This window comes from Bos indicus, chromosome 25 (genome assembly GCF_029378745.1).
Source record: "Bos indicus isolate NIAB-ARS_2022 breed Sahiwal x Tharparkar chromosome 25, NIAB-ARS_B.indTharparkar_mat_pri_1.0, whole genome shotgun sequence".
NCBI lineage: Eukaryota > Metazoa > Chordata > Mammalia > Artiodactyla > Bovidae > Bos > Bos indicus.
This window is the reverse complement of record NC_091784.1, coordinates 20,942,415-21,070,088: the sequence shown is the minus strand read 5'-3', so window position 1 is coordinate 21,070,088 and position 127,674 is coordinate 20,942,415. Positions and strand designations below refer to the sequence as shown.

The 127,674-nt window shown below is 47.2% G+C and overlaps 2 protein-coding genes and 1 non-coding gene across 9 annotated transcripts; all 3 read right to left on the bottom strand.

Annotated features, from left to right (window-relative positions):
- Positions 1 to 1,997: 1,997 nt before the first annotated feature.
- POLR3E (RNA polymerase III subunit E) lies at positions 1,998 to 35,696 on the bottom strand. 5 transcript variants are annotated; one of them, XM_070779783.1, is made up of 22 exons: positions 35,553 to 35,692; positions 34,672 to 34,782; positions 27,525 to 27,598; positions 26,394 to 26,444; positions 22,951 to 23,028; positions 22,132 to 22,247; positions 21,623 to 21,705; positions 18,497 to 18,604; positions 18,118 to 18,167; positions 17,717 to 17,836; positions 16,521 to 16,606; positions 16,212 to 16,256; positions 16,027 to 16,118; positions 15,029 to 15,149; positions 12,093 to 12,174; positions 10,781 to 10,840; positions 10,517 to 10,674; positions 9,983 to 10,044; positions 8,881 to 9,407; positions 6,550 to 6,627; positions 4,182 to 4,307; positions 1,998 to 3,059 (listed from the first exon to the last, which is right to left on the bottom strand). In XM_070779783.1, exons 3-22 carry the CDS (start codon positions 27,558 to 27,560, stop codon positions 3,003 to 3,005), a joined length of 2,136 nt encoding a protein of 711 aa, XP_070635884.1. In that variant the 5' UTR covers positions 27,561 to 27,598; positions 34,672 to 34,782; positions 35,553 to 35,692; the 3' UTR covers positions 1,998 to 3,002. The 5 variants fall into 5 exon arrangements, with proteins under 5 accessions (XP_070635884.1, XP_070635883.1, XP_070635885.1 ...); XM_070779782.1 differs by lacking the exon at positions 34,672 to 34,782 and having other exon boundaries at positions 35,553 to 35,696; XM_070779784.1 differs by lacking the exons at positions 34,672 to 34,782; positions 35,553 to 35,692 and adding an exon at positions 29,225 to 29,839.
- A 172-nt stretch (positions 35,697 to 35,868) lies between these two features.
- On the bottom strand, positions 35,869 to 35,950 carry TRNAL-AAG (transfer RNA leucine (anticodon AAG)). Its single transcript has one exon. It is a non-coding gene; the product is annotated as a tRNA-Leu (tRNA).
- Positions 35,951 to 48,072: 12,122 nt separating this feature from the next.
- Positions 48,073 to 120,205, bottom strand: EEF2K (eukaryotic elongation factor 2 kinase). 3 transcript variants are annotated; one of them, XM_019987483.2, is made up of 18 exons: positions 119,859 to 120,205; positions 101,432 to 101,747; positions 85,110 to 85,210; positions 82,190 to 82,250; positions 81,251 to 81,288; positions 80,754 to 80,925; positions 74,741 to 74,890; positions 74,378 to 74,510; positions 74,027 to 74,154; positions 73,132 to 73,330; positions 71,114 to 71,181; positions 66,450 to 66,527; positions 65,569 to 65,631; positions 64,086 to 64,220; positions 63,785 to 63,973; positions 57,616 to 57,740; positions 52,676 to 52,854; positions 48,073 to 51,391 (listed from the first exon to the last, which is right to left on the bottom strand). In XM_019987483.2, exons 2-18 carry the CDS (start codon positions 101,669 to 101,671, stop codon positions 51,282 to 51,284), a joined length of 2,169 nt encoding a protein of 722 aa, XP_019843042.2. In that variant the 5' UTR covers positions 101,672 to 101,747; positions 119,859 to 120,205; the 3' UTR covers positions 48,073 to 51,281. The 3 variants fall into 3 exon arrangements, with proteins under 3 accessions (XP_019843042.2, XP_070635881.1, XP_070635882.1); XM_070779780.1 differs by having other exon boundaries at positions 73,132 to 73,333; positions 119,859 to 120,202; XM_070779781.1 differs by lacking the exon at positions 101,432 to 101,747 and having other exon boundaries at positions 73,132 to 73,333; positions 119,859 to 120,201.
- Between the last annotated feature and the right edge of the window lie 7,469 nt (positions 120,206 to 127,674).

The following is a 127,674-nucleotide window of genomic DNA, read 5'->3' as shown; positions in this document are numbered from 1 at the left end:
CAGCAGTAAAGACCCAGCACAGCCATTAAAAAAAAAAAAACTCAAACTCTCTACCCATTATACAATAACTCTGGGAGGCAGGATCAAAATGGTGCTGTAGGACCCTGGGATCACCTCCCCGAACAAACTCAAATCAAAACTACATGGGCTTCCCTGGTGACTCAGTGGTAAAGAATCAGCTTACCAATGCAGGAGACACGGGTTCGATCCCTGATCCAAGAAGATCCCACGTGCCAAGGAGCAAGTAAGCCTGTGTGCCAACTACTGAGCCCAAGTGCCGTAATTACTGAAGCCCGTGCACCCTAGAGTCTGCTCCACAAGAGAAGCCTGTGCACCGCAACTAGAGAAAAGCCCATGCAACACCAAAGACCCAGCATAGCTAAATGCATTTCTACATACTAACAGTACAAAGGAAATAAACACAATTTGTGTTGACTTTGTATTCTGCTCCATTGCTTAACTCATCCAAACTTTTTTTGTGAAATATTTAGTTTTCTACATACAAGATCATATCATCTGCAAACATATTATTTCCTTTCCAGTTTTTTTCTTGCCTAAGTGCTCTAGCTAGTACTTCCAGTACTATGCTAAACAGAAGTAATTATGGTAGGCATCCTTACCTTGTTCCTGATCTCAGAGGATATGCCCTGATATCACCCTTGCATACACATGAGAAGCTGAAAGTCACTGTCATGTCCAACTCTTTGCAATATAGTCCATGGAATTCTCCAGGCCAGAATACTGGAGTGGGTAGCCTTTCCCTTCTCCAGGGGATCTTCCCAACCCAGGGATCAAACCCAGGTCTCCTGCATTGTGGGCAGATTCTTTACCAGCTGAGCCACAAGGGAAGCCCAAGAATACTGGAGTGAGTAGCCTATCTCTTCTCCAAGGGATCGTCCTGACCCAGGAATCAAACCAGTCTCCTGGACTGCAGGCAGATCCTTTACCAACTGAGCCATGAAGGAAGCCCTTGCATAGGCATGGTTGACTTAATTCTTTACAAGGTACTGGAATCAACTGCTTATCCTTTTTATTCATATGCTACCTTTGTCAGACTTTAAGATCAATGCTTTGATAAGCATCTGGGGGACCATCACATGCTGTTACATCATAAAGATTTTATATAATTCAACTGTGATAATCCCTGGCCCTTTTCCTCTCTAGTAACTGCTCTGTTGCAATTTCTTTCCAACCACTTTTAGTAATTTATGTTTTAGTTATAAATATCTGATTCCTCTAAACTTTCCCCATCTCATTGTCTATACAAGTGTGTGTCATTTTCCTTCATTGATAGCTATTGGTGTATCTTAATTTACATTTTTACCTCAATTTTTATTTTTAAATATTTCCTTCTCTGTTCTTATTTTCCTAGCTATTTGAATTCAGTGTTTAACTCATTTCTCTTTATTAGTGTTTAAGGCTTTGACTCCTCCAAGCCCCACCAGTTCCAGTCTGCTCAGTCTTTGCTTTACCACAAGGGGCCTCCCCTTGAGTAGAGCTATTATATGATAGCTGGACACACTCCAGAAAGATTTTAGAAGGTTTTTACTCTTCAGCCTCATGTATGTTAACAATTAGAACCAAGAACATAATATACAATCAACCTGTTAAACTTTCATTACCAAATATTGTAGCTCTTTTTTTTGGGGGGGGGGGGGGGCGGGGCGGAGTACATACACAGACGCCATCATGTAAATCTTCAGAGTAGTGTAGCGGCTCTACTGCCCAACAGACCACAGCGAAAGTCTTATTTTAGCGAAATTTCCTGTCTCGCCCAATCTAGCTGAATTCTTTAATTTTTCACAGTCCTCCAAGGGCTGACTACACTGGTCACTATGGGCTAGCCACACATGGCAACTGAGCACTCGAACTGTAGCTACTCCAAACTTCGAGTGTGATAAGTGTAAGATGAAAAGTGAAAGTTGCCCAGTCGTGTCAGACTCTCTGCGACCCCATGGACTACACAGTGTATAAGATACCAGATAGTAAAAACTTGGTACCAAAAAATTTAATATTTTTATTACATGTTGATATTTTAGCTATATTAGGCTATGTAAAATACATAAAAATTTAACAAGTTTCTTTGTACTATCTTTAATATGTGTACTAGAAAAATTTACAATTACACATGTGACTGTACAGTCCCACCAGGCAGTGCTGCTGGCTGCCGTCCCCCGATGTACATACAAGGCTCTGAGAGCAGGCAGCACTGCCTTCTTGCAACCATTTGAAGACAGCAGCACCATGATGCCAGGTTAGTGTTAGCATTTATTTTAAAAATACACAAAATATAAATTTTTTACATCAAAGTGTGATGACTTCACTTATACATTGTTCCATACTTACCTCGTTTTATTTGCATCCATATGCAAACATTGAGAATAAATGTATTTGATTCTGATTTTTTTGCTATGGTTCATGTAAACAGTTGAGACTGCGACTTTTAAAGTAGGTTGTTTTAAAAGGTAAGATGGCCACAGGAAACCAACAGTGAAACAATTCGGTTTGGTTTGTTTAATGAAGTTGGCAGAAGTCTTAGCAGGTATGTAATTGAAGACTTAATATTGGCTTCCAGGCATTTTAAATATTAAAAACCTCGAGGTTTTCTTCATCTTGTAAACATAATTCAGATCTTGTTGGCATTAAGTTTGAAAGTAAAATATTAGACCATGATTTTCATCATCCTGCCGGTGACAGTGTACACTCTCTTTATTATGAGAATGAAACCAAATAATAAGCAAAATACATCACGAATTTCAAACTGTACTGCAAAGAAGGTCCCAGCTGGTCTCTTCTGGGAGCCATCTACCTTAAGGTGACCCTGCCACTGGCTGAGTATGATCCCCTCTGTCCATTGGACAGTGCGAGGCCCCAGGCCGAGAGATGGTCAGTTCCTCTTGCTCCGAGTCTTCAGAAGCAACCGAAACTCTACTTCCACCTCTGCTGGCTCTGCCGTCCGTCCTTGGGCTTGGATTCACTGGGTTAGTGATTTGCAACTGTTGTCAAGACTGTACCGTCCCTTTAAGGTACCACATGCCGCCGTAGCTTACACAGCAGTCCTGTGAATAAAGAAACATGTTTTCCAGACATTAGCAGGAAAAGGAGCACATTCTGTGCAGAATATCAAAACTTGATTTGCGATTCATGGAGAGAACACAAACAGGAGATCAAGACCTGCCTGACACTCTGGTCATCACCACCCAGCCTCCGCCATGCGTGGGTCTTGACCCCATCTTTCCCCAGGGGTGTCCTAAGAGTGAGGGACTATAAATGAATGTGCTTTATAAACACAAGATACAAAAGATATGTGAATAAGCTAACCAAAGAAAAGGTGCTTCACAAATTGCCTCAGCATCTATGGACCTGGAATATAAGAATACTAGAATATAGGGACTCTGTCAGCAGTTTTCAGTAAAACTGAACGCTAAATGCTAAAACTAAATGCTTCTGTGAGTATGGTATTTGTGCCACACAGTCAATTCAAAGACATTATGAAAAAAGTGTTAAGTCACTCAGTTGTGTCTGACTCTTCGCAACCCCACGGACTGTAGCCCACCAGGCTCCTCTGTCCGTGGAATCCTCCAGGCAGGAGTACTGGAGTGGGTGGCCATTCCCTACTCCAGGGGATCTTCCTGACACAGGGATCAAACCCAGGTCTCCTGCAGTGTGTGCACATTCTTTACCATCTGAGCCACAGGGAAGCCAATGCCTAATAGGAATTAAGTATTTTTATTTCTTTTTAAATTTGATTTAAAAATTGTTCTACTAAAAGCAAGGAGCACAAGAGTTAGTATGGGGTTACAGGGAAAAAAAAAGTGGTACACAATTCAAAGGAGGAGTCGGGGCACAGATTCTAATCTAGGCCCTGTCACCGTAAAGGATGATGACCCGTTAGACTATGAATGGAGTTTACATCTTATTCAATTTAGTCCTTTTGCATAAACCCACCAAACCAATGCCAATTATCTGTTGCTGAAGACCCAGCAGACTGGGGAGGGGTGCAGAGGAAGCCTGATTAGTAAACAGAGCCACAGGAAGGGTACCAGACGAGATCCGCTTCCACGCAGTCAGTCTCCGCCTAAGACAGGCAGGAGCCAGCTGTGGGCGGCGTGGTTCTTAGTAGGCTCACGGTCAGAATGGAAGCTCAGAGCCTCTGCATATTATACCAAAAATGGATGTACCTTTAGCACTTTATCCACCTCCTGTTTACTCAGATCCTCTCCACACTCTTGAGTCAGCCGAGCCTGGATCATGTTCCGGCGCACCCGGTAATTTTTGGAAAAAATTTCAAGCAAAACCTGTCGATGCTTTAGTAGCAAAAAAATGTTATTACAGGAATTATCTAAAACAGAAACATCAATAAATAAGAAATCCAGAGCTAAGGACCCAACTCCACACTGTAGTCTGTGATCACTTTGATCAAAGTCCTTGCTTAGGACTTCTGTTAAAGACAAACACGTGTGCCCGGTCTGTCATCTCCTGAGAGAGACCTCAATAAAATGAAGAAATAAAGATACACGCACACAAGAACAAAAATGCCAGTGAAGCCATTAGCAGAGGAGCAGTTTTTAGACATACTTTTGTGGGATAGAAAAACAAGAGGGTAACTGAGCGGGCAGGGGAGCCACAACCTTAACTGCGTGAAGGCAGGACAGGATGAGGAGTGAGTGGCTTAAAGTCCTGACGCATAAATAAGACAGGATGCCATGAAAAGCATCATGTCCCAGAGAAAAATAGGAAGGAAAGAGGACTGTCAAATCCCCCAACAAGAACAAAAGGTGTTATATGAGAAAAGATTTGATCCACTATGTCTAACATGTGACCTAACCATTCCAAAAGAATAGAGAAAAAACAGGTAAAGAGATTTCGGAACTTCGTAAGGATGACTCAACCGTCCGGCACAGTAATAACCCACACAAGGGCACATCTGGAGACGCACTGATGCGCTATATGCAGAATAAGAAGAAAACCTGAAGCATGGTTTAAGGGAAGGATGTGGATCAAACTGAAAAGCCCGAGAAAAAGAGGGCCAAGGAACTGGACGACAACTCTGAAAGCTTGAATACGATGGAAAAGTATGTTAAATTCAGAGGAAAATGCTTTGCCCTCCAAAACCCTAGTCCCAGACAAATAATACTTGAGGACAAAAGAAAGCCATTTTAAGACATGGAAGAATGCAGACAATCCCTCTGGTCCCCTTAGAAGCTAAGATTAAGCAACAAGGAAAACACAAGATTGCAAGCCAGCAAGAGACATGGAGCTGGTCCCACTGGAGAGGCGTCTGGGACTCAAGAACAGTACTCCTGGTGGTGTGTCTGTCTTCAGAAAACCATGCAAGTGAAAACAAGAAAAGTAGTATAAAAAAGAAATGGATGTGGTAAACTACTGGTATTTGTCTCCACAATGAACACATTTCTAGTCTAGCATTGATATGTGATGTAACTAAAAAAATATATCCCACACCTGTCCATTCTCCCAACATAGCTGAAAACTAAATCCTCAACCAATGCAACCAGAAGCCCATTGAAAATAACAAGGTGAGACACCTAATAGCAGAAGTACAATTTGTGTATATTTGTGTGTGTATATATATAAAATGATGCCTTGTAATTAAAAAGTGATTGCCTCTGAGGAGTGGGAATCTGGTCTGGCAAAGCAGGAGACCAGTTTCCCATACAGTTTTCAGTCTTATTTGTTTTGAAGAATATGGACTTACTACGTTTTTTTCCTTTTAATTACTGGACTAGTTCAAGAGGAGGAAACCCAGATGCCACCCACTCTGGCCAAAAGCACAGAGAGCTGTTCGATGTCTCTCCACCACAGAAGGCCCTGCCCCTCTGGTGTTCTCAGCCTGCCTGTCGGTCTCCTTCTAAGAGGCAAAAGGGGACACAGACCTTAGTGGGGGCTTTTGCTCACTCCCTCTCTCCCAGTTCCTAAGGACAAGACCTGGAAAAGGACAGATCTATTGGAGTCTAGCAATTAAATCTTAAATCTTTAAAATTCAGGCAAGCTCATGATTTAAGGAAAACTTCTGGACCTCAGATCCTGCTGGTTGAATTCATATTCTGTTCATTCCTGTCCAGGTGATTAGAGGCAAAAGGACTGATTTCTCTGACATCTGACCCGACACCCGAGACTGGTAAGAAATCCTTTTGATTCCTACCACCATCAGTCATCTGAGAAATGTGGTCCATCACCGGTCCACAAGCCTGGCTGGGCAGCAGAATCATCTAGAAGGCTTTGTAGAAACTTAAACACCTAGGACCCTACCCCATTCCTATAGAACTAAACTGAATCTCTGGGGGTCAGTCCTCTACTTTTTAAAAGGTGTTTCTGATGCAGCCAGTCCAGTCTGACATTTGGGAACTACTGCTTTTGGCTCACACCACTGGCACATCCAGTATGTTTTGAAATATACGGAGACACAGAGACAGAATATTTAAAACCGGGAGTGGCTGGAAAATTTGAAATGGATACGACCACACTTTGGGTCTCCCCACTGCAGAACACCACCTGCTCCCTCCTGGGGAGACGGGAAGGTCACCTCACCTGGTCACTAATGTCTCCAGACTCCCAGAGGGCGAACACCTTCTGCTCATCCGGGGAAGCAGCCGTCTGTGGGGGAAACTGACCAAGGCCCAGGCGTGAGTTGGCTGCTTGGCTCTAACACACGAATCCACCCGCCTTGGTCCTGTCGGCCTGCACCCACCCGTTCTGGGAATGGAGCCTCTGCCTCTCAGTAGCTGTGGGCAGCTGCAAACCTGCTGCTGCTGCTCCCTCCTCCCCAGCCGCGCGCGGAGACCGCTTCCATGAGGAGCAGACAAGCCCGGCCCGAAGCCACAGACGTGCTCAGGAAGGCGGGGAGGCGGTGTCTGTTTCCCATCAGCCTGCCACTAGCTCTCCCTTCTGCTTTAACATCCTGTGTCCTCCCACCCTCAACCAACCCTCAGATGTGTCTAAGCAGCACTCCCTCCCCCCTAACGCCTTCCTATCGCGGGATCCCTTTCAATCCCTCCTACAAAAGCCGTGTCGACATGGGTTAGAGGCCCTGATCCACCTTGAGCAGCCCGTGCCACGTGGCTCAGCAGAGTCTGAAGATGGACCACGGAGAGGGCAGCGCAGGCTCCTGGTGCCTGGGGAAGGGGACGGTGGAAAGGGCACCTGGCAGAGTGGATTCCAGTCCTGGCGCCACAACCCAAGTAACAGTAACAATTCCTACCACGCATAGTCCCAGGTGGGCTTTAAATCTTATTTGCTACCAGAGAGGGAGCCACTCTCCACGAGGGAGGTCCATGCAGAGAGGTTTACTCAGTGTTCATGGTCACACCACGAATAACCAGTAGCACTAGGAGCTGAGTCTTGGCGCATATACTCACTCTCCCTGGAACTCAGCTCCCTTGTGTAAAAAAGAGGTTGGACAGGTCTGAGCAATCTCCCACCTTGGACATGACCAAGACACAGAGGGAAGTCAGCAAGAGAGCTGGAAAAGGCCAGGGTCTTCTCAGTAGGGATGCCGACCCTACTGAGAAGTGTAGGATGAGCAGGTCCTGGGGGTGGCCACTCGTGTCCCTTGTCCTCTATCCCCTCCAACAACCCAAGATGGCCTGGCTAACATCAGGCAGGCGCCCCTGCCTTGCCTGGCTCCGTCAGAGAAAGGCAAGTCTGCAGGTAACTGAACCCATTTGCTGGGTGGACAAGGGAGGCTCCAAAGAGGGCAGGGCACCCAAACCCCAGTTACCTTCTATAGAGACCTCACGAAGGAGGCCCCTTGCCATGAGGGCCAGATCCCCTGGGACACGCCAGCCAGCCTGGGACCCAGGGCCTCCTGCCCTAGTTTCTGCTCCTCACATACACAGGGATGGGCCTTTGCCTCAGATCACCCGAGGCTGCACGTGCTTCTGACCTTACGCTGCGGACGGCAGTGCTCCCTTGTTAAGAGACAGACACAGCCTACTTCACCCGACTTGCTGATAGGTCTGGACAGAGCCTGGGAGGAAAATGAAGAGCGCACCCAGCCGGGCACCCTTGTACCCTCAGCTCAGGGAGGTGGTCTCCAAAGATCCCTCTGCTCCCGTTATTTCCTCCCCTCTAGGACCCCGTCCAATGATGGGACAAGACAAGGAGCCCGGGGTGGAGGGGACCCACCCTGCACCTGCAGGCCTGGCACCAGAAATGCTCACTGAAAAGCCACAGAGCTCGTGCTGGCCAGCCAGCTCTAGGACAGGGAGGCCCGCCGGGACCCAGGCGCAGCTGAGGGCTCTGGTGGGAGGTCAGCTCATCTCAGCTGCAGCAGAAAGAATTTAAGACTTGCAGCCACGGTACTGAGGTTCAATGTCCGGCTCTATCACTTCCTGGGTAAATGCATTTTATTTCTTTGAAACTCAGTTTCTTCATCTGCGGTCACAAGAAGATCAAATGACACTAGAAGTGAAATCATCTTAAAAAATGGCAAAGCTGGCAGGAATGGGTAGGGTGCTGGCACACGAAGGGGCTAGACCCCAGGATGGGGAGCTGGCATGGCCAAAGGCCTCCTGTGTGCCAGGCAACAGGTGATGGCCTACAGGCACCCACTCAGCCTTCACCAAAGCCCATGACACAAAACTAACATTCACCCACTTCAGATGAGGGTGCAGGGCTGGGAGGCTGACCAGCCCAATGTCGTACACAGCAACCACGTGGGAACCTACATTTACCCCGAGGCCAACGGTCTCTCAAGCGCCCCTGCCCCATGCACCCTACCAACAGCTGTTTCCCCAAAGCCAGCAGGGCTCAGGCCAGTCTGGTTGCCAGCCTCTCTCCCACAGCCACTTCCTCCTGGACAGGCGTGCGTGCCCAGGAGCCCTCCACGAGGCCTCGTCTGCCGCCGGGGGCACTACTTACAGGCACCAGTATCTGCTTGCAGCCGGCAGCCAGCACTGTGTCCTGCAGCATGCGGTCCGAGATGCCGCTGAACAGCATGTGGCCGGGGGGCAGGCTGGCCAAGTGCAGGTTGAAGAGGCGCTTGAGTTCGCTCAGGGTGAGCACAAACTGTTTCTGAAAGGTGGCCTGCACAAAGGCCCTGAGTTCCCGGGCCACGGGGGTGCTGGCAGAGCCGGAGGGCGGGTGCCCATTGAAGCTGTCCCCGCCTGCTGCCCGCCCGGCAGGCAGCCCGTTGGCCAGCCCACCGTGGAGGCCACCGCCGGGCGAGGTGTCCATGGGCTCCTCTTCGTCCTCCGCCTCCCGCTCTTCTTCGTCCTCCCCCTCCTCACTCATGGGCTCCTCCTTAATCCTCACGCCGGGCAGGACCGCAGACGCCTGCAGCTGCTCCTTCTTCCGCTGCAGCTCCCGCTCTAGCAGCGCGTGGTTCTGCTGTGCCTGTCTTTTGGCGACTTGGACTCTCTGGTCCCCAGAGACCAGCCCCACAGGCCCTGGGAGAAGACACAGGGCTGCTCAGGATGGTAGAGACGGTGCAGGGAAAGACCTGGGGAGAGACCCACGGCCCCTCTGCTCCACGGACACTCCCTGCTGTCCTGATGCGGACACTCTGCTGACGAGATGAGGGGGACAGGAAAAATGCAAACCAGCTGGTGCAAAAGCAAGTGGCCCAGTCTGGCCTTTCACCACCACCTTACCCAGAAGGAATTTGGCTACCCCAACCATGAGGGAAGAAACAGAACGGGAAAAATCAGATTTCCACATTCAGAGACCCAGGAGGTTACCGCTGAGTCCCTGCCAGTGGCCACCCTGCCAACCTGAGGGTGGGAAGCCTCCAGCCTGGAACCCAGACACCGCCCTGAGGTCCAGAAGCCTCAGTCCCTGAGGCAAGGCTTTGCCACTAGACAAGCCTTCAGCTGAGGTCTGTGGGGAAGGGGAAGAGGCACAGAAGGGTGGCCACCACTGAGCCCCACACCCCCTCCAGGCAGAGCCCCGACAAGCCCTAGAAAAGGAGCCCTTCTGGAACCAGTGTTAGGATGAGGGCCCGCCCAGCCAACGCCCTCCACACCTGATTGTCCATCCGGCTTCTTTGGCATGGCTTCCTTCACAAGATTATAAACTTTTTCTAATCTGAAAAGAAGAACAAACCCTCTTAACTGTAAATCACGTCCCTGGTCGTCTGCCTCCCCAGAGAAACGTCCCCACAAGACGCCACACGCGGAGCTGTGGTGGTCCCTGCCTGCAGCTGGGAGCCGAATGGTGGGGGTGCGCAGCGGCAGCCCACCCTCCCTTCCTCAGCCAGCCTCCCGCCAGCCTGCCTTGGGCCACACAAGCCTGGGACCTTGCTCCTGAGTGCTTTCCCTTTCCTCCCTGACCCCTCAGAATAGAGGCCGGTCCGGTTAGATCAGCAGGAGGGGCTGTGCCAGGCCTCTGCCAGGGGGGTTCTGGGATCACGCAGCCAAGTCCACCTGAGTGGAGTGTGCACAGCTCCAAACTGGCATTCATCATCCCAGCTGCACCAGGCTGTGCTCCCCACTGGAGGCAAGGGTGGCTGGGGACGATGTGATAGTCCTTTCCCCTCGTCTGCCCGACAGGCTCTTACTTGGCCTGGATGCCTGTCCACAGCATGTGCTGCCGCTGCACCACGTCTGGATGCTTCTTGATGAACTCCCCGTCATAAGGCAGAATGAACTCCCAGCCCTTGTTGATCCTCACTACGGCCATGTGCTCCAGAAAGTCCTTCACGTCTTCCGTGCAGAGCTGCGGGGAGGGGGCCAGGTGAGGCACGCCCAGCCCGAAAGCCCCACTCAGCCCCCGTCCCTGCAGTAGTGGGACCAAGCCTCAGATCAAACAGGACATCACCTACCTTGGTCACCGCTGCCACCTCTTTCCTTACCACCCACCGGCTCTGGGTGAACTTCCACATCTGAGGGAGAAAAAGAGGTGTGTTTCCAGGACTCTTAGGACTGTCCCCCAAGCCCCTGCTGTTGTCCTGGGAGCCTGGGATGAGGGCGCAGAGCAGAGGCTCCTAGCCAGGCAGGGGTGTCAGGCAGACGGGGTGTGGACCCTGGCTGTGGGCAGTCACTTCCACTCTGAGCCTCCGTCTCCTCCTTTGTGAAGAAGCTCCAGGGCCACCACCTCCAGGAGGGCAGCTGGACCCACTCCACACCACAGAAGCTTCCTGGGGTGGGGGATGCCTTGCCCGTATGTCACCGACAACAACTCAGATCCAACAACACCCTCTCCCAGACAACCCATGTGACAGTGTCTGCATGAACAGAGAAGAGCTGCAGGCGGCTAAGGGTGAGCAGCACACGTGTGCCATGAGTGAGCGTGGGAGTCGATGCCACTGCACCCTGATCCCCAGAGATGAAAATAAACCACACAGGCATCTAGATGCTCAGTACCCCCAAGGAGCCAGGACACCCAGGTGAGAAAAGAGAAAATGGAGACACTCTCCTAAACAGCTTAGGGCTGCCTGGTGTGATCAGACCTGTGCATGAGCTCACCAAGGTCGCCACAGACAGCTCCAAGGCGACACTGCTGCAAACTCAAAGCCCACTGCCAAGGTCAAGGCAGGCAGTGAAGGCCACAGCAGCTCAGAGGCCAAGCCCTGAGGAGGGATGCCTTGGCTGGGACTTCAGCTCTGGATAAGCGCGGGGGTGGGGTGGGGGGGAGGACAGGGTGAGGGGTGAGGGACGAGCCAGCTCAGGAGTTGCTAAAGCCCACAGCCACAGTGCAGGGAACAGCATGCCAGGGACTGTGGTGAATGGGGAGTGTCAGCCGCGTTCCAAGTGGCTGCTGTTTGGGGGTTAGTGATACCAGACTGTCCAATTATTTATGACAAAGTAGAAATCTAGCGTGAGTCTGATTGCTTTTTGTAAAAATAGACAGTAAGTCAGTATTTTAAAAATACCACTCAGGTCAAATGGCTCCCAGGTCAGAATCTACCTATGGGCTTCCAGGCTAAGAACTCAAAGGTTCTTATGAAACTGAAGACTCCAGGGTCCGAGAGGAGGGAGGAGCAAGGCAGAGTCCAGAGCCCTCTACTCCCCACTGCCCCACCGGGGCCCCACACTCCTGCCCTTTGCCCGCTGCCTGGGCAAAGGTCCAGGACTCTGTGCAGCCCCCATCCACTCCCCATGCTCTGCCAGGAAGCCAGAGAGCTGAGCACTTACCACAAAGTCTCGGCCCCTGCAGAGCACCTCGGCCGGCACACCGCTGTGAGGGCTGGAGGAGTCCTTGGGGTACAGGATGTCACTGCCAAGGGGACAGGGTGGCCGGTCAGGCCCTGTCCTCACCCCTCCTGCCTCCCACTCCCTCAAGCTCCAAGTGGAAGCCCAGGCCTCTTTCCCACGTGGGCCCCAAGGGCTCCCATCACCCGCCGTTCTCCCTGGGAGCCTGGCTCCCTGAACCCACGTGGAGGAAAGCAGCAGCCTCCCCTACAAACCCGAGTTCCTCTCCCATCCCCTTCCCAACACCTCCCTCACAGGGGCCCAGCCCCAAGGCCCCTGCGTGGTCGGAGGGTCAGGGGCTCAGAGACAGACAGGCTGAGCCCAGGACTCTGGAGGACAGTGAGTCCCACACGTAAAGCAGGTGAGACACCAAGGGAGGCCGGCAACGCAGCAGCACCCAAGGCCTTACCCCTGGCCCAAAGGGAGGAATGGGCAGTGTGAGGAGGCAGGAGGGGTCGGGGCTGGGATCAGACAGACCCCAAGCATGGGTGAGGCTGAAGCCCTTGGGGAGAATGGGACCAGCACTCGAGGCTCAGGGACCTTCAAGGGCAAATGACAGGCGCCAAAGCTTTAAAGCATTTCCACAGCAAAACCCTGAGCCCACATCCAGACGCAGACCCTGCTGCCCAGGGACACACTCCTTTGCTCCCCTTGCCCCGCCTGCCCCGTCAAGCCCACCTGGCACCCACCTACTACTTTCCTTCAAGGCTGAGCTGTGCCCACCTTCCCACGAAAGCCCTACAGGACAGGGCCCTGGCCTGGGCTGTCTATCTCTGCCACACTGGAAGCAGGTGCCCACTGGTGAGTCAACGTGGTCCGTGTGCTGGACTGTAATGGTGCCCACCCCAGCCCTAGACCCCAGGCCTCGCCCCGATTTCCTAAGGACAAGTCAGCTCAGGGCAGGCCCAGAACAAGCATCCAGACACGCTGCATCAACAGGTGGGAGCGCTCCCTATCGCAGCCTCACAGGGACACAGAAGGACGGGGCGTGGAAAGACCACTACCCACAGGGCTGGCAGCAAGGCCAAAGCACCGAGCAGACGGAACACAGGAGGGCCCGCTTTCAAGTCACAGGAACGACAGGCCACGCGCAGAACGGGGCACGTGCGGCGCTGGGCTAGCGTGAGCCCCGGCTCTGTGGCTGCCTGGCTGCCCGGCGTCTGGCAAGTCTCTGTGCCTCCCGTGGGCGCGCGGCCTCCGGGCTCTGGTGGCACGGCCTCTCCTGGCTTTCATCCACCCACAGCACAGACACACAGACGCGGTCCCGTTAACCAGTGATGTGCCATCCCAAAGGCCCTCATAATCAGACGCGTGTGTCACCCAAGACAGCAGCGCAAGGCCCCACAAAGCACACCGCGCACGTCCGTCTTCCAGCGAAAGGCCGCCACCATGCGGTTCTAACATGAATACGCTCTGCAGTTTTCTTGGCCAACCAACTGCGAAATGATGGACTTTTCGCAATGAACAACTTTTTTAAAAATCTAGAACAATTTACACTTTGACAGATTGCTCACTTTCTATCACATTCCTAAACAGTGAGTACTCAATGTCTTCTACCCTATACAATTTAGAAGTAATATAATTCAAGTGTGCATTAAATGTAGTCAGGGTTACCAAGGGTTGGCCATGTGCCAGCCATGATACCCAGCACCAGCGAGAAAGGGAGTCAAGACAGTCCCTGCCCCTAGAAACTGACAGTCTAGGGAGGAGGCAGAGTCTGGAGAAGGACCAAAAGGCAGCAAGCCACAAACCCAGGACCTATACAGCCCGACAGGACACGTAAGAAATTCCTGCTTAGGCTCATCTTAACGACCTGAGCAAAACCAAAACCAGAGAAAATCTTGAATGCAGCCAGAGAGAAACAAAGAAATGTATGTTAGACAGTGGAATATACATTGGATAGACAATAAAAACAATGAAGGTCAGAATACAATGAAATTTTATCAGAGTGCGGAAGGAAAATAACCAAATTAAAACTCTATACTCAGTAAAAAATATCCCTAATATTGTAAATCAGCCACGCCATGCTACGTCATGCCATGCTAAAGTCACTTCAGTCGTGTCCGACTCTGTGCAACCCCAAAGACGGCAGCCCACCAGGCTCCCCCGTCCCTGGGATTCTCCAGGCAAGTATACTGGAGTGGACTGCCATTCCCTTCTCCAATGCATGAAAGTGAAAAGTGAAAGTGAAGTCGCTCAGTTGTGTCCGACTCCTAGGGACCCCACGGACTGCAGCCTACCAGGCTCCTCCATCCATGGGATTCTCCAGGCAAGAGTACTGGAGTGGGGTGCCAAATCAGCCATACTTCAATAAAATTAAAAACAAAAATAACCTTTAAGAACAAAGGTGAAATAGACATTTCCAAACAAAGCGGAAACAAATTTATGACCTGTAGACGCTCACTTTCGCAGAACGAAATCATCATGTTTAGGAACTCAGAGATACAGAAAGAAATGATGAGCAAAATAAATTTTTAAAGAATATTAACTGGATAACAATGTCTTTCAGGGTTTAAAACAGAATTAAAATATACAAATGTAATGACAAATGAGTTGAAAGGAAGATCAACATAAAATATCCTAAAGGTTGTTGAATTGACATGCATGAGGATAAAAAGTAGCAACTAATATTAAACTGAGAAATCCGTAGGGTAATCACTGAAAGAATCGAGAAAGCTAACTTCCAAGTTACTGGTGAAAACAGTAACAAGAAAAGAAGGTAAAAATGAATATAAAATGCAATGTAAGCAGGACAAACAGAAAGCACCAAGGTAGATTTAAGCCCAAAACTTAAGATTTTTTGTCAGTCAGTAAATCAGTACTTACATTCAATTTAACTGGGTTCAGCGCTCCCAACTAAGGGACTAGAAGGAACTTACCTCTTCACCACCCAGTTTCCTTGGACCAACATCGCCACCTTCTGGATGCCACGCAGAACAGCCACGGAATCGACAGAGGGGCCCAGGAGGCTCATCAAGTTGGCAAAAGGCATGACCTTCACTGAGAAGGACACAGGAGACATCAGACAAGCCAAGAGGGGCCTGGGCTCATGCAACAAGTCCAGCAGGACAGTGGTAACCTAACAGCTGCCGTCACTGGTTTCTCACTCTGGGCAGGCACACGCCTCTCACTGAGCCCTGGAGGAGTACCCAAGGAGGAAGGCAGGAGTGCCTCATGAGGAAGACCCAGCCCAAGAAGGTTTCAAAATTCACCCATTATCACTTGGCTAGTAAGCGACAGAGCCAGGACTTGAACCCAGGCCATCGGGTCCAAAGTTCACACACCTGATCACTGTGGCCCGCTCTCCCCACCTCCCCACCCGCAGTGAGCAGCGGCAGGGCCTGGGGAGGCCCCTGTGTTCTGCAGCAAGGCCAGCAGCCTGGAGCCCTGGGAGCTCCCCTCTCCACTCCGGCCCCGCAGCCCTCGTGCTGGCATCTCAGAGGAGCCTCAGGCCTGAGACTCAGCTCTGAGGTTCTAGGCTCACATCCACTCTGATGGGTCTGGCCTCAGAGTCCTCACTGTGGAGAGCCTGGTGAGGGACCACAAAGCGGTGCAAGGGAACACACTTCACTGTGACAATGAACACAGCTCGTGCTCACACGCGAGGCTCTGCACAATCCTTTAAGAAGCCTCACCTCTGAAGCTTCACCTCAGCCCCATAGCTACCTTAGTGCCTCTTCATAAATAAACAACACATCCCAGGAAGGCCAGTGGCCTGCCCAGGCTCACAGGGACCTGTGGCCCCGCTAATGTGGCCTGTAACAGCTTCAGTGCACTTTCCAAAGGCCCTGGGCCTCGCTCCTTAAGTCTGTCCCAACTCCACTTCCCCAGGAGGTGGCAAGGCTGGGGACCCCCCAGGGCAGGGCTGCCCACTCACCATTTTTCATCAGGATCTTGATCTGATCAGCAAGGGGCAGGGTGCGCAGCTGGGCCATGGACAGGACATTGCTGGGGGCCACGGGTTTGTCTCTATTGAGAACCAACGCCAAGGGTTAGGAGGCCAGGGGCAGGTTAGTGGGTGGGAAGGGGCAGTGGGGAAAGGCGTCCGGCCCCTCTACTCACTTCTCCTCCTCCTGGCTGGGGGGCATCAGCATCATGAGGTACTCACTGTCGGGGGAGAAAACAGGTCAGCAGCTGGCAGGGCTCTGTCCTTGCCCCACCCTGGCCCCCAACCAGGTTGTACCCAAGTCAGCCCCCCAAAGTCCAACACGCCCTCCTGGCCCTCTCCAGAGGACGATGGACCCCTCCACATCTCCCTACTGTGTTACAGAAGGGGCCACAGTCTCAAGGCAGGACCCATGAGAGAGGGATGCTCCCAGGGCCAGTGTCAGGCTCAGCAGCCCTCCTCAGCCTTGGCCTGGCTGATCTCACCTGGGGGACTTGACAAGCTCTGTGTTCTCAACCCCGCTGGAGCCCTGGCACAGCAGGTACTGGCGCTCATGCTCAGAGCGACTGTCCTGTGGGAGAGGAACAGGGAGTCAGAGGAACCTCAGCCAACATTCCAGGCCTCCCCCTGTAATCCGGTTCTCAGCCTTGTACCACGTGCTGCTCCAGGCACCCACTGTCCGGCTCCAAGGCCGGTCACAGGACCACCCCAACTTCCTGAACAGAGAGAGCACTCAAGGCCTCTGCATGTGGCCTCAACCTCATCCCTTCCTGCCTTTATGGCTGCACAGTCCCAGCGCACCTATGCCTCAGTGCCCTGTCCGATACAGGAACACAGACAGCAATGATAAAAATAGAAACTAGTGTTCACTGAGCACTTACTATGCACGCGCCAGGCTCTGTTCCTATGGCTGCACACATACCCCAACTCATCCCATCCCCAAAATAACATGAAGTTAGGTACCATTATTATTATTCCCATTTTATAGATAAGGAAAGTGAGGTTCAGAGAGATTAAGTAACTTGCCGAAGGTTACACACTAGGAAACAGGAGAGCTTTTGGAAGTCTGACCGACCCAAAGTCTAAGGCTCTGTCAACACAAAAATCTCTTTCAGCAAGGTTCAGAAGTTGCTCCACCTCGACAAAAACGCTGGGGAGACAGAGCCTACGGCGTCTTTATGGGCTAACATTCAATTGCTTCCCTTACTCCATATAGTTCCAAGGACTGGGCTCCAAGTCAAGTACAGTAAAAGTCACCCTTGAAGGGAGAGGTGCACAGCTAACTCAGCCATAGGACAGATGGCTGCTTCTCCACGGAGCACCTGATGGGGCATGTGGCCTTCATTCAGGGCCCACAATGCATAAAGGTATGTAACCAAACACCAGCCTCACTGAGCCCAACAAGATGCTCACACTCAACAAGAGCCCAGGGGCCACCACCGCCGCCAGTGACATGGTCACTCACTCCCCGGGGGCACACAGGCAGGAAAGCGGGAACACAGGACAAACTGCCCCCAGAACCTAACCTCTCTCCTTGTAGCACTACCAGGTGGCTACAACTCAATCTGAGAGAAAGGGGAAGTGAGACAACGAGGCCACAGCTAACACCTCCGGGCACTGGGCTTCTCTCCCAGGAGCCCACGGAGGCCAGCGTCCGCGCCGCCCAGGGGCCTCGGCTCACCCTCAGGCCGTGGTAGTGCAGGTGGACCCAGGGCTCCTCGGCGTGCTTCTTCTGCAGGAACTCGTAGGACTGCACGCGGCGCTGGCGGGCCTGCTCCGACTCAGGCCGGGAGAACCGCACCTGGGGTGGGGCCAGACCTCAGGCCTGGGGCCCAGGCTGTCACCCAGAGCCCACCCAGAGGCCAGAGAACCTGGCATCTGGGGCACTTCCCACTCCCAGCCACCTCATGCCCGGCAGATTAGCCCTCCAGGTAGTCCAGCAAGAAGGTTCTAAGGGATGGACTCCGTTTCAGCCCCAGAACCCATGCTCCACGCAGACCCGCCCACCCTTGCTGCCTCCAGACAGCCCAGTACAAAGCTGGCCCCACTGCCTCCCGGTGCGCTCTCAGAGCCTGGGCTCACCGTGATCTGCTTCACGTCTTCCTCTGCCTCGTCCTGGGAAGAGTCTCCCGCTGCAAAAGCAAAGGCCCTGCTCGCAGCCTCTGCGGAGGCTCTCCACCCCACCCACCGGGCAGGCCTCAAGCAGTCGTGTCTGAATTCTCCTCCTATACAGAGGTAGCTGCTTAAGTCAGTGGTTTTCAATTTCCCCAGGAGACTCTAGGAAATTCAGAGATATTTTTGGTGGTCAAAATCGTGGGGGCGGGTGCTACCGGCATCAGGGGGTAGAGGCCGGGGATGCTGCTAAGGATCCTATAATCCAGCCCTTTCAGTACTTTTCCCACGACTGACCTCGCCCGCTAACACGTACAGAGAGACGCAGGGCTGGGGGTCCCGAGCTTACCCTCATTGGCTGCCTCCCTCTCACGGTGCTTGGCGTCTGCCTTATCCAGGTAGGAGAAGCTGGGCCGCAGCTGCAGGATGCCATGTAAAGGTGTCAGGTGGAGCTCACCTGGCAGAGGAAGAAGGGCTTGGACCTGACGCTAGGAGCTGAGGCTGACCCACCGAGCTTGGCTCACGGGAGTCACCAAGGGCCCCAGATTCCCTGAAAGGCCTCAGCTCACTGCCCAACTGCCTCCCGCCTCTGCTGCAGCCCCCAGTCCTAGAGCCTTGGGATCATCAGGCTGACGGCCATTCGCAACCCAATCTGGCTGTGTTGGACACAGCAGGCACATAAACCAGATCGAGACGTGAACCCAGACTCTTGCTCAAAGCTGCTTTCTTAAGGCTTACCTGCAAACCCTCCTCCACCAACATTCAAGGGCCTCTCGACCCCGGCCCTCACTCCCCTCCCTGCAAATTGCTTGTTCTGGCCCCAAAGGCCACTCAGCAAACACACCCCACTCTCCCTGGCCCCCACCCAGGCCTCTGCCAGACCAACCTCACTGCCTCCCTAACCCCACATCCTCCAACCTGTCTCCCTGTCAAATCCCACCCATCCTATTAAGAAGCTGGCTAGTGCAGAGATTTCCCTGGTGGCATAGTTGATAAAATTCCACCTGCCAATGCAGAGGTAACAGGTTCGCTCCCTGGTCTGGGGAGGTCCCACGTGCCGCGGAGCAACTGAGCCCGTGCGACACAATTACCGAGTCTGCGATCTAGAGCCCGAGCTCTAGAGAAGCTACTGTAATGAGAGGTCTATGTGCTGCAACCAGAGAAAAGCCCGAGCAGCAACAAAGACCCAGCGCAGCTCACAAGTAAACAAAAGGAAAATCACCAACAACTGGCTCCTGCAAACGGGGCTGGAGAGAGGCCTGGCGGAGCCGGGTACAAGAGCGTCCACACGCCTCTGACTCAGATCCTAACTTTTCTTTGGGCCTCAGACCTGCGCACTGGGAGGCGGTGCAAAGATATTCAGTTTCAATCGAGTCAATGTAGGCTCGAACGAAATCAGACAGGCACGAGGCTCTGTGGAGGTTCTCTGCGACACCAGAGGGAGCAGAGTGCTCGAGATGAGGAGTAAATACGTGACTAGGCAGAGGAAGGAATGTGGCTTTAAAGACTTCCCTGGCAGCCCAGTGGTTAAGACTCCGTGTTCCCAAGGCAGGGGCCCTGGGTTCGATCCCTAGTAGGGGAACTAGCTCCCATAAGCTGCACTCAACTAAGACCCAGCACAGCCAAATAAATTTAAAAAAAAAAAAAGGAATGTGGCTTTAAAGAATTATATCCTTGAGATATGAGTTCAAATCAGCTGAGTATAGCTATTTGATATTACTTCTATTCTACCCCAGTTTATCACCTAAGTGTTCAAATTTCTTTATTGCTTTATAAACTCTAAATACTTATAGTAAGCTTGTACTTTTTAACAGCTTTACTGAGATAATTCACATAACATATAACTCACCCATTTCAAGCACACATTTCAATGTATTTTAACATATTCACAAAACAATACATCCAGCACCACAATCAACTTTAGAACATCTCATCACCCCAAAAAGAAACCCTGTTCCCATTCCACTCTCCTCCCAGCCTCTGGGAACCAATAATCTACTGACACTTTCTGTCTCCACAGGCTTGCCTGTCCTGGACATTTCATACGCATGGAATCACATAACGTGTGACCCTTTGTGCCTGGCTTCTCTCATTTAGCTTAATGTTTTCAAGGCTCACGCATGTTGGAGTACGTATCAGTACTTCTTTCCTTATTGCGGCTCAATAATATTCAAATGTATGGCTATACCATACTTTGTAATCCATATATCAGCTTGATGGATACGTGGATCATTTCCACTTTTCTCTACCATGAATAATGCTGCTGTGACCGCCTATGTACAAGTTTTTGTGTGGCGATGTTTCATTTCTCTCGCATAGATGCTTTCTAGGAATGGAATTGTTGGGTCATAAATACCTTGTATTTAAGACAAAATTCTACTCCAAAGGTCATGCTGTGTGTGTGTGTGTGTGTGTGTGTGTGTGTGTGTGTGTGTCTGTGTCTGTGTGTGTGTGTGTCTGTGTCTGTGTGTGTGTCTGTGTCTGTGTCTGTGTCTGTGTCCCAGGAGGATGACCTGGGAGCCCCACCCCATCAGGTTTGGCAGTATCTGTAAAAGTCCTTGGAGGTGGCAAACCCCAGTCCTCCGACAGCCTGGCCTCCATGGCTGAGAGGGCAACAGGCAGGGAGGCCAGGGGTCTCCAAACGGAGGAAACAGGCTGCAAGTGTCAGACATTTTTTATCTCTCTCTTAAGCAGCAGGAGGAAATAAACTACAAGTGTCAGATTTTTTTCCCCTTCTCTATACAAATTTAAAAGGTTTCTCTTACAATTCTGTGTTGCCATAAGGACACCTGGCTCCTCCTGAACTTAACTCTTCTCAAACCTTGAGCTAACCAACGCGTTTTCCTTATGGAAATGCTTTTCTTAAGCTATGTTAATGAACTATGCATTTACCCTAGATTCTGTCTTTCTTCAAGACGGTTCGCATTAGGACTCAGAACCGGTAAGGGTCAACAAACCAGTATGTTTTACTGATACACTGTTCTCCTAACCTATGTTAACGAACCTATATATTTACTTGGAAACCTATCTTTCTTCAAGATTCATGTCATGTTTTACGCCCGGGATGACTCACCTTGCGCCCATTATCTCAAACTGCATGTTGTGGGTGAGGGGCCTGGTGCCAGGCTCTGAGTTTTGAGACATTCCCTTTCTCTAATTAGCAGCCTGTAGCCACACAACATCCGGCTGAACACTAGCAGGGGTGCACTCTTTCTGCCCCTTCTGATGTCTCTGTCAGAAGCTTTCTCTCTCTTTTATACTTTAATAAAATTTTATTACACAGAAGCTCTGAGCAATCAAGCCTGTCACTGACCCCGAATGAATTCGTCTCCTCCAGAGGCCAAGAATCCTGGCGTCTTTCACGGCTCAGCAACAACCTTTCAGAGGCAGCCTTCAGGGTGTCCTGTCCTGGCCCCAGCCCTCCCCCTGCTTCCCCCCCACCCACTCAGCCCTCGCAGCAGCCCAGAGTGGGTACCTTGCCTGTAGAGCGCAGCAGCATAACGGGACGTGTTACTGGTGGTCTGGGAAGAGCAGAATGTCTGCTTGTCCATCAGCTTCCTAGAAGCACAGGGAGAACGAGGGTCAAGGGGAAGGAAGCTCAGGCCTGGACCTGGAGGCACAGCCCCCTGCACCCTGACACCTGAACTCCAACAGCCAGAGACCAAGGCCGCACGTGATGCAGGAGGGGCGCTGGGATGAGGAAACTCAACTGTGGCCCGAGAGACACGCAGCAGATGGGAGCTCCCTCTCCCATCAAGGGCCCAGCTTTCCTCTCGGCCCAGTTAGAACTTGGTCAGAGGAGCCATCTCAGGAGGGAAGACGACTTCCCCGGGGACGAGCCCGTGCCAGGCCCAGTCGTGCAAAGATGAGCCACTGGTGGGGAGCCCAGCTGTGGGGCACAGGGCCTCGGTGTCGCTGAAGGCCGTGGAAGGCTCATATTTGAAGAAAGCGAAGCTCGGCACCCTCGGGGCCCAGGGCACTCACGAGGAATACGTGCTGGTCTCATCAGCGCAGGCCCCATCCACGTTCAGCGCAATCTGCTCCCCTTTGCTGCGGCAATAGTTGGGATTCAGCGTGTCGATGGCCATCTCAAGTTCTACCTGGAGGCACCAAGCACCCCCACCAGCTATGGGGACCCCGAGGCACAGCGCTCAGGGGATGCCCCAGCCCCACCACACCCACCTCCTAACCTCAGTCTCAGGACTGACACCATCCCTCCCCGAAGGCCCCTGGACTTCAGTCCACACAAAGGCTACAGACCCACATTCCAAGAGAAGGGCCTGAGTGCTTTTTTTGGAGGGGGTTCATGTAGTTTTGCTTGCCGCCACATTCCACTCCCCAAAGTCTACATTAGGTACCCACATTTAAACATCAAGAGCTTTTCTCTTTTCCTTATTTCCAACTTCCTTTCAAATGTCAGCAGAATTGGCAATGCTGGTGTAGCTTTTTACATGACAATGGGCTCAGAGCTGCAGCTGCCTGAGGACAGGGCGGTCTCCCGGTCCCTGTCACCCCAGCCCTGAGAGGCATGAGATTCCCCATCCGGGCCCTCTTCACACTGGCCCTGCCCTGTGAACTTGAGTCCACCCCGTCCCATGTTCTAATTCAACGCAGGCCTTACTCCTGCCTGGCCCTCTGGAGCTGCCCACCCCCTTTCTTTCTGGAAGTTTCCTTCTGCAGCTCTCAAGGCCCTGCAAGTTGCTGGATTTCTTCCTTACTCTCCAATCACTCCTCTGGGCTTCTTCAGCTCCCACTCTATCACCTCTCCCATCCCTCCTCCTCCGCCCAGGACGCCAATCCCACCTTCTGCTGCTTGGGCTTGATCTTGGCTGAGAGGTGTGGAATGTCATCATACGTCATCGAGGCTGGACGCACGGGGTACTGGGGAAGGGAACGGAGCCGTCAGTCCACCCTGCCCGGCCCTGCCCAGAGCTGGGCTCTAGGGGCACTGGCCAAGAATCAATAGCTACTCTCCACTCCCGCCCCAGACTGGAGGCCCCCACTGGTCCTGCATCCCATCTCACTGGCTCCAGCTAGCCTCCTTCCAAAGAGCCACTTTTGCACATCCGAGGGACATGCCCGAGCATTAGGAACCCCAACAGGCCCCAGCACGCATGGCCCTACGGCCCCTAGGAACCCAGCATAATGCCATGGGAGTCAAGAGTAAGGGTCCAAAGTCTTAACTGCTCATTTACAGGCCACCCAGGTGGAGAAGGACAAGTAAAATGAGACCACAGGAAGCAAAAAGGGAAAACAAAAACCGCTTGCTGCAGAAGCAACTGCCACAAAGGATGCTGTGGCCTTCAAACCCTCTGCCCCTGCAGCCACTCCCCCTACAGGGCACCCTAAGGGCACTCAGGGAGGAGAAAACAGGGTACCCGACAGTTAAGGTGCAGAACAAAGGAGCAATTTCAAAGAGCCCAGGCTGTTCCCACTTCCCACACACAGAGAAGCTGTTTGTTTGCAAAAACTCCTATCTACCCTCTCCTCCCTTATCTCTTCAAAATAGTCCTGCAGGGCTGTCTGAGAGGCTCTCTCTGGGCTTTCCTCTTCAGAACTTCTGCTGAACCAAATATAATTCTCATTCAACTGTTAGGTTGTGCTTTTTTTTTTTTTCCAGTCAACAGATCTATGGGAATCGCTATCCCGTTCTCTCTCCTTCTGCTGATGGGTGGTGGTGGTGGTGAGTCAGTCGCTAAGTCATGTCCAACGACCCCATGGACGGTAGCCTGCTAGGCTCCTCTATCATGGGATTCTCCAGGCAAGAATACTGGAGTGGGTTGCCATTTCCTTCACCAGGGGATCTTCCTGACTCCGGAATCAAACCCAGGTCTCCTGTGTTGCAGGCAGATTCTTTACAGGCTGCAAGCTGATGTGTGGGCTTTTCCATAAGGTTGGAAGGGAGTCGGTCTGCCAACTGACCTGCTCAGAGAGGCCTCTCTGGGCCCCCGTGTCAGCAGGTATGAAGTTACTTTGCATCACACACGAGTGTACTGCTCTCAAATCGCTTCTTTTGCTCTGAACAAAGAAGACCGTGGTAACATCCTTCCTCACAGACCCACTTTTCCTTTCTTTCTCCCCTGCTGTACGCACACCGCTGGGGGGATGGATGGATGAGTCACGGTTTGGACTCACTCTCAAAAGACTGTGGCCAACGCTGTGAGAAGCACAACAGCCTCCAGAAGGAGCCTGGCAGAGGTGTGGCACTGCGTAAAGTAAACCCTCCTTTGGAGGCCATCTGAGATCAGTTAGCTAGATTCTAGCCCAAGGAAATGGCTGTTCCCTAAAAGCTCTCTTAAACAGCAATAGAGTGACTCCTCCCCGCTTCCTGGGCTGGAGCTCAGGTCCAGAAGCAGCCTGGAGCACAACTGGTCTGGACTGGGCCTGGAGCTGGGACAGACTTGCCCATGACAGCCCGGGAGGGCCCCTGGTCTGTGAAAATCCAGGGCAGCCCTGTGACCTCCTGACCACTGGGAAGGGTGGTGGGGAAGGGAGCGGATCTGGAATCGGACAGTCCTCACTCTGCCACTTGCTCCTCGTGTGCTCAGACAAGCTCCTTGCCTCCCAGGACCACCAGGAACAGGGAATGAGGCAAACGGAGCCAAGGCCCAGCACGGGGCCTGGCGCCCCAGGAACTGGCACCACCACCGGGCCCATCACTCTGCAGTCAGTCGAGGAAGCAGGCGCAGAAAGCCCCGAACAACAGCCCCAGCCCCCCGGGCCCAACGCCGGGTCTCTCCCCAGCACACCGGCACATGCCAGGAGGGAGCTCCGCCCTGTCCCAGGCCCCTTGTGTGAGTTCCTACGCTCCCTGGGCCTTTTTCTCACATGCAGCACGTGGACAAAAATACTGGGTTGGCCAAAAAGTTCGTTTGGGTTTTTCCATAAGACTTTATGGGGAAAACCTGAACTAATTTTTTGACCAACCCAATACTTAATAATGTTATTGCTGGGAATATAAATTTCCTCAAAATATTAAACATAGCTTTCACAGGTTCCAGCAATTTCAAAACAAATGAAAACCTCTCCACACAAACACCTGGGACAGGAATGTTCATAGCAGCATTATGCATGATAGCCAAAACATGACAACAACCCAGATGCGCATCAGCTGATGCACGGAGAAATAAAACGTGATATACATGTCCATACAATGGGGTATGTTCATCCATAAAAAGAAATGAGGTACTCATGCACATTCTAACAAGAGAGAATCTTGAAAATATCTCGCTAAACAAAGGAGCCAGGCACAAAGGTCACGTATTACATGACTCCATCTATATGAAATGTCCAGAAAAGGCAAATCTATAGACAGAAAATAGGTTAACGGTTGCCTAGGACCGGGGGGATGGGACGACAAACACTTCCTAAAATAGACTGGTGCTGGTGGTACAACTCTGTGAACAGACTAAAATTCACTGCATTTACACTTAAATGGGGGAATTCCATGGGTGTGAACCAGATCTCAAGAAAGCTGTTATTAAATTACAATAATAATAACCACTACAGGCTACTGTGGGATGAGATGAGTTTACATACGTAAAGTGCTTTGAATGATTCCTGCAGACAGTCTAGGGTTACAAGGAGGAGTGACCAGGATTAAACTATTGGCCCAGGGGCTTCCCTGGTGGTCCAGTGGTTAAGACTCTACATTTCCAGTATGGGGGTCCAGGGTTCGATCCCTGGTCTGGGAACTAGATCCCCATTCCCCAACTAAGACCTGGCACAAGCAAATAAAAAACTACTGGCCCAGCAAAGAGGGGAGGGGTTGGCTGATGCGGCCCTGGAGCTGCCGCAGAAAGCCCCTTCCTGAGTCTCAACTATGGCAGCAGCATCATTCGTGGTGCTAATGTTATACCAGGCAGCGTTCTAAGCACTTTAATAAGGACACACTTGATTCCCATGAGGACCCTATCAGGCAGGTATTATTATTATCACCACTGTGCAATTGAAGAAACTGAGGCAGAGATTTGTTTTTAAGGAACTTGCCCAAGGACTCACAACCGAGCCTCACTACCAGCAGGCTGTCCCCAGGCCCGAGCTTCATCCAATACACTGTTCTCTTAGGGCTGTCTTAGTTTTTCCATCTTTGAAATTAGAAACTATTACTGATCCATCCACGAAAGCAAAGAGACTGTCTTAGCACACCCTCTGTGCCAAGAATTCTAAGCAACTGGAGGTTCCACATTGTTCCTTGTCTATCGCTTACTGTGTCTCCCCCCCTTACCTTTATGTCTCATAATTACCTGAAACAGATAGAGCTTCTCTGCCAGACTTTTGGCCAAGTACACGTCGATCTAGGAACAAGAGAAAAAGACTTAACCAGGAGACAGAACTCAATGCCCAACCTGCCCCGGGCACATGCTTGCTCCTCAGATTTCAGGGATAGTGGCCCTGAGGCAGTCTGGGGGAAGAAGAAATAGCTCAACTGATGCTAAAAGCAAAGGGGACCACATCTCCAACCTGGGTATATCTCCCGCCCAGTTGACTATACCCCAGTGAAAATGTATTCCCTGAGGGTGCCCAGATCAGGTGCATCCTAGAGGGACCAATGAAATGCTTTTCTGACCAGCAAGGGGCAGGGGAGGGCCTCCCCCGTGCCCTCCACCTCCCGTCCTGGGCTGGCCTGTCTTAAGGTGGTCTGACTGGCCCTACTTTCTTTTCAACCCTCCTGCCCCTGCCGCACCTGGCAGTTTACCTTCCTGCTCCCTAGCTCTTCCTATGAACCATGGCCTCTCCCACCCCCAGGCCTTAAGGATGAGAGAAGGCTCATCAGGCACGGGGAGGCACACATGGGGAAACGGCATGTGCAAAGGCCCAGTGGCTCTAGGATGCGTCTTAGTCTGGGCCGACTCTGGAACCACCCCTTCCTTACCAGTCTTACAGACCCTAAGCTTCCCACGGGAGGGAGCGCTGCCCGGCTCACTGCTGTCACGGTCCCCAGCACGTAACGGATTCAGCAAACAGCTGCTAAATGACCGAATCTGGGTAAGCCCATGCATTCAATAGTCACTGAGTATTAGTTGCCAGGCACTGAACTTGGCTTTGCAGACACAGTGGTGAACAGAACAAAATCCCTGTCCTGAAGAGGCTTACACTCTAGCAGAAAAAGACTTATGTGTAGGGGCTGAGAAGTGCTGTGGCCAAACGCAAGGCATGGCCAAAGTAAAGGGCTAGGGAGGGCGTGCACGAGAACGTCACGTGAGGCAGGCTGGTCAGGGAATCCTCTCTGATAAGGCGATGCTGGATCAGACACCTAAAGGAAGTGAGGCGGTCAGCTAGGCAGGTACGAAGAAGAGGGTTCCAGGTAGAGAGGAAGCCATTAGGTCCTTGGCTGGCCTGAGGATGGATGGAAGGGACCCTGCCCTGGCAGTTACCTCCTGTACGACTGGGTCATCCTCTTCATTGGCCATACTAGGGGGGAGCCAGCCACGTGGTCCTCGGACTTGATCTGCAAGGACAGCAAGAGGCCTGTCAGTCATTCAACCAACACACCTGGACACCCGTTCTGTAACCAGTCCTGCTCTGGGAAGGAGAAGCCTGAGGCAATCAGAAACAGATCTTACTCCTGTATCTCTCATGGAGTCAAAAGTGGACAGCCCACATCATTTTTGCTGACATACCCCATCAATGAAAACAATACAAAGTAACAACAACAACAACAAAAAAGCAGGCAGAAAGCACTAAGCAGTGGGTGCAAACCGGGGGACTCAAGACATCACATGTGAATTACACCCACGGGAAAGGGTAAATGACTAGCCTCAGGGGTTTTCTGACCAACTGACAAAGAAGAATTCACCACCAGGCAAGAAGTTGGTGGCTGGCTGGTCCACAGCCACAAAGAAAACCCTTGGAAAGTAATCGGGTGCCGTGGGGAACCTTTAGAGAGCCCGATGTGCAGCAGGAAAAGCAGACAGTCCCAAGGCCTGGATCCCAGGGTGACTCCGTCTCTGATAGCTGATTTCCAAACTGACTTTAAACCCAACCCCAAGTGAGATGACCTCCTTTCTGTGATTTTGTGTGTGTGTGTGTGTGTATGTCTAAAAATGACCCTCTTCACATACATAGTCTTCTCTCACCGGTCCCCGTTTAATCACAAAGAGACTGGAACTCAGACACTGTTTTGTGTTTTACCAAAGCCACACAGGAAGCACGAGGACCAAGAAGACATCAACACCACCCAACTTCAGGTCTCAGTTAGAGTTCGGGGAGTTCAGGGGAGGGAAGGGGAGTTTGGGCTGGGTCTTGAAGGACAGAAGGATTTGGACAAGCGGACAGCAGAGGGGAAGAGGGACTCCAGGCAACAGGAAGCACTTCAGGTATGTGGAGGAGAGAAGGCAGGTCTCCACGGTGGAGGGTGAGTCCACTGTCCCTCAGTATCGGTTGGGGAAGGGGTGAGCGGTCGGGTAGGGGGAATATTGGGGGAATATCTTACAGAAGATGGCATGGCACTTGGATATAACTTAAGCATATTCTATACTTTAAATCATCTTTGTGCTTACTCACTCAGTCGTGTCCGACTCTGAGACCCCATGGACTGTAGCCCAACAGGCTCCTCTGTCTGGGGATTCTCCAGGCAAGAATATAGGACTGGGTTGCCATGCCCTCCTCCAGGGGATCTTCCCAATCCAGGGACTGAACCCAGGTCTCCTGCCTGGCCAGTGCATTCTTTATCAGCTGAGCCACCGTGGAAGCTCTAAATCACCTCTTTGTTACTAATAATACCTAATACAATGTAAATGTTATGTAAAAAGTCATAAATACAATGTAAATACTATGTAAATAGTTGCCAGGGGCAAGGCAAATGTACTTTCTTTCTGAGGTTAGCTGAATCCAGGAACCTGGAGGTCTGACTATAATTCACCTTCACATTCCTAAAGGAAGGATATGCTCAGTTAGAAAGGCATCTGGGCAGACTTTCCTGGTGTTCCGATGGTTAAGAAACTGCCTGCCAAGGCAGGGGACACGGGTTCCATCCCTGCTCTGGGAACTAAGGTCCCACGTGCCTAGAGGCAGCTGAGCGCGTGTGCACCACACCTACTGAGCCCGAACACCTAAACTACTGAAGCCCACATACCCGAGAGCCGGCGCTCTGCAAGAGAGGCCTCGCCTGGCACTGCAGCCAGAAAGCTGCTTCTAGTAGCCACAACTAGACAAAGCCTGCAGGCAGCAGCAAAGACCTAGGGCAGACCAAAAATAAATAAATAAGGCACCTGGACAGCCTCTGATCTCAGCCTTTCCCAGACCTCTTTCTTTTGTAAGCCCAGCTCAATTTTTGTCTAATCCACTTAACATTGGAATGGTTTAATATTTAAAAGAGCATCCATACTTTCACCACGGAATTCAATGGCATCTAGGCCCCTGTCCTAGCCACCATGCAAAGTCATCTTGTTTATTCCAGATACACATTCCAGACACTAACAAGGCTCAGGCCGAAGCACTGGCGTCATCCTCGACGTTTCTCTTCCTCTCATCCCACACCAGCAAATCCTGTAAGCTCCACCTTCAAAGCATGCCAAGCATCTGGGCACTCCCACTGCCACCTCCAGCTCCTGCCCGCTTTAGAGCAGCAGCCTCCTAACTGGCCTCCCTGCTTCCACCTTGAACCCACTGCTAGCGATCACATTACTCCTTCCCCTTAAGTCTCCCCATATCACCAGAAATAAAAGCCAACATCACTTCCATCCCATGCGAGGCCCTAAACAACCCCTCCCCGACCCTCTTCGTTTCAGACCTTATCTTCCACAGGCCTCCCCCCTTCCCCAATCCCACCTCTGGGTCTCTGTCACTGCTCCACTGGCCCCCATAACCTCACAGCACCCTCCTTCACCTCTTTCCAGTTTTTGCTCAGACTCTACCTCATGGCTGAGGCTTTCCCTGCCCACCCAGTTAAAACCACAATATCCCCCCAGCCAGTTCCTTCTCCACAGCACGTATCACCACGCGACAGTTTACAGCTTCGTGTTAATCATCCATCCCCACCCCCACCGCCACGCAGTGGTAAACTAGACGGAGGCCGAGATTTTCATCTATTGTGTCCCTTGCGGTACCTGTAGAACAGCAACCTGAGGTCAAACTGCCAGCGTTCGTTGGATAATAGAGAAAGCAAGGGAATTCCAGAAAAACATCTACTACTGCTTCATTAACTACGCTAAAGCCTTTGATTGTGTGGATCGCCAGCAAACTGTTTAAAATTCTTACAGATGGAAATACCAGACCACCTTACCTGTCTCCTGGGAAGCCTGTATGCAGAACAAGAAGCAACACTTAGAACCTCACAAGGAACAACTGACTGGTTCAAAATTGGGAAAGGAGTACGTCAAGGCTGTATATTGTCACTCTATTTATTTAACTTCTATGCAGAGTCCATCATACAAAATGCCAGGCTGGATGAATCACAAGCTGGAATCAAGACTGCAGGCAGAAACAGTACAGCTTCAGATATGCAGATGATACCACTCTAATGGCGGAAAGTGAAACGGACTAATGACCTTCTTTCTTTATGAGGGTGAGAGTAAAAAAGTTGGCTTAAAACTCAATATTCAAAAAATGATCATGCCATCTTGTCCCATCACTTTCTGGCAAATAGAAGGTGAAAAAGTGGAAGCAGTGAGATTTTCTTTTCTTGGGCTCCAAAATCTCTGAGGATGGTGACTGCAGCCATGAAATTCGAAGACCCTTGCTCCTTGGAAGGAAAGCTATCATTCCCCCACTCAAAACTCTTCAGCTGTCGCACAGGATAAAATCCAAATTCCTTTCCATGGCCCCAGGGTCCCATATGATCTTGCTGGGCCTCCAACAAGCTAAGCCCCAACCAGTCTCAGGAACTTTGCACATCATCTATTTTCCTCAGGTCTTCTCAAAAAAGGCTGGCTCCTTTTCACTAGATATCACCATCCCACCCCCTCCAGGAACAGACAAGTTTCCCTGACCATTCACCTTAAAGGCCCCCACCCCTCACCCGGTTCTCAGATCAGATCAGATCAGTCGCTCAGTCGTGTCCAACTCTTTGCAACCCCATGAATCGCAGCACGCCAGGCCTCCCTGTCCCTCACCAACTCCCGGAGTTAACTCAGACTCACACGTCCATCGAGTCAGTGATGCCATCCAGCCATCTCATCCTCTGTCGTCCCCTTCTCCTCTTGCCCCCAATCCCTCCCAGCATCAGAGTCTTTTCCAGTGAGTCAACTCTTCACATGAGGTGGCCAAAGTACTGGAGTTTCAGCTTTAGCATCGTTCCTTCCAAAGACATCCCAGGGATGATCTCCTTCAGAATGGATTGGTTGGATCTCCTTGCAGTCCAAGGGACTCTCAAGAGTCTTCTCCAACACCACAGTTCAAAAGCATCAATTCTTTGGCGCTCAGCCTTCTTCACAGTCCAACTCTCACATCCATACATGACCACAGGAAAAACCATAGCCTTGACTAGACGGACCTTTGTTGGCAAAGTAATGTCTCTGCTTTTGAATATGCTACCTAGGTTGGTCATAACTTTCCTTCCAAGGAGTAAGCGTCTTTAAATTTCATGGCTGCGGTCACCATCTGCAGTGATTTTGGAGCCCAGAAAAATAAAGTCTGACACTATTTCCACTGTTTCCCCATCTATTTCCCATGAAGTGATGGGACCGGATGCCATGATCTTCGTTTTTTGAATGTTGAGCTTTAAGCCAACTTTTTCACTCTCCTCTTTCACCTTCATCAAGAGGCTTTTTAGTTCCTCCTCACTTTTTGCCATAAGGGTGGTGTCATCTGCATATCTGAGGTTATTGATATTTCTCCCGGCAATTTTGATTCCAGCCTGTGTTTCTTCCAGTCCAGCGTTTCTCATGATGTACTCTGCATATAAGTTAAACAAGCAGTGTGACAATATACAGCCTTGACATACTCCTTTTCCTATTTGGATCCAGTCTCTTGTTCCATGTCCAGTTCTAACTGTTGCTTCCTGACCTGCATACAGATTTCTCAAGAGGCAGATCAGGTGGTCTGGTATGCCCATCTCTTTCAGAATTTTCCACAGTTTATTGTGATCCACACAGTCAAAGGCTTTGGCATAGTCAATAAAGCAGAAATAGATGTTTTTCTGGAACTCTTTTGCTTTTTCCATGATCCAGCGGATGTTAGCAGTTTGATCTCTGGTTCCTCTGCCTTTTCTAAAACCAGCTTGAACATCAGGAAGTTCACGGTTCACATATTGCTGAAGCCTGGCTTGGAGAATTTTGAGCATTACTTTACTAGCATGTGAGATGAGTGCAATTGTGCGGTAGTTTTGAGCATTCTTTGGCATTGCCTTTCTTTCGGATTGGAATGAAAACTGACCTTTTTCCACCCAGTTCTAGTCACTACCAAATCCCTGTTTTACTTCTTTCAAGGTTCTTATCATAACTTGGAATTACCTAGTCTATTTACTTAAGTGTTGTCTGTCTTCTGCACTAGAATGTATGCTCCATGAGCGCCCTCAGTGCTTTAACCATAAAACAGAGATGATTTAATTTACTTTGCGGAGTTGATATGGGCATTATTATCTTTTTAAAAAATTCATGCTGTTCTCCCAATATCTAGAACAGTGAAGTAAACACTTGATATAGTACAAAGACTGAGTAAATGAGTGCTTGAGATCAGGCAGTGACAGACCCTTTACCCGGCGATCCTAACTCAGCCCCATCCAGAGACTGGTGGCCTCACGGTTTGGGCCTCCTGGACACTTGAGGACAGTGGTGTGGTCTGACCTTCCAGGCCACCACCACAAGGCAGCAGTGACCACCTTGACCTCAAAAGGGTTTCCTGTGACCACAAAGGTCTGTGGCAGTGGCTCTAAGGCACTGGGCACAGAAAACATCCCCACCAGGGGGCTGTTCAACAAATGGAAAGGGGACAAGGTAAAATCTAAGGGAGGGTCCAGAGCAGAGGAGATGCCTGAAGGCCATAGCTGGGTCACACAGGAATCTAACCTGTAGGCCAATCAGAACTACCACACAATTGCACTCATCTCACACGCTAGAAATGCTTAAAATTCTCCAAGCCAGGATGTGACCTTTGTTGGCAAAATAATGTCTCTGCTTTTAAATATGCTATCTAGGTTGGTCATAACTTTCCTTCCAAGGAGTAAGTCATGGCTGCAGTCACCATCTGCAGTGATTTTGGAGCCCGGAAAAATAAAGTCTGACACTGTTTCCACTGTTTCCCCATCTATTTCCCATGAAGTGATGGGACCAGATGCCATGATCTTCGTTTTCTGAATGTTGAGCTTTAAGCCAACTTTTTCACTCTCCTCTTTCACCTTCATCAAGAGGCTTTTTAGTTCCTCCTCACTTTCTGCCATAAGGGTGGTGTCATCTGCATATCTGAGGTTATTGATATTTCTCCCGGCAATCTTGATTCCAGCCTGTGTTTCTTCCAAGGCTATGGTTTTTCCTGTGGTCATGTATGGATGTGAGAGTTGGACTGTGAGGAAGGCTGAGCGCCAAAGAATTGATGCTTTTGAACTGTGGTGTTGGAGAAGACTCTTCAGAGTCCCTTGGACTGCAAGGAGATCCAACCAGTCCATTCTGAAGGCGATCAGCCCTGGGATTTCTTTGGAAGGAATGATGCTAAAGCTGAAACTCCAGTACTTTGGCCACCTCATGCGAAGAGTTGACTCACTGGAAAAGACTCTGATGCTGGGAGGGATTGGGGGCAGGAGGAGAAGGGGACGACAGAGGATGAGATGGCTGGATGGCATCACTGACTCGATGGACGTGTGAGTCTGAGTGAACTCCGGGAGTTGGTGAGGGACAGGGAGGCCTGGCGTGCTGCAATTCATGGGGTCGCAAAGAGTCGGACGCGACTGAGTGACTGATCTGATCTGAGGCCAATCAGAAAAACAGTCTCCAGCTACTGGAAGGAGAGAGACAACACAAAACTGAATTAAGGGGTAAGGGGCCCAGGGTAAACAGTCTCAAAGTCTGGATTCTTATTGGCTGTGTGTCCCTTCAACAAGGCATCTCCCCTTTTTGAAGTCACTTCAGTTTCCACCTCAATGAAAGGAGAGAGGCGGCCTAGAGGCAAAAAGAATTAATTCTTAACTCATAAGCCCCTCCCTTCTCTAAGGACTTAATACATTCATCCTCATGTAATCTGTAGCTGTATAAGTAAGGATGTATTGATACCATTCCCAATTAACAAAAGAGGAGACTCAAGTTCAGAGAGTAACTTACCCAAGGTCACAGTGCCAGAGAAAGGCAGAGCTAAGCCACAAACCTGGGTTTAGCTGATGTCAAATAGCCTTATTCTCATTCTTAACGACTATGCTGCTGGATTCTTTAGTTGAAGGCAAGATGGTGTAGTGGGTAAAAGCCTGGCCTCTGGAGTGAAACTGCACAGGTTCAAATCCCAGGTCTGCCGTCTGGTACCCCCTAGCCCGTCTAGCATCGTTTGATCTTCACTATTTTCACCCCAAAAATGGGTATCAACCAAAGTACCGACCTAAGAAAACTGTGAATATTAAGTAAAGTAGAAACATAACCCCTGGGAAGGTTTGTTACTTACTCGGCACAACGTTTTCTTCCAATCTAAAAGGGCAGAAGACACAGCCACGAAACAAGCGCTGCAATCTGGAGCTTCTCCGGTTTTACCCTGAATTCAGCTCTCATCACCACCCTAGGAGGTGGGGGAATCCTCTTATCCCCAATTCACAGATGAAGAAAACTGTGACAACTGCTTTAAGATCTCCTTTTTCTGCCCCCCAAGGATTCTAAAGCTAACACAACAAAACGACCTTTTTTATTTACTGGTTTACTTGACGTGCTTACTGACACCTCGTCTGATCAAACCTTCAGGGCCAGCCCCATCGGCCGCACGTCGCTGGCTCCCAATTAGCACTGAAGGGTGGCTGGAATAAATGAATGGAGAATTCCAGGCCTAGCCGGACGCGAGCTGATCCGGTTCGGCGGCGAGGAGGGGGCCCGGGACACCCTCCCCCTGCCCATCGGGGCGGGCCGCCTGCCCCGCGCCACACTGTCCAATGGGTTTCGCCTGCCTCGCGGGTGGTCAGGCCCCCTTCTCACGCCCACCACACAGCCACTGCCACGAGCCGCCACGCCGGCAGGACACCGGCTGCCTTCGGACAGGTGCTCCCGCAGGAGGCCCGCCTGAGCCGGGTGGGGCAAGACGGCGGGACCCTGAGTCACCGCCGGTAGCCTCGGCCTTGGCGTCACCGACTGCCGGGCCAAGGCGAGGTCCGAGCCTGCGGCCGGCCCGGGTCTCCTGGGGCAGGCTGCCCGTCCTTCCCGCCGGAGTCCCAAGAGGCCCCCAGCCCCTCGGCACCGCGCGGCGCGGGCCTCCCGGCCTACCCAGCAGCCCCGCCCAGGCCCACCTCGTGAGTACGGCCCGGCTCCAGCCCGGATGGGTACTGCCAAGACGGCACTCACCTCTCCGCGGCGCCCGCGCGCGGGCGGCAGCAACGGCCCAGGTACCCGCGGGCTGCAGAGGAGGCAGTGGCCAGACTCTCCTCTCAGGCAGCGGCCATGTTGCCGGTGGAGAAACTCGGGCGGACACGTGGGGGGGAGCGAGAGGGGCGGGCCCTAGCGCTTCCTTTTACCCACAATGCCCCGCCCCGGCGCGCGCGGACCCGCCCCCTCCGCCGCTCCATTCATACGGGCGGCCAGCCCTGGCCTGGCAGCAGGGGGCGCTGATGCAGTAGCAAAACAGCTGGCGAGGAGGTAGCAAGGAGCAAAAAGCTTATTCTGGCAGCGGTGGGATTCGAACCCACGCCCCCGAAGAGACTGGAGCCTTAATCCAGCGCCTTAGACCGCTCGGCCACGCTACCCAGTTGTGATTAGGGTTTTCCAGGAAGCTATTTAAAACATTTACATGCACGTACATGTCTGTTTCTTTGATATATGTTTTATTTCATCCCTATAGAACTATTTTAGAACGTGTCGGCTACTAAAAAGAAAATATTTGCTCCAATAGTTAGACCCACACTTCTTCCGAACAGATCTTAGAACGAAACGCAGTTTAACAATCTGTTTTCTGAGTAGGACGTTTAACACGTTAAGCAGGTTAACCCACAGTGGAATAAATGATGGGTTTCAGCAGTAGCCCGCACCAGGGGTTCTGAAAGCCAAACCCGTGGACTGGTGTAGGCAGTTTTCTCTAAAACTATGTGTTTTAATTTTTAGTTACACAGATAATATGTGAATTATTGCAAAATATGAAAACGTTGTAGATAAAGTACTAATGTTTTTTTACCTTTGGTATCTAAGTCCCTTCCGCAGAGGTAACCATTATACAGCTTAGTATACTGTATATCCTTCTGGATCTTCTATTGTGAATTTATGTGAATATATATGGATATATTCATATGACCATATATATGCTAGATATATCCATAGAAATAGGTGTTTTGTTTTTATTGTTATGGATTTTACATAAATATAAATATTAATCATACCAGTAGTATTTATTGCAACTTTTTTCACCTATGTTTTTTTAGTATCCATACTGATATATATGTAGATCTTTTAAAATATAGAAAAAATACAAAAAAATCATCCATATTCCCACTACATAATATCGTGGCATTTTACTTCCAATTCTTTTCTTATGTATATGCTTTTCATTAAAAGTGTGAATGTGATCCTTTTAAAAATCCAGTAAAAATATATAGTGTGATCTTGCTTTTTATTTACATAATCCTTACTACATTGTACCAATATTATTCTGCAACTTGCTTTTCTACTCCAATATTACACTTTTTATTTATTGTGATACATATGGATCTAATTTATTCCATGCTATGAAGATGGACATTTAAGTGGTTTATATTAAGTTGTTATATTCAAGTTTCTGGTTAATATCCAGTTGGCACACACCCTGATATTTGGGCATTCCATATTCCTCTGTCTCTTCAATTCCTCCTTAATGCATATTTTTTTCTCCATCTACCTTTAAAATAAGTATTGACGTACAAAGATTTTCATTGTACTGGGAGAGTTCGTTACTTTTAAAGCAAGCTTTAATACATACAGAAGCAGCCATCTATCTTGGCCATCTATCTTGTGAGAGGATCAAAATCAAGTGAGGAATAGTCCTTGCAATCAATAGAAACCTTGACCTGCTCATGGTGTTTTAGTACCAGGAGGAACTGTATTTGTTTGTGAGTTATGTGCTGGATTTTCCAAAAGGAAATAGCCCTATGATGAAGAATAATTGCTGGAATCTCTGCCTAATTCTACTTTTCTAGTAATTGCCTGACCAGCCCAGAGAGTGGGTCTCTGGCGGTCACCTTCCCCCACACCGTGGCCAGTGGGCTCTATGGTAAACACAGGACAGAGGTCAGACCAATCATGAGACGTGGTGAGTTCCTGATTTGTTATTTTGACTGTACTAAGTGTTGGGGTCAGTCTCTGAGACCGACTGACTGAACTGGGATTTGGGGTGGCCAGATTCTGTGAGATGGACTGGAGAAGAAGAGAAAGCCAGTGAATGGAAAAATAATGATAAAATGAAAGGAAGAGTAGAGAGTCACAGAGAAATTCTGATGGTTTTGTGACTCCCAGCTTAAGACTTTTCCAGGGCCCAGTGGCATTCACTTTCTTCCAGACATCCCTTTATCATTGTAATAAATTCCTCTTTTCTGCTAAAGCTAGGGGTATCTGTTAACTTTAACAAATGAGCCCCGCCCTGCCTAGTGTGGAAAGTGCTCAAATAGAGGTAAAGATATTTCTGCCAGAACATTCTGCAGCAATTCACGTCTGTCCCTGCCAGTATTGACTAAACAAGATGCCTAACAGGAATGCCAGCTGATCCAGGAAGGCAGAGCCCAGGGCCTCCTTTGGGCGTTTCTTGCAGACCTGCGGTGCCATCACACAGCTGTCTTGTGACTGTCAGATGTGAAACTAATAAGCAGGAGAAGCAGAATGCTGCACCGGAACTCGGACCCACTGGGTGCCAGCAACTTTATGTAAGGGGAGAGAGGAAAGGGCTAAACCCCCACTGTCCTATGGCATGTCTGCTCTGTCCCTTGGCTAATGGGGCGGATGGCCGGGACAAAGGGCAAGCACCACAGATGAAACATTGCTTCTGGCCCCCACCCCCAGTCTAGAAACTGTCAAGTAAAGGGTGTCTGTCTCTAGATCATAGCCCCTTCGGCTGGGGACAGCGGGATTGGACAAGGTGGCTTAGTCCTGGATCCCCTGCAGTCTTCACTCCCTTGCCCCTGCAAAAGGAAATTCATCCCAAACCCGGTCTGAGACCAAACCGTACAGCCTGAACCTCCTTCTGGGAGTTAACATTCCCAGTAAAATATTTAACCATTTTTCTTATGAAATTTACTAGCATTAAAATTTGTACTGGGAAACTAGTTTTCTACCCATCCACCAGTTGTTTGCCAGTCAAGAGAGTAGTGAACTTTAATGAAACATCCCTGCCCCGTCTTCCCGAATCTGACAATGATTGTGTAACCATTCTCTTGTCCTATAAAATGTCTTTACCAGAATAAAAGTCAGAAGAATGGTCACCCTTGTGTGAGTTGGGGTGGGATGTAATGCCAGAGGTGGGGGGGTGGGGCATGTCTCTGAGGGACCTTTCTAGAGTGCTGCAAATGTTCTAAAATTCATCAAGCTCTACACTTAAGATTGTACACTTTACTCTATGTAGGCGGTACTGTAATAAAAAGTAATTTTTTTTTTTTAATGTCCCTACCAAATACGGATCTTTGAACTAGCCTCCCTGAAGATTTACACTTCCAGGAAGACTGTAATAAAATTTTAGCGTAGGCTTGCAACAAAACCATCGGAAAAGTTTTTTTTTTGACATTTTCCTCTACTCTTCAGGGCCCTTTTCTTCTTCATCCCCAAAGGGAATACTCTCTCTGGGTGGGAATGTGTTGTTTGTGCCTTCCCAGAATCCTTCCCCCCACTCTTCTGTTTCCAATACTGATTTTCCTTTGAGGAAACACTCCTCCCTGTGGTCTTTTTTTCCAGTTAATTTTTATTGGAGTACAGTTGATTTACAATGTTGTGCTACTTTCTGCTGTACAGCCAAGTGAATCAGTGATACATATATTCACTCCTTTTTAGATATTTTCCCCTTATAGGTCATTACTGAGTAGTGAGTAGAGTGCCCTGTGCCATACAGTAGGTTCTTATTAGTTACCTATTTTATATATGGTAGTGTGTATATGTCAATCCTGAGCTCCCAATGTATCCCTCCCCAGCTCCTCCCTGTGGTCTTGAAGGAACTGTCAATCAAAGCACCAGGATCTAAATTAGGCCAATCAGATGCTTCATCCTGGAAATCTGAATCTGGATACTAGAGCCAATTTAGCTCACTAGTGGCCCAGGGAAGGAAACTTTTCGACTGTTACCTTCTGCTAGATCCCCACACTTGCCCTAGGACCTCCTTTCTGAGGCCTGATTAATTCCCTTTTACCTTCCAAAGTGTAAGTTACCGCCTTCTCAAAAAAAAAAAAAAAAAAAGCTTTGCTAATATTGCTACTGCTAAGTCGCTTCAGTCGTGTCCGACTCTGTGAGACCCCATAGACGGCAGCCCATCAGGCTTCTCCGTCCCTGGGATCCTCCAGGCAAGAACTCTGGAGTGGGGTGCCAGTTCCTTCTCCAATGCATGAAAGTGAAACGTGAAAGTGAAGTCGCTCAGTCGTGTCCAACTGTAGCGACCCCATGGACTGCAGCCCACCAGGCTCCTCGGTCCATGGGATTTTCCAGGCAAGAGTACTGGAGTGGGGTGCCATTGCCTTCTCCGTTGCTAATGTTGGTTGGTGTTAATTTCTATCACCTGCAACTAAGGATCCCCCAATCACCTAGGCCTCCCCAAGAGGAACCCTGTTTTTGCAGAGGAGACCCTTTAGTTGCGTGCAGGGTGATCAGAGCATTTCTGTCTAGAACAAATGCTTAATTAGAAGGAAAACTGGGACACAGGCATGAACTAGGACTCTCCTTGGCAGACTGGGACAGGCAGTCATCTTACACCTTGACCACTTAAAGGTCCACCCAAACTGAGAGACCTGGGAGAGGTTTCCTGTATTGAGTCAAGTTAAGCTGAAGACGCCACTATTCCTGGCACCCTCCCTCCAATACCTTTAAGTTTCAGCTTTACAAACGCACTCCTGTGTCCCATGCTGGAGGTCATAGGAATAAGGCGGCAGCAGCAGCTGCAGGTGACATAATTTCTGCTGCAACTATGATGATATTTGAGCTTCAAACCTCCAACTTTCCTTCCTGATGGATGGAAACATTCTTATCAAATGTTTTTGCTGTGTCATACCTTTAAGCCTCATTTTTCTCATCTGTAAAACGTTCACAGTAATACTGAAGTTGGTTGCAGGATTAGAGGTGACTGTGTTATGTCCAGCCTAATGCCTGACAGGCCATGTATCATTATTTCTAAGCCACGTTTTTTTTTTTCCCCCCACATTTTAATATCTCTAAAATTGGCCTGCGTCTTATGATCCATGGCATACAGTTTATTTTCAGTGTTATTTTTTTCTCATTAATACAGAAAATAATGATGGGTCTTAAGATCAATGGTGTCTTAAGATTCAACAAAACATAGTAGTGGATGTTCAATACATAAATTATCATGATGAATTTTTAACTTAGCAAATTTAATTTAGCATTTTTAGCTTAGTTAGTAAACATTTTAAATTGTTACTTTGAACTCTGCATGCCATCAGTCTCCAGAGAGGAAACAGGGCTAATGCCTCCTGCAAATTTCTCCTGTGGTTTCTCTTCACTAGACATGGTGGGAAGGGAATTTTGGAAAATGCAGTTTAGTTTAGCCCAGTTGACATCTAGTAACCACCATAGGCCATTACTGAAAGCCTACTGAATGCAGGCTCTGTGTGTCTGTGTGTTAGTTGCTTAGTCGTGTCTGACTCTTTGCAACCCCATAGACTATAGCCCACCAGGCCCCTCTGTCCATGGGATTCTCCAGCCAAGAACACTGGAGTGGGTTGCCATTTCCTTCTCCAAAAGGAACTTCAGAAAGAAAGAAAGTGAAGTCGCTCAGTTGTGTCCGACTCTTTGCGACCCCATGGACTGTAGCCTACCAGGCTCCTCCATCCATGGAATTTTCCAGGCAAGAGTACTGGAGTGGGTTGCCATTTCCTTCTCCATGGGGGCTCTAGCCTATGTGACCAGGCATAGAGATGGAAGTCAACATAACTGATAGATTGTATCAATTTTCTAACAGCCTAAGAAGAAGAACAGACATAAAATGCAACAGGAAGCTGTGTTACTCCAAAAATATCACAGCATCAGAACACCTGAAAACCTTCATGGAACTTTAGACTATGACACCATTCACATCTGGACAAGAACAATGAAGCAAACATCAAATTTACTAAAGGGAAGATAGCTTGCTTGATGCTCTGTAAGACTCAAGGTAGTATAAAACATGGCCTTTCTCATGACTGATCTTACCATTTCATTGAGGAGCTAAGACACATGCTAGTGAAAAATTAAATGCTGGAAAATTAAATTTAAAGAAATTTTAAATTCTTCAGTTCAGTTCAGTCACTCAGTCGTGTCCGACTCTTTGTGACCCCATGAACCGCAGCACGCCAGGCCTCCCTGTCCATCACCAACTCCTGGAGTTCACCCAGACTCAGGTCCATTGAGTCAGTGATGCCATCCAGCCATCTCATCCTCTGTCGTCCCCTTCTCCTCCTGCCCTCAATCTTTCCCAGCATCAGGGTCTTTTCAAATGAGTCAGTTCTTTGCATCAGGTGGCCAAAGTATTAGAGTTTCAGCTTCAACATCAGTCCTTCCAATGAACACTCAGGACTGATACTCCTTAGGAAGGACTGGTTGGATCTCCTTGCAGTGCAAGGGACTCTCAAGAGTCCCTTGAGACTCTCCAACTGGTTGGATCCAACTGGTTGGATCTGCTTGCAGTGCAAGGGACTCTCAAGAGTTCCAACACCACAGTTCAAAAGCATCAATTCTTCGGCGCTCAGCTTTCTTTATAGTCCAACTCTCACATCCATACATGACCACTGGAAAAACCATAGCCTTGACTAGATGGACCTTTGTTGGCAAAGTGATATCTCTGCTTTTTAATATTCTGTCTAGGTTGGTCATAACTTTCCTTCCAAGGAGCAAGCGTCTTTTAATTTCATGGCATAAATTCTTACTTTGATAATTTTACCAAAGTTGTATATGGTATTAATTCTATAAGGCATGTTATCAAAATGAATAGTATGCCTACCCCTTCCACTCCAGGCAACCACTCTCAACTTTTAGCTGATTCTTGTGTTTATCTCCATATGTCTAAACAACGTACTTGTATTGCTGCTTTTTTTTTTGTTTGTTTTAGGCATTTCCTATTGACGACTGAACTGACTGACTGACTGATTGACTTCCTACTAAGGAAGATAAGAATTTAACTTTAATCACCCGACTTCTGCCATCACAAACACCTCAACCCTCCTGAAAGAATCATACTACAATTTCATTTGAACAATGATCAGTACATGCTACTCATTTAAGCTTAAGCTTAACTATGTTCTCAACTATGATTATTTTTCCTCTTCTGGAAAATATTGTTTATCTTATTCTTTATTTAATAACTGCCTTTAAAAAAATTTACCTTTCTATGAATTCATCCATAACTCAACTTCAAACTGTCCATCCTTGTCACACAGAATCAAGAGGTGCTCTATTGCTTCAAATTTTTGAAGACATTTTTCCCACAGCCTCCTGAGAGATGCCGTAAACTCTGGCTCTTCACTCTCATGTAGGGACTGACTTTGCCTCATTCTTGGTCTGGAATCCATGCCTTTCTTATTTCCCCCACAGTGGCTCTCTTTTGATAGAACAACTCTTCCAGTGTCTTCTGGAGAAAGAGTACTCAAGAGATTACTTTTTTGTGAATTTACACATCTGAAATATCTTTATTTGACCTTTATGCTTGCTTAATAGTTTGGGCATATGATTCTCCATTAAAGAATATTTTCCCCACAATTTAAAAAGCATCAACTTCCAACTTCCAGTGTTACTATTGAGTTGTCTGATGTTATTCTGATTCTCAGTCATTTGTATGAAACTTTCTCTTTCCCTCCAGAAATTTCCAGTATCTTTTCCTTGCCCTCAATGTTCTGAAATTTCAGGAAGACGAATCTTGGCATAGGTCTAATTTTATCCATTGTGCTAGATACTTAACGGGGCCTCTTGCTCTGGAGACACATCCTTCAGTCCCAAGGAATGTTCTCAACAGTTAAAAAAGATTCTCTCAGGCATTTAATTCCCTGTCAGTCCTGTGGTTAAGACTCTGCACTTCCACTGCAGGGGCAAGGGTTTGCTCTCCGGTCAGGGAACTAAGATCCCGCAAGCTGTGTGGCTGAAATTTGGTGTTGGATAAGACTCTTGAGAGTCTTTTGGACTGCAAGGAGATCAAACCAGTAAATCCTAAATGAAATCAGTCCTAAATATTCTTTGGAAGGACTGATGCTGAAGCTGAAGTCCAATACTTTGGCCACCTGATGTGAAGAACTGACTCATTAGAAAAGACCTTGATGCTGGGAAAGACTGAAGGCAGGAGGAGAAGGAGATGACAGAGGATGAAATGGTTGGATGGCATCACCAACTCAATGGATCTGAGTTTGAGCAAGCTCCAGGAGTTGGTGATGGACAGGGAGGCCTGGCGTGCTGCAGTGCAGAGGTCAGACACAACTGAGCCAGTGAACTGAACTGAACTGATGCTGCATGGTGTAGCCCCAAAAGATTCTGTCCTCTCTACTGTCTCTGCTCTAACTTGGGCTCCTAAAATATCTTTTTTTTTTTTTTTTCTTTTTCTTTTTTTTTAAGCCAGGCCATGTGGGAGCTTAATTCCTTGACCAGGGATCAAACCTGTGTCCCCTGCATTAGAAGCTCAGGGTCTTAAACACTGGATTGCCAGGGAAATCCTATATTTTGTTTTATTTTAATTAAGACTACATTTATTTTTTCCAATAGATACTACTAGTATTACTCTTTGGAATTAATTTCATTTATAATTGAGAAAACTAAAATTGTGCATGAAGTCAGAAAGAAAGATATGTATGTAGGGAGAAAAACAGATAGATTCCTCAGATGACTCATAAAAGGAGAGGGGGAAACACACCCAGTCATAACCAGACTTTTGAGTTTCTTTCAGTGATACTTTCTTTTTTTGGTGATCTTAAATACTAATAAGCATGTCCGTTACTGAGTCCAAGCTCACCAATGAGTTGGAGATGAGGTGCTGAGGCAAGGAACCCAACTTTATTCAGGAAGCCAGCAGACTGAGAAGATGGCAAACTATTGTCTCAAAATAACCATCTTGTTGCGGTCTGGATGCCAGGTTATTTTATAGAACAGAGATGGGGGGGAGGTGAGGAAGAAAAGTAAAAGGCCATTAATCTTGCAAATATCTCCTGGAATGGCTAGCCTTGGGGAGGAAATGTGTTCATTTCTTCCTTCTGGTAGCCACCCACAGATGGGCCTTGTCCTGAACAAGAGGCACTCTGGTTCAGTATTCAGGCAGAGGAGCAGGGGTCCCAGAGGCAGGCCATTTCATATAAACAGTGTTGTTTTAGTGAACAAAAGCAATGGGAAGCAAAGGTTAAAGGAAAAGAAACAGATCCAACGTGGAGTCAGTTCTTTCCAGTAACGTGTCAAGATAGAAGAGAAACCAAATCTTTTTGGAAACTTCATGGTATTACAGAGAAAGCAATTTCTCACTTCTAAATGATTTGCATATTGGTAGGACCGAGTTAAACTTCTTTGCATTTTAATCTACATGCTGAACATAATTCAGTAAAAACGATATTTATATCTACATGTATGCTTAATTTCTATTAAAAGCCTATATGAAATTTTTAGCTATGAAACTAGGATCCTAGAATCCTGTCCCCAAATTTTAAAAAGCCAAGGAAAGATCCTCAAAAGGTTACACATACATAATCTGAGGCTGTTCTTAGCTGATTTATCCACAAAGCAAAAATGGTTAACAATTATAACTGTTTCACTGAGGAATAGTTTTGCAGCCCAGAATGCCTGTTCCTTTGGCTTCTAGAATTTCCTCTCCTATTCTTCAGCATTTTTATTCTTTTGTTTCACTTTCTGGGAAATTTCCTCTACTTCATTTTCCAGACCTTCTATTAAGTTACTCATTTCTCTAAGTTATATTCAGTTTACAAGAGCCCTTTTACTATGTGAATTCTTAGAATCGTATCTTGTTCTTTTTGCATGGATACAATATTTTATCTAAGGATATTGATAGTTTTTTATTAAAGTTTTCTTCTCTAGCCATATTGTTTCCTCAAAGATGCTGTTTTCTGTTGGTTCTGTTTGTTGTATGAAATACCTTCCGTATGTATGGATCTTTGGGTGGCTGTTCAAGTTTAAGAATGGGGCTCTAATATGTTGTCTGGGAATTTGTCTGTGTGGTTGTGGGTGGGACTTGATGGGTGAGACTTTTTTTGTGAGGTGCTCTGGCCAGCCTGTTTTGTTAGGGGGAAGTACTTTAAATCTTTTATCTTAGGCTGCTAAGATTTACAAGAAATTTTTCCAGTTGTCTGCCCTCCAGGAGGAGGGACAAAGTCAGCTGCCAGCGTACCTGGGAGCACAGGGGCAAAGAAGGCTGGTGGACACTCTACAACAATACAGAAACTTTCACAACCCTCCTTTCAGGACAGTAGCCTTGATAGGGCCAGAGTAAATGGACAAAGTAGGTAATTAAATAGTTAATCCCACTAGAGAATTGTAAGTAAAGAAAAAGTATGGGGAGACCCCTGTAAGTTAATGATCACTAAGAAAGTACTGGAGAAGGCGATGGCACCCCACTCCAGTACTCTTGCCTGGAAAATCCCGTGGACGGAGGGGCCTGGTGGGCTGCAGTCCATGGGTCGCTAGGAGTTGGACACGACTGAGCGACTTCACTTTCACTTTTCACTTTCATGCATTGGAGAAGGAAATGGCAACCCACTCCAGTGTTCTTGCCTGGAGAATCCCAGGGACGGGGTAGCCTGGTGGGCTGCCGTCTATGGAGTCACACAGAGTCGGACACGACTGAAGCGACTTAGCAGCAGCAAGAAAGTAGGCGTGCTTACCCACAAAACCAAGCAGGCTTGCTTAGCAACAAAATCATGCAGGAGAAGTATGAGGCATGCCCCAAAACAATGAAACAACGGGTGCATGAGACCAACATCCTGCCCGCTGGAGCTCAGTAAGTTAATGAACCCTAGGACATGCTCTCTACACACATAAAAAATGTTTGGGCCTTCCCTGGTGGTCTAGTGGTTGAGAGTGCCTGCCAGTCCAGGGGACACAGGTTTGACCCCTGGTCAGGGAAGATACCACATGCCGTGGAGCAACTAAGCCCAAACACCACAACTACTGGGCCAACAGTCTAGAGCCCATGAGCCACAACCACTGAGCCCACATGCCCCAACTACTGAAGCCTGCGTACCTATGCTCTGCAACAGAAGTCAGGACAATGAGAAGTTGGTATACCACAAAGAAGAGTAGCCCCTGCTCATCACAACTAGAGAACGCCTGCGTGCAGCAACAAAAACCCAGCATAGTTAAAAATAAGTAAATCTTAAAAATAAAAAAGCCAATGATTTATGGAAATGTGACATTTCAAAGTAAAGACCCTCATTGTGCTGAGACCTGAAATAATTTTTCCATAATACTATGCTAGTCCCAGCTTGACCACATAGGGATAAGAAAACTCCTCTGCCCAACCTGGAGGAGGGGCTGATGATGGAAGAATGAGGAAGAAGGTGGTCTTTTTCCCCTGCCCGCTTTTCCCTTTATGAAACTGTAGCCCACTAAGTTCTCAGGGTGGCGCTCTCCTGCCTGCCTGCTTATCAGCCTCACCAGGCATCCTATTTGAATGTCACTTTCTATCACTTTGCCTCTCACTGAATTCTTTCGGTGCTGAGACACAAAGGCCTGGAGCTCCTCGGAGCCCCCGAAAAGTGCCACCTACAGTTCAGCCTCACTCTCTACTCTGCCTGGTGTCCTAGGCTTCTGCAGTGTGATGAAGGAGCAGCTGACTGGCTACATGGGGGAGATGAATGGGTCTAGAGGTCTGATGCTTTGTCTTTCAACTAAACCTACATTTTTAGCACCATTTCACTCCCACCTTCCAGAGGCTCCTGGTACCTATGGCTTATCCTTTTGGGGGTGTCTTCAATGATGAAAACATGGTTCTCAGATTTCTCTGCAGCTGACCTAGGATCCAGCTTTCTTGGGGCTGCTCATTCACAGTCCATCTCCTTTCCAGCATCCAGGATTTTGTTGTTGATGTCTCCTCTTCATCCTCATGGGCTTATGCCATTAAGAAAATGTCTTTCCTGTCATTTTAGTTGGGACTTAAGAGCAAATGGACCAAAAAAATGTGTGCTCAATATACCATGTAGAGTTATGCCAATGTTCAAATTTCTTAATATTCTTAAAATTTTTAAAGAAATTCTCATTGAATTTCTTAAAAAGCAATTAGCTTGAAACCAAATGATCATGCAAATAAGCAACATTTTTTCAAGTTTTAGATCCCAAAACATCTATTACATGCATTTTCTTTGAAACTGATGACAACTCTATTGGTAAAAATTATTCTTTGTTTTCTAGGTCAGAAAAACCAAAAAAAAAAAAAAAAGAGAGAGGGGTACATCCTTTATATAAAGCAAATGGAAAACATTATGTGCCAAATTTGGAAGGTTTTTGTAAGAATTTATTAGAAATATTAAAAATTGAGAAAACTTGCATTAACAAATCAAATTTTCAGCAGTTTGAAAAACTAGAAAAGGGGGCAACATTGAGCCCACACTCCCCATGGGGACAACCCATCTGGAGCTGAATCTGAGCTGCTTTTCAGGTGGGACTAAGGCCTCCAATCCACTCTGTCTCCACTCACCTCCTTCACTCATCTGTAACCAGAAGACACTTGAATTTGAGACCAGAAAGAAAGAAATCACTTTATTTGGAAAGGCAAAATTGAACAATATATATGCAAAAATAAATCTATAATACAAGCCACTGTATTCTCTGGGTCCCACCCAGTGTCCACCTTGTCTAGGTTAAATGGTTACCTCAGAGATTAGAAAAAATGAGTAACAGGCACAATTGCAGAGAATATGCATATTTTGTCTCCTTCGCCCTGCCCTCCCCCCACAAGCTGCACATACTTGTGTAAACATTTTGTTGATTTGTGACACATGTCTAGTACTGCAGACAAATGTGCTGGGATGAAAGGAAAGGAAGTCATTAAAATAGCAACAACAGTAGTTACCTGGCTTGACTCATCAATGTTGCATTTGATGATAAATTCCCACAGGGCCTCAGGTGAGGAGGGAATAAGGACATCCAGCTGCACTGGGGGCTAGGAATTTTTTTTTCCTACTTCCATCCATAAAGCCTGCTTTTTTTTTTTTTTTTTTTCTTTTTAAACCTATAGCAAAACTGAGAGACATTACACTCCAGTTCACTGCAGTTTAATTTTAAATTTTAATCCCAGAATCCTCTAAGAGTAGCTGGCAGATCCTGGCTTCAGCTTAGCCTCTAACCAGCAGGATATTTGGAAAGAGTCTACCTTTCAGAACCTTGGATTTCCCATCTGTGATTGAAGATACTGATTATATCCTTGACTCCACTAATCTCCTGGACCTTCACCTGCTTCTTATACTTGAAGATAGTCTCTGATGTCTTCCCAGTTGGGCTGGAATGTCCTGAGGTTTTTTGCTTTTTGGATGTTCAGCATTTGTGGAAAAAGAAGATGCCCTAGCCAATTTTAGAAGGCAGAGAACTATCTTTTGAAGGTGGAGTAAGTTCTGTTAGCTCAGAAGGATTTGTGTCTTGCAGATCACTTTGCTCTCACTGATCCTTAAAGAAGCATTTGATTAGCTGTAGTATATCCAGGCCATTCCAGTCTCCTACAGGAGAAGGGGACCACCTGGTGACATTAAAGCCATATGGATGGGTGGAATTGCACAGATGACCAAGCCATTCCAGACAGGCTGGAGGAACTAGAGCCACAAACACTCCATTTTTTATGAATTTACTGAGTGCTTACTCAGTGCCAAGGCCCTGTGTTTTTAAGCACTAGAGATTGAAGAAAAATTGAGTTAACACGCAGCTTCAGGGTTTAATATAGTAACTCTTAGTCAGGATTAGAGCAGGGGCTGGCAAACTATAGCCCAGGCAGGCTGTTTTTGTCAATAAAGTTTTATTGGAACACCAGCTGCACTCATTCATTTAGGTATCATTCACCAGTGTTTCTGTACTATAATGGCAAGGCTGAGTAGTTGCAAGAGACCATAAGGCCCACAAAGCCTAAAATATTTACTATCTGGCCCTTTAGAAAAAGTTGCCAATCCCTGTGTTACAGAAAAGCACTGACATGTAACTAGGAAATGAGACAGGTGGTCAGGGAATATAAATGATTTGCATAATAAAATCTCAGAGGGCGAGGAGACTGGTTGAACTAACAACAGCAACAACAAAAGCATCAGTTAATGAGGTTTGAGAACTTTGAAAAGTCAAAATAAAGTTGCTTCTAGCTTACATTTAACAAATGCAAATTAACTATATGCACTGGTTTAAAACACACAAACAACTTAAGGCAAGCCAACTACTTGATTTGTGCAAACAGCAAAAGGGTAATTAGTTCCAGCTTTTGGAGGAAACTGGTTATGGTGAGTCCAAATACAAAAACAGGGGTACCCGTCATTTATAGGTGATCCAAAGCACTTTTCAAGGGTAATTTTACTCTGTTTGATTTTTCCTTTAGGGTAAACTCTTAACTTTGGTACCGAATACATGCACAGGGTCATGACTCCACAGTACTTAACACTAACATGGCTGAAGGACCTGTCTTAATGAACTGGTTTGTATGTTACGCTCTGTTTTTTTTTTAATGTTTTGATTTTTAAACAGAGATGTTGCTTTAGCACTTGGGGTTGATCAAAGCAGTCTGTTTTCTTTGCTATTTGAAACATCAGTTGAAATCACACTGATGTTAAATCTGAAATCCTTCGAAAAAGAACACTTATTAAATACAGATAGCCATAGCTTGGCCCTGGGGAAACCACTGGAATTAATGAGTGTTTATAGTTCTTGCCCTCTCATTCTCCAACGGCTTAAACAAATCTCAAGGGACTGCTGCTGAAAGCATCCTACTGCAAATGACAAGAAAATCAGCCAAGCTTCAAGCAGAAAATGCCGCGGATGGGTGTTGGGAGCAGATTCTTCTTAAGAACGTCAGATGCTAAGAAAATACAGAGGAATACTGTACAAGGGGTACTTCAGTCATATTGTGGATGCTGCTACTGAGATGCAGAGTATATGTCTGCTTGGAGGAAAGGCTTCAACCTTCCAAGCCACAGCCCTTACAAGTAAAAGCTTGGAGGTGCACCCACCTCCACACGAGCTGAGGCAGGAATTAGAGGTAGTAAAAGTGTGCATATAGAAATCAAACCTGTTTTGTAAAGCCCACTGTGGAAAACACACTTCAGAATGTAATTTGGCTGTATTCCACCAAATCAGTTGCATTTCAGGAAGGAAATTAAAAGATAAGAAAAGTGTGTGGGCCCTCCCCCATGTCAGAAGGGGTCCTGGGAGATGTACAGTCTTACACACACCAAAAAATGCCACACACATTCTTCCAAATGCTCTGAGAAAGACGGCTTTGCTCTAAGACAGACGTGACAATACACACCTCATGGAAAGTTAACATGCAGCTCTGCTCTTTCCTACCTCATCCTGACTCAGGAAACACAGGCTCTGTGGGCCTGAGATTTCAGCCCAGCCTGAAAAGGCTTGATGAGCAAAGCTTTAATATTTTCCATCCAGGGCAGAAAAGATCCATTTTCTTACATCTCATGACAAACAACAACAACAATAACCACAACAAAACACAGAAAAAGAACCTCAGAAAGATACATTGGTTCATTAGGCTGCTTTTTCAATCCCCAGAGCCCTAGGGGACAGTTGCAGTGTCTCCATTGGTAGCAAAGACATTTTCAAGAGTTAAAAAATAGCATACAAAAGTTGATTTACTAAAAACATCTGCCCGCTCCAGCCCCCAAACAACCCTCAATAAGAAGTCTTTTTCTTCCCCCTTCTCCTAGCCCTGTAACTTGGGGCTGGCTGGCAGTGGTTTTTTCCAGCAAGTTATTCCTCCATCTGGGCCCAGGCCTCCTCTGCTTTCTCGTAGTACTGGTTGGCCAGCCGGCCCTTCATGGCTTCCATCGCTGCCTCGGCTGCCTGGGTGTACAAATCGCCTGAAAGAAAGCAAAGCAAGGCACAGAGAGGTGAAGAGCCTGTTGTTTTTGCTGCCTGGTATCCCTGACCCCTCTCCAAGAAGATCACACTGAGATTACTCCTTCTGGCCTATCCCTGCACATAACCTGGGTGGGGCTCTGAGTGTGCACGTGATCCAAGCCGGGTCAATCAAAGCACCTTCCCTGTTCTTCACCAGGCCACAGGGATTAGTCGGGACTTAAGCGCAGCCACCCAGAGTGAGCTATCCCAGGAAGCACAGTGATTGGTTTAGGGGCTGTGGGTGATTCCAAATGAGTCACTGAGAATCAGGCTGAGGACTTCTATTGGACAAATTGGGGCTATATGAAAGTGGAAGGGATAAAGTGTCTAGATGGGTTTGGCCACCAAATGAATTTGTGGAGAACATATAAAAACACTTGGTTTTCAGTGCTTTTGGATTTAGAAGTTTCAAATAAAAGATTATAGAATTACAGTATTAGTTGCTTGATTTCGTTATACTACCTTAAAAAAAACTTTTAAACTTAGCCTCATCCTATACCTGTGAAACCAGGAGTTCAGTATGTTTATCATGTTATTTAATATATACAATGTGCATTAACTGGTGAGTGAATAAACAAAATGTAGTATCTATAAAATGGAATATTATTCAGCAATAACATGGAATGAAGTACTGACACATGCTACAACATGAATGAACCCTGAAAGAAGGAAGACACAAAAGGTCACATACTGTGATCCCAGTTATATGAAATGACCAGAACAGGTAAATCTATAAAGATGGAAAGTAAGTTAGTGGTCGCCAGGAACAGCAGGAAGGGGAAATAGGGAGCCACTGCTAATAGGTACCAGGTTTCTTTCTGGCATGATGAAAATGTTCTGGAATTAGGTAGTGGTGATGATGGCATAACACTGTGGACATACTAAAAACCACAGAACTATACACTTTATTTTTATTTATTTATTTTTTGAACTATACACTTTAAAATGGTAAATTTTATGAAAATGTCAGCTCAATTTTTGAATTGCAAACAAACCTCCCAAATTTCTAACATGTGACTATTAAAAAGGTTCATTTGCATACCAACTTCATAAAGCCCCTTTCTAAGCATCATATGGGTATCCAGCCTTGCAAAATACAGGACCAGTATGAATCTTTCTCCCAACCAGAATGGAAAGAAGAGACTCAGTCTTGCAACTTGTTGTGAGTCCCAGTGAGACAGGAATTATGTCTCTTTCACTATCCAGCCCTGTCCCACCCCAGGGGCAGGTCTGCCAGGCCCTACCTGATCTCTGTGGGTCCTTCTCCAGCCCGCAGCCGCCTGTGAACAGCATCTCCGCCTCCCTGGCCAGCAGCATGTACCGGGGTTCGTCTTGCATCCCATCATACTCCCCACCCTCATCACAGTCAGTTGTCTCCAGGGCAGTGTTGTACCAGTGGAGAGCCTCTGGCCAGCTCTGGGACCTTGCCAGGAGATACAGAGGAAAAGAGAAGTTACCATGGCAACAGGGAAGGAAGGAGGAGGCCCATCAGCAGGAGAGGCAAGTCAGGGATCGCAGTGCGGCCACTACCTATGCTTCGGGACCCAAAGTATCCAATGCCACCACATCTAAGGGCTGTCATTCACATTGTGCTGCTGCTGCTGCTGCTAAGTCGCTTCAGTCGTGTCTGACTCCGTGCGACCCCATAGACGGCAGCCCACCAGGCTCCCCCGTCCCTGGGATTCTCCAGGCAAGAACACTGGAGTGGGTTGCCATTGCCTTCTCCATTGTGTGAAAGTGAAAAGTGAAAGTGAAGTCGCTCAGTCGAGTCCAACTTGTAGTGACCCCATGGACTGCAGCCTACCAGCCTCCTCCATCCACGGGATTTTCTAGGCAAGAGTAGTGGAGTGTCTTGCCATTGCCTTCTCCGCATTCACACTGTAGATCTATATATTCATTACAATAGTGATCAAGTAGTTTTCCCTAACAAAACTGGTATAGCACAATAATTTTCCAACAGATGGAAGTCGAGCATCTTGAGGAAGGGGAGCATTTTTCTAGTATCCATAAAATCACCCTACAGGAATTCCCTGGCAGTCCCAGTTAGGACTTGGTGCTTTCACTGCCATGGCCTGGGTTCAATCCCTGGTTGGGGAACTAAGATCCCACAAGCTGCACAGGGTGGCCAAAAAAAAACAAACAAAAAAACTCCCCAAACCAAAAAACCTACCCTATGGGTTTGCATTAGCAGTGGGTGGTATCCCAACCAATTTGCCCTGTAACTCATGCAGGAGAAGAGGTGGGTGGGGTACCCTTCACCAAAGCCCCCAGAACCTTCTGACAGCAATCATTCAGCCCTTTCTTTCTCTGCCTCTGCTGGCCAGCTCTGGCTTTCCTCCAGAAAATGGAGGGCTTACTCCAGAACAGCTGACTTCTCCCTTCTGACTCTGCCCTTCACTCTCAACTCTTTCTCCTACGGCCGCACAGTGGCCAAACCCGCAAGGGCAGACACAAATGCCAACCCAATCTGTGCAAAACAAAATAAAGAGTAAACAGGGCAGGGGGCTCTTTTCCTTGGGGTGTAGTAATGCATATTACCAAACACGTGAGTAACTATAGGACATCAGGAAAGAGCAAAGAGAGACACAGATAAGAAGGTCTACGTGCCTCATGAAATGTTCCTGGAGCTGCAGCTGTATATATATAAACACATATACATGGACCCGGCTTCACCCTCCAGTCTTAGCTCGTCAGCCGCGCCAGACTCGCTGGGTCACTTTCTCTTCCTCGAACGTGCCAGCTCCTGTCCGCCCTTTGGCTTTTGCACCTGCTGCTCCCTTTGCTTAGAACATCCTTCCTTTAACTCTTCCCATACCTGGCTCCTCATCTCTCCAACCTCAGCTGAGCTTCTTCAGAGACACTGGCCCCCAATACTCTATTTCTTACCATTACCTCAAACTGTAATTCTCCTGTTTACTTATTCACTTGTTTATTGTTTTTCCTGGCTAGAATGTAAGCTCTAGGAAGGCAGGGACCATGTCTGTTTTATTCACTGCTGCATTCCCAGGGCCTGGCAGACAGCACAGACTCTATAAATGTCTGTTGAAGTGGCTGGCTGGGATGGTGTCAGGAGATAATCTTGACTCCATTTTATTTTATAAAGAATGGAAGTTATTTGAAAATTATTTGTGGCACATCCAGAAGACTGGGGTTTGAACAATGGATTGGAAACCACTAAGCTAGTTGATCTCAATTCTTTCAGCTTTGGCCCTCTCTGGTCTTGAAAGGCAAGGCAGAACTGCTCTCAACACATTAAATGTAAAAGAAGGGAAAGGGCCTACTCTCTCCCCACCCACCCCACCAACTCCACACCCAGTGGTTAGTTTGTCCACCCTGCCTTGAAATTTCCAACGACTTTTCCTTCTCCTATGAGATGGTAACTTCTGGGGGAGGGGGGGTCAAAACCCCCTAAATGAAAATAGCTGACTCTCATTAATGCTCCCTGAATGGAAGAGTCTGGGGCTGCTTGGAACGAAGAAGAAGAGTAAGAGAAAGACTTTGGAAGATGTTACAGAAGAAAATCTTGATTGATTTAACTACACAGATACTAAAAACCAGCAAGTCCCCAGACCCAGTAGTCAATGGGCACTGTGTGGCACCTGTTCTCCCTGCTGCCCCAAATCTATGGTAGCCATCTCTGAAAAAAGGTTTTAAGTCAACTCATATACCAAAGAGCTAATAGCCTTAAGAAAATAAAAATTTTTACAGGGAATTCCCTGATGGTTCAATGGGTAGGACTCTATGCTTCCACTGCAAAGGGCATGAGTTTGATCCCTGATTGGGGAACTAAGATCCCACATTCCACAAGGCCAAAATATATATGTGTGCTGTGCTTAGTCCTCAGTTGTGTCCGACTCTTTGAGACCCCATGGACTGCAGCCCTTCAGGCTCCTCTTTTGTGGGGATTCTCCAGGCAAGAATGCTAGAGTGGGTTGCCATGTCCTCCTCCAGGGGTTCTTCCCAACCCAGGTATCAAACCCACATCTCCTGCATTGCCAGGCAGATTCTTTACTGTCTGAGCCACCAGGGAAGCCCATGAATACTGGGAGTGGGTAGCCCATCCCTTCTCCAGGGGATCATCCCAACCCAGGAATTAAACAGGGGGCTCCTGCATTGCAGGCAGATTCTTTACCAGCTAAGATACAAGGGAAGCCCATATATAGATATATGGGCTTCCCTTGTATACATATACATACATACACATATCTCATTATTAACAAATCAACAAGAAACCAATCATCTCAAATGAAAAAGAGAAAGTACACAGAGAACATAAAGAGAACACAGATAGTAAAGATTTTTTAAAAGCCTCAGATACAGATATTCAATGCCGAGTACCAGCTCCTCACGCCCACGTGGTCGTTCCCCACTGCACTCAATGGGCATTGTGTTAGTCGCTCAGTTGTGTCTGACTCTTTGCAACCCCAAGGACTATAGCCTGCCAGGCTTCTCTGTCCATGGGATTCTCCAGGCAAGATTACTGGAGTGGGTTGCCCTTCCCTTCTCCAGAGGATATTCCAGACCTAGGGATTGAACCCTGGTCTTTTGCATTGCAGGCAGATTCCTTACCATTTGAGCTACAGGGAAGTCTCAATGGGCATCATAGATGTTGGCATTTGATTTTGGACAAAGTCATTTCATGTTTGTTTTGTTTACCTCCCCTCCATGCCAGTGATTCTGAGCCCCGCAAGAAGCAGGCTAATGTACAGTCCACTGGAGAACAGATGAGAAGACCTAAGTTTTGGCCCTGCTATTTACTGGCTACTTAACTGCAGACAAGCCCCTTCACTTCTTAGAACCACATATCCATAAAATAAGCCCCTAAATGCTGCCCGGTCTGTGTCAAAGAGATGTGTTGATTCTTTCATCCAAGCAACTACTGAGCCAGGCCCTGTGCTAAGCACTGGCACTGAAGAGATGCAGGAAACCCAATTCTAGTTCTCAGTGAAATAAAATCACAGATATAAAAGCGAACCCAAATACAAGGAGCTTTACAGTCACACAGCAGGTAGCTGACAAACATTTGCATGATATGTAACTCAGACATTTTAGACCCTGAGAGGTTGACATGACAGAGCCGCAGTCTTGATTTAGCTTCTAAACTCAGTGAGAGGGAGATGAAAACACGACCCACATAGGAGGGAAGTGCCACACTGCCCCAATCCTGGCAGTTTGGACACTGTCCCTTCCAGAAAGCCACAGGTGCCTGAGAACAAACGGGGAAGCTGAGATCCACTGGGAGCCAGTGAGCAATAGGTCCCACTAAGAGTTGAATCCCCTCAACCGTTCTCTGCTCCTGGACTTCTGGGACCTCCCACCAGCCAAGCCAAAGACCCAAGATGAAGCTGCCATTCTCCTCTTGCCACCAGAGAATCCAATCCTGGCATCTCTGCCAGAGGCATAAGGGAAAAGCTGTTAACGCCTGTAGGGTTGTAGCTGTCAGAGATTTCAAAAAGGTGAAAAAAAAAAAGGGGGGTGAAAGTGTTGCTCAGTCTTGTCTGACTCTTTGCGACCCCATGGACTGCAGTCCGCCAGGCTTGTCTGTCCATGGAATTCTCCAGGCAAGGATACTGGAGTGGGTAGCCATTCCCTTCTCCAGGGGATTTTCCTGACCCAGGGACTGAACCTGGGTTTCCTGCAATGCAGGCAGATTCTTTACCATCGGAGCCACCAGGGAAACCCAAATCACTCTGGAAAACTCACACCAGCACTGAATTCCCCTGGAGCTCATTTCCGTCCCTCCACTCCCTCTTAGAAGTGAAAACAGTAAAAACAAAAATAGGAAGAGTCAGTTAAAATCACCCCTAATCCCATCATCTAGAGACAACTGGCTCTGGACCTGATGCTACATATCCCTTCAGACTCTTTCTTGCACAAATCTTTACAGAAAATGGCTAAGATGCCATTTCTCTCTCTCTTTATGTGCCAGTGAAATTACAGGCATCACCTCATTTAACCCTCACACAACCACACACTACCGCCCTAGCATGCAGGTTCTATGGGTATTCTGATTTGAGATGATGAAGAAACTGAGGTCAGGGAGGTAAACCTTCTTGCCCACGGTCACTGGGCTGGTACTCGGGGGAGGCACACCTGGAACCCAGGTCTGTTCTGATTCCAGAGGGGAGGCTCCCACCTGCACCCCAGGTTCCCACCAGCTCGACCTGAGCCACAGCCACAGTACCTGTCAGGGCTGAGGTTCTGGCCAGTGTCAAAGGCTCGTGCCACCAGAATCATGCACTGTCTGTCCCCAGCTTCAGCTGCCTTCAGTAAGTAATCAAATCCTTTGGTTTTGCTCTCTTCTGTCTCCTGTTAATACAAACCAAAGAGGGGGAGAGAAAAAAATGAGCTGTGAGGGGCTGCCAGAATCTCATACGTCAATCTTTTCCCTGTTTCTTGAATTGAGAGCTTCAGGTTAGGGCTGCTGTAGAACTGTACATTGTGAGAAAGAGAACAGAGCTTACCCTGCTGCAAAGAGATCCCTGGGTTCCCATCAGGCAGGGAGAAAAGGAAGCTTAGTCCACTCCCACCTCTATCTGATGTGATTCTGCCAGAGACCACATCATCTATCCACTTCCAACAGGGGCTCCCGGCTTCCAATTCTTTTAAATTTTTTAGCAACTTTATCGAGATATAATTCATATAACTCATTCACTTAAAGTGTACAACTCAGTAGTGTTTAGTATATTTACAGATTGTGCAACCATCACCATAATCAATTTCAGAATATTTTCATTAAGTCAAAAAGAAATCAAAACACCATACTCCCCCCCCAAAAAAAAACAAAACAAAACACCATACCCTTTAACTATTACATCCCAATTGCTCCCCATCCACCCCCACCCAGCCCTGGACAACCACTAATCTACATTCTGTTTCTAGAGATTTCCCTATTCTGCACATTTTATATAAATGCAATCATATAAGTAGTTTTTTGTGCCTGGCTTTTTCCACTTGGCATAAGGTTTTCAAAGTTCATTTCATACAGCTTCTATCAGTGTTTCATTCTTACTTATGGCAAAAAACATTCCATTGTATGAAGATACCACAATTTATCTGTTCATAAGTCATCAGGTGATGGACATTTGGGTTGCTTTCATTTTATAGCTATTCTCTATGAACACCTGTGTACAAACTTTTGTGTGGGTGTATGCATCTATTCTGGGGGGTTATATACCCAGGAGTGGGCTTCCTGGTGGCTCAGTTGATAAAGAATCTGCCTGCAATGTGGGATATCTGGGTTCAATCCCTGGGTTGGGAAGATCCCCTGGAGGAGGGTACGGCAACCCATTCCAGTATTCTTGCCTGGAGAATCTCCGTGGACAGAGGAGTCTGGCAGGGTACAGTCCATGGGGTCGCAAAGAGTCGACATGACTGAGGGACTAAGCACACATACCAAGGAGTGGGGAAGCCCAGGTGGCACAGAAGTAAAGAATCTGCCTGCCAATGTAGGAGGCACAAGAGATGCAGGTTTGATTCCTAGATCAGGAAGATCCCCCAGGATAGGAAATGGCATCTGACTCCAGTATTCTTGCCTTGAAAATTCCATGAACAGAGAAGCCTGGCAGGCTCCAGACCAGAGGGTTGCAAAGAGTTGGACACAACTGAGCAAGTGAGCATGCACACACAAACCTAGAACTTCTGGGTCACATCCAACTCTATGTCTAGCCTTTTGAGGAGCTGACTGTTTCCCACAGTGGCTACACCAGTGTATATTCCCATCTGCTTTTATTATGCTTCTCCAAGATCTATCCAGAGAGAGATTTTAAGCTCAAGTCGGTCATATTACTCTATCAAAGCTGCTCTAGGACTTCTTATCTCACTTGGAGACAAATACAAAGCTCTCATATCAGTCTATGAGGCCCTTCTCAACCTTCAGGCTTCAAGAAGCGTGCCAGGGACTACAGTTGTCCCCCATATCCATTCAGTTCAGTTCAGTTCAGTTAAGTTGCTCAGTCGTGTCCGACTCTTTGCGACCCCATGAATCGCAGCACGCCAGGCCTCCCTGTCCACCACCATCTCCCGGAGTTCACTCAAACACACGTCCATCGAGTCCGTGATGCCATCCAGCCATCTCATCCTCTGTCGTCCCCTTTTCCTCCTGCCCCCAATCCATATCCATTATCCCCTGCCATATTTTTGCTGGCACATGGCTGACCAGCTAAAAACTACATTTCCCAGCCTCCCTTGCGCCTGGAATCAGTCTCTTAATAACAAGAGGCCTACCCATAGGGAATTCCCTGGCAGTCTGGTGGTTAAGACTCTGTGCTTTCACTGCAGGGGGGACAGGTTCAGTCAGAGAGTCAGTCAGTTCAGTTGCTCAGTCATGTCCCCACAGACTTCAGCATGTCAGGCTTTCCTGTCCATCACCAGCTCCCGGAGCTTGCTCAAACTCATGTCCATAGAGTCAGTGATGCCAGGATGTTCAGTTAGGGAACTAACATCCAAGAAAGGACGCCTATCCAGTTACTCATTCCCTGTCATATTATCCCATCTCTCACTTAAGAACAATGCTTGGCACAGGAAGTACTCAATAAAGGTCAGTTATTTTTACTTCTGTTGGAAATATTTTCATTTGTTAATTATTACCTGTATTTACATTCTTTTCCATCTGAAAGGTTTGCTGTTGTCAATAGTAACCTAGGACACTGCCCAGAGTGTAGGAGCACTCAAAAATACCTGCTGGATGGGTGGGCTGTGGGGAAAGTGGGAAATGGGCGAGCAGCTTTTCAGGGCACTTGCCCATGTTTTTTTGGCTGCCAGAGCTGGTCCTAGAGAGAAAGGCCTTTGAGATGCCTTCAGATAAGAAAACTAAAATAGCTTCTACATCCCTTTACAAAGGGGCTTGGGTGTGACTGGTGTAAATAGCCTGAGATCATAAGAAGAGTTACCAGGGAGTCTCAGAGAGGTCTCCCCAGTCCTGGCCCCTCACCACTCATTCTGGGCCTCGGCATTCCTTTATTTAGGCCTCAGACACTTCTACGTGTCCTCTCTGCGCCAGATGCTGGGAGAACAGGCCGAATGTGGCAGGAATACTGGAGCTGGCTCTACAAGCTCGTGAAAAATGATGTGAAAGCAAACCAGTCATAAAACACAGCTGCTGCTGCTGCTGCTAAGTCACTTCAGTCGTGTCCAACTCTGTGCGACCCCAAAGATGGCAGCCCACCAGGCTCCACCGCCCCTGGGATTCTCCAGGCAAGAACACTGGAGTGGGTTGCCATTTTCTTCTCCAATGCATGAAACTGAAAAGTGAAAGTGAAGTCGCTCAGTCATGCCCAACTCTTAGCGACCCCATGGACTGCAGCTTACCAGGCTCCTCCCTCCATGGGATTTTCCAGGCAAGAGTACTGGAGTGGGTTCATAAAACATAGACTTTATTAAAAATTAAATTATGTTAACTTACAGTTAAATGAAAGGTAACAAACACCCAAAGCTCATCACTTCCTAATTATTTTACTCTGCTTTACTGTTATCTATGCTCTTGAGGTTATTAATATCCACTGCAGGGCTTCTCAAACTCAGCACTAATGACATTTTAGACAGGATAATTCCGTTGTGTGGGGACTGGCCTGTGTGCTATAGATATTTGGCAGCATCCCTGGTCTCTGTCCACTAGAAGCCAGCTGAACTCCCAGAGCTGTGACAACCAAAGGTATCTCCTGACACTGCTAAGCATTCCATGGAAAAGCAGGAAGTAAAGATGCCTGCTTGAGAGCCACTGGCCTATGGAATCTGCTTAGTGGAAATGCTATATAATGGGAATGCCATGCATTCCTTCCAACTCCGTGCTCAGTGATGTCATGTTACTACCTGGACATTGGCCACAGTGGGAGCATTTACACCAAGAGATGGCAAAAATATTAAGAGTGCAGATTCATTTAAAAGTATGCTGTGTCTGTAGCCATGACATTGTGATAATCGCAAGAAACTGGAGTCTCTTCGGTATTTAAAACTATCATCTGATTCAGCAAAGGAGTCTTGCTCATGTCAGCAGCAAATAAATGAAACTCCAACTCTGACAAAGAGCTTGCTTGTTGCACTTCCATTTTACTCACTAAAGTAAGTGAAATTATCAACCAGTATCCAGGTTACAACTTTACTCCTTCATCAACCACAACCCGAGGGAGGCTACAGATATAAGCACCACAAAAATTAGCGAAAGAATTCTATGAGGATAAATTGACCATATGGAATTCACAACAGAATATTTTTATTATTGTTTGTAAACTGTATGCTCCACTTTCTTTTATCACTAAACGTCTAATAAGCTTACATACATATATGAACAAACATTCCCTCCCTACCTGCAAGAACCAGTCATTAAGCATTTGCCAGCATACCACTGGCTAAATGAGATATATTCAATCCAGCCCTCAGGGAGCATGGAGACTAGAGAATGAGGGACAATTCATCTACCTGTCAAAACCCGCTCCCCCCAACCAAACTTGCTCTTTCACCATCTAAAACAGGAAATAAAAATGGGTGTAGGGGCTTCCCTGGTGATCCAGTAGTTAAGAATCTGCCTTGCAATGCATGGGACACTCGTTCGATCTCTGGTCAAGGAAGACTCCACATGCTGCAGAGCAACTAAGGCTGAAGCCCACAACTACTGAGCCCACGTGCCGTAAGTATTGCAGCCCGCACGCCCTAGAGCCTGTGCTCCACAACGAGAGAAGCCACCACAACGAGAAGCCTGCACGCCCCAAAGAAGAGTAGCCCCCGCTCACCGCAGGTAGAGAAAGCCCGCGTGCAGCAATGAAGACCCACCAGAGCCAAAAAATAAAACAAAGAAATAAATAAATGTATCTTTTAAAAAGGCTTTGGGTTATCCCTGTGCACGCATGCTCAGTTGCTCAGTCGTGGCCAACTCTTTGCAACTCTCTGGACTATAGCATGCAGGGTCTTACCAAATAGACAGATTTAATTAGTTAAGATGACGTCATACTGGAGTAGGGTGGGCCCTAAACTCCATAGGACTATCATCTTCATAAGAGACACAGAGATAGACACACAGACAGAAGGCCATGTGAAGATGGAAACAGACTGGAGTGATGCGCCCACAGACCAAGGAACACCCCAGATTGCTTCTACTCACCAGAAGCTAGAAAATCATGGGTGTGTCGACACCTGATTTTGGACTTTGGCATCTAGAACCGTGAGAGAATGAATTTCTGTTGTTTTAGGCCACCCAGTCGGTGGTAATCCCTCATTCTAGAAAATGAATACTCTCTTGGAATTACATGTGAGGATACGAAGATGGAGGAAAAGGTAGGAGGGGCTTTTTTACTGCAAACTTTTCTATATTAAAAAAAAAGCTTTTTAGCCACAGGGCTGTCGGGTGTCTTCCCATACCCTCTTCCAGTCTGAGACCCACGACCCTCTGGGCCATGGCCAGGCCCACAGAGAGGGCCTGGTACCCTGTGCCCATGACACGTCCAGCCTCATCCAGCCACAAGCCTGGCCTACATGACAGAGAGGATGGGGACAGACAGCTCGGAGCACACGCACACCAAGGGCCTCTCACTTTCTCCAAGGACAGATCACACTCCCTAGGCCTGGTCAGTCCTGTCCACTGTGCCCACAGAGCAGGGGGGCCAAGAGGGAGAAGACACCCTCACGGATTCCTATCACACCTGTCCTGTCTGGGCCCCCTCTCCGGCCTCGTCTTCTGACCTCCTCCTCACACCCCATGCTCCAGCTACACTGATGGCCTCCTGTCCTTCAAACCCCACCTGGCTGTCTCCCCAGGCCCTAGACCCACGCTGTTCCCTCTGCGCACACTGCTCCTCCCACTCTGTGCCTGGCTGACTCCACTGGGTCTTCAGGTCTACCTTCGGGATCACTTCTTTCATTCGCTCCACAAATGAATGCTGAATATGGAGTCTGTGCCAGGTCTGTTCTAGCCACCAGGGAATGACAATCAGGAAACCCCAGCTAAGGCCCTTCCCTCATTTGTTTGCAGCAGCATCTTCTGCTTCTCCCATCGCACCCTGTTGTAATTGCCTGGGAACATGACTGTCATCTTTACTCAGTCCCCAAGGCCAGAGACCAATTCTATTGGTGTCAGCTAACTTGGAAGTGCCTGGCCCCAAAGTGATGCTCAGGAAATTTCCTGGGCATAAACCCAGGGAGGGAAGGGTGATGGGTTGACTGAGCTCCTCTGTCCATGGGATTCTCCAGGGAAGAATACTGGAGTGGGTTGCCATTTCCTTCTCCAGTGGATCTTCCTGACCCGGGCATGGAACCTGGATCTCCTGCACTGCAGGCAGATTCTTTACCATCTGAGCCACTAGGGAAGCTCACAAACCCATAGAAGGAAGGGTGATGGGTTGACTGAGCCCCCATCCACTCACCTTCAGAGAGACATCCGCCAGGATGTGGTGGGGCAGCTGCGAGTACATGAGTCCCAGGCCCACGATGGCCTCCAGCTCGCCCAGGTCAGCTGCGTGCTCCAGGTGGAAGACCGCCGACTCCCGGTCCCACTCCTCGTCCTTCTCGCAGAAGCGGCCAGCCTCGTGGTAGCGCACCATGGCCAGATGGACCTGCCACACAGATGGTGGGTGGGCCTGGCTGCCTGCAGGTCGCAGCCACAGCCCAGGGCCCCCCTGCCAGCTGGGGAAGCTCCGGGTTAGTGCAAAGAAGGCATCACCATACCTTCCCCAAAATGGACTTCCCGATTTTCTTCTCGAGGTCCAGAGCGTTGAGCCTCTGCACTTCCAGGGCCACGGCCGAAGGTCTCGGCAGGTGGAGGCGGGAGGAGTTGAAGAGATTCCACTTCTCCACACAGACCTGGGGAGGACCAGGCACTGTAACTTACAGACCAGTTACCAGGCCTGTAACTTACAGGCCAGAGAAGCGAGGGGCTGGGGATGGATGCACCCTCCCAGCTATGAAAACTGGCCTGGCAAGTTAGGGGGCATGGACCCGTGTGGTGTCAAGTTTTCTTGGACAAACGGGGCCTATTTCCACTCTCCTGAATGATGCCAGCTTGTGGGCACTGAGGCAAAGCTGAAGCAATAGGACGCAGAGGCTAGCACCACACACTGAGCAGTTTGGAGAAGGGTCCCCTCACTTAACCATCTGAGTCGGTCGTGTAGGTTCGACCCTGCTCCCCACACAAGGTTCCAGAAGAGCCTGACTACAGAGCCGGCAGCAAATCCACTGTGGTTTCTCTGCACAAGCCCAGGGTGCTTCTGCTGTTGGGCTGAGAAAACACGCCATGTCTCCCAGCTAAAGACACCCTTGTCCCAAGTTCTCACAGGACAGAGCCAGGCTGCCTGCTGTGTGCATACATGAGTGTGTGTGCATGCATGTGCTAAATATTATACAGTGCCCAGGGCAGCCCCCACAACAATGACCTAGCCCAGAGTATCAGTGGTGCTGTGGCTGAACAACCACTGACTCCACACCATGCTGTGGCCTTGACCTGATTGACAGATACCTCGTGGTATTGCATGGTAAGTAAATGCCACGTGATAAATAATCTGTGTTCTGGAAGCAGCAAGAGTCAAGCCTGCCCTGGTTATCAGGGAAGGCCCCTGGGGGAGGTGCCATGGGGGTCCAGCTTGGGAGAGCAGACAGGCTTTGAGGAGATATAACCATGGAGGAGGAAGGACCTTGCAGCCTTAGTAAAGGCTGGAGGGCCAGAGGTTCAAAGTGTGGCTCACAGTCAGCTAGAGAAGAGGGTTCCCAAAGCTGGTCTTTCCCACACTTGCCTGATGATAATCACCTGAGCTGCTGCTTAGACCTATTAGCCAGGTAACCTGGGGAGAGATGCTTAAGACCCTCATTTTCTCATATGTCAAAAGGGGATGAATAGGGTTAGCCTGTCTCACTGGGTGGCTGCAAGAAGTGTTCATAAATTAATGAACACTGGAAGGAGCTGAGGGGTGTGGCCTCCAGGACGGGCCATCCTAATCTCCTTTAATCCTCCCTGCTGATCCCTCAGCACCCCACCCAGGGCAGGAGCTCGAAAAGTATTTGCCAAAGGGATTGGCTCCTTTGCAAAATTTTCTTTTAGGAGATATATGAATTGCCCGGGCAGGCAGAAATGATGTGACATGAAGGGGGAGAAACAGAAAGAGAGCCTGGAAAAGATAAGCAGCAGCCATGACGAGGATTCCTGGGTGTGCATTACCCGTCCGGAGCTGCCCAGGCTGTCTTCATCCGACTCGTACCTCCGGTTACCGTTTGAGTGGCCCTGATGGAGGCAGAGATTAGAGTGATCCAAAGAGCGGCCCTTCCTTCCCACAGCCGCCTCTTGGGGAACTGGCCCAGCCTTCCCAGGGGCCCTCCTCAAGGAACTGGCTCGGCTCCCCCTCAAGGAAGCTGGCACATTTGCCAAGCAGAGAGGATGCTGGGAGACAGGCGGGACTGATGTGCTGGTCTCACACGTGCATAGATAGAATGGATTCAAAGGCATAGGATCCTGGTAGGTAGGCACTGAGAAAGCTGGGCCAAGTGCTTCTTCCCTTAGCCAAAGCTCCCATCACTGGTCTATATTCACAGCATCAAAGCTGAGACCAGAGGCTCCCAGAAGGCTTCCTTGAAGGCATGCTCCATTCTGGCACTGGGGAAAACTTAAGCAGCTGATATCACCTAAAATTGCCCTCACCTGAATGCTGCTGGGAAGACAACTTAGGGCATTCTCCATCCTCCAGAGCCCTCCCGAGGGACTGCGGGAATCCTGTGCCTTTGAGCTGGGCCCGCCCACCTATACCAGCACCATTCTGGCCCACTGCCCAGCATCCTCTCTGCTTAGCAACCAGAGGTCCCAGCTTCACTGTGCGATGTGTCCGCCATTTTCAACCTTGTGTCTAATCCCCCATGCTTGTCCCCTTACTAAACTTACTAGTCCCCATTACCTGTTTTATCTTCCACCCTGCATTTATCTGAAATGATTTATATATTCATTTACCTTATGCTCTTAAGATGCACTCACATTCCCCACTAGTTCTCTATCCTTCTGGACAACTAGGCAACAGGGGACTCTGTTCTCATTTCCTGGGGGTTCCTTACATGTTCTCTGGGCTCTGGGTCATCCAGGTCACCCCGCTTCTCACTGGGGTATCCACTGTCCCCACCGTTCTCAGAGTCCTGTGGAGAGAAGACGGTCCTATGGTCTCAGAGGTCCTCTGAATATCTGGTGTTGATACCTGGAATCTCATCCATTTGCTCTCTCTCCTTTGCCCCATCTCCTCACTGAACACTCTCTTCCTCCTACTCGTGTTGGCTGGGTAAAAGGGAGCAGTAAGAAATAGTGGTGAAGAACGTGGGCTTTAAACGCAGACTGCCTAGGCTCAAATCCAGGCTTTGTAACCTGCCAGTTGTGACCCTGGACAGTTGTTCAGCCTCTCTTGAGCTTGGTTTCCTGAGCTGTGGGGATTCATTATAGCACCTATATCAAGAGGCTCTGAGGATGAAATGAGGTGTCACACTCAGAGTGTGGATCACAGTAAGTGCTATTATTAAGTGACTCACCCATTTCACAGGCAGAAAAACAAAGGCTGGTTTAAAGGATAAGATCCAAGGATAAATCCAAAGAATGCTCAAACTACCGCACCATTGTTCTCATCTCACACGCTAATAAAGTAATGCTTAAAATTCTCCAAGACAGGCTTCAGCAATATGTGAACCGTGAACTTCCAGATGTTCAAGCTGGTTTTAGAAAAGGCAGAGGAACCAGAGATCAAATTGCCAACATCCGCTGGATCATGGAAAAAGCAAAAGAGTTCCAGAAAAACATCTATTTCTGCTTTATTGACTATGCCAAAGCCTTTGACTGTGTGGATCACAATAAACTGTGGAAAATTCTGAAAGAAATGGGAATACCAGACCACCTGACCTCTTGAGAAACCTGTATGCAGGTCAGGAAGCAACAGTTAGAACTGGACATGGAACAATAGACTGGATCCAAATAGGAAAAGGAGTACGTCAAGGCTGTATACTGTCACCCTGCTTATTTAACTTATATGCAGAGTACGTCATGAGAAACGCTGGGCTTGAGGAAGCACAAGCTGAAATCAAAATTGCTGGGAGAAATATCAATAACCTCAGATATGCAGATGACACCACCCTTATGGCAGAAAGTAAAGAAGAACTAAAGAGCCTCTTGATAAAAGTGAAAGAGCAGAGTGAAAAAGTTGGCTAAAAGCTCAACATTCAGAAAATGAAGATCATGGCATCTGGTCCCATCACTTCATGGCAAATAGATGGGGAAACAGTAGCTGACTTTATTTTGGGGGGCTCCAAAATCACTACAGATGGTGATTGCAGCCATGAAATTAAAAGACGCTTACTCCTTGGAAGGAAAGTTATGGCCAACCTAGATAGCATATTCAAAAGCAGAGACATTACTTTGCCAACAAAGGTCCGTCTAGTCAAGGCTATGGTTTTTCCTGTGGTCATGTATGGATGTGAGAGTTGGACTGTGAAGAAGGCTGAGCGCCAAAGAATTGATGCTTTTGAACTGTGGTGTTGGAGAAGACTCTTGAGAGTCCCTTAGACTGCAAGGAGATCCAACCAGTCCATCCTAAAGGAGATCAGTCCTGGGTGTTCATTGGAAGGACTGATGTTGAAGCTGAAACTCCAATACTTTCGCCACCTGATGCGAAGAGATGACTCATCTGAAAAGACCCTGATGCTGGGAAAGATTGAGGGCAGGAGAAGTGGGTGACAGAGGATGAGATGGTTGGATGGCATCACTGACTCAATGGACATGGGTTTGGGTGGATTCCGGGAGTTGGTAATGGACAGGGAGGCCTGGCGTGCTGGGGTTCATGGGGTCACAAGAGTCGGACTTAGCGACTGAACTGAGCTGAACTGAAAGCCCTCTGCCAAAACTGCACAGGTCAGTTAGGCATATTTTTTATTCTTCTAGATCTGAATTCTGCTGTAAAAAGGAATCTGGTATAATTTAGAATTTCTAAAACTTCAGTCATCTGTCTATCACTGTTGAGTTGTGGTCATATCTGTATGTCACCTGCATCATTGTTGAGCTAAAACGTTTATTTTTTTCCTTATAAATTCCACTTAGAGACATTTCAAATGCACCAATAAGAATAGACAATTCTAAAATGAGCTCTTGTGCCCCTGTTGCTAAGTTCCAACAGCTCTTAACACTAAGCCTTAGTTACTTTAGATCTTTTATTTCTAAAAGGAATTGAAACATTTCTGTTAAAATGAAGACTTCTTATGAGTCTCCTCCTGACTCCATTCTCTTCTTTCTTGAAATAAAACTCCTCTCACGAGTTCATACTTCTCTTTTATCATTTTTCCATAAATAAACCATCTTATCTTACTTAATATATTTTTAAAAGCAGCTTGGTATCACTACCATGAATGTAAAACTTGGATCAGTCTCCTAGACAGATGGGAGCCATGGGACACACACAATGGAATCCTTGGCCTCTGGTCTGGCCAGGAATCTGCTCCACCCCAAGGAGCTGTGTTACCCTAAAAAGGCCTCTGCCCTGGTTTCTAGACGCACCCCAGGCTTCCCACTGCCCTCCCCCAGGCCTTGCTTTCTGTGAGTCAAATAGCTATTCTATGTTTTTAAACTATTTTAATTTTTAAAATTGAGATGTAACTTATAGACAGCTAAAGTGAAGTGTTCAGTGTGCTGAATGAAAGGCTATTTTTGAAATCAGATCACAGGCTATACTCAAAAGCTCCAGGCAGCTCCCTCCTTGCACCTACTCTCTGTAAGACCTTGGCTACGAGTCCCATCCTTGGTGACCACCCCCAAGCCAGGCAACAGAGTGCCTCACTCAAACCCCAGCTCTGCACTTGCCAGCTCTGGGACCCTGGGCAAGGCAGCCGACCTCTCCGAAACACAGTGTTCTCATCTGAGAAATGGTGGAGAATAACATGAGAGACAGCAGTACGCAGAGGGTTCAAGGCCAGATGGCCTGGGTTTGAATGCTGGCTCCATCACTGATTGACCAGGAGCAAGGAGCTTACCTTTCTATGCCCCGGTTTCCCCATCACTAAATCAGGGATAATGAGAGCACTGCCCAAGCAGAGCTGGGGACAAGCAAGTCGCTGAGGCAACAGGTGGGAGGGAGACTTTTCACCTTGCTAATCTTCTGAACCTTTTCCTTTTCGACCTACTCTGAATTTCTAAAATTCATCCTGATTCTAGAAAGAAAAGTGAAAGTCGCTCAGTCGTGTCTGACTCTTTGTGACCCCATAGACTATACAGTCCCTAGAATTCTCCAGGCCAGAATACTGGAGTGGGTAGCTGTTCCCTTCTCCAGGGGATCTTCCCAACCCAGGGATCACATCCAGGTCTCCCATATTGCAGGTGGATTCTTTACCATCTGAGCCACAAGGGAAGCCCTAATCCTAATTCTAATTCTAGAATAAAAAACATAAAAGCTATTCTGAGAGGAGTAGAAACTATTATCTACCTCGCAAGTTATGTGAGAATTAAATAAGAATTATCTACCAGACTCTTAAAACTGTCTGCCCATAGTGACAATTCCATATGTGCAGCTCTTCCTACTTTTTTCTGTCATTCAGGAACTCTGCAAAGCAGTCAGGAGTGAAGCTGAACCTTCGGAGCTGAGAGGGCAGCTTAAGGTGCTATTGGCCTGTGCAAGTGTGACACTTCTGCAAAGTCTGTTTAAAAAATTCTGATGAACTTTTTTCACATAACTTCTTTTTTTCTTATGTCACATAACAACAGGTATATATGAATCTACTCTTTCAACTGTAAATTCTATGAACTCCAAATGCAGAATAAGTATTTCTAATGAAAATAAAGGGTTTAGATTGAGATATGCTACTGCTGCTAAGTCGCTTCAGTCGTGTCCGACTCTGTGAGACCCCATAGACGGCAGCCCATCAGGCTCCCCCGTCCCTGGGACTCTCCAGGCAAGAACACTGGAGTGGGTTGCCATTTCCTTCTCCAATGTAGGAAAGTGAAAGTGAAGTCGCTCAGTCGTGTCCGACTCTTAGTGACCCCATGGACTGCAGCCTACCAGGCTCCTCCATCCATGGGATTTTCCAGGCAAGAGTACTGGAGTGGGGTGCCATTGCCTTCTCTGTGAGATATGCTAGTAAGTGTAAATTATTCACTGGATTTCAAAGCCTTAAAAAACACACACACACACTTTTATTTTGGCCCCACCATGCAGCACATGGGGTCTTAGGTTCCCAACCAGGGATGGAACCCGTGTCCCCTACGGTAGGGGTGTGGAGTCTTAACCACTGGACTGCCAGGGAAGTCCCTCTAATGAATTTTTAATTTGACGCTATAACATATGTTCCTCTGAATGCAAATATGTCATCTGCAGTGTCTTACAGCTGAATCACGAAGAGGCTGTAGGAAACCTGCTCTGCTCATCCGACCTGGGAGCATCACAGCTGCGTGTGCTGCGCATTACACACTGGACACCCTTCTGCCCCTTCTGCCCCAAGACACACACACACGGCAAATCAAACCCAGGCCCGAGCCCAGCACGCACCAGAAGGTCACACTGTGGCTGATTTGGATTCTCTGCTCTAACCACCTCCGGAAACTGAAATGGACCCTGCTCTTCCCAGAAGCTTCTGCCTGTGCCCTCCTGCCAGTGCCCCGAGCAGACCTGGGCTGCCACCTCTGAATCTGCCGACTCACCCTCAGTTCCCAGAGGAGGGTGTCCACTCCTACCCACCCCCACTCTACCCCCTCCACTCACCCGGTGGTTGTCCAGAGGGTCCTGGTCTCGAGGTGCCATGTTATCAAGGTCGCTGAACACAGGCCAATCTGGGCAGGGAGAAAACAGAGCAAGGCAGCAGTTCCACGGCTGGAACAGGTCACAAGGTCCATCTAAGCTGCCATCAGACCTCTCTTATTTTAAATTTATATTTATTTTTAGGGCCACACCACATGGCTTGCAAGATCTTAGTTCCCCGACCAGAGATGAAACCCAGGCCCTCGGCAGTGAAAGCGCAGAATCCTGCAGAAAGCACCACCGAAGGCGCCACTGGGCCACTAGGGAGTTTCCAAACCTTTTTTATTTGACATTTATAAAGTACAAAAGCGGGAGAAGAATGTTGTTGGCACCTGAGAGGCCACAGTTCTTCTTTGAGAATTTACCCAAACTCTCTACTTGCCAGCTGCCTGTACTTGTCCTGATGAGCAACTAGCTTAGCTGCTGCGCTGCCTTGGGGTTTCCATAAGGTAAACAGTGATACGATTGTGTAATGTACTGGTCAGCCGTCAATGAGGTGCAGTTGTGAATGAAAAAAGAGGCATTTGTCCATTTGGGGTACAAATGGGAGGTAGCTACAAACGGGAGAAGTCTTAGATGGTTTAAAACCCAACAATTTCCTGGCAGATTCCAGTCTTTATCTCCTGTCCCAAACGCCCACTAACCAAATCTGGCTTGTCTGCTGTTTTTATGCCTTTTTTAAATAATCTTTTTTTTTTTTAATATGTATTTATTTATGTTTGGCTGTGCTGGGTCTGTGGCCGTGGTCTTTCTCTAGTTGCTACAAGCGGGGGCTACTCTCTGGTTGTAGAGGGAGGGCTTCTCCCTGCAGTGGTTTCTCTTGCTGTGGAGCATGACCTGTAGGGCAATCAGGCTTCAATAGTTGTGGTGTGGGGCTCAGCAGTGGCGGCTAGCAGGCCCCCAGCGCGCAGGCTCAGTACTTGTGGTGCACAGGCTCAGCTGCCCCGGGGCATGTGGGATCTTCCTGGACAGGGATCAAACCGGCTTCCCCTGCATTGCAAGGTGGGCTCTCAACCACGGGACCACCAGGGAAGCCCTCTTAGATAGTTTTTCAGAAAGTTTTTCATATTTTTAAATGGTTGAAAAAAAATCAAACCTACTTTGTAACATGTGAAAATTACATGAAATTTAAAATTCAGCAACCATACAGTTTTTTTGGAACACAGCCACACTGATCTGTTTTAAATATTGTCAATGGTCGTGTTTATGTTGCCCACAAAGAATAAAATATTTACTCTCTGGCCTTTTAAGAAGAAGTTTGTCAACTCCTGCTCCAGACTATTCCCAAGGCCTTTTGGTGGTGATCTACAGGCTTCTTTAAAAGATCGTCCTCTCCTGCTCCCCTGGGGCTTCTTTCAGCTGAATAACTGACCACAGAGTCCTGCCAGTTCTTCAGCTCAGAACCATGGAGTCAGTCTTGCCTCTCCTTTTTCCTGCAGTTCCCACATTCATATCATAAGTCTGTCCATAACATGAGTAAACTCTGTCACTTCAGCTTCAGAAATAATGATTGCTGTTTTTCTTGTGACCTAATCACATGATACTAATTGGTTTCTGAATTCTGAACAACCTTCAGATTCCTGCAAAAGCCCTCTTTGGCTGTGACAGACTTTTTTTAAGATACTAGTCTTTATTTGCTAATACCTTATTTAGAATTTTTGCCTTGTATATTTATAAGTGAGGTTGGGATAAAAGTTTTCTTTTTTGGTGTTTTGTCAAATTTTGGTGTAAAACGTTTTGCAAATGTCAATCACTCTGAAAAATGTTACCTTGTTTTCTACAATACAGGTGGTTTTTACGGCATTTGGATGACTGGATCTTGAAAGTTTATTAAAAGAACTTATCTATAAAGCCATCTGGGCCATCAGTCTCTTTGGTTGGCATGTCCGATTTTCTAACAGAAGTGAAAGCCAGTTTAGCCCTCTTCTACCTGGTGCTTGCCCCCTCCAATCACAATAACCAGGGGCCAAACCATCACTCACGGAGGTGCTCCAGCTTCTGGCTATGTGGTGTGGCTGAAGACGGAGAGGAAGGGAGAGAGTCAAAGGTCACGTCGCTCATGTTGTCATCTCCGGAGTTCTCTGAGAGGCGAAGCAGCAGTGGGGGCCGGCTCCCTGAGAGGGTCCTCACCCGGGGGCTCCCGCACTTTTCCTCTGTCCCCCTTAAGATGGTCTTGGCTGACTGCTGGAGAATTAACAGTGACATGCACATCACACAGGCACCTTTTGGGAACAAGGGGTTCTTCCTGTTGCCTGTTGGTCCCTCAAAACCTGAGGCCCTTTCAGCCACAGAGGCCTTAGGGACTGGCAGAAAATCTAAAAATAATCAGTGGGGGATTAACCCAAAGGCCTCTAAGAAGGGGCATCTGGAACAGGAGCTCAGAGTGCCAGCACTCCCAAAGCGATGGCCACCATTCATGGCCCTGAGCTGGGGGATGGCCTGTAGAATCCCAAGCTGGTCTTTGCCAACATGGTCTTATAGCTGGTCCACGTACTGGGGGTGGTAATGGGGGTACAACAGGGACACAGAGAGGTGCTCAGTGAGCCAAGTTCAAGCCTCATTTGTCAACACATCAGACAAACCACATACCACACACCCCACTCACTTATCTGTACACGCCTGGTCCCCTCACTGTGGGCAAAAATGGGCCCAAGTCAAGCAGACCCCAATTCCTCTATTAGTGGGGATACTCAGGAGGGCTGTGTACACTGGTTCAAAAGGGGTAAGGGACACAGATGGGACTAAGACTCTTCCAGCCACAATACTCTTCAATTAAGCATCGCAGGGCCTGGGCCACCAGCACACAGGAAGCACAGTTTTCTGGTCCTGCAGCAGAAGGGCCCTGCCAGTCCACACGTGCTCATACTGGGTACCTACCAGCAGCTTGGTGTTCTGATTCACTGCATCCCTCTCTCTCGGGGACAGGTCAAAGGGAGTGAGGCCCATGCTCTTGCAAATCCGGTTGCAGGCATGTGAGTGGAAGAAGAGAGCCATCCCGCGGACACCTGAAGAGAGTTGGGGGTCTGGAGCATTGCTCTGCTTTGGGATGGGGGCACGGCAGCGCTGAGCACCCTAAAGATGGCATGGCCCAGACATCCCAGGCTCCCATCTCCACAGTCTAGGGCAGGCCCATATACCACCTTGGCCTGCTTGCCTGGGTGAACAAAAAGCCTGGAGATTTTGCAGCGAAGTGTGGTCTCCCGGGCCATGCTGGCTTTCCCAGCCTACCTAGGTTTCCATCTCCAAAGTCAGTGCCCCTCTCAGTGTGGATCTGTGGGTCGGTATAGAGGTCACCCACGCCCTGGATGTCCACCACAATCAGCTGGTGGCCGGAACGCTCAAACGTGAAGTGGCTGAAGGCCTGTGGGGCAAGAAGAAGGAAAAGATGACCACAGAGACCAGGCTGTGGGCTGCATGGACACCAGCAGGCACTGCTCTGACGGGCTGCAGTACTCCAGCTCTGCTCACGTTGGGGGCCTTTCTCTGCAGGGAGAAGCGTACAGAGGCAAGGACAGAAAAAGAAGCCCTATTTTAATTTGGAGTGGCCCAAGGTCTGCTGAGATGGGACACAGGGCTCTGCAGGGGCCTCACCTGTGGCGTCAGGCGCACGTTGTCATCACGGACGAAGCCTGAGTTGGAGTTATATTTGATGTACTTGCCCTCGATGTAGTGTTCCAGGTGGAATAGCGGCCGGCCCGGTCTCTCCTTCAGCTCTATGACGCACATCTGCATGATGTCCACCTGGCGGGAGGGCAGGAGGAGTCAGGGGAAGGGCAGGGCCCAGGCGGCACCCTCCTCTGATAAGAGGCTGGAGCAGAAAGGCTGAAACTGCTGATTGTCCCCAGAATCCATCCCCCTTTTTCTTTAGACTGAAAACCCCTGCTATGGCCTGAATGGATTCTTCCAAATTTCATCTCAAGGCTTGAAATCTCAAGGCTCACAGGTGATGGTATTAAGGAGGTGGGGCCTTTGGGAGGTGATAAGGTCAGGAGAGAAAGCTCTTGTGAATGGGATTAGTGCCCTGAAAAAAAGAGAACTCAGAGAGCTCCCTCACTCCATACACACTCTGAGGACACAGCAAGAAGGTGCCAGCATGAACCTATAAACCCATTCTCCTGTATTTTGTTACAGCAGCCCAAATGGACTAAGATAACCTGAGTTGTAACATGATGCACAGCCATCCAGCAGCGATGACATGGCTTGGCTTCCCTTGCAGCTAGATGTGGCCATGTGACTAAGCCCAGCCAATAGGAAGCAAGCAGCAGGGATGATGCAACTCCAGCCTGCCCTCTCCTTCTCTGGCCTTCCTGAGGCTGTAAGGTAGACATCTGCCAGTGAGCCAGAACTGACCATGCAGTCCAGGGCAACTCCTGGCAGATGGCAAACAACAAGACAGAAGGAACCAGGCCTCTGGATGACAAGGAGGTGAAGCAGCAGCCCACCCTGAGCCCCATCTAAGAGAGGCTATTCGATGAGATGGAAGGAAACCATTTTGAGTTAGCACACAGCTGTGAGTCTGCCTGCTAAGCAACTTAGCCTGCGCCTTGTGCTAATACAGAGAACTTGGGCAAGTTATTTCCCCAGTTTGTGTCTCAGTTTCCTCACCCATGGAATGGGTATAAGGGTGAAATCTGTTGGTGCAGGAAGCAAGTCTGCCAGCGTCTGCTGATGTCATTATTATCAGCAGACACAATTCTCGAGTGATACACACCAAACTATAACAGTGGTTCTTTCCCTACAAAGGGGAATCACAGGGAATTCAGACATTCCCTGCTAAATTTTGCACCAAGCGTATGTTTAATTTTGTACTCAGAAGAAACTGTGTAAGTACTGTGTATGTTTGTAACATAGGATAGGGAAGACCTGGGACTCTAACTTTGACCTGTTACACAAGGTCACACCCATGGTACCCTGGCCCCATCGAAGCCACCCACAACAGGGGCCGGGTCTGGGTTTCCCAAGGAAATGACCACCCAGGAAACTTTGGCTGAGTTAAGGAAGACAACAGCTGCAGAGGCCAAAGGGGTCCAGAGCCGGGAGCTGAGAACCTCCCCAAATGTGGCTTCAGTTCTGAGAACCAGCCAGAGGGGAAGGAGCAGCTGGTTCCCAGCGGATTCCTGTCCCCAAAACTGGCTCTATCCCTACAAGGAAGCATGCGGCAGGGCCACTGGCTTGGCCAGGAGGCAACTGGGAGAGGGTCAGTGGCAGACACATCCTCAAGGCGACGGCCAGTTCCTCCTCAAACAGCCACATTCCTCTCTCTTCATCAATTCAACCACCTTATTATTCACTGAGCACCTAGGCACTGGGATAGAGCAAACAAGACAGATAAAATCCTTGTCCTCGGGGGAGAGAGGCAACTGAAGTATACATGAATAAATACATGAATAAGACTCTTTCAGATACTGCCAACTGCTCTGAAAAAAAGAAACCAAAACAAACAAAAGGACATGTCAGAGGCTGCAGCAGTAGAAGGGTTACTTCATCTTCATTTAGGATGGTCTAGCACAGCCTCATAGCTCAGTTAATGAAGAATCTGCCTGCAACGCAGGAGACCTGGGTTCAAATCGTAAGCCGGGAAGATACCCTGTAGAAGGAAACGGCAATCCTCTCCAGTATTCTTACGTGGAAAATTCCATGGACAGAGGAGCCTGGCGGGCTACGGTTCATGGGGGGGTGCAAGAGTCGGACATGACTTAGCAACTAAACCACCACCACCAGCACAGCCTAGCTGAGGAGGTGACATGAGCTGAAACCTGAAATCTAAGGACTGAGGGGATCCAATGATGCAGCCTTGGGGCACAGCCAGTTCAAAGGTCCTGAGGCAGAAACAAGCTTAGAGAAGAAGGGAAAAGTGGCCAGGCCTGAGTACATGGAGTCACAGCCCCTGAGCATGGGAATGTGGCTTCCTGTGTCCACACCAAGTATGCTTAATCAAGAGCTCTGCAAACACTAGGCACTCAATAAATTCTGCTGTTTGCCTGAAAATGCGGCTCTCCTGAGGCACTCAGACGATGGTACCTTATAGCTAGCAGGTACACCAACAGTAGGAGAGCTGAGCTGTGAATTCAGGCAGCGCAAAGGCCTAGCTCTATTTTCTAGCTATTTCCTCAAATGCAAGCAGGCAACAGGAAATTCTGCTTGGCCTCAGGTCACCAATACCCTGGGGGCTCAAGTGAAGAAGCCAAGAGCAGGGGCTTGGAAAGTCTGAGCTTTCCAGGAATAAGTCCTGGCTCCATCCCTGCCTGTTTGAGCAAGAAACTTTACCCCTTTATGCCCTAGGTTCCCCAGGGACAGATAAGGAATCTTATTCCCCATGCCCTCTCCTGCTTTTTCTTGGGAGACACCAATCTCAGCCCACCTAGTCTAAGAGGAAGGACCCATAACCCTGGCTCTAAGGGTGGATACAAGGCTCAGGCCTTCCCAATCTGCATATTCCCACCTCCTGGCCATCATGATTGGCTCAGTGATAGGCATCTAACCTAATCAAGCCAATGAAATCCAGTTCTGAGACTTTGATAGAAACTTACGGGAAAACATGTCATTCCATCAAGGTTGCTAAGAAATTAAAAGTGAGCCTGCAGCTACTGGGGTCAACATGTCACTGCAAGTTGAAAAGTTGCCTAAGTGATGCCAACACAGAAGAACATTGAGGCTAGAGCTGGAGGAAGACTTCCAACAACCTCAATTTGGTTCTGGATCCAGCTGTGTCTGTGTGTATGCATGCTAAGTCACTTCAGTTCAGTTCATTTGCTCAGTTGTGTCTGACTCTTTGCGACCCCATGAACCACAGCACACCAGGCCTTCCTGTCCATCACTAACTCCCAGAGTACACCCAAACCCATGTCCATCAAGTCAGTGATGCCATCCAACCATTTCATCCTCTGTTGTCCCCTTCTCCTCCTGCCCTCAATCTTTCCCAGCATTAGGGTCTTTTCAGATGAGTCAGCTCTTCGCATCAGGTGGGCCAAATACTGGAGTTTCAGCTTCAACATCAGTCCTTCCAATGAACACCCAGGACTGATCTCCTTTAGAATGGACTGGTTGGATCTCCTTGCAGTTTAAGGGCCTCTCAAGAGTCTTCTCCAACACCACAGTTCAAAAGCATCAATTCTTCGGCACTCAGCTTTCTTTATAGTCCAACTCTCACACCCATACATGACCATTGGAAAAACCATAGCCTTGACTAGACGGACCTTTGTTGGCGAAGTAATGTCTCTGCTTTTTAATATACTGTCTAGGTTGGTCATAACTTTCCTTCCAAGGAGTAAGTCAGTCATGTCCAATTCTTTGTGACCCTATGGACTATAGCCCACCAGGCTCCTCTGTCCATAGGATTCTCCAGGCAAGAATACTGGAGTGGGATGCCATGTCCTCCTCCAGGGGATCTTCCCAACCCAGGGATTGAAGCTGGGTCTCTTATGTCTCCTGAATTGATAGGTAGGTTCTTTACAACTAGTGTCACCTGGGAAGCCTCAGCTGTGCCTGCTGCTGCTGCTGCTGCTAAGTCACTTCAGTTGTGTCTGACTCTGAGCAACCCCATAGACGGCAGCCCACCAGGCTCCTCTGTCCCTGGGATTCTTCACTGGAGTGGGTTACCATTTCCTTCTCCAATGCATGAAAGTGAAAAGTGAAAGTGAAGTCGCTCAGTCGTGCCCGACTCTTAGTGACCCCATGGACTGCAGCCCACCAGGCACCTTAGTCCATGGGATTTTCCAGGCAAGAGTACTGGAGTGGGGTGCCATTGCCTTCTCCGCAGCTGTGCCTGCAGTCAGCCCTATTTCTCAATTATAGGAAGCAATCCATTCCCCTTTTGGTTTATGCCTGTTTGAATGGATTTCTGTCACTTGCAAACAAAAATCCTGATGAATAGACCCCATGTGTAAATGAAATAAAAACATTCCAACTTCCACCAACCTCAGAGCTCTGTTTTTTTTAGTTTTCTTTTTCTCCTATTTTTTGGCCAAAGTGTGCAAGCACCCAGGATCTTAGTTCCCCAACCAGGGTTTGAACTCATGACCACTGCAGTGGAAGCATGGTGTTTTAACCACTGGGCCACCAGGGAAGTTCCAGAGTTCTGTTTTTAAGAATAAATAACTTTTGGTATACAGAGCACTTTTCATACTGTTCAAAGAATGCTCAAACTACCGCACAATTGCACCCATCTCACACGCTAGTAAAGTAATGCTTAAAATTCTCCAAGCCAGGCTTCAGCAATATGTGAACCGTGAACTTCCTGATGTTCAAGCTGGTTTTAGAAAAGGCAGAGGAACCAGAGACCAAATTGCCAACATCCACTGGATCATGGAAAAAGCAAGAGAGTTCCAGAAAAACATCTATTTCTGCTTTATTGACTATGCCAAAACCTTTGACTGTGTGGATCACAATAAACTGTGGAAAATTCTGAAAGAGATGGGAATACCAGACCACCTGATCTGCCTCTTGAGAAATTTGTATGCAGGTAAGGAAGCAACAGTTAGAACTGGACATGGAACAGCAGACTGGTTCCAAATAGGAAAAGGAGTACGTTAAGGCTGTATATTGTCACCCTGTTTATTTAACTTATACGCAGAGTACATCATGAGAAACGCTGGACTGGAAGAAGCACAAGCTGGAATCAAGACCGCCGGGAGAAGTATCAATAACCTCAGATATGCAGATGACACCACCCTTATGGCAGAAAGTGAAGAGGAACTCAAAAGCCTCTTGATGAAAGTGAAAGTGGAGAGTGAAAAAGTTGGCTTAAAGCTTCAACATTCAGAAAACGAAGATCATGGCATCTGGTCCCATCACTTCATGGGAAATAGATGGGGAAACAGTGGAAACAGTGTCAGACTTTATTTTGGGGGGCTCCAAAATCACTGCAGATGGTGACTGCAGCCATGAAATTAAAAGACGCTTACTCCTTGGAAGGAAAGTTATGACCAACCTAGACAGCATATTAAAAAGCAGAGACATTACTTTGCCAACAAAGGTTCGTCTAGTCAAGGCTATGGTTTTTCCTGCGGTCATGTATGGATGTGAGAGTTGGACTGTGAAGAAGGCTGAGAGCCAAAGAATTGATGCTTTTGAACTGTGGTGTTGGAGAAGACTCTTTGAGAGTCCCTTGGACTGCAAGGAGATCCAACCAGTCCATTCTGAAGGAGATCAGCCCTGGGATTTCTTTGGAAGGAATGATGCTAATGCTGAAACTCCAGTACTTTGGCCACCTCATGCGAAGAGTTGACTCATTGGAAAAGACTCTGATGCTGGGAGGGATTGGGGGCAAGAGGAGAAGGGGACGGCAAAGGATGAGATGGCTGGATGGCATCACTGACTCGATGGACGTGAGTCTGAGTGAACTCCGGGAGTTGGTGATGGACAGGGAGGCCTGGCGTACTGCGATTCATGGGGTTCCAAAGAGTCGGACAAGACTGAGCGACTAATCTGATACAGAGCACTTGACCTGTCAGGCTCCATAAACGATGGGTTTTATTAGCTGCTGCTAAGACAGCAAAGAAGGGGACCTGTGACCAGCACTGCCATCGCCCTCAGCTCCAGATCTGGGCTACGCTGCCCTGGGCTGTGCTGGTGTGGGAATGTGGAAGGCAGGGGTGCCACACACCTGCTTGGGGGGCTTGTGCCGATTATACTCCTCTCCCCAGAGCTTGGCCTCCATCTGTAGACGCACGTCCTCGAAGTACACGTCCCTGTCCACGGACTCGATGTAGCGCTTTGCCACGTAGTTGGAGGCCCCCTTCCACTGCTGGGTGTGCAGGAAGTTGGAGAGCTTCTTCCTGAGGGGAGAGGCATCAGGGAGCCTGCCCGATGCTCTGGGGCTCACTGGGACCCCAGCCCTAGTTCTCAGGATGGGGACACCCTGCGTGATCTGACTGACAGAGTTAGGAATAAAATGCAGGAGGTGGGAGGGGCTTCCCTACCCCGCAGCATCCTTCAGAGATCTGGGAAGGGGGGTCAAGGGACAGACTCCCTGTTCTGCCCACTCCCATCCCTACAGCCCGGCCCAATGTGCGGTCCAAGAAGAGAATGTCACAGAGCCCCTGCTCTCAGGAGCCTGAGGGCATCGGGGCAGGATCCCCAGAGGCAGGCTGAGTCACTTACGTTCTGAAGCACTCCCTCATTGCTCCCCGGCCGAAGGGCTGAAAGACACGACACAGATATGTACAAAGCTCATGGACAAAACGGTGAGCTATGCATGCACTGCGTGTGTATGGAGCTCCATTTATACGGAGTACAAAAATAGGGAAACCAATCTCCGGTGATAGAATTCAGGGCAGTGCCTACCCTTGGGAATAAAGGAGTAGTAACTGGGGCTGAGCAGGTCTTCTGGGGGGGTGCCGGTGATTTTCAGTGTCTTGATCTGGGTACTGGTTACACATGTGTTTACTTGGTGAAACTCACCAAGCCATACACTTTTCTGAGCGTGCAACACACTATAAAATGCTTCACAAGTCGACCCTGCTGCTTCCTATGCAGGAACTGCTCTATTTTCTAGTTGATTCTTTTTTTTTTTTTTTGCAACCCACTGAGTTCATCTTGTTAGATGAACAGTATTAAGTGGTGACTTGCAATTTTTGAAAACCGATCAACAGGTTCACACTTCACTGATTTTCAACAAGAGTGTCAAGAAGAATCTTTTAATACATGTGATCAATATATGAAATGTCCAGAATAGGTAAATAAACAGAGACAGAAGTTAAATTAGTGGTTGCCCAGGGCTGGGGAAGAGGAGGGAATTGGAGCCTGACTGCTAATGGGTATGTATGAGGTTTCTTCTAGAGATGGTGAACATGTTCCGGGACTGATCGGGGTGATGGTTGCACAACTCTTGACTGTACTAAAAACCACTGAGCTGTACACTTTAAATAGATATGTGGTATGGTGTGTGAATTATATTCAATAAGGCTGTTACAAAAGATAAAATAAATACACATCAGAGAATTCCCTAAAGCTTAAAAAAAAGAAAGAGGACGTGGAGGAGAGGGAGCGGGCACTGCAGCTGGTCGGCCAGGACCGCACTGGGCTCGAGGCTCTGCTCACCTGGGATGCCATTTTGATTAGGACTTCATCCTCCACCCACTCGCCGGTAACAGCGTTGTACCTGCAGAGACCAGAACCCACCCCAGGGCGCAGTGTCCATCACCTGATCCTGTCACTCACTGGCTAAAAGCAGAAGACTTTTCTGGGCTTCCTGCTGCTCTCAGGATCAAGTCCACTCTCTACCTACAGGCCCAGCTGACCTCCTGGGTTCGGTCTGTGGACACGCTCCCTCCTTCCCAGGCTCCCACCACACTGGCCTTCCCTTTCTTCAAAGGCAGCTGTTCCTTCACCATGTCCCCCACCCACCCCCATGCCACTGCTGTGCTGTGGGTAGGCTATGGTTCCCCACTGGACTGTAACTCCACAAAGACAAGCCATGTCTGTGCTGTGTACTGTAGGGCCTGGTACTGGGGTTGCTTAATAAATGCATGCTGGATGAACAACTGAATAAATAAATTTCTTTATTATAACTGGTCTAGATAATGTGTCCCAGGAAGGAAGGCAGCAGCACCCTCTGTCTTGCCAGTATGAGGCCCAGCCCAGGTTGCTAGGCCAGTCTCCTGAAGCCTGTCCCAGTACAGACAGCAGTGGTGGAGGGTCCTACCTCTGAGTCCAGCCAGGAAAGGGGCTGCTGGCTACACACCCAAGACAGAGAGGCATGGAGAGGGTTCCAGAACATTTCCATCTCTCTCTTTCCCAGGGATCCTCTTTCCCAGAGCAAATCTGCCCCTAGGCCTGGCTGGGCCTTAACAGGTTTGTCTGGTGGAAAGCTCTTCAGCTCAGTAAATCCTGAAAATCTAAAACCTTCCCCAGGGCTGAAGTGTTCTCAGTTTTAGCAGATGCCTCCCTGGTCCACCCTCGGTGGGGACAGACTCGAAAACCTCCCAGCGCCTGAGAACAGCCTCTTCAGAGCCTGAAGCCTCTACCAGGAGAAACAAGCAGAGGCTTGGCAGGTAAGCTGCCCCAGGCCTGGTGGGGTGGGTTGGGGGAGGAAGGCTTGTCAGAGCCGAACACCTGCTGGCAACAAGCTCATGGCAAGTATTGTCATCAAAAAATAATGGCCATCATTATTATTAATTTTATTACCATGTAGGTGCCAAGGTAAACGAAACAGTCTTCCCTCACTTCCAAGTAGACTGAAAGCTGAGAGGCACCCAGAAGGTGGGGGAGGGTGGAGACATGCAACACGGGAAGGATCTTAGCTGTCCTTCACAACCACTGACCTCATAGAGGACAGAGGCGCTCTAAGTTCACTGAGCATTCACTGTATGCTGAGTGCTTACACGGAATTCCTCAAGAACCACCACTCAGCCCAGTGAGATCCATACAAATACTGTGTCCACTGTCCAGATGGAAGAACTGAGGTTCAGAAAGGTGAAATAACCTTCCTGAGAGCCAAGATTCAAACCCAGATCAGTTTCAATGTGACCTTTGTGCTTAACCAGTCTGGGGACAACTCACGTGAATAGGAAATCTGTCTCAATAAAGGGCCAGCTTGCAGCAGAGCTCTCTAAAGACCAGGAGTGGAGGAGGAAGCCTCCAATCTAGAAATCTCTGGTCATTCTGGGCATCAATGTCTGACCTCCCTCTGCTGGTAGTCAGAGCAGTTGAAATCAGCAAGTTTAGCTAGGAAATCAACAGTTTGGTGTGGCCCCTGGTCCCTGTTCCTCAGGAGCTCTGGGATTCACAGAACTAGCCCAGAATGTGAGTCCTGCTTCCCAAGGGCCTCCCTGTTGGCCTGGTGTCCTCAGCCTGGAAGCCACATGTCACCAACCAGCCACCACACTGCCCTTATAGGCAGGAAGAAACAGAGTTCCCATCCTGGCCTTCTGGGGCACCCACAATACTCAGCTGCTGGAACAGACCCCAGAGCCTGCTAGGTCACCCTCCAAAATGGGGAAGGGGTGCACGCCAGGCTCTAAGCCATCGCCTCACAAGGTGTGAGCAGGACTATGTTGCAGAAAGGTGGAGAAGGCTCCACTGTTTCTGCCTGCCCAGCATCCACTCTTCTTTCTTCTGGTAACAGCACCCCAATTTTCCTTTGGGGAACCACCATCCACCATTCTCAGAACATATGGACTGGGTGGAGCTGATCCCCCAGCACTTTCTGGTGTGTGGTATGTGATCTAGACTTGGCTAATCAAAGCAAAGCTCTGGGCACGATGACTGGTTTAGTGGTGGGCCTATAGCCAAAGCCAGGCCAATGAGATTCAAATGTTAAAAACTGAGGAAGATTCATTTCCATTTGGTGAGATGAATCATGGGGCTCCCAGGGGCCATCAGTACCATTAATGCAAGAGAGTCTATCTGGTATGAAAGCCAAAAGCATCCTTGGAGCACCTGGAATAAGCTATACCTGAAGTCCACATAGATAAGTCAACCATTCCTCTTTGCTTAAGCGACTGTGAATTGGCTTCTGTCACTTGCATTTGGGCTATTTGTTACTGCAGCGTAGCTTACCCTAGCCTGTTGAATACTGTCTTATAGGAACACTGTGAGGATTAAATGAGATAATGCACAGTGCTTGTCTCTGTATGTGTGTTAGTTGCTCAGTTATGTCCCGACTCTGCAACCCCACGGACTGTAGGCCACCAGGCTCCTCTGTCCACGGTATTCTCCAGGCAAGAATACTAGAGTGGGTTGCCATTTCCTCCTCCAGAGGATCTTCCCAATCCAGGGATTGAACTCAGGTCTGCTGCATTGCAGGGGGGTTCTTTACCATCTGAGCCTCCAGGGAAGCCCCACATGGTGCCTAAACATGCGTAAATACTCAAATATTGACCGATATTATTATTATATTCCCTTTTCCTTGATCTCCAGGGGTACTTAAGCCTCACTGATTACAAGCAGAAAAAGGACCCAACCCCCAAGGACCCCTAGAGAACTGGGGTCATACAACACTTGCAGACAAGGACCTGACCTGTGGCGTGTGGCACATTCCGTGGCAACGTCTTCCAGGTGGAACTCAGCCCAGGGGTCAGGCATGTGCTTGGCTTTCTCGATTGCATGCTTCCAAGCTTCCTGCAGACGCAAAGGGGAGAGTTAGGCTTCTGGGACAGTGCAGGCCAATTCCTCCCGCCATGCGATTTCCCAAGTGTGTCCAGCCTCTTGGGAGGCAGACAGCATTATTCAGTCAGAATTATAATCACCTATTATCCTTGTAGGAACACAGTTCCCAAAAGACCTCACAGGGACATAGCCTTCCCACGGCCAGAAGTGACCTGCCTCAACTATAAAACTGAAGAAAACGTAAGACGCACAGAAAACATATACTGCTTTGCTTGTTACCAAAGAGTTGAGAATGAAAATATTATTCCCCACCCCTTTGTTCAGATTGGAAGACGTTTTAACAGCTGGTAACCAGGAGTCTGACCAGGATGTGGGAAAATGAGTTCTCAGATACCGTCAGTGGGTATAAACCTTTTCTAAAGGTGGCCTGGCAATGTACTAAAATGGGAAAAAAATGTATTCCTTTATTTTTTTAATTAATTAATTTTTACTTTTGGCTGTGCTGGGTCTCTGTTGCTGCAAGCAGGGGCTACTCTCTAGTCGTGGTGTGTGGGCTTCTCATTGCAGTGAGTTTTCTTGTTGTAGAGCACATGCTTAGTACTTACGGTGCTCAGGCTTAGTTGCCCTGCAGCATGCGGGCTCTTCCCAGACCAGGGATCGAACCCCTGTCCCCTGCACTGGCACACAGATGCTTCACCACTGGGCCACCAGGAGAAGTCCCTATATTCCTTTATTTTGATCCAGCAATCCTGTATCTAGGAATGTACCATATAGGAAAACAAACATAGGGACTTCTCTGGTGGCCCAGTGGTTAAGAACAAATCTGCCTTCCAACACGAGGGACCGGTTGGGGAACTAAGATTCTACGTGCCAGAGGGCAACCAAGCCTGCGTGTCACAACTAGAGAAAGCCTACGCACCACAAGGAAGAGTGCATATGCTGCAGCAAGGCCCAGATAATACAAAAAGAGAGAAAGAAATACAAACGTAAGTGTGCACACTTGTGTACGAGGGGTATTGTGATTGTACCAAACTGAATTCAACCCAAATGTCTGTCTGTGGAGATTGGTTAATACACTTTGACTATATTCATTTAAAATGTGAAATAGCCCTGTGGTGAGAACTCTGGACTCTTACTGGGTCCAATGTCACTTTTTTATAAATATTCTATAAATCATAAATACACCCCATTTTACTGCCCCCAAGGAAATTTATAGACCATATAAGCTTCTCAATCTCAAGAGTATATCAAACTATGCAAAATATACATTGCCTTTTACATTAACAAAAGGCTAAATTCTCAGTTAATTACGAACAGATTCCCAGAAGACGTTCCAAGGTCCTGGGGTTCAGGACCACTTCTTGTGCAGACCTGCTCTTCCGTTCCAGGGCTTAGCATCCCTGCCCTCCACCCATCCAGTGCCTCAGTGCCCGCCACTGTTGTGCTGCCCCAAAACACGTGCCCCCAAATATTCAAACCCTGTTGAGAACTGGGCCTCTTGAGCACTAACTGGGAAAGATGACCAAGGCACGTGATGGAGAGAACTCACTGAGTATCAAAAGCATCACCGTATGGCCCCACTTTTTGTTTTAAAAAGCTCATTTTACTGCTTTTATAATCCCAAGGTGGAATCCTTACCTTTCCCCTCCAAACAAACACTCTGACACTCAAACTGATAGTTATCCCCTCTCCATCTTTTCCTAGAGCTTGAACTTCTGCCTGACAGCCTCTACAGAATCCATGAGACCAAAACTCCCTTCCAGGCCACAGGTCTGAGCCACAGGAAGGGGCTGGATACTGTCTGGGCCAGGCAGATTCTAGACCTCCTCTTCCAACAACAGCCTCCCTCAGCCTCCCCGGCCAGCTCTTAGGAGCTCTTCCACGGACTTGGGTTCAAACAGGACAGCTCCCCAGCCATGGCCCCACCTAAGCTCCACCCCTGGGAGCTGCTCAGAGGACAGGAGATAGAGAGGCTGAGCTCATCAAGAAACTCACACAGAGGACTTTCCTGGGGGTCCAGTGGCTAAGAATCCGCCTTGCAATGCAGGGGACACGGTTTGATCCCTGATAGGGGAACTAAGATCCAACATGCCTCAGAGCAACGAAGTACATGATCCCACGTTAAGATCCAACACAGCCAAATAAATAAACATTAAAAAAAAAAAAAAGAAACTCACACATACAAGTACACACACACGCATAGCCCAGGGCCCCCTTACTGTGGCTTTCTAATCTCTGCAAAGTCTAAAACTTGGAAGCTTAATAATTCACACTTAATGAAAACTCTTGGGAAATGCAGAAGACAAGCAAAATTCAAATTTGCCACAGGCCATCCATTCAGAGCAACTGTTAACATCATCAGTGCTTTGGAAATTAGTTCTTTTCCAGATCCCTTACGTGCATTTTTAAATAAAATTGGAATCACACTGCAGCTATAATTTACAGCCTTTCAGGAGAGTGTTCTGCATCTTCCTGTGCAAAGTGTTCTCCACTTTGCACAGGATCTTGGATCCAGTCTTTCCATGTCATATGTGCAGACAGGCTGGGCTGACCTCATTTTCCTTCCTTGGTTGTAGGATATAATATAACTGTATAAACGTACCTTAAGGTAGGGCTTCCCTTGTGGCTCAGCTGGTAAAGAATTTGCCTGCAATGCAAGAGACCTTAAGGTACTCCTCAGATCTCAGTTGATGGCTATTCAGATTCTCTCTAATGATCTCTAGTATAAACAGTGCTGAAGAGAACATTCCCTTATCTATGTCTCTGTGTGCTTGTGCAAGAGCTCAGTAGGACATATTTCATTGGAATGTAATTGCGAGACCACATTTAAAAATTAGAAGTTTGGAGTTCTCATCCGAAAAGATTCTCCTAGGTTACACTCCAAGAAGCAGAGAACAAACCACTCAAATTTTTTGACACAAACATTACATCATGAATTTACAAGTTAGCTGTAACAGCTGCATAGTAATCCACTGCATGGGTTTATCATTATTGACTTAACTGTTCATTCACCTGTGGTTCTCCGCAGTGAGACTTTGAGCTTGTCACTGATTTTTCCCTATTATACATAACCCTGCAGCAGACATGTTTACAAGGAAAGCAGTTTCTGGATTTCTGTAATTTAAAAATGTGCCACAGTCCCCTCTTGTATTTCAGCCGCTGTGAATGGCAGTAACAGCCTTCTAATCCCTGCAGCTGCCAAGAAGCCTGCAGAGTTCTGTGTAGTCTGCAGGCCACCCTTCTGGGCACGTCAGGTGCCCTGTCCTCTGCCTGAGACACATGACTTTCCAAATGTACTTCTCTCAACAGGTGACTAAGACATGCCCTAAGCCACCTAACCGAGAAGGCAGTGGCACCCCACTCCAGTACTCTTGCCTGGAAAATCCCATGGATGGAGGAGCCTGGTAGGCTGCAGTCCATGGGGTCACTAAGAGTTGGACACGACTGAGCGACTTCACTTTCACTTTTTCACTTTCGTGCATTGGAGAAGGAAATGGCAACGCTCTCCAGTGTTCTTGCCTGGAGAATCCCAGGGGCAGGACAGCCTGGTGGGCTGACGTCTATGGGGTCACACAGAGTCGGACATGACTGAAGTGACTTAGCAGCAGCAGCAGCAAGCCACCTAAGACAGGGCCCCTCAATCAATGAGGATTATCAACAGAAATTATCAACAGGCTGGGTACTGTGACACGAACCAAAAAAAGTCAAAGAAAAAAGTATTTAAGAATTGGAGGGCATGATATGTCACAAGGTCAAAATTATCCTTTAAAAAAAAAAATCCAAAAAAGAATCAAGCCACACCTTACTGGCAACAGGTATGTTTAATGTAACTGACTTTTTTTTAAAGCACAATATAAAAAGTCCTGTACTAAGACTCAGTTCCCTGAGTTCTGGTTCCGGCCCACTGCTGACCCACTGGGGGAACTTCCATTTCCTCATTTACAAAAGACAGGGAAGAATGTTTTGACTACTAGTGGTCAATTTCTTTCCTGTCCCCACCCCGGGGACAGATATGTTCCCACTAGAAATAGTGTCTCACTGAGCCCGGAGTGATCTTTAGAGGTGAACAAACTCAGCTGAGCTGAAATCACTAATCCTGTTTAATCCCATCATGTTAGGAAAAACAGGTGGTAACTGTGGCCTGGGGAGTGAGTGCTCTCAGACACTGTGAATGGAAGCAGGCATCACCACCTTTGAGGGCCATCTGCTTATGCTAGATGGTTGGCCAACAATAATGAACCCTCTTCACTGACTTCTGGCCCACCCATTCTGATCACCTACCAGGTGTGCCCAGCTGAGCCGCCCAAAGATGGCTGGTGGTCGTAACGCTATGTAACAGGCAAACACTGCAAACACCCTGCTCATCCACAGTGGGATGATCACACACACTTGGCAAAATCCTACGCAGCGTTAAAAAGATGATGGCACTGATAGGGGCAATCTCTAAAAGCTATTGTTTGGGTGGAAAAAAACAAAGTGCCGAGTAAAGCAAGCAGTATGACACCATTTACTGGTGGAAGAAATCACTAATCACTAGCTTTCTTAGACTCACAGACAGAGATCAGACTTGTGGGTGCCTAGAGGGAGGAGGCAGAGAAGGCAATGGCACCCCACTCCAGTACTCTTGCCTGGAAAATCCCATGGACGGAGGAGCCTGGTAGGCTGCAGTCCATGGGGTCGCGAAGAGTTGGACACGACTGAGCGACTTCCCTTTCACTTTTCACTTTCATGCATTGGAAAAGGAAATAGCAACCCACTCCAGTGTTCTTGCCTGGAGAATCCCAGGGACAGGGGAGCCTATGGGTGTTTATGGGGTCGGCACAGAGTCGGACACAACTGATGCGACTTAGCAGCAGCAGTAGAGGGAGGAGGGGAGGAGAAGGATGGAATGGGACTTTGGGGTTGGCAGATGCAAACTATTACATTTAGAATGGATGAACGACAAGGTCCTACTGTATAGCACAGGGAATTATAGCCAATCTACCGGGATAAACCATAACAGAGAAGAATATATATATAAAAAAATGTATAGTCACTTTCCTGTACAGAACTGGTTAGCACAACATTGTAAATCAACTATACTTCAATAAAATATATACGTGTGTGTATGTGTGTGTGTGTGTGTGTGTGTGTATATAAAAATAAATAAATATAAGGGCTTCCTTCATAGCTTAGTTGGTAAAGAATCTGCCTGCAATGCAGGAGACCTGGGTTCAATTCCTGGGTCAGGAAGATGCTGTGGAGAAGAAAATGGCAACCCACTGCAGTATTCTTGCCTGGAGAATCCCATGGACAGAGGAGCCTGGCAGGCTACAGTCCATGGGGTAGCAAGAGTTGGACACGATAAACCACCACCACTGTGTGTGTGTATATATATACAATATATATATATAAAATACTATCAGATTTCTAAGGATGTGTGTGTCTGTAGATATATATAAAAACGTACATTTATATATAAATGTATTTTAAAAGGTCTGAAAATCGTACAGCACAGGGAATATGGCCAATATTTATAATGACTTTAAGTGGAGTATAATCTACAAAAATACTGACTCACATGTTGTACACCTGAAATACAATATTGTAAATGAACAATACTTTAATAAAATGTTTAAAATAAAATACATTTGAAAGGTCTGAAAAATTATTTACACTGAGCTGAACAATGGTTGTCTCTGGAAACAGAACAGGAATAAGAAGTTGAACGAGGTGAATTCAGCTTCATCTACGTTGTCTGCGTTTTTTTACCATGAGAACGTCTTCAGGCATCGCAGGTGTAAGTCAACGTTAATAAACCAAGATCACTGGATTAGATGATCTCAAGGTCCCGACAGCTCTAACATTCTCTAGTTGCAAAGATCCTAAAACTCAGTTGAGTGGACTAATTACTCTTCTATAAAACAGAGGCCTAGGGGTTTTCATAAAGAGGGAAACATAATCCTGGAAAGAGAACAAAATGACTTTGGTTCCTCAAAGCCTGCGAGTACAAAGTAAAAATAAATAAATACAAATATAACGATAATAAAAAAACTTCCTGCTGTGTGGGTAATGTGTTTGTACAAGCAATGTTATCAGCTACTGCTGCTAGGCTTTTTGTTTTTGTTTTTTTTAGTATTTACTGACTGAGCCAGATCTTAGTTGTGGCACTCCGAATCTTTAAGTTGTGGCATTCTAACTCTTAGATGGGAAGGTGGGATCTAGTTCCCTGCCCAGGGATCTAACCCAGGCCCCCTGCATTGGGAGCACAGAGTCTTAGCCCCTGGACCACCAGGGAAGTCCCTATTGCTGCTGGGTTGCTTTTTAAAAAAGATTTATTTAAGTTTTTGGGCTGCGCTGGGTCTTCGCCGTTGTGCTCAGGTTTTTCTCTACTTGTGGTGACCGGGGCTATTCTCAAGCTGTGGATGTGCAGACTTTTCACGGCGGTGGCTTCTCTTGTTACGGCACCCAGGCTCGGGAGTTGTGGCTGAGGCGCCCTATATGTGGGCTGGGCAGTTGCGGTTCACATGCTTAGTTGCTCCTCCACAGGTGGGATCCTCCCAGACCTGGGATTGAACTCATGTCCCTTGCATTAGTGGGCAGATTCTTAATCACTGGAACACCAGGGAAGGCCTTTTTTTAAAAAAATTAATGAAAATGTTACTCTTACCCTATTTTACTCCCAGATATTACCAAAGAAAAAGGAAAACCTTTGTTCACTCAAACTTATATGTTGGAATGGCCAAAAACTGTTCAGGTTAAAACCCAAACTTTTTGGCCAATCAAATATGATTTGTTTTCTTATTATTGAGTTTTGAGAGTTTTTCTATATATTCTGAACATAAGTTCCTTTATCAGATATATGACCAGTAAATATTTTCTCTCCATCTATGGCTTGTATTCTCATTCTCTCTTTTTTTTGTGTGTGTGTGTAATAAAGTTTTATTAAAGTATAAAGGAGATAGAGAAAGCTTCTGACATAGGCATCAGAAGGGGGCAGAAAGAGTACCCCTCTCATTCTCTTAATAGTGTTTTTTTTCAAAGAGCAGAAGTTTAAAATTTTGAAGTCCAACTTACATCAATTTGTTCCTCTATGGACCTTGCTTTTTGTGTCATCCAAGAAATCTTTGCCTTACCCGTATTCACATAGGTTTTTCTCTATCTTTATTTTTAAATTTTATTTTACTGAAGTATAAATGAAATTGTAGATAAGCTGACTTACAATTTGTGTTAATTTCCGCTGTACAGTTAAGGATTCAGTTATACACACATACATTCTTTTTCACATTCTTTTCCATTGTGACTTAGAACAGGATATTGAATAGAGCTCCCCGTGTGAAGCTTTGTTCTTAAAACAACTGCTACATTCACTAAGTGTTAGTCTATCAGCCATGTCCAACTATATGCGGCCCCATGGACTGTAGCCCACCAGGCTCCTCTGTCCATGGGATTCTCCAGGCAGGAATACTGGAGTGGGTAGGCATTTCCTTCTCCAGTGGATCTTCCTGACCTGGGGTCGAACCCAGGTCTCCTACACTGTAAGGCAGATTCTTAACCATCTGAGTCATCAGAGTGAGCATTAAAAGAATGTTATAAAATGTTTTTTTGCCCATCATCACTTCTGTAGCCTTAGTTGCCTCTCCTGACTAATAGTAAAAAAAACTTAAACCACAGCCAAGGGCAAATAAAAGAAGCAGGAAGAAGTGGGGATGCACAGTCACGCTCCGTGATGGGAAGAGGCCTCTGTGCTGTGTGGCTGCCCCGCTCTGGGCCACATGCATTTAGAGGTTTCGTGCAATTTCCATGGAACCCAGCATTGACTATAACAGCAAAGACTTGGAAACTTCCTCAGGGTCCTACAAAATAAATTGCTTAAAGAAACAATGGGCTGCCATGAGGCCACTAAAAAAATAATGGACTAGATCCACATCTACTGATGTGGAAAAATATGCATCATTTCTTGTTTGCTGAGGAAAAACTATTATTAGAAAGCATACATGGCATAATCCTGTTATTGTAAGAAAATGTCCCTGTTTATTTAGTTGTGTCTGTATATTGAAATACACACCAAGATCTTAATAGCAACTGTATCTGCACTTCCATTTTTTTCTGTAAGGAACATACATTACTTTTATAAGTAACCAAACAAATAAGTATAAAAGAAACAAAGTTAAAAATCCTCAAGGAATCTTTGTTGAAAACAGTAGCTTCAGTTCATCTCCCCTGACCAGTGGGATTCAGAGAGGACAGGATGAGAAGGGTGGGAACAATAACCAACAAAGTCATAACACTCCCTACGATTACGAAATGCCCTCTTCTCCTGGAAATCTTTCCTCAGACAGCATCCTGGCTGGCACCTCATGACAACCTTGCCAAGGACAGATAGGCGGGTAAATTAGTTTTCTGATCCACTGATGAGGTACCAGAGGCTCAGAGAGGATGGAAGTAACTCATCCACGGACCTGCAGCAACCTCGAAATGGCAAACCCAGGACTCAAATCCAAGCCTGTCAGGCCCCAGTTGCAAGAAGGTGGACCAAACAGAGTTATCACATGCCAGCCACTCCATTCCCAAGTACCTACTTGACAGAAATGAAAACATGCCCACACAAAGACCTGTGTAGCATTATTCGTAACAGCCAAAAGGGAGAAACAACCAAAACGTCCATCAGCTGACAAATGGATAAACAAAACTGGTCTATCTATCATCAATAAAAAGGAATGCAGTACTGACACACACTTCAACATTGATGAGCCTTGAAAACACTGTGCTGGAGCTTCCCTGGTGGCCCAGTGGTGAAGATCCCACGCTTCCAAAGCAGAGGGTGTGAGTTCAATCCCTGGTCTGGGAACTAAGATCCCACGTGCCATGCAGTACAGCCAATAAATTAATTAATTAACAGATTTTTAAAAACACACAACAATAAAACTATGCTCAGTGAAAGAAGCCAGACACAAAAGGCCACATATCACATAATTCTATTTACATGAACTGTCCGAAGAGGCAAGTCTACGGAGACTGAAAATACACTAGTGGATACTAGGGTCTGTGTGGAATAAGACGTATGGGGTTTCTTTTAGGGTAATGAAAATGAGCTAAAATTGGTTGTGGTGATGTGGATGCATAATTTTATAAATATACTAAAAGCTACTGAATTGAACATTTTATTTAATTTTTTTTGAATTGAACATTTTAAATTGGTAAATTGCATGGTATGTGAACTATATTTCAGTAAAACTTCTAAAAAACTACAAAATAAAGTTAAAGAAGGGGGACCCCCACTAATGAATATCTAGCATATTTCTATAAAAGGTCATGTGCTTCAAAAAGAGGAGTCCCTCCAGCCAGGCTTGACTCTCCTCAGCCTCTTCCCGTTTTCCAGACTCCAGGTCACCAATTGCCAGAAGCAATCTCTTTTTGCTTCCACCACCCAGCAGGCCCTTGTTTTGCTGGAAGTCCAAATCTTTGTGGACCCAGGACACAGCTAAGATTCCCCTTCCAATTCTGCATTCCCAGAGCAGTGGGCGGAGCACCAAAATGGTCACCAGCCCTTTGTATGCACAGAGCTTCCTGCGGTCAGTGGCCAAAACCTGCCAGGCGAGGGCCTTCCAGGGTTCAGGTGAGCAGGGACACCTCTCTTCCCAGTGAGTCATCAGACGTTCATCTACCTCCTTCTGGGGTGATCAGTGTACTTTGACCAAGCTGCCAGAGCCACCCTGGGTGGGTTCAAAGTATCAGTTTAATCAGAAGGGCGTGGGAAGCAGGCGTGCCCATGTATCATGGGAGCACCAATGCCAGTGCAACCTCTTTGAAGGGCAATGGCCAATGCTCAGCCAAGTTGAAACCCACGAACGTTTTCTCCAGCCATCCCACCTCTGGGGATTTAGCCTGCAGGTGAACCCTGTGTAGGCACCAGGGCACACACACACATAAGAGACACAAATAAGAGATGCTTATGGAAGCACCGTTTGTGGTAGCAAACGCTTAGAAATGACCTTCACACCGACCCATGAGGGACTGGCTAAATATATGACAGTGCTTGCAGATGATGTCAAGATATTCAGCCATTAGAAAACTAAAACAAAATAAACAAGACCCAGAAGGATGGTATGGGGAGGGAGGAGGGAGGAGGGTTCGGGATGGGGCACACATGTATACCTGTGGCAGATTCATTTTGATATATGGCAAAACCAATACAATATTGTAAAGTTAAAAAATAAAATAAAAATTAAAAAAAATAAATAAAATAAACAAGACTGCATAAGCATACTGCACTCATGAAGGGCGCCAAGCAATTACGATCTCAGAACCTCGGGTTTACTATATGTCAAAACATCAATAAGAGGACTGCTGCACAGATTCAATGAGTTGATATGAGTAACCGCATAAGCAGGCCTGCCCGACCCACAGAACCAGTTATGTAAGTTCTAGTTGATGTCAGCTCGTATGTGCTAATACGGGAAGACGGCACAGGAGTGCAAAACAGGTGAAATAACATTTCTGCGAAAAAGACAAGGAAGAGATTCACATATATACATAGGCTTATATTCACAAGAACATTTCTGGAAGGACATTCTCCAGGGAGACAGGGTGAGAGGTGGGAGGATTGCTTTTCACTGTTTATCATTTGTGCAAGTTGAATTCTTTCTACAGAGTAGGTATATTATTTACATATTATAAAATATATATATTTCAAAGTTTGCTCAGATATACATATAGGAGATTTATTATAACACTGTAATAGAAAAAAAGGGGAACAACCCAAGTGTCCCTCAAGAGGAAGGGCTTCCCTGGTGGCCCAGACTGCAATGCAGAAGACCTGAGTTTGATCCCTGGGTTGGGAAGATCCCTTGGAAGAGGGAACAGCTACCCATTCAAGTGTTTAGGCTTGGAGAATTCCATGGACAGAGGAGTCTGGCAGGCTACAGTCCATGAGGTTGCAAAGAGTCGGACATGACTGAGTGATGAACTGGCTAAATAAACCCCTGTATATCAAGTGATGGAATCCAACTCAATTCACTAAAAAAAAAAAAAGGGTGATCTCTATGTTTTGATAGGAATAATCTCCAAGATATTCTCAGACCAGGAAAACAATTCTTTTAAATACAAATTTCCACTTCATTAAAAAACTGAAAACATACTATATGCTACATATGTTAATGCTAGAAAATGCAGACATTGTGAAACAGAAGCAGAAAAGGAATAATCCCATCCAAAAACAATCTCTGTTGGCATCTTGATTTATTTTTTTTTCTCTTCTACAAACTTTATTAGAGTAATTAAAGGGAAGTTAGAAAAAAGCCCAAGTCTCTTCCAAACAAAAATGTCACATATAAATGATTTTGAATTATTGGTAAAATATCTGGAATATATTTTAGAGCAAATGTTTTATTTTATATGAGTAAATCCGATTAGTAAAAGAGGGTCATTCAGAGTTAGGAAAAAAAATTGAATGAGAACTATGAATAACAAACAAAAACATTCAACAAAACAAGATTACAAAAACAAGTCTAGGGAGGGAGGAGGAAGGAGGGTTCAGGATGGGGAGCACGGGTATACCTGTGGCGGATTCATTTCGATGTTGGGCAAAACTAATACAATATTGTAAAGTTTAAAAATAAAATTAAAAAAAAAAACAAGTCTATATGCAAGTACCTGTGAGAGCACATATATTACCATATGCATACATACATAAACATACATCTATGCATGTGAAAACAGCATATATATACATACTGCGAGCAAAAATTGGAAGAAAAAATATGTCCATGTAAAAGCACTTTATAATATTGTACACAGAGACTTGATGTACTTTCTTTTAGGGTTTTGCTCTGTGTGTGTGTGTGTGTGTGTGTGTATTTACAGAGCTATAATCATGCTCTATACCCTGTTCTTTAAAATCAACTCCAGAATGGAAGCACTTTCCCATGTTATGATACATCCTCTATAAACATCCTTTTGTTGGCTGTCGGATATTCTACCCAAGGCAGGGCCCCCTGAGCGAGTCTGCTACTACCCTCCGGGGGATTCAGGCCACATTCCCTGGCCTTGACAGCGACAGACTCAACAGTTCACAATACACGCCTGGTACCTGCCAGGGCGGCGCCACCTTGGAGGAACGCCAGGTGGTCATTTTGATTCAACAACCCAAGTTGCCATGTCAACAGTAAATGAAAAACCACGTTCGGTTTGTTGAGTGCCAGGGACAGTGAGGTTTGGAAAACTGAGCTGCTGCCTCCCTCTGAAGTCACCACTGGCAACAAGAACCCCATAGAGCCTGCCTTCTATCACCTAGGAGAGTGGGCAGCCAAGAGCTACATCTTGTCCTTAAATGGCCCTTCCGCTGAGTACAGGGATGGGAAGTGCAACAGGACACAGGCCCTCGCCTTGCGGTCAGGGGCTGACTCATAAACAGAACGACATTCAAGAATGACAGATGTACAGAAAGGTCTGCTATGAGCCTCAGAGCATGTGGAGGAGATAGCCAGGGTAGGATGTCAAGGGAGCCAGACCAGGAGCCCGGTCATTTTAACAGACCCATATGTCAGCTGCAAGAGGTTTCAGGCAGAGGTGAGAACAGCAGTGCTTGTTGCAGGAGCAGGGAAAGGTGCAGGGTCCCTGGAGGTCATGAGCTCCCACCCTCAGTGAGGATTTTGACTTGCAGAATCTCTGAGTTTTGTGCTCACTCAGTTGTGTCCAACTCTTTGTGACCCTGTGGACAGTAGCCCGCCAGGCTCCTTTGTCCATGGGATTTTTCAGGCAAGAATACTGGAGTGGGTTGCCATTTACTCCTCCAGAGGATTTTCCTGACCCAGCCAGGGATCAAACCTGAGTCTGCTGCATTGCGGGCAAATTTTTTTACTGCTGAACCATCGGGGAAGCCCATGAGTTTTAAGGACAGCCAATTACTGATGTTTCTTTGGGGGAGGAGTGGTTACCTGGCTGTGATGCTCTCTTTATTTTTCTTCTTCTAAAACATCCTTTTGGGTACACAAGTGATACATACATGTAGTTTTATAAGTTTCAAATGTTTTAAAATGTATACAATGTAGGGACTTCTCCAGTGGTCCAGTGGTTAAGAAACAGGTTTGATTCTTGGTCGGGAAAGATGCTACATGCCGTGGAGCAGCTAAGTCCATGCACCATAACTACTGAGCCTGTGCTCTAGAGCCCAGCAGCCGCAACTACTGAAGCCCACATGCCCTAGAGCCTGTGCTGTGCAACGAGAGAAGCCACCGCAAGAAGCCCGAGCTCCACAACTACAGCGTAGCTCCTGCTGATCGTAACTAGAGAAAGCCCGTGTGTAGCAATGAAGACCCAGTGCAGCTAAAGATAAATAAAAAAATTTTAAGTAGCATCTGTTTAAAAGATATATATACAAAATATTTATATGCAATGTATTATAATAATCACAGTCCCCCCTCAAGATCACTCTCTCCCCCAGAGAGAATCACCACTGATTCTGTTGGATACAAATTCCCTCTTCTCATTAGTAATTTTTAAATTTGTTTATAACGTAAGTGTTTGCTAAGAAAATACTGATATATGTGTATCTATGTTTTCTGATACAATAGGAATCATATTATATATTTCAACTTGTTTTTTTACTTCTCAGCACATAAAAATAAAAATAGCTAACATTTTGTTCTTGTTATGGACCATCAATATCCCAAGAGCTTTTCATGGATTTTGGTTTCACCTCACAAAAAATATATCTTGTGCATATCTTGGCACTGTTTCAAGTCAATTCACATAGAAACATCTTTGCTTTAATGTAAATAAAGCATTCTGCCAGGACCATAGTCTATAATTAAACAGGCCCCTTCTCAATGGAGTATTTTAGCAGTTTCCATTCTTTCTTTATTACAAACAATATTGCAAAACACATCTTTGAATATGTAAACCTCAACACTTGCACAAATGTTTCGTTGCTTGTTCTCAACTGAGGGTGGTATCCTCTCATGTGGCCTTAGCAAATGTACGTTGGGGAACATTCTGGGTCATCATAATAAATAGGGAGGAATATAACATAACGAATAGGCGGGAATCTGACATTTAGTGAGCTGGGATGAGACATGCTGAAAGTCCTACAATATAAGGGACAGTCCCACCAAATAAACAATTGTCCCCACCTGAAACTAACAGTCTCCGTTTACTGTAACTCTGACATATAAATACCTTCTACTTTAATAATGATTGTCAAATGGCCCACAGAGGTTTCTGTTTTATGTAAACACCATCTATCTGTCCTCTGATGAGACAGCACCCACAGTAAAGTGAGTTTAGCACTCATCCATCTCTTCACTAATTCCAAATAAAGCACCTACTATGTGCATGGCACTAGGGATGAGTGATGAGCAGGCCACAGGATCCTGCCCTCGTGAAGCTCCATTCCTAAGCCAGACCTATAGACAAATAGGTCTGGATTTGCTGGATCACTCACCTGTGTTTCCTTTAAAGGATTCACCAGACTGCGTTTTGGGGTCACACTGTCTGAGACCCTCCAGCTCTTGGGCCCACGGGCAGCTGCTGTGGATACAGCCCTTCTGAGGGGTCTGCCCCACTAGGAGGCCAACAGGATCCTGCTTCTCTGGAAGCAGCCCCCTGTTCTGCGATCCCCACCCCCACCCCATGCCCTGGGCAAGAGGTGACTGGACCAGAGACAGCGGACGCCTGACTCAGGCCAGACCAAACAGGTTTTCTCCTCCCGCAGCTGAAATGGAAGAGGGTCAAATCCATCTTTGCATGTGGCTCTGTCTGAAATAAAGGGACCCTTGGGGATCCATTTTCCCACCATGTAGACTGAGGGGCAGAGAAGAATCAAAAATAGACAAGGAGATGGAGGAAGGAGCCAGAGAGGCAGTCCTGTGGCCTTCCAGGCTCCTGGATCTGTCCTCAGAGACCAGATATCGCTTCTGCCCCTCGGTCTCAAGAAATACTTCTTGACTGTTAGAACAGATTTCCTCTTTTTCCCCCTTGAGCTGGTTTCTGCTTCACAAGCCGCTCTGGCACCTGGATTCCCTTGCACATGGTTCAGGAGCTGCAGGGATCAGGGTTTCCATGCGCCTCCCTGACTCACGCAAACAGACCGGGGGCCAGGCTGCTCTCCTGTCTTCCCACGCAGCCCTCTGTGGGTGGAGTGTGTGTTTCAGAAGCTGCCTTAGGACAGGAAGGCAGGGCAAGCCGCAACCTGACCCTTCAGGGGGCCCCCAACCTCAGAGGGGACCGACAGGCCTATTTCTGGAGCTGCCTGCCCCTGAGAGACTTAAGCTAGAACTCTGGCCTGAAAGGAAAAAGTATCCAACTGTCTGAGAACTAAGATTATTAATTTTCTAAAAACAGATTAATTCTGCAATTAGAGAAGAACGACTCCAATTTCAAATCCCAAAGTGGTAATCGGCCTTCTGCTCACAGTACGAACTGATACTTATTGTTTGTGAGGATTAAAAAAGGATAACAGTATTGCATTTTTAACTTTTTCACCACCACAATTGTATAACAATTGTATTGTTATACAATAATGTTTGTATAACATTATTATACAAAAGTCCAATAATGTTTGCCTTCCTCCTTTATCTCTATAACCAGCTTTGCCAGGGTATGAACACAAATTCCTAATAAAATAAGCACCCTATTCCTCAATCCAACCTATGGATCGAATCCATCCTCTGCTTAGGATGTCCAACCCTAAGCAGAGACTCTTTTGACCACAACCAACATAAAAAACTACATTTAACCCCCTATCTCTGGACCCACATACACACACACAGGGAGGAAATAAAAATACTTAACAACCCTTATGTCATGAGAACCTGGTTAACAACCAATTTGGTCACTGCGCATGTGTGTGTAAAGGCATGTATACATGTCCCTAAAATATTATCACGACTGTCAGAGCTGATATTTTTTTCCCTCTCTCTTCCCTCTCCCAATATTTTCTACTCTGTTCTATTCTGGGTCTTAAAAAACTGGCCAAGGTTCCCACAACCCACACTAATGGGCCCAGTGCAGATACTGGAAAACACTGCTGGAAAGGAATGAAACTTGTATTGAAACAATGATTCAACGATTGAAACAAACAAAAAACTTGTATTGAAATCTTCCCACTTAACAGACACTGCCTCAGATCTAGAATTTAGAGCACTGGCAAGAGTCTGGAAACGACCTCAGCCAGCGACCCCAACTCTCCAATCCTTACGGCAGGTGAGCTGGGGCTCACCTGGGGTGGAGAGGGTGGCACCAGGGACCACTCACCTTGAAATGGAAGGAGCCAGCCGGGGACCCGCTGGAGCCGTAGCGCTCGCTTTTTGCTAGGTTGCTGTGGCAGTTATTAACCTTGAAGTTGACATTCTGGTGTGCCCCGGGGTCATCGGTGATGGAGCAGATGAAGTAACCCTCCTCATCATCGTCGCTGTCTGTGTCTGAATCACCAGCCCGGGAGGCTGGGCGGCCATCCACGCCTTCCAGGCGGAAGATGAGGTCTTCCTCGGCCATGGTCCTGGGGCGCCCGTCTTACCCGAGGGCCGGGCGGCACAGCCAGAGTTACAGGGCAGATGCAGAGCTGAGGGTCCTGCGAGAGAGGCCAGAGAAAGGGGGGTGCTGGGGCCCAGGGGCTGAGAGGTCGCTGGGCACCTCATCCCAAATACCACTGGCACAGAAGGAGCCGTCACCCTCAGACAGAAAACGACAGCTAGCAGGGGAGACACTTGGCAGGCAGCAGCGAGGAGCGTTTTAAAGGTACACACACTCCTCCACCCAGTAATTCCACTTTGAAGCGCTCAGAGCTTCAAACAGAAAATAAATGCTTCTTAAGTCACAAGGCTGAGCTTTTCAGAACATAAATTACATCAAACCATTTTTCTGCCTAACACCCTGCAGCAGCTTCTCTTCACATTCTTAACAAAACCCAAATGCCTTTTAAGGCTACAAGGCCTGTGTTGGGCTGGCCCCTGTCCACTTCCCCTCCGGCCTTGGTGGCTCTCCCAGCCCGTGGGCTTTTTCTTTGTGTTCTGTGAGTACTGGGCACCCATTCCCATCTCAGGGCCTGGGTACTTGCTGTCCCCTGTGCCTGGAAAACCTTCCCAATCTCCCCATGTGGGTCTTTCTCATCATTTGGATCCCAGTTCAAAAGTCACCTTTCCAGAGACATCTTTTCTGATTCAACTCAAAGAACCCCTCTCAAACGCACATCCAGTACTCTCAACTACATCACCCCATTCTATTTTCTTCACAGAGATTTCCCCAAGCTGAAATCCTCTTATTTACTTCTTTATCATCTGTAGCCCTGGTGCCTTAAATAGTGCCTGGCACAGAGCAGGCCCTCGGCACACGTCCCTGGAACGGATGAGTGGTCTGAAGAAGTGTTCTCCACAGCATAATTAGTAACAGCAAAAAAAGGGAAGAGCCCACAGTGACCATCAATGGAGGCCTGTTACATAAACTAGTTTTTCTACACCATGGAATACTATGTAACTGTTACCAAGAAAAAGGAATATAGATATACAAAGACGTCCAAAGACTATCAAGAAAGAGTTCAGCCACACTGTAGGATACAAAAACCAACAGTATTTCTATGCACTAGCAATGAAAACTCAAAAGTGAAATCAAGAAAACAATTTCGTCTATAATAGCATCAAAAAGAATAAAAAACTTGGCTAGGGAATTCCTTGGCAGTCCAGTGGTTAGGACCCCATGCTTCCATGGCAGGAGGCATGGTTTGTTTTGATCCCTGGTCAAGGAACTAAGATTCCAGAAGGCACTCAGCCAAAAAATTAAACAAAAAAATCTGACAAACAAAATAAGTACAGGACTTGAACAGTGAAAAACAAAACACGTCAGAGAAATGAAAAGACTGAAGTAAGTGTAAAGACACCCTGTGTTCATAGATCAGAAAATTTAACATAGCTAAGTTTGAAATACTCCCCAAATTGATCTACGAATTCAACCCAATCACTATCAAAATTCCAGTGCCTTTACTGAATAACAGACTGGTCTTAAAAGTTCATATGGAAATTCATGGGGCCCAGAACAACCAAAAGAATCTTGTAAAAGTTGCAAGAATCATACTTTCTGAATTCAAAGCTAAAGCTAAAGTAATTAAGACAGTAGTGGCAAAAGGACAGACACAGAGATCAACGGGATAGAATTTAGAGTCCAAAAATGAACATTTACAGCCAACTGATTTTTGAAAGGGGTGCTAAGATAATTCAATGGGGGAAGAATTATCTATCCATTAGGACTTTTTTCATTTTTGCTACACCATGTGGCACGTGGGATCTAAGTTTCCCAATCAGCAGTGGAACCCACATCCCATACGTTGTAAGCAGAGAGTCTTGACGACCGGACCATCAGGGACATCCCAAGAATAATCTTTTCAGCAAATGGTGACAGAGCAAGTGAATATACACATGCAAAAGGACGAAGCTGAACTCCTTCCTTACCTTATACAGATTAACTCAAAATGGATCAAAGGCTTAAATATAAGAGCCAAAACTCTGGGAAGAAAACACAGGAGAAAATCTTTGCAAAGCTGAGTTAGGCAAAGCCTTAGGATACTAGAATTACAAGCAACAAAAGAATAGATATGTTGGACATCATCAAAATTAAAAACGTTTGTGCTTCAGTGGACAGCACCAAGAGAGCGGAGGGACAGTTCACATATTGGAAAAAAATTTTGGAAATCGTATGTCTGATATGCGACTATGACTCATACTATTGTTGTTGAGTCGCTAAGTTGTGTCCAACTCCTTTGCAACTCCACAGACTGTAGCCTGCCAGGCTCCTCTGCCCATGGAATTTTCCAGACAAGAATACTGGAGAAGGTTGCCATTTCCTTCTCTAGGGGATCTTTCCGACTCAGGTATCAAACCCCGTGTCTCCTGCAATGCAGACGGATTCTTTACCCCTGAGCCACCTGGGAAGCACCAGGACTCACACTACTTAACAATAAAAAGAAAAAGAACCCAAATAAAAATGGGCAAAAGAGTTGAATACACATTTCTCTAAAGAAAATACACATGGCCAATAAACACATGAAAAGATGCTCAACATCATTAGTCATTAGGGAAATACAAATAAAAGTCACACGCAGTAGGACAGTCCAGTGGTTAGGCCTCCACACTTCCACTGGAGGGGGCAAGGGTTCAGTTGTTGGTCAAGGAATGCGATCTCAGAAACTGTAGGGTGCAGTCAAAAAAAAATTTTTTTTAATGGAAATTGACAAGTTTTGATGAGGATGTGGAGAAACTGGAAACCCTCACACACTGTTAATGGGAATGTAAAATATTGCAGTCACTTTAGAAAACAGTCTGGCAATTTCTCAAAAAGTTAAAACACAGAATTACCACATGCTCCAGCAATTATGTTGGCTAAGTTGCTCATGCACGACTCTTTGCACCTTACGGATTACAGCCGGCCAGGCTCCTCTGTCCATGGGATTTTCCAGGCAAGAATACTGGAATGGGTTGCCATCCCCTGCTCCTGGGGATCTTCCTGGCCCAGGGATCAACCTCATGTCTCCTGCATCAGCAGGAAGGTTCTTTAGCACCACGTGGGAAGCCCTCCAGCAACTATACTCCAAGGTATAATATACACAAGAGAAATGAAAACAGGTCCACAACAAACACTTGTGACATCTGTTTCACAGCAGTATTATACAAAATAGCCAAAACGGAAAACTACCCAAATACCCATTAACTGATGAACAGATAAATAAAATGTGGTCTATCTATACAACAGAACCCTATTCAGCCAGGAAAAGGAATGAAGCACTGATGATACTAAGTGAAAGAAGACACTTCAAAAAAAGACGATAAATTGAATGATTCCATTTACAGAAAAATTCCAGAGAAGGCAAATCTATAAGAAAGTGGTCGCCCAAGGATGGGAGAGGGGAGAGTTGGGAGGAAATGGGGAACAATCTCAAAAGGGTTTCTTTTGCATTGATGAAAATGTTCTAAAATAGATTGTGTTGGTTGCATCACTCTAAATAGATTTAAAACCACTGAACTGTATACTGTAAATAGGTGGGCGGGAAGGTTTGTGAATTATATTTCAATAAAACTAAAAGTTAAAAAAAGAAAAAAAAATAAGATAGACAAAAAAACCCATTAAATTTAAAAATCAAGTTGCAGAAGAGCAGTTACATTATGGTGAGCCTATCCGTGCTAAAAGAAAAGGTACATTTGTAGCTCTGTTAAAACTTCCCTGAAGGGCCCATAAGAGCATTACCAGCACTGGGATGGGCAGTGGGACCAGGAGCTGGGGGTGGAGGAAAGTTTTTAACATTTTGTACACTTCTATACTGAAAGATGATGCTGTGAAAGTGCTGCACTCAATATGCCAGCAAATTTGGAAAACTCAGCAGTGGCCACAGACTGGAAAAGGTCAGTTTTCATTCCAATCCCAAAGAAAGGCAATGCCAAAGAATGCTCAAACTGCCGTACAATTGCACTCATCTCACACACTAGTAAAGTAATGTTTAAAATTCTCCAAGCCAGGCTTCAGCAATATGTGAACCGTGAACTTCCTGATGTTCAAGCTGGTTTTAGAAAAGGCAGAGGAACCAGAGATCAAATTGCCAACATCCGCTGGATCATGGAAAAAGCAAGAAAGTTCCAGAAAAACATCTGCTTCTGCTTTATTGACTATGCCAAAGCCTTTGACTGTGTGGATCACAATAAACTGTGGAAAATTCTGAAAGAGATGGGAATACCAGACCACGTGATCTGCCTCTTGAGAAATTTGTATGCAGGTCAGGAAGCAACAGTTAGAACTGGACATGGAACAAGAGACTGGATCCAAATAGGAAAAGGAGTTCGTCAAGGCTGTATATTGTCACCCTGTTTATTTAACTTATATGCAGAGTACATCATGAGAAACGCTGGACTGGAAGAAACACAAACTGGAATCAAGGTTGCTAGAAGAAATATCAATAACCTCAGATATACAGATGACACCACCCTTATGGCAGAAAGTGAGGAGGAACTCAAAAGCCTCTTGATGAAAGTGAAAGAGGAGAGTGAAAAAGTTGGCTTAAAGCTCAACATTCAGAAAACGAAGATCATGGCATCCAGTCCCATCACTTCATGGGAAATAGATGGGGAAACAGTGGAAGCAGTGTCAGACTTTATTTTTCTGGGCTCCAAAATCACTGCAGATGGTGACTGCAGCCATGAAATTAAAAGACGCTTACTCCTTGGAAGGAAAGTTATGACCAACCTAGATAGCATATTCAAAAGCAGAGACATTACTTTGCCAACAAAGGTTCGTCTAGTCAAGGCTACGGTTTTTCCTGTGGTCATGTATGGATGTGAGAGTTGGACTGTGAGGAAGGCTGAGCGCTGAAGAATTGATGCTTTTGAACTGTGGTGTTGGAGAAGACTCTTGAGAGTCCCTTGGACTGCAAGGAGATCCAACCAGTCCATTCTGAAGGAGATCAGCCCTGGGATTTCTTTGGAAGGAATGATGCTAAAGTTGAAACTCCAGTACTTTGGCCACCTCATGCGAAGAGTTGACTCATTGGAAAAGACTCTGATGCTAGGAGGGATTGGGGGCAAGAGGAGAAGGGGATGACAGAGGATGAGATGGCTGGATGGCATCACTGACTCGATGGACGTGAGTCTGAGTGAACTCCGGGAGTTGGTGATGGACAGGGAGGCCTGTTATGCTGCGGTTCATGGGGTCGCACAGAGTCGGACACGCTGAGCGACTGATCTGATCTGATCTGATACTGTTTTAACTTTTTATAAAGCTGGGTTGCTTTCAATATAAAATAATAAATAAGTGAAAGACAAAAAAATTTTTTTAGATCAAGTCAGTAATTCCAATTCTTCTTAACAGCCCTTTCCATTAGCAGGCAGGCTTATTGACCTCAGGCTTCAGCACTTTTTCTTTCTTTTTTTTAAAAAAGAGGCTTACTTAAATTTATTTTTATTCATTTATTTTTTGGCTGCACTGCACTGCACCTGTGATCTCAGTTCCCTAAGGAGGGATCAGACCTGTGCCCCCTGCCATGGAAGCACAGATTTTTTAACCACTGGATTGCCAGGGAAGTTCCCTTCAGCACTTTCTTGACAGTCATCACAGAAAGAAATATATTTATATTCTAACCCAGTGCGTACCTATAAAATGTAAGTTAAAATGTCAGGAAACTGTACTTAGCCTTCCTCTGTACAATGCACTCTGCTATTTTCTATTCTTCTTGTTTTGCTCTTTTCTTTCTTTTTTACTCTTTATCCTTAACGCACCACCCACACAGATTTCTCAACTCAGTTTGAAAATTGCTGCTCTGGGTGTCAACTGCCGAGTGTGTCTCTGACCCTCTGGGCAAGACAGTCACCGCCTGGATCCGATGCCAGAGCCACCTGATCCTGCTTGTTACCAAAATCGTCCCCAGGCCCTGCCCGCTTCTCTCCACCCTCGGCTGCTCCCAGCCCCAAGGCCTACTCTGCCCTGGTCAGCCCTTGGCCACGGTCCCTGCTGACCAAGACAGATGGTTGCCTGGGGCTGCACCCAGCCAGGCCACTGGCCTCTGGGGCCACACCCGTGCCAGGGGAGGAGCCGGAACCACAGCTTCAGCTTCAGACTGCCGGGCAGTGTAGCCCAGCGGTTAAGAGCCTGGGCTCAGAAGCCAGGCTGCCAAGGGTGCAAATTCCAGCTGTGCTGCTGGCGACCTGGACTATGTTAGCTCATCTCACTAACTCCCCCATCCATGAGGGCAGCTGAGTGGGAAAATGGCCAGACCGAGGTTCCACGGTAGCTCACAGGGGAATTCGGACCAGCACCCCAGCCCTCGGCCACGTTCCACCGCCGATCTGACCTTTTCCCCAGTCCTGGGAAACAAAATGAGCTGCAGACAAGCAGCTGTGACCCTGGCAGGCACTTGATAACGGATTCCAGAACTGAGCGAGGGGGGTCTGTTTTAAGGCTGTTCGGTGATCATAAATTTGCTCTTAAGGCAGCTGTGGCAATGCCTGCTAACTGCCCCCCAACAGCTCTTCTCTCCTTCTTAATATCAGAACCATGGCTTTTCAGCCAAGCATGTGGCCGCTCAAAGTCTACATTTCCCAGATTCCTTTGTAATTAGGGGTGACCATGTCACCAAGTTCTGGCCAAGGGGATATGAGCAGAAGGGCTGTATGCAACTTTAGGGAAGGGTTTTTAAATTTTATTTTATTCAAGTACGGTTGATTTACAATGTTCTGTTAATTTCTGCTGCACAGCAAAGTGATTCAGTTATACATAAAAATTCTTTTTCATATTCTTGTCACAGGATATTGAATATAGTTCCCTGTGCTACATAGAAAGACTTGCCTGGTGGTCCAGGGGGGTTAAGACTCTGCATTCCCAAGGCAGAGGGCCTAGATCAGGGAACAAGATCCATACGCCATAACTAAGACCCAGCACAGCCAGATAAATAAATACATAAATATTTTTTTTTTTAATTAAGAGAAACTATCACAACATTGTTAATCGGCTATATCCCAACACAAAATAAAAAGTTAAAAATAAATAAACAAATACAAATTTTAAGAGAGGAAGTATACCTTTCTGCTCTCTCTCCTTCCTGCTGGCTGGAATGCAGGTATGATAGCTGGAGCCCAAGCAGCTAAATTTATCCATGAGAAGGAAGCCATGCTGAGGATGACAGAGTCATGAAATACAGAGAGCCTGGAACAGCATAATCTTATATCATGGGGAGCATAATTATCCTGGACTCACAATCTTCAGAGTTTGCTATCTAAACTTATGTATCATATTATAGTTTTCTTTTTTTTCTACAAGTGGCTAATTCTATCTGGTCCAGGAGCCCCTTCTCTACCCTGTCATAAAAAGTCATATCATATCTCTTATGACAAACTGATGCCTGGGGAGGTCAGCCTGGGAAAACTGTAGTCTCAGTCCAGAGTCCTAACGTGGTAGCTGCTTCCACATCTGCTCATAAAGACTGAGCCCCTGGAGGATGTTGGATTCCCGTAAACAAGCAAGGAGCCCTCACTGGCCCATAACTCAGCCCCACGATGCCTGTTTCAACACCTACCCTCCTAGGAATCTCCATCAAACCTGGGCTTTGTTTGGCCCACAAAGGGCTTCTGTGTGAGCAGAGAGACAGACCAGGAGCAGAACCTCGGTTCCCAAGATATCAGGATTCTCAAGAAGCTCTCCTCTGCCCTCACTCAGACATCCACATCTTTCCTTCCTAGTCCGTGACATATCCTGGGAAAACACTCCTATGGAGACGCAGCTGAGCAGAGCTCTGAGTCAGGCCTGAGTTCAAGTCCCAACTCTGCCACTTCTTAGCTGTGTGACCTTACCTCTTGGCCTCAGGGTTCTCACTGTAACCTGGGGTGCAGAGTTGCACTCACCCCTCTGACTTGACCGTGCTAGCACAGAGCAAGCATTAGGGCTATAATTACCATCATCATTTTTATTACCATCACTAAACAGAGCCGAGTCCTGGGTCCCAGCCACACTGGTGGCCTGGATGCCTGGTTAGCAGCCAGGCCAAGCTTCTTCAGGGGGCCTCAGGGAGCAGGCTATCTAAGGCTCTGACCGCCGAACCACTGCTCACTGTGTCCTGCCATAAAGGGCTTCTCTGGCAGCCACAGGGGAGGAAATGATGACTGCAATGCCTAGGTCAAGTCCTGTAGGCCAGGCCACAGTGACACCGGCCCTCCCTGGGGCTCCCCTCACCCCCTGGAGCTGACTTCCTGCTGTAGAAATGAGCTGGAATCTCCCACCTACCACTCCTGGGAGCCAGCACCCCAGAGCCAACATGGGCCATGCTGAGCTGCCAGGATACCCACTAGTATATGCCCAACACAGCAGAACTCACCAGTCCTTAACTGAACCACAGTGGACCGGGTGACTTGTGGGTCACCTCATGTCATACACCTGTTTCTGTTTGGGGATCTGCTTGTCCCCAGCTCTCAGGTCATGTGGTTGGGGTTGGGGATTCAGCCCCAGGTAACGGGCTATGTCACATGACCCTGCTAAGCCCATCGCAGTGTGCAAGTACTGCTCAAAGTGACTGATTCAGGGATGGGCATGTGACTCAAGTCAAACCACTATGGCCCAATCCCAGGTAAGCCTGGGGCTTTCACTTGAGCAACTAGAAGAGAAGATCAGTCATTTCCTGCAGCATATTAATCCGAGACAAGGGCTGAGGTCATCAGAGAGCATCTGGTTGACATTTGGTGAAGCTGACATTTGGTGAAGAGCAGAACAAGAGATGTAGAGAAAAATGAATAGTGATGATACCATTTGAGATCCTGAATCCAAACATGCTTGAAGCCAAACTCCCTGCCTGGACTTCTGAACGATATGACACAATAAACCCTTGCCCTCTGGGGCATGTGGGGGCCAATCTGGCTGAGTACACATAGGTCTTGTGTCATCTGCAACATGAAAAATCCAAAACCTAACCAGGACTTAGGGTCACAGTATGTTATGTACACATAATTTTAAAAAATCTTTCATTAAAGCACTGGAGAAGGAAATGGCAATCCACTCCAGTATTCTTGCCTGGAAAATTTCATGGAAAGAGGAACCTGAAGGGCTACAGTCCACGGGGTTGCGAAGAGTTGGACATAACCGAGCACACACACAGCTTAAAGCGCAGGGTTAAAAACAACACCCCTTTCCTATGAGGGCCACTGTGTATGAGCACACAGGTTAGGTATGCTCAACTCTAGTGAACAACCTGTGCAGCAGTACATGGGCAGCTCTCCTTCCCACCTCCGGGGCAGCCACTTCCAATTTTCTAGACGTGACTCTTGGTAGATAACACTATATCTCTAAGTAATATGCTTTCTCTGTTATTTCTTTTCTTAATTTTAATCATTTATTTTTGGCTTCACTGGGTCTTCGTTGCTGTGCATGGGCTTTCTCCAGCTGCAGCATGTGGGTTTCTCATTGCGGTGGCTTCTCTGGGTGCAGAGCACAGGTTCTATGGCACATGGGCTTCAGTGGTTGTGGGGCACAGGATTAATTACCCTGTGGCATCTTCCCCGTCCAGGGATCGAACCTGTGTGCCCTGCCTGAGCAGGCAGATTCTTAACCACTGGATCACTAGGGAAGTCCTCTCTGTTATTTGTTATCTATCGATTTTCTGATATGACAAATGAAACTGTAGTTCCACTTCCCCTCATTACTTCTCTCCTCCATTCCGCCACTCCCAGACTGGTAGGTCTTCTGCTACTTCCTTTAGATACCATGCCAAGAACTCTCTTTTTTAAAATTATTATGAGTATAGTTGATTTACAATATTGTGTTAGTTGCAGGTACATAGCCAAGTGATTCAGTTGTACATATATATTCTTTTTCAGATTCCTTTCCATTATAGGTTATCACAAGATACTGAATGTAGTTTCCTGTGCTACACACTAAATCCCTGTTGTTTAGCTAGTTTATATATAGTAGGGTATATCTGTTAATCCTAAAACCCTAATTTATCCCTTCCTTCCCTTTCCTCTTTGCTAAGTGTGTTTTCTATGTGAGCTTATTTCTGTTTTGTAAATAAGTTCATTATTATCTTTATTTTAGATTCAACCTATAAGTGATCTCATATCATATTTGTCTTGCTCTGTCTGACTTACTTCACTTAGTATGATGATCTCTAGTTCTATCCAGGAACTCTCTGTCTTATCCCACCAACCAGAAGGAACGATGGGTTTCTCATGAGTTCATCTTACCCGAGACAGATGTGGTTTTTATGCTGCAAATGAGTGATAAGAAAGCAGAAGAGGCCTTTGCTCCCATTGGCCACAAAAATGCACAATGTTTACTGAACTAAGACAGACAAGTAACACATGTGGACAGCTTGCTGTGTCCAAGGCACCATGCTAAGCTCTCAATGTGGACTCTCCCTTCTGGCAATGACAGGTGACCCTGGGCAGAGAAATGACTGCCCATCTCCGACAGGGCCACTCCAGGGAGGGAAACTGAGCAGACCCAGGCTGCCCTGGACTGCTCCTGGCTTGTTCCAAGGATGTCCTAGGCTCTAGATTGAGTTCTCAGTTTCCTTCAAACAAGAAACAGAAACTTATCTTGGTGCATTCCTGTGTTCACTGCAGCGTTATTCACAATAGCCAAGGTATGGAAACATACCTAGGTGTCTGACACATGAATGGATAAAGAAAATGTGGTATATCTATTTGTTGTTGTTGTTCAGTCATTAAGTCATACCTGGCTCTTTGCAACCCCACGGACTGCAGCATGTCAGGCCTCCCTGTCCCACACTAGCTCCTGGAGTTTGCCTAAGTTCATGTATTATGTACACAATGGGATATTACTCAGTCTTAAAAAAGAAGGAAATCCTGTCATTTGCAATAACATGGATAACCAGGAGGACATTATGTTAAGTGAAACAAGCCAGACACACAAAAATATTGTATGATCTCACTTACACGTGGAGTCTGTAAAAAGCCAAACTCAGAGAAGCGGAGAGTAGAGTGGTGGTTGCCAGGGGCTGGGGGTGGGGTGGAGGAAATGGAGAGAGAATGCCAAGGAGTACAAAGTTTCAGTTATACGATGAATTGAGGCCTGGAGATCTAGTGTACAGCCTGGTGACTATAGGTAATAATACTGAACTGTGTACTTGAAATTTGCTTAAGAGAGTAAATCTTAACTGTTCTCACACACACACACACAAAACCAAAATAAAACGAATGGTAACTATATGAGATTATGGATGCATTAATTAGGTTGATTGTGGTAACCATTTCACAAATATATGTATATCAATTCATCACACTGTATACCTTAAATATGTACAATTGTTATTTGTTAATTATACCTCATAAAGCTGGTGAAAAGGCACATAGGGTGCTCAACATCACTAATTGTTGGAGTGTGTGTGCTTAGTCACTCAGTCGTGTCCAACCCTTTGCAACCCTATGGACTGTAGCCCACCAGGCTCCTCTGCCCATGGGATTCTCCAGGCAAGAATACTGGAGTGGGTTGCCATGCCATCTTTCAGGGGATCTTCCCAGCCCAGGGATGAACTCGCATCTGCCAGGTCTCCTACACTGCAGGTGGATTCTTTACCCACTGAGCTACCTGAGAAGCCCAATCGCTGGAGAAACGCAAATAAAAACAACGAGGGACTTTTCCAGTGGTCCAGTGGATAAGAATCCACCTCCAATGCGGGGAACGTGGGTTTGATCCCCGGTCAGAGAACCAAGATCCCACGTGCCACAGGGCAACACAGCTCACCAGCCACAACTAAGACCCAACACAGACAAATACATAAATAAATACATTTTTTAAAACCCATGATGAGATACCACCTCACACCTGTCAGGAGGGCTATCATCAAAAAGCCTACAGATAAAAATGTTGGCAAGGATGTGGAGAAAAGGTCCACTTTTGTGTGGGAATTTAATTGGTGAAGCCACCAATTACAAATTTGTAAGTATGTAACACAGTATAGGCTGTATAAATACGGAATATAGTATAAAAGCTAAAAATGGAACTGTAATAGGATCTAGCAATTCCACTCCTGGGTATATATCCAAAAAAAAAAGAAAACAATTCAAAAAGATACAAGGATCCAATGTTCAACATTCAAAGCAGCACTGTTTACAACAGCCTAGATATGGAAGCAACCTGTGTCCATCAACAGATGAACTGATAAATAAGATGGCGTGTGTGTGTGTGTGTGTGTGTGTGTGTGTGTGTGTGGTGGTGCTGGTTTAGTTTCTAAGTCAAGTCCAATTCTTGTGATTCCATGGATTGTAGCCCACCAGGCTCCTCTGTCCAGAGGATTTTCCAGGCAAGCATACTGGAGTGGGTTGCCACTTCCTTCTCCTGGGAATCTTTTCCACCCAGGGATCAAACCCAGGTCTCCTGCATGGCAGGTGGATTCTTTACTACTGAGCTATCAGGGAAGCCTATATAAATATATAAAAACATACACATATATACATACATATATACAATGGAATATTACCCAGCCACCAAAAAGTAAGGAAATTCTGCCATTTGCAATAATGTGGATGGACCTAGATATTATTATGCTTAGTGAACAAGTCAGAGAATACTGTATGTTAGCACTTATTTGTGGAATCTAAAAATATAACAAATGAATGTTTATAGCAAAACAGAAACAGACTCACAGACACAGAAAACATAGCGGGGAGAGGGTTAAAATGGAGAGGCACGTTAAAAGATCCAGACTACTATGTATAAACTAGAGAAACAACAAGGATATATTTACAGCACAGGGAATTATAGCCATTATCCTATAATAACTTTCAATAGAGTATAGTCTATAAAAAACATTCAATTACTAGGCTGTACACTTTAAACTAATATAATACTGTAAATCAACTATACTTCAATTTTAAAATAGTTGGGAAAAAAACAAAGCTCAGTGTTGTGCCCAAGACCCTGCATTCTGCAGTCACAGGACCCAGCTTGAATGCTGGCTCCCCAGCTAGGAGCCCGAAGTGCTCATCAAATGCCTTCCAGGCTGCATTTCATTTATTTGATGGGGGTGGGGATGATAACAAAAGTGTCATATCAGGAGTTACTAAGTCAAGCCTCCAGCTAAAAATTCAGGTCAGTGTCTACCGTATCCCCGGCATACGGGTGGTATTCATAAATAAACATTTATTAAAACCATCTCAAGAAAGAATACAGTTCATGTCAGAATGCCAGAGTAAAAGGACTGATTTACAGATGTCTCCACCCAAGAACCACTCACTATTCATGACCAAGTCCTCATGTCCCTGCCCCTGCACCTGAAGGACCCTCTTTCTGGAATGCCTCTCCCAACTGCTGCCAAATCCTTCTGTTTCCTTCAAAATCCAGCTCAAATTTTTACCCCCTTGAGAAAGACTTCTCTGGGTTTCCATTATATCCAGAAACCCAAAAGTCTATGTCGTGGGCAGACTAATGCCCCCCTCCAACAAATATATCCACACCCTAATTTCCAAAGCCTGCAAATATACTCCCTTATGTGGCAAATCAACTTTGCAGGTAGGACTAAATGAAGGGTCTTGAGATGAAAGATTATCTGGGATCATCAAGTGAGTCTTTATAAAAAGGAGGCAGGAGTCAGAGCAAGAGACGTGACAATGAAAAAGGAGTCACAGAGAAAGATTTGAAGATGCTACGCAGCTGGCCTGGAAGACAGGCGAAGGGACGAGAGGGGAAGTTATGCCATGCGGGAGGCCTGTAGAAGCTGGAAAAGGCAGAGAAACAGATTTTCCCTGCAGCCTCCAGAAAGAACATAGCCCTGCTTTTGAACTTGACTACCCTGGCTTTTGAATTTCTCACCTCCAGAACCATAAGGAAAGAAATCTGTTGTTTTAAGGCACTAAATCTGTGGCAATTTGTTACAATAGCAACAGGAAACAAATACAGTCTAGACAGTAGGGCAATTTTGCCCTCACAGGGGATACTTGGCAATGACTGGAGACACCTCTGGCTGTCACAAGATAGCTCCCACAACAAAGAGCTATCCAGCCAAACTGTCAATAGTCCTGAGGCTGAGAAACCCCGCTCTAGAATGACTCTGGTGGCATTCCAAGGAGATGTCCCCATCCACCTTCCCTCCTCTTCTCTTTTAAAAACACATCTCCATGCATACCAGAAAGAGACAGAGAAATCAGCTTACTCACTGACAAGAGCAGCAACCCACAGCTGAACCCAGGAAGACAAGTCAACATTCACTCTGCTAAGGCTCATAAAAACATCACTGCAGTTCACTGTGCTTCGTTCATATGAAGCCATTATGATTCAAAGGTTATTGTTTTAAAAACCAAAAATATGCCTTTTAGAATACAAAGCACAATATTGTAGGTATAGCTTCAATGAACAGAATGCACAAGAGGGCCTGAATTTTAATTTTTAATTATTTGCACCCTTCTCATGTTCCCAGGACACTCTGTACTCTTGGTGGCTCAGACCAGAGAGACAGCGTGTCTCACTTCTCAGGGCAACTCTGTGTTTACATAGCCTCTCGGTGCCCAGACCATGTGAGTGTCTGGAACAAAAGGGGCCGTGTCTTAGTCCTTCTAGTTCCTAGCCCAGAGTACAATGTCTGGCACACACGAGGTTCCCTAGAAATGCAGAGTGCATGAACGAATGAGTAACTGGAGAAAAGTGGGCCATTTCTGCAGATATAATGGGCATTGTAGGCATGGAGGAACAGAGAGACTATCAGGTTACAATTACAAGGCATCTAGGGGTTACTTAGCCAGGAGACACAGCTGAGTATGTGGGAAAACCTGAGTGGGAAAGCCTGGATCATGGGGAGGCCCTCAAAAAGCAGCCAAGACCAGGACTGGGCCCAACAAGCTTTGGAGATGAATGGATCTGGGTTCAAGTCCGGGCTATGCCACTACTAGCCGAGTGCAGTTGGGCAAATTACCTAACCTCTCTGAAACTCGGCTTTCTCATCTGCATAATTCACTCATCTATCAAGGTGGGGCAGTGTGAGCAAGGTGGAGAAGAGGTGAGAGAGCTGGTCTGTGGCACAGAAGCCAGCTGTCCACTGTGTTTTGCGTACCCCTGCCCAAATCCTTTTGCATCTAGGTGAGGCCAGGGGGCTACGTGTGAGCCGGTGGAATGCGGACAGAAGTAACTTGCGCTGCAATCAGGCCCATCCCATCCCTGAGGCCCGTTTTCGGCACCCCGGTCAGCCTCCCCTGCACTGCATTCCTGTCCTGAGACACGTAGCCCAGAACAGAGTCACAGCTTTCCAGCACACGCACAAAGCTCCTGCTCCATCACTCCTCTCAGCCCCCTGGAGAGCAAGGGTTCCCCGCTCCCTGGGCTCACCCACACAGTGCCATCTGTTTGGCACATGGCCTAGCCTGCTCTCCCTACCCATCCCCGAGCCAATTCTGCTCATCCCTCAGGTCTCAGGTTAGATAGATGTCACCTCCTCCAGGAAGCCTCGCTGGAGCTCCAGGAGTTTGGCACCATTAGCTTCATCCTACAGATGAGGAAACTGAGGAACAGAGAGGTGAACTGACTTGCCCCAAATCATGCGGCTAGAAGGCAGGGGAGGGGGGTTTGCAGCCAGTGCAGATCCATCCAGGGTTTCGCTCAGCCCTGACTTGCTAAACCACTTTTAAACTGTGATTCCTGGGACAACTAGCAGGTCCCACTTTGTGCTTGTCACACGTGCAAATTCTGGGGCCCCCTCCCAGTCCTACTCAAGTAAACTCTGGGGGTGGGCCCGGCAAGCCGTGTTTAAACAATTCCTCCAGGTGATGTGGATATGCACCGAAATTCAAGAACCACTGACCCAGAGACATGTTCTCAGTTGAGCCTCCTGCATTTTGGCCACTCCCTGTGGAATCCTTGTGAGGTCTAGAAAGTGTCCCAGCTGGAGAACTGAACATTGTCTGCCCTCTGATTTTCTAGCCATCTGAAATGCTCCTCTGGGTGTTCCACAACCCTGGGTCTTTGGGGAACAAGAGACTGTCTTCTCCTTTATCATCAAGCCTGTTAGTGACTCACTTCTTCCTTTGTTTGAAGCCTGCTTCTTGTGCCCATGAGCCTTGGTGGCAGGAGTATAATTCAGCAACACTTGAAGGGCCAAGCCACTTTTATCCTACAGTGAGCACTACAGCCACTTTCTTCTAGAACATTCTCAGTTCACTGGGGTTACATCTGCAGCTTCTTGATCAGCAGAACTGATCTCCCCAGCACAAAAATGTTTATTTTTAAATCAGTCCAGCAAGCCACTATTACATTGAATGCGGTCCTGGTCATCAATACTTCCTGTATCAGCTTTAAGAATCAGACCAGAAAGAGTAAATCTTAAGAGAATGAGCCTGAACAAATCCAAGTTTCTGCTGTGACCCTCAGCTTTCTTCCACATTGCTCTGTGTCCTGGCACCTGGATGTCAACCCTGCCAAAGACTGGACCAGATTTCTTTGGGGAATCTGATCAGTGTGAGAAAAAGGGCCTAAAGACACCCTCCCCTGTGGAACACCAGATCACCTGGAGGGAAAAGCCGCAACCAAGAAGCCCCTCTCATACCCACAGACTTTTCATAGGGCTTCCTGGAGCCCCAGTTTCTTCAGCAGATAGTCACAGACCACCAGAGAGGTGAAAGGAGAGCTCCCGTCAATCAGAGGCCCAGCCTCCTTCCAGGCTGTGGCTCTGCCCTCCACCAGGCCCTCACAGTCCTCTCAACTCTGCGGGTAAATGGGAGAATGGGGGAGGTTTTTAGGGTCCAGCCTTTGGGGAGACACACACTATTTCTGCTCACATTCCAACAAGCCAAAACTTAGTCATGTGGCCCAACAAATTGTAAGGGAGCCCACGAAATGCAACCAGGATGATATCCTAGGAAGAAGAGGACATGGTGACCAACAGCCATCTCTGCCACATAAAACATTAAAAATGTTTAAAGATCACATCAGTCATACATCCTTAGTCAGCCAGAAAGTACTGTCCTGTCACCCAAAGCACGCACACACACATGCACACACACACACACAAAACCCTGCTGCAAATCACAGAATGTACGCAAGTGATCATATGTAAACAGATCATTTCAAGGGATCCTCAGACCCTGACTTCCTCTCTCCCCACCCCCTACAAAAGATAATTTGGGACAGCAGCCCACATCCCTTCTTGAAGAAGAATAGGAGAGGAGCTGGGATGGCAATCCCAACCATCGTGTTACCCCTGAAATCCCAGCAGCTTTATTGTATTTGTTGAATAAATGCCTGGAGTGAAAAATGAAAGGTGCTGTGGAGGCCAGGGAGAAGGACAGCTAGGAAACTCTAAATCCCACTTCCTCCCACAGGCATCCTTTCCATCACCACCTCCAGGAAGACTTCCCCAATGACCCACCAAAAGACCTCCCCACTCCCCACGCCACACACACGGCATTATCAGCTCCCACCTGCTTGCTCTGTATTCCTTCACTTAGCCCACCTTGCTCATTAGTACCTGCTGTTAAGATTATCCTGGGCCTCAATTTCCTTCTCTGTAAAATCAGAGGGGTAGACAATTTCCTGGTTGAGCGGCCCCCAGGCAGCAGCTTCCAGGGCAGAGGACCCAGAAGTCAGGCTCCCACAGAACTTCCCCTCCGGCAGACCAGCCACCCTCCTCCCAGCAGCCCATGTGTCTCACCCGGGGCGCAGCTGGGCGGGTTCCCCGCAACCCCCGAGGCCGGCGCAGCGGATCTAGGCCGGGACTCACCCGGGGAGGCCCCCGCCCCGCCACTCCGCATACTGATGCCCGGCCCCTTGGCGCACTTGTCCACTGGGCCTGCCAACACCCGAAACTCTCGCAGTCAACAGTGCAGCAAGGGTGCGTCGATACTGTCCTTGAGGTTCCTGGAACTGGGGCCTCTTGTTCGGGGGCCCAGGTGGGGGATGAGGCTTCGGGCCCCGCGGGAAAGGAAGGCAGCCCTCCCCCACCTCTGCGGGCACCGAGGCGCCCCAGACGGAGGCCCCCAAGCTGCCTCCCCTACACCATCGAGTGCCAAGTATTTTCCCAATGGGCTCTGCCGTTAATCGGCACGACGCTCCCATTTTACAGAAGCAAACAGTGAAAGCCGAAGAGCTGAACCCTCACATTCTCCTTCCGCCTCGAGCCCCGCTTTTAAGCACCGGACCCTGAGCGCTCCAGGCGCCGGCGGCACCGGGGCGCGGAGGTTTGCAGCGCCGGATCCCGGCCCCCTTGACCAACCGCGGCCCCACCTACCTGCCTCGGGCGGACCGGCGCGGCAGCCGCTGCCCACGGCCGCGAGGATCCAGAGGAGCTGGCAGAGGCTCGTGGCCCGGTGCTCCAGGGTGCAGGGCGGGCGGGCCCCCCGAAAATGCCGGGGAGCGGCGAGCCGGGCGCGCGGGCCGGCGCTCCGGGGAGGCGGCGGTGGCCGCAGGAACGATCCCGGGGCGCGAGGGGTGCGCGGAGCCGCTGGAATGACCCCGAGGCGCTAAGGGAGCGTTCCGAGGGCGACCATCAGCGGAGCTGGGGCAGCTGCAGCGGCAGCGCGGCTTGCGGGAGGCGGATCCGCACACTGGCAGAGCTGGGGCTGGGGCCGGAGGCGGCGGGCCGGGGCGGGGCCGCGGCGCTCACGTGGCCGCCCCCAGTGGCCGCCCGGACTCCTTCTGCCGCCGCGTGGACCTCCCGGCGCTGCGTCTGCGGCTCACTAGCCCGCTGAATACAGAGCTTCCGGATCTAACGCCTGGGGCGGGCCTGGCCACCTACTGGCAAAGGGGCCCCCCTCCCAGCGGGTAATTTGAGAGGGGGCAGCTAACCCCTTGCTCTCGTACCGCACCCTCCGGTTCTCCATCCGCTGCCTGTCTAGTTCCTGTATTCGAATCCTTTCCAAAATCAGTAATGATCTGATCTCATTGTACGTCTCTTAAAATATTTTTTTAATCAGAAATCGCTTTTTTTTTTTTTTTTCCTGATCTCTGCTTTGCAAAAACTTAGGCATGTATGACTATGGCAATTATTTGTGTAATGATTTGTATAGTACGTTGCTGTAGTCCTCTTAGCAAGAGGCATCTGCGTGCGTGCTAAGTTGCTTCAGTTATGTCCGACTCTGTGTGACCCTGTGGACTGTAGCCCGCCAGGCTCCTATGTCCATGGGATTCTCCAGGCAAGAATACAGGCGTGGGTTGTCATGCTCTCCACCAGGGGATCCTTCCCGGCCTGGCATCTAGCAAGTGCTTAATAAATACCTGGGAAATGAACGAATAAATATGGAAAAGTATAACGAAAAAAAAGGAAATAAAACTAATGATAACCACTGTGAACAAGTTCATATTATATTCTTCCTATTTTTCTAGTGAAATTTTAGAATTTTATAACTTAAATTTAGAAATAAAAGACTTCGCTGGTTGTCCAGTGGTTCAGACTCTGGGCTTCCACTGCAGGGAGCACAGAAAAAAAGATAAAACAGTGATATGTATCAAGCGTTTTTTCTCGTACTATCTTCATGTCAACCTTTGTAGCTGTACTGTACAGATCATAAAACTGAGGCTTATAGAGTTACACTTGCCCAGAAGATTTCCAAGGTAGGGACCCCAGGCAAACACAGAGAAACAAGTGCATGCAGGCAGGCCAGAAACAGAGAGACAGGGTTATCTAGGTATGATTGTGGGAGTGTTTACATTTTTCCTAACAAGAGTGGACTCTTACCTGTTTCTCCTATCCATTCAACACTAGGTTGTAAACATGTTCCTGTGGTCAAGGGCTACCTGTCATTTGCAATGCCTTTTTGATGATCCTTTTTGGAGTTGTGATCAGATCAGATGAGATCAGATCAGTCGCTCAGTCGTGTCTGACTCTTTGCGACCCCGTGAATAGCAGCACGCCAGGCCTCCCTGTCCATCACCAACTCCCGGAGTTCACTCAGACTCACGTCCATCGAGTCAGTGATGCCATCCAGCCATCTCATCCTCTGTCGTCCCCTTCTCCTCCTGCCCCCAGTCCCTCCCAGCATCAGAGCCTTTTCCAATGAGTCAACTCTTCGCATGAGGTGGCCAAAGTACTGGAGTTTCAGCTTTAGCATCATTCCTTCCAAAGAAATCCCAGGGCTGATCTCCTTCAGAATGGACTGGTTGGATCTCCTTGCAGTCCAAGGGACTCTCAAGAGTCTTTTCCAACACCACAGTTCAAAAGCATCAATTCTTCGGCACTCAACCTTCTTCACAGTCCAACTCTCACATCCATACATGACCACTGGAAAAACCATAGCCTTGACTAGACGGACCTTTGTTGGCAAAGTAATGTCTCTGCTTTTGAATATGCTATCTAGGTTGGTCATAACTTTCCTTCCAAGGAGTAAGCGTCTTTTAATTTCACGGCTGCAGTCAGCATCTGTAGTGATTTTGGAGCCCAGAAAAATAAAGTCTGACACTGTTTTCACTGTTTCCCCATCTATTTGCCATGAAGTGATGGGACCAGATGCCATGATCTTCGTTTTCTGAATGTTGAGCTTTAAGCCAACTTTTTCACTCTCTACTTTCACTTTCATCAAGAGGCTTTTGAGTTCCTCTTCACTTTCTGCCATAAGGGTAGTGTCATCTGCATATCTGAGGTTATTGATATTTCTCCCGGCAATCTTGATTCCAGCTTGTGTTTCTTCCAGTCCAGCATTTCTCATGATGTATTCTGCATATAAGTTAAATAAGCCCGGTGACAATATACAGCCTTAACGTACTCCTTTTCCTATTTGGAACCAGTCTGTTGTTCCATGTCCAGTTCTAACTGTTGCTTCCTGACCTGCATACAAATTTCTCAAGAGGCAGATCACGTGGTCTGGTATTCCCATCTCTTTCAGAACTTTCCACAGTTTATTGTGATCCACACAGTCAAAGGCTTTGGCATAGTCAATAAAGCAGAAATAGATGTTTTTCTGGAACTCTCTTGCTTTTTCCATGATCCAGCGGATGTTGGCAATTTGATCTCTGGTTCCTCTGCCTTTTCTAAAACCAGCTTGAATATCAGGAAATTCACGGTTCACATATTGCTGAAGCCTGGCTTGGAGAATTTTGAGCATTACTTTACTAGCGTGTGAGATGAGAGCAATTGTGCAGTAGTTTGAGCATTCTTTGGCATTGCCTTTCTTTGGGATTGGAATGAAAACTGACCTTTTCCAGTCCTGTGGCTACTGCTGAGTTTTCCAAATTTGCTGCTTTATAGACATTATCTTTTTAGATTCTGGTCATAATCCTCTTATTGTCCCCACTTCATACACAGGGAGACTAAGGCAGGTTAAGTGACTCTCCCAAATTTACATAGGAAGTTGCAGATTTTGACCCAGGTCTCGGTATATATTGACCAACCCCTAGAGTGTCCTGTCCATAAGTCTTGACTCTTCAGTTTTGTGTGTGTGCTCAGTTGCTTGACATGTCCAACTCTTTGCAACCCTATGGACTGTAGCCTGCCAGGCTCCTCTTTCCATGGGATTTCCCAGGCAAGAATACTGGAGTGGATTGCCATTTCCTATTTTAGGGGGATCTTCCCAACCCAGGGATCAAACCCCTGTCTCTTGTGTCTCCTGCATTGGCATGAGGATTCTTTATCATTGTACCACCCGGGAAGGCCACTTCAGTTTTTGTGGCCCCTGAAAATTCAGATTCTGTTGGGAAAGTGAAGTCCTTCAACTTACCAGCTGCAGTGGTCTCTGTAGGGAGTAGTACAAGTTTATGAGGCTTGGGGAGAGGGTGACATTCAGGCAGTACCTCATAAGGTGGTGAAGGGAATGAAAAAAAAGAAATGGTCCTGAAACCATTGGTCATCGAGTGTTTTACCCTTTGGCCTAAATACTACAAGTTTCAGAAAATGCAAGATCTAGAAGATATGTATCATTTTTGTTTGAAATATTGGTTCCAGTAGTCACCCAAAACACTTTGGCTTTCAGCATAAAAAAATTATACCTGGAAATTTTAACCACGAGAAAGCTGAACAAGAACAGAGTCTGAGCTAGTCTGTTCAAGCCCAAAGAAAGGCCAAAAAAAAAAAAAAAAGACTGCTCTACTTATAGCTCTGTGGCTCTGGACAAAATTTGGCTTCTTTTTTCCTCTCTTTGGTGTATGAGCATCTTTTGTCTTCAAGGAATCAGTACACCCTATTCTCAGTTCATGAGAACAGCCCTCTCCACTCTCCTGGCTCTAAGATTGGACACATGACTAGACCTGGTCAGTCAGTATATTCCATCCCTTTTGCCCCGTTCATTGGTTCTGGGAAGAGAATGTGACCCAAGTCAAGCCAATGAGATACTAATTTGGGTTTTTTATAGCAGCCATTTTAAAAGAGAATCTCTTTGAAGTAATCTAAGTGTCCATCAGCAGATGAATGGATAAAGAAGATGTGGTGTGTGTATACGTACACACACATATGGGCTTTCCTGGTGGCTCAGATGGTAAAGAATCCTCCTGCAATGCCAGAGACCCGGGTTCCATCCCCGGGTCTTGTCTGGAAGATCCTCTGAAGGAGGGAATGGCTACCTACTCCAGTGTACTTGTCTGGAGAATTGCATGGAAGAGGAGCCTGGTGGGCTACAGTCCATGGGGTCACAAAGAGTTGAACAAGACTGAGTGAGTAACACTTTCACTTTTCATATATATACATATGTAATGGATTATTACTCAGCCATAATAAAGAATGAAATAATGCCTTTTGAAGCAATATGGATGGATCTGGAGATTATCGTACTAAGTGAAGTAAGTCAGAGAAAGACAAACATATGATATCACTTACATGTTGAACCTAAAAAAAAAAATTGTACAAACGAACTTATTTACAAAACAGAAATAGACACACAAACATAGAAAACATATCTAAGGTTCAGTTCAGTTCAGTTCAGTCGCTCAGTCGTGTCCGACTCTTTGTGACCCAATGAACCGCAGCACGCCAGGCCTCCCTGTCCATCACCAACTCCCGGAGTTTACCCAAACTCATGTCCATTGAGTCAGTGATGCCATCCAGCCATCTCATCCTCTGTCGTCCCCTTCTCCTCCTGCCCCCAGTCCCTCCCAGCATCAGGGTCTTTTCCAAAGAGTCAGCTTTTCGCGTGAAGTGGCCAAAGTATTGCAGTTTCAGCTTCAGCATCAGTCCTTCCAATGAACACCCAGGACTGATCTCCTTTAGCATGGACTGGTTGGATCTCCTTGCAGTCCAAGGGACTCTCAAGAGTCTTCTCCAACACCACAGTTCAAAAGCATCAATTCTTCAGCGCTCAGCCTTCTTCACAGTCCAACTCTCACATCCATACATGACCACTGGAAAAACCATAGCCTTGACTAAACAGACCTTTGTTGGCAAAGTAGTCTCTGCTTTTGAATACGCTATCTAGGTTGGTCATAACTTTCCTTCCAAGGAGTAAGCGTCTTTTAATTTCATGGCTGCAGTCACCATCTGCAGTGATTTTGGAGCCCCCCAAAATAAAGTCTGACACTGTTTCCACTGTTTCCCCATCTATTTGCCATGAAGTGATGGGACCAGATGCCATGATCTTTGTTTTCTGAATGTTGAGCTTTAAGCCAACTTTTTCACTCTCCACTTTCACTTTCATCAAGAGGCTTTTGAGTTCCTCTTCACTTTCTGCCATAAGGGTAGTGTCATCTGCATATCTGAGGTTATTGATATTTCTCCCGGCAATCTTGATTCCAGCTTGTGCTTCTTCTAGCACAGCGTTTCTCATGATGTACTCTGCATAGAAGTTAAATAAGCAGGGTGACAATATACAGCCTTGACGTACTCCTTTTCCTATTTGGATCCAGTCTGTTGTTCCATGTCCAGTTCTAACTGTTGCTTCCTGACTTGCATATAGGTTTCTCAAGAGGCAGATCAGGTGGTCTGGTATTCCCATCTCTTTCAGAATTTTCCACAGTTTATTGTGATCCACACAGTCAAAGGCTTTGGCATAGTCAATAAAGCAGAAATAGATGTTTTTCTGGAACTCTCTTGCTTTTTCCATGATCCAGCGGATGTTGGCAATTTGATCTCTGGTTCCTCTGCCTTTTCTAAAATCAGGTTGAATATCTGGAAGTTCATGGTTCACGTATTGCTGAAGCCTGGCTTGGAGAATTTTAAGCATTACTTTACTAGCATGTGAGATGAGTGCAATTGTGCGGTAGTTTGAGCATTCTTTGGCATTGCCTTTCTTTGGGATTGGAATGAAAACTGACCTTTTCCAGTCCTGTGGCCACTGCTGAGTTTTCCAAATTTGCTAGCATATTGAGTGCAGCACTTTCAAAGCATCATCTTTCAGGATTTGAAAGAGCTCAACTGGAATTCCATCACCTCCACTAGCTTTGTTCGTAGTGATGCTTTCTAAGGCCCACTTGACTTCACATTCCAGCATGTCTGGCTCCAGGTGAGTGATCACACCATCATGATTATCTGGGTCATGAAGCTCTTTTTTGTACAGTTCTTCTGTGTATTCTTGCCACCTCTTCTTAATATCTTCTGCTTCTGTTAGGTCCATACCATTTCTGTCCTTTATCGAGCCCATCTTTGCATGAAATGTTCCCTTGGTATCTCTAATTTTCTTGAAGAGATCTCTAGTCTTTCCCATTCTGTTGTTTTCCTCTATTTCTTTGCATAGATCGCTGAAGAAGTCTTTCTTATCTCTTCTTGCTATTCTTTGGAACTCTGCATTCAGATGTTTATATCTTTCCTTTTCTCCTTTGCTTTTTGCTTCTCTTCTTTTCACAGCTATTTGTAAGGCCTCCTCAGACAGCCATTTTGCTTTTTTGCATTTCTTTTCCATGGGGATGGTCTTGATCCCTGTCTCCTGTACAATGTCACGAACCTCCGTCCATAGTTCATCAGGCACTCTGTCTATCAGATCTAGTCCCTTAAATCTATTTCTCATTTCCACTGTATAATCATAAGGGATTTGATTTATGATATGATTTAAAACCACTGAATGGTCTAGTGGTTTTCCCTACTTTCTTCAATTTCAGTCTGAATTTGGCAGTAAGGAGTTCGTGATCTGAGCCACAGTCAGCTCCCGGTCTTGTTTTTGCTGACTGTATAGAGCTTCTCCATCTTTGGCTGCAAAGAATATAATCAATCTGATTTTGGTGTTGACCATCTGGTGATGTCCATGTGTAGAGTCTTCTTTTGTGTTGTTGGAAGAGGGTGTTTGCTATGACCAGTGCGTTCTCTTGGCAAAACTCTATTAGCCTTTGCCCTGCTTCATTCCGTATTCCAAGGCCAAATTTGCCTGTTATTCCAGGTGTTTCTTGACTTCCTACTTTTGCATTCCAGTCCCCTATAATGAAAAGGACATCTTTTTTGGGTGTTAGTTCTAAAAGGTCTTGTAGGTCTTCATAGAGCTGTTCAACTTCAGGGTTACTGGTTGGGGCATAGACTCGGATTACTGTGATATTGAATGGTTTGCCTTGGAAATGAACAAAGATCATTCTGTCATTTTTGAGATTGCATCCAAGTACTGCATTTCGGATTCTTTTGTTGACCATGATGGCTACTCCATTTCTTCTGAGGGATTCCTGCCCACAGTAGTAGATATAATGGTCATCTGAGTTAATTCACTCATTCCAGCCCATTTTAGTTCGCTGATTCCTAGAATGTCGATGTTCACTCTTGCTATCTCTTGTTTGACCACTTCCAGTTTGCCTTGATTCATGGACCTGACATTCCAGGTTCCTATGCAATATTGCTCTTTACAGCAATAAAAAGGAGTGAAGTACTGATATATGCTAAAACATGGATAAAACTTAAAAACAACATGCTAAGTGAAAGAAGCCAGACACAAAAGGCAACAGATATATGATTTCATTTATACGGAATGGCCAAAATAAGGAAATCCTTTGAGATGGAAGGCAGATTAGTGGTTTCCTGGGGGCTGGACCTTGCTTCTATCACCAGTCACATCCACAACTGGCTATTGTTTTTGCTTTTGCTCCATCCCTTCATTCTTTCTGGAGTTATTTCTCCACTGATCTCCAGTAGCATACTGGGCACTTACCTACCTGGGGAGTTCCTCTTTCAGTAGCCTATCATTTTGCCTTTTCATAAAGGTTACCAAAGAGGA

Coding starts and splice junctions, on each gene's coding strand:
- POLR3E (XM_070779782.1), bottom strand. CDS start 27,560: ATGGCCAATGAAGAGGATGACCCAGTCGTACAGGAG. Junction 16,257..16,520: donor GAGCTTGTCAAGTCCCCCAG/GTGAGATCAGCC, acceptor CTCCCCCGACAG/TGAGTACCTCATGATGCTGA. Junction 6,628..8,880: donor GCAAGCAGATACTGGTGCCT/GTAAGTAGTGCC, acceptor GGCCTTGGTCAG/TTTCCCCCACAGACGGCTGC.
- EEF2K (XM_070779780.1), bottom strand. CDS start 101,671: ATGGCCGAGGAAGACCTCATCTTCCGCCTGGAAGGCGTGGATGGCCGC. Junction 66,528..71,113: donor ACCCTCTGGACAACCACCGG/GTGAGTGGAGGG, acceptor TTCTCTCCACAG/GACTCTGAGAACGGTGGGGA. Junction 57,741..63,784: donor TGGCGGATGTCTCTCTGAAG/GTGAGTGGATGG, acceptor TTGTATTAACAG/GAGACAGAAGAGAGCAAAAC.